Below are 106,495 nucleotides of genomic sequence, written 5' to 3' on the forward strand. Positions count from 1 at the left end.
TTAGGCTCTAGGATCCGGAAGTTCCTTTGGTGCACATCCATGTTGAGACTCTAGGATTCCGAAGTTCCTCAGGCGCACGTCCATGTTTAGGCCATAGCAACTGGAAATTCCTCAGGTGCACGTCCAGGTTTAAGACCCTGGATCCAGAAGCATTTCAGGCGTCCATGTTTAGGCCCCCGGATCCGGAAGTTCCTCGGGTGCACGTCCATGTTTAAGCCCCAGGATCCGGAGGTTTGTCAGGTGCATATCCATGTTTAGGCCCCTAGATCCGGAAGTTCCTCGGGTGCACATCCATGTTTAAGCCCCAGGAGCAAATTATTTCAAGTGTTGAAAGAAACCCCACCAACTTAAAATTTTATATCCAGCAAAATTGTCCTTCAAAGGTGAAGAACAAATAAAGATTTTCCCAGACAAATAAAAACAAAGGGAATTTGTTGCCAATAGGTCCGCCTTCTAAGAAATGCTTTAGAGAGACGGAAAAGGACCTGGGTCAGAAACTTCTGTCTACATAAGAGCAAGATCTGAGAACCAATGAAATAATGTGGAATAAAAAATTCTAAAAAAATTAATTGATCTAATCACTCTAAATTCAAAATAATAATAATAACAGCAATACATTGGGCAGTTACAGCAGATGGATAAATGAAATGAATGGAATAAAATGAATGGGATAGGGATGGGAAGGAGGAATGGGAACTAGTTGGTTATAAGGCTCTTGTACACTCTGTGACCTGATAGTGTTATTTGAAAAATGGTTTCAGATGAGGTTGTTAACAAATATCGCAAACTCTACAACAACCACTGAAAATTGTCAGTACTATGTGTTTTATCCACTGATAAACTAAAAATCCATCTTAGATGTTTCTTTCTCACGTATACTTCATTTGTTGTATTCAAAAGCAAAACCCTAGAGCAGGAGACTTTACCCGGTCCTCAGACACTGAGCCATCTTCGCCTTGACTAAGGAGGAAGTGACGAAATTCATAAATCTCCTTATCTGATATGGTCATATGAAGCCAATCATGAGGATTATGCTTCTTAAAGTATTTCTTTGAGTTTTAAAATGTTCTTTAGTTGTAGATAGACAGTTGTAGATGTCTTTATTTTTATGTTGTGCTGAGGATTGAACCCAGCTCCTCACACGTGCTAAGCAAGTGCTGTACACTGAGCCACAACCTCAGCCCCAAGCCACAACTCCAGCTTCTTAAAGTGTTTCTTGATAAGATATTTCAGACCTCTTTAAGAGAACTGTTTCTCAGAAACAGCTGTGATTTTAATCTAGGAGCATTCAACGTGAATAACAGTCCTGAGATTTCCAGGGGTTCTATTGCCTTCAAACTTCTCCCATATGAGTTTTAAATAGGAATCTATTTTAAAATAGGAAAATGCAAAACTGGGAAATAAAACCTTGACTATTCACTAGGGAAGGTACCCAAATTTCCAGAATCAAAAAATTCCATTTTTAGGGCTGAGGATTTAGCAAAGTACTTGCCTAGCATGTGCCGGGCCCTGAGTTCAATCCCTAGCTCTGAAAAAAAAAAAAATTATCCTGGATGACTCAGGTCCAAATTAAAATTTCAGAATGATCTCTTAGACTTCTTGCCTTTCTGTAATGCCATGCTGAGAATGATCAGAGAGCAAGAATTGTGCAAACTGAAACCGAAATGTTGAGAGCACACTGAATCACGTCAAATGTTCAATTAAAACTAGAAGGGGCAGAAAAAGAGAAGATTGTTTTTCAAAAACAGAACAAAAAAAAAATGAAATGAATAGAAAACAATTTCCAACATAGTAGATATTAGTTCAGTTATGTCAATAATCACTTTAAATGTAAATGGTCTAAATACACCAAGTAAAAGTCAGAGACTGCTAGAGTGGATTTAAAAAAAAAAAAAAAGACCCAACTAAATGTTAATAAGAAACTAAGGGTAAATATAAAGGCACAGTTGGATTAAAAGTGCCAGGAGGGATATACCAAACTAAGAGTAATCAAATGCTTCTCCAATAAAAGTCTTCAATGTAGATGTAGCTAAAAAATCAGAGAGTGTCATGGTTTAGGTGTGAAGGGTCCCCTAAAAGCTCATGTGACAGACAATGCAAGAACATTCAGAGGTGAAGAGATTGGGTTATAAGAGGCTTAACCCAATCAGCGAGTTAATCCCCTGATGGTGGGTAGGGTGTGGCTGGAGGAATGGGCATTGGGGGCATGGCTTTGGGGTCTATATCTGCGTCTGGGGTGTGGACTCTCTCTGCTCCCTGATCATCCTGTGAGCTGCTTCCCTCTGCCACCCACCCTCTTCCACCGTCATGTTCGGCCTCACCTGGAGCCCCAGGAATGGAGCCTGCTGACTGGGGATGGCGACCTCTGAAACCTTGAGCCCTCAAATAAACTTCTCCTCCTTAAAATTGTTCTTTCGGGGTCTTTTTGTCACAGCAGCAAAATAGCTGACTAAAAGAGGAGAGTCTAAATAACATGAAGCAAAACCGGATAGACCTTAAGGGGAGATAGACAAATCCATGATTATTTGGATAAGAATATTATTGAATGATTGGAAGTTGGAGACTTTGACGCCTCCTTTTGAGTCTGACAGATCCGGGAAGGCAGAAAAATCAGTAAGGATGCAGTTGAGCTGAACAACCTGTCAATCAACAGGTTCTAATTGACATTTGTAGATTCTGAATCCAACAATAGCAGCGCATGCCTTCTTCTCAAGTTCTCATGGAACATTCGACAAGCTAGACCATGCTCTGGTGTCAAAAAAAAAAAAAAAAAAACTTAACAAATTTAAAATATTAGAAACCATACCAAGAATGCTCTCAGGCCACAATGATAATAAACTACAAATCAATCACAGAAAGATAGCTGGAAAGTCCCTAAATATTTGGAGATTAAAAACCTATTTCTAAGTAATAACACACGAAGCAGAGACGAAATAAAAATGTTAAAACATTTTAACTGAGTGAAAATATAGCCTCTCCAAATTTGGGAAATCTAGCAAAAATGGTGCATAGGTAAAATTTGTAGCGTGGAATGCATATACAATAAAAGGAGAAAGTGCTAGAATCGAAGATCTAAATTTCCATCGAGGAGACTAGAAAAAGAAGAGCTAAAAAAATATTAGAGCAGAAATCAACGAAATCATGCCAGGCACGGTGGCATGGTAATTCCAGTGGCTAGGGAGGCTGAGGCAGAAGGATTGTGAGTTCAAAGCCAGCCTCAGCCAAAGCGAGGCCCTAAGCAACTTGGTGAGACCCTGTCTCTAAGGAAAACACAAAATAGGGCTGGGGGTGTGGCTCAGTGGTCCAGTGCCCCTGAGTTCAATCCCCGGTACCTCCAGCCCCCCAAAAGTAGTAACTTGTCAAAAAGGAAAGGTTTCATTGATGAAATCTACCAAACACTTAAGGAAGAAATAATACCATTTTTTTTTTTTACCATCCCTTCCAGAAAATAGAAGCAGAAAGAATCTGACTTGATTCTGAGACCAGCAGTACATTACTACTGAAACCCCAAACCAGTATCTACAAGAAAGGAAAACTACAGACCATTATCCCTCATGAACTCAGAGGCCAAAGTCCTCAAAGATGTTCATGAGTCAGACCCAATTACGTGGGCACTGAACTCTGACTTCCAACCCTGCAAGACTCATCCCAGTCCCGTAAGCCTGATTCGACATCAGGAAGAAAGAAGTCACCAATGTCAATAGGTGCAGAAGAGACATTTAATGACATCCAACACCATCCTGATAAGAACCCTCAGGGACCCAGGAGCAGAGTGGAGGGAGAAGAAGAAACTCGACCTGGACAAAAAATCCATCTGCTAAAACCCTGCTGCTAACACATTGCTTGGTGGTGAGAAACCCCATTGCTGTCCCCTAAACATCAAGGACAAAGCAGCCACGTCCCCTCCCCAGCGCTTCACCATCATACTGGAAGTCCGACCTAATGCAACAAGACAAAGAAAAGAAGAATCAGTCTGTAGACTGAGAAGGAAGAAGCCAAAGTGTCTTTGTGTTATGGTTTGGATCTTAATGTCCTTCAAAGGCTCCCATGATACTGTTGGGAAGTAGTGGACATCTTGGGAGGCCAGGCCTTGTGGAGAGAAGTGAGGGTGTTAAGTGTGTGCTTGGGGGCCCAGCTCCTTCCTCTTTCTCTTTGCCATGGGGTGAGCACTCTTCTTGCCATAGGCCCCAAAGCAACAAAACAAGTGACCGTGGACTAAAGCCTTTGATACTACCAGCCAAAATAAACCTTTCTTCTTTTTAAGCTGTTTTTCTCAGGTGTTTTGTCACAGTGAGAGAAAGCTGACTAACTAACACATTTTGTGGATGATATTATTATCTTTATGCTAAAATCCCAAAGAGTCAACCAGAAACCTCCTAGAATTAATCATTGTAGCACAAGTTCAGGCTACAAGAGTAATAGACAAAAGTCAATTGCTTTCCCATATACCAGCGACAAAAAATTGGAATTTGAATTAAAACTTAATGCCAGTCACATAAACATACATACAAAAAAAAAGAAAAACACATAAGTATAAACCTAACAAATATGTAGAGGATATGTTTGAGGCAAACTATAAAACTCTGATGAAAGAAACCAAAGAGCTCAACAAATGGAAAGGTAGTCTATGTTCATGGATACAAAGACTCCATATTGTTCAGCTGATATTTCTTCCCAAGTTTATTCTCACAACCTGGATCAGAACCCCAGAAAGTCGAATTGTGAAAGTTATTTTGTGTCAACAGATTGATTCTAAATATCAGGTAGAAAATCAAAAGACCTGGAGTAGTCATGAGGGGAAGAACAAACTTAAAAGTTTTTTTAATCTTTTAAGTAAGTTTAAACTTACTATAAAACTACAGTATTCAGAATGGCAGGGCTAGTGAAACAGCTCAGGAAAAGACATGAAGGAATCTTAAAAGCTCTTGAAAGAAGCCAGTCTTAAGAGGCTACAGACTAGTTCCAACCCTGTGTCATCTTGAATGAGGGCAAAACTATGGAGACAGGAAAACGTTTAGTGGTTTCAGGGCTTGAGGTGCATAATGGATCATGAGGGCTATTTTCTTGGTTTCCGGAGCTGGGGCTGGCACCCAGGGCCTCGTGCGTGATGATCAAGTGCTCCACCACCCACGGGCATCCCCAGCCCTGGCAAAGGGAATTTTTAAGAAGGAGAAACTATTCTTTATGTCACTTTGTCAGTAGATATGTGACATAGTGCATTTGTCAATACAGAACTGGACGAGAGAGAGAGAGACTGAAACTTAACGTCAACTCTAGACTTTAATAATAAAACGCCAACATTGCACCTCATTGCACTTCACCGATGCAAGATGTTAATAATAAATGAAATTGCGCACAGGGAGATGGACCTGCGGGAGCTCTCGACTATCTGCTCAATTATTCTACCAAGCTGCAACTGTACCCAAAAATAAAGTCTATTATTATTATTTTTTGTACCGGATATTAAGCCTAGCGATGCTTAATCACTAAGCCACATCCCCAGCACATTTTATTTTTTATTTTAAGACAGGGACTTGCTAAGTTGCTTTAGTTCTTGCTAAGTTGCTGAGGCTGGCCTCAAACTTGTGATCCTCCTGTCTCAGCCTCCCGAGCCGCTGGGATTACAGGAGTGCACCACTGCGCCTAGCGAGTCTATTCATTTTTTTTTTTTTTTAAACAGAAAGATAGGTTCCAACACGATTAACTGTGTAGTGATGTAATGTGGGCTGAACTTGTGATGAGGCAAGAACTTGGGAACTCCCTGGATTGGGAGACAGTTTTTATTATTTTGAGGCCCCAGGCCCACTTCCAGACCTGACAGGCAGCTTGGATGGCTGATGACTGAAACAGTTTATGAGAAGATAAACCACGAACCTCAGAACAATGACCTGCTTTCTTTCTTTGCATTTTGACATAACCTTGGAGTTACAGTAAAGTCGCAAGGAGAGCACAGAGAATCCCCATAATTCTTCCCCCAGACTTCCCCAACGTCTTCCTATCTGACCATGTCTGTGCAATCCTTTCCGATCTCGGAAGGGCTGTTTGGAATGTCATTTCACAACTCAGCCACGGGCTCAAGGAGAGACTCTGATTAAGTGTTTCTTATCCCTGCTCTAATAAATATTTACCAAGGGCCCAAGGCACAGTGGGCGCTGTTCTAAGCACCGACACGTGCACCTCGCTAGTCCCCCTGAGGGAGCCCCAGGAGATGGGTCCAGCGCTGTCTCCACGGAACAGAGAGGATGGTGGGGCCCCCTGAGGGAGACCCCCTCGGCCCAAGCCACACAGCCCAGTGGGGGCCAGAGCTGGCACCCAGACACAGGTGACGTGGGAGAAGACAGCGAAGGGTGATTGAAAGACTCAGAAAACAGGCTGCGAGCCTGAGCCACCCACTCCCGAGGGACGACTAAGGGGGGCTTTTGCTGCCTTCCAAGTGAGACTGGGCTCCGACTCAGACCCCCGACTCAGGGCCCCAGAAGATTCCATCTGAAGGAGAGGACCTGCAGGGTGGGGTCTAGACCGCCTGGGGCCCCGGGTGCACTGCGCTGGAGCATGTGAAGGGCAGTGAGGGGAGGGGCTGCGACGGGCGGGGTGTGGGGGTGGGACGGGAGTGGGGGTCACCCCTGGACTGGACGGTCCTGCTCCTCTTGGAAGGAAGGCCCACCCCAGGCCTGTCCCACTCAGCTGGGTCACTGCACTCCCTCCGTGGTGTGATGGTGCCTGTCACCTGGGGCTGCCCAGCGGACCCCCGGGGCCCAGGAAGCCCAGCCGTGTCTTTCTCACTCTCTGCCACCCCAGCCCAGGGCCTGGCACACTGAGGTGTACATACATAAAGGCTGGAGGGTGGTGGGTCCCCCACGCCCCCACAGCACGTGTCACCCCCGTTATTCACCCTGCCGCCCACTCCACCTGTCCTCTGTCTCCTCCCTCACCCCCACTGATGCTTGGGGTCACCAACCAGAAGCCACCTTCTCCAGGAAGCCAACCTTGACTCCCGATACTGGGTCCACTGGACCGTCACTTAGGGTCTTGCCCACGTGGTCGTGAGGTCCCAGAGGCAGGGCCTTGGTCTGTTCCTCATCTGCATTTGTCACAGGGTGAGGCACACAGAAGGGCCAAGTCAGAGTGAGTGCTTGAAAGAATAATCCAAGTGCTGTGACCTGTCCCCTAGGAAGATGACCTTCACCCACCCCAGCTCCGCTGCTTCCTGAGCTCACCCTCCCCCATGTGGCTTGATCCCTCTGGGCCCTCCCTGTCTCTGAGCAGTTCACCTCCACCATCTGGACTAGAAGCTCCTTGAGGACAGGGGTCAAATTACTCTCTGGCCTTCCTGTCCTGCGCAGCCTGAGTCTACCTCATCTCTCTTTCCCTCTCACCTCTCTCAAAGCTCCACTGCCATCCTGGCTTCAAGCAATTGAAGCTCCACCATCCACCAAACTAAGTTGGTTCCTACTCCAGGGCCTTTGCACTTGCTGTCCCTGCTTTCTAAGATATGCTCTCTCTCCAGGGCCTCTTCAGGTTTTCTGTACCCTTCTCAGAGAGGCCTTCCCTGGCCTGCCTCATCACCCTAATAGATAGATCCCTCTTTGTTTTATTTTATTTTTCTTCTTAGAACTTTTCATTAGCTGAAATGCTTTGTTCAGGGTTGTTTGCCTTCCCTACCATCTGGCTCCATCGGGCTTCTATGGCCACCAGTGACCTAGCCGTCCGTGAAGCCTGAGTTCCTATCCCAGCTCCACTGAGCAAAGGTCTTACCAGCCCCGTGCCTCAGTTTCCCTACTGTAAATGGATGGCAGCGGTGACCATCCTCACAGGTGACCCCGAGGAGGGGGGAAGTGCGCGCGTCCGCGGAGGCTGGCCCAGGGCCCACGGTTGCCCTGACCACCGTGGACTGAAGGTTGTTTTGCTCTTTGCATTTTCCCAGCGCGGGCGCTCGGCAAACATTCGCCCAGAGAAAGAGCAAACATTGGCACCTGGAAGGCGCGCTGCTGGGAAAGGGGAGGGGGTCGGACTGCGCAGCCCTCAGCCCCGAACGCCAGGGCCCCCTCCGCAGAGATGTGGCCAGGGGACTGGCGGGGAAGGGGACCGGGCAGGAGGCAGGCCCAGCTAAACCTGGGAGGCCTGGTTGCAGCTCGCGCTGTGTCCCCAGGGCAAGGGGACCACTGCGGGGCTCTGGGTCCGCGGGGGGGCGATCTCGGCTGCTGCATGGGAGACGGTGACTCTCACGGACGGTGACAGGGGCACAGATCGGTTCCCTCCACCCGGAGGCTGCCAGGAGCGGGGCGGGGCGGGGCATGCAAATGACCTGGGAGGGAAGGTGCATGCAAATAGCTTGGGCGGGGCATGCAAATGTCCTGGCGGGGCGGGGCGCAGGAAGACGGGCGGGCGGGTCCCGAGCCTAGGAAAACCCCGCGCGGCGCGGGCCAGGGCCGGCAGCCCAGTGTCGCCTCTTCCCGCTTGGGCGCCGGAACAGCGAATGGAGCAGGGGCGCACAGGTAGGACCCGGGGACCGCGCGGATCGGAGCGCGGGGCGATCGTCCCGGACGCGCGTCGGGAGCCCGGGAAGGGCTGGGTCCCCGGGCGGAGGGGACCTCGGGGACCGTCCCGACCCCGCGCTGGGAACGCCTGCCCGCTGGGGCCCCCGCGGAACCCCAAGCCTGTTCCTCCCCGCGTGCCTCGGGGGTCCGTCCCCTTCGCCTGGCCCGGGGAGGCTGGCCCTGGTGCTCGGGCACCCGGCGAGTCCCGAAAGGCGCAGCCCCCGTCGGGGACTTGGCAATGTCGCGAGCGTGGGGTTAGGGCGGTCTGGGGCCACGCAGCCCTGCGCCCCGGACCGTCGCCCTGCTCTGCGCTCGGGAGGTCAGCCGGAGGTGGGGAGAGCCGGGAGGACCGCGGAGTCGGGCGCCAGGTCCAGGGATCCGGTGTCGCACGGACCTGGCCACAGCGATCGTCTCCTGGGGGACTTGGTTCGGGTTCTGTCCTGAGCGCTGAAGGCACGGAGCGAAACCGCAAGCAGGTTTCTGCGGTCGGGGCGATCTGTCATGGTCATTTAACCGACGACGAGGACGCGCAGGCTCCGGGGCTCGCCTAACTTGCCCGAGGTGCCGCCCACCGCCGAGTCCGGGAGCCCGATCGGACCGGACCCCGGGGCCCAACGCCAGCCACGACGGCGTCCCAGCTCTCCCTGTGCGCACGAAACCGCCCGCAGGAGCGGATCCTCCCGGGGAATTTTGTAAAATGGAGATTCCCGGGTCCCTTCCCGGCCTTCAGATCCGCGGTGCCCGGGAACCGGGTTCTCGCTCCGCCCCCGCGCCGTCTCTTTCTCTTTTAGTAAGGTCGGCATTTCTCAGAACCAGGCCCGACCCAGGACCCGCAATTTCATGCTGGGATTCAGAGAGTGCCCCAGGCCAGCGCTGGCTCTGCCCGGGGACTCTTACTCCCTGCCCTTCCCCAGGACTCTGGGAGCTGTGGCTCTGTTTTTGGCTTCTCCCACCGCAGGTGGCCTTTTAAAGGAGCCTGGGCATTTGCAGGGACATCAGTCCCTTCCTACAGTGCAGAGGTGAAACCCCAAGGCAAGTCTGCCCAGGGTGCCCCAAGCAGCCAGGGGCTTCCAGAGAGCCACAGCCCATGACACAGATGAGGGCACAGGGGCCCAGCATGGGGTGGGGGTGGCGCTGGCCAGCATCCCCGAGCCCCTGCCTGGCTCACCCGGCCTGGGCACCCGCTGGCTGTGAAGCAGCTCCCCCCTGTGGATGTGGCCATGGGGAGTGCTGAGGAGGGCTTCCTGGGCAGAGGGACCCCAGCAGCTGTGCCCAACTCTCCCAGGCAGGCGGACAGGCTTTCTTCACAGGGCACTCCTGAGTCTGCTCTGGGAAGCAGGACGGGCAGGCCCAGCAGCCGGGTCAGTGCTGTGACCTGTGCACTAGCCATCAGAGTCCCGGCAGATTCCTGGGCCCCGCCCTGCTCCGGGTCTGGAGGGGGGCCTTGGGGAGGACAAACCCCTAGAGAGCTGCCCCAGTTCCACATGCCCGGTTATTGGCAGGTCTGGGGACCCAAGGCCTTCCAGTGTCTGCGCAGTGACTCAGTGGGTGATAGGCCTCAGACAGCAGTCACCAAGTCGCAGAAAGCCCAGGCGTGGCCACAGCTAAGGCACGCGGCCTCCTGAGTTTGCAGGGGAGAGGACATTAAGTGTCCAGGGAGGGAGAAGAGAGCCGCTTCCCAAGTCCCCCCCCTGCCCAGCCCTCACCACCCCTGGGGGAATGGGGACCTGATGGCTTTGGGACTAGCTGGCCGCCAGCCCCTACTGCATCTGGGGCAGAGCTTCCTCACATGAGTAGGAATAGGGTTTTCATGGAGGTGCAGGACAACCCGATTCTTAACACGGGGCTGGGGACGGCTCAGCGGTGGAGCACCTGCTTGGTATGTGGGAGGCCCCGGCTCCATCTCCAGTTCTGCAAAAAAAAAAAAAAAAAAAAAAAAAGATATTCAAACATATGCAATGCAATTCCCATCACACAGTAGGTCCACAGTGAGTGTTTCTGTCTGCCCCTACCTGCCCGAAAGTAGAGCTCAGAGGTTAGGAGCCTGGTCCCCAGGTTCTAAGACTGGCTTTGCTACTTACCATGTAGCTCGCTTCTGGGAACACTGGGGACCCGGAGACAGACGCGGCTTATGCCCCGTCAATGAGGATCCCGTGAGTCCCACTGTGGCCAACATACAGAACGGAGCCTGGTGCCCAGCCAGCACTGTGTGCTTGTTAAATAGACGCATCGGCGGCGTCTGCACCTCCTAGGAACCCCCAAGGGGGGTGGCGGCTGAGTTGACCCATTTGGCAGATGAGGACACTGAGGTCCAGAGACGTATGGGCCTCGCCCAGGTTCCCACATCTGAGAATGACGCAGGATTCACCCCGACCTTCCCTCCCAGCCCCCGATCTTTCCCATTTGGTCGCCAGTTTGCTGGTGCCACCAGGGACTCGGTGGCACGGTGGAGACCTGCCCAGGCACGCTTGGCCAGACTCTGCTGGGCAGGGAAGGGCGGAGGCTGGGGCTTGCTGGGACGCTGCGCAGACTTGACCTGCCTCGAGAAGGAGCAGGGCACCCAGAGGAGGGGTGAGGTCCTGCAGAGGCGACGGGCCAGCTGCATCCCTCAGGACTGGCTGGGTTTCCCAGCAGATAGTTCTGGGTCTCTGAGGCAGAAAGAAGGGCACAGGTTCAAAGATAGGGGCCCTAGCTTGCTGCTTCCTAGCTGTGCCGTCCTGAGGAAGTTGCTCGACCTCTCTGAGCCTCCCTTTGTTTGTCATGGGTATTTGGAATGAGAGTGTTCATGACATAGGTTTTTTTGTTGGTTGGTTGGTTGGTACTGAGGATTGAACTCAGGGACACTCGACCACCGAGCCACATCCCCAGCCCTATTTTGTATTTTATTTAGAGTCAGGGTCTCACTGAGTGGCTTAGCACCTCACTTTTGCTGAGGCTGGCTTTGAACTTGCTATCCTCCTGCCTCAGCCTCCTGAGCTGCTGGGATGACAGGTGAGCGTCACCGCGTCCGGCCATAAAAACTACCTAGTGTTTACAGACACCTGGCCTGTGGAAGGGGCTCGGCGATTGCTCTCTCTCTCTCCCCTTTTGGGATGGAGTCACAGCTCCGGGTCCAGCACCCGGTTGCCTCGTTCATTTCTTCTTCGAGGGTTTACTGAGCACCTGGATGTGCCAGGTGCTGGTGACAGAGCGTTAGACCAGGCCCTTGGTGCCCTGCAGTTCAGACGGGCATTAAGCAAAAAAAGTAAATGTATACGGATCCACGACCTTAATCTGTCCTTCTGAAGCCCAGGAGCTCGGAAAATCGAGTTTGTCGTCACGTATTTGGAAGCAAATCGTGTCCTGAACCAACCGTGCGGCTCTGAGGGCCTCGGCCTCGCCCCTGGCGCGACACCCATGTCTTGGTGCTCATGGGAAGGTGCAGGGTGCTGCTGCAGAGCCCTGGGCCGGCACAGCTCCTGGTATTTTACCCCGAGGGTCTTCTGCAACCTGATTCTGATCCTGGATTCCCCATGAGGGTCGGGGACCCCCATCATCCTGTGCCAGGGGCCGATGTCAAGCCGGGCACAGGTGGCATCGGGGAGAACCTCTGGGAGGAGGTGGCATTTGAGAGACAAGGGATGAGGCCTGGGGAAGAGGGGACCCCGGGGAGGGACCCAGGAGTGCCAGGGACCCCACTTCCGGCTGGCGTGGGCCACCCGGGCTGCGGGCACAGCTGCGTCTGAGGTGCCAGTTCTCGCCTTTCCAGGAAGAGTGGAGGAAGCCCTGAGGTTTCAGGTTCGGCTCAGACTGACTCATCCTCCCCCTGGGCCCCCGCGGGCCTCCTGACCTTCTCCGGGCTGCTTCAGAGATCCAGCGCCATGACCTCCCGCCCAGGCCATCTCCAGCTGGGCCCACATCTGGACAGGGAGGAAGTGGGTGCTGGCAGAGGCCGGGAAGCCTGGCAAGGGCTTGGGGGGGGCGGGCCTGGGGCTCCGTCTAAGGAGTCTGCAGCCTGCAGCCGGCACAGCCCGTGGACAGAGTGACGATAACCAGCTCTTACGTGTCCTGGGTGGCAGCCGCAGCAGGCTGGGGGCTCATGCTCACGCCACAGACAGACCAGGGACTGGGGACACCTTCGAGAGTTACCCAGTAGCAAGGGCCCTCGTGGGATTGACAGTCTAGTGGGGAAGGTGACACCCAGGAGGGAGCTGAGACTTGAAGTCCCAAGACACGTGGCTCTGTGGACAGAGGGGGGAACCAGGCAGCAGCGGGAACGGCATGTGCAAAGGTCCTGAGGTGAAACAGGCTTGGTGGGTTTGTTCCAGACCAAGAAGTGGGTGGGGTGGGGTGGAAGTGAGTGCACAGGAGAAGGATAGGTTAGTGGCTGTCGCAGTTGCTGGCTGGACCTGCCAATCCGTGGCACTGGGCCCCGCAGTAGTCTTACAGGTGGTAATTGAGCTGAGCAACACCCCACGCTCGAAAGCAGAGGGCAGAGGGCGCCAAGGAGAGCGGAAGTTGGGCTCCAGGTCAGGGACCAGGCAGGGAGGAGTCCTGGGGGTGAGCAGGGCATGGCCCCCGGTTCCCTAGGGGGAACCCGGGGCCCGGGTGGACACTCACTGGCTGCCACAGTCACAGGCAGAGTCTGGTTCAGAGCGGGGGCCGCTGATCCAGAAGCCCCCGCCTCCCACCCCGGCCCCCTCCCGCCAGCCCGGGGAGCAGCCCTGACCAGTTTCGTGGTTGGAAATAAGGGGGTGCCTCATCTGTTTTAGAGAACTTGGGGAGCCCTGAGGTTTTCCTGGAGTAGCCAGGGAAGGGCTCCGTCTCCTGGAAAGAGGAAGTGAAACCGGCGGGGGAGGGGTGCCCATCCTGGCTGGGCCTCCCCTCCATCCCGCAGAGGCCGGCCTCCAGAGGCCGTGGACTCCACAGCTGAGCAACTGCAGCTGGGGAGCATCTTTCCTGAGATTGAGCCAAATGAGCTTTTGGGAGCTTCCAGTCTCTGGCTCTGTCTAGTTCTTGCCCCTTAGGGGTAGTGACTCCCTCTTTCCCCCCAGCCCTGGATTTCTCTCTCTCTCAGAACACACACCCGTGGCTCGTGCAGAACTACGCTTCCTATAAGTCTTCCTTTAATTAGCAGGGTCTCACCGAGTTGCTTAGGGCCCCGATGTTGCTGAGGCTGGCTTTGAACTTGCAATCCTCCTGAAGAGATGATCACAGTCTGGCTTGGGACATAATTCAATTCAGCCGTCCGTAGCCTCTTCCAAAGCCTTCCCAGTCAAACAAGAGAAGACTATGACCTCCTTGGAGCTAGAGTATATATCTTTGTTGAAGCGACCTGCAGTCATGCTTTGTAGCAGCTATGTCCCACTTGGGCTCGTCAGCTAAATCCTTCATCTTTTTCTTCTACATGAGTGTCTGCCCGTCAGAGATCCTTCTTTGCTGAGATTCCTTGTTGGAGGCTAACCATTGCTCTCAGGGTTTCTTGTTTTCCAGTTAACTGCATTTGGGGCTGAATGTCTATGATTTTGACTTGAAATGCTGCTTTGGCTTCCTTCGATAACTCTGGTCCCACCGACCTCCACCATCCAAATAGTTTATAATGTCCCTTTCGATTTCCTTTTGAAGAGTTATTGAAAGTGTCATGGGCTTTTAAAATATTTGGGGTTGTTTTCTAAGTCATTTTGTTGACTTTGAAATTGGGTCACGATGATCATTGAGATCAAGATACGTGACTTCCCTCCCCGCGACGGAGAATTTGCTGAGGTCTTTGTAGGGTTTTCAGGTCATTTTTTTCCTGCATGTTCCTCCTGTACTTTTAAAGGATGCATTTTTCTGTGGTGTGTAAAGTTCTAGAACCGCGTCCATGAGCTCAGGGGCGCTGATCGCGTTGTTCTGTCTTCTGGGTTCCTCTGTGTCTTTCTGCACTGGAGGATCTGAACCCGGCTCCTCCGGCTTCTGCTTTCATTTTGGAGCGGTGCTGCGGGCACATAGCCCTGGGGTAGAGCAAGCTGCGTGACTCTCACACCTCCTTGGAGAATTGCTCCTCTTATCACTACAAACCTCCACGTTCTCCCCTTTCTGCCTCAATATCTTGAATTCCATCTTTTTTCTTTTTTTTGGGGGGGGGGTGTGGGTTAGGTTTCTGGGGATTGAACTCAGGGGCCCTTGACCCCTGAGCCCCATCCCAGCCCTATTTTGCATTTTATTTAGAGTCAGGGTCTCACGGAGTTGCTTAGGGCCTCACTTTGGCGAGGCTGGCTTTGAACTCACGATCCTCCTGCCTCAGCCTCCTGAGCTGCTAGGATCACAGGTGTGCGCCACCGCGCCTGGCTGAATCCCATCTTATTTAATATCAATATCACTCTTCTCCGTGTTATTTTTCTTTTTTAATTTCCTAACAGATGTGACACTTTTTATGCCTTTATTTTATTGCTCATTTTCATGTGGTGCTGAGGATCAAACCCGGGGCCTCGCGCATGCCAGGCGAGCTCTGCCGCTGAGCCCCTGCCCAGCCCCTTTGTGTTATCCTGATTTGCATTTTTCTTGTTTAATTCCTCAGTTCTTTACTTCCTTTGGTTCAGCCCTAAAGTGGTAGGAATTTGCTTTGCCCCCAGTCTGCCCAGACTGGCTTTCTTTTTGGTCCTGGGCGTTGAACCCAGGGGTGCTGACCCCCTAAGCCCCCTCTCCAACCCTTTTTAATTTTTTCATTTTGAGACAGGGCCTCGCTGAGCCGCTCAGGGCCTCACTAAGTCACCGAGGCTGGCCATGAACTAGTGACCTTCCTGCCTCAGCCTCCCATGTCCACAGCCCGGGGCATCAGATTAGTTTTATAGAAACAAGGCTCTCATTCTAGTCTCTGTGCGTGACCATAATCTCCAGCAGATCATCTTCCTGTTGGGATCTCCTTTCTTCGTCCTTGAAGGGGGGTGTAACCCGACCTGCCTTTCTCTCCAGGTTTTCCTGAAAATCAATAAGGTAGGCGGGGCTGGGGGTGGGGCTCAGTGATAGAGCACTGGCCTCCTTGGACTTGGAGTACAGACCTTTGTTGATGCAACCCACATTCCTACCTGGTGGCCACCACATCTCACTCGGGCTCCTATTGGGCTTATCAGCTAAAACGGTCACGAGTTCAATCCGGGTTTGATCCCAGCGCAGCCAAATAAAATAAAAACACATATAAACATGAGAAGGAATACAAAAGGCATTGGGAACAGCCCCGTGCAGGCCGGTCACAGGTGCAGTAAGTCATGGGTGAGCGAGTCACAAGGCCGTGGGTGACCTTGGCTTGGCCACCGTAGGTGGGTGCCTCTGCCCTGGAAAGGGAGAGGGTGGGCGGCAGAGCCCCGGGCAGGCGGAAGGTGACCGAGGCCCTGGGGGACGTCCTCAGGGAGAAGCCACCTGAGTGGGGAGGGGGCAGCCTGGGGCAGGTCTGGGGACCGCCAGGCGGGGCAGGAAGGGGCTCCCCAGTGGGGAGGGGGCCGTGGGGCTTCCAGAGGTTTAGGAATCCCCCCGGACACGGGGCGCAGCTCAGGGACACCGGGCAGGGCATGGGGACCCTCATCACCATGGCAACCAGTGAGCAGAGCAGGGGGAGGGGAGGGCGGCCTCCAATGTTCGCAGGTGCCAGGGCTTGGGCTGCAGTGGGGTCCGTCCCTGCCCTTTCCCCCGTGCGAGGGCCTCTAGCATCTCGGGACAGTCAACCCCCACCCCAGAGGGCACCAGCTGGTGACTGTAGCCACACAGGGGCCACACGGTGGGACTTCAGGGCCATCAAGATGACTCATGTAAATGGGCACCACGGGGCACCCCTGTCATCCCAGCTAGGGAGGCTGAGGCAGGAGGATCGAGAGTTCAAAGTCAGCCTCCGCCAAAGCGAGGCACTAAGCAACTCAGGGAGACCCTGTCTCTAAATAAAATGCAAAACAGGACTGGGGGGGACTCAGGGGTCGAATGTCCCTGAGTTCAATCCCCAGGACCCCAAAAATAAAATAAAAGGACAACACACGTAAGCAGGCGGAGTCCAGCTGCTTTTCAAAAACCAAGAGACCTGGCAGCCCCGGGACCTGTGCCCAGCAGGAGAGTGGGCACCGGGCTTCAGGGTCAGGCGCAGGTCTGCAGCCCGCCCACTGTCCACTGCTAGGTCTCCATCCGGGTCCTCCTGGGGCGTCAGTTCCCTCCAGGGGGGGCGACCTGCATGGAGCTGCCCCGGGCGGCCACCCCTGCTGCTGGGGACAGGTGAGAGGAGGGAAGGAGGCCCGTCAGGGAGGCCTGGGGACCCCAGAGTCATGCAGAGGGTTAAAGGACTCAAGGTCCCCAGGTCCTTGCTGACTACCCCACACCCTGGACGGCAGGCCCCGCGGCTTCCTTCCTGTGGAGCTGTTTTTCTTTAAGTTTAGTTTTTTTGATTTTTTTCTTTTTCTTAAGAGACTGTGTGGCCCAGGCTGTCCCAGAACTCCTGGGCTCACGCCATCCTCCCGCCTCAGCCTCCCACCTCAGCCTCCCACCTCAGCCTCCCACCTCAGCCTCCTGAGTGGCTGAGATTGCAAGCAATGTCTCTGCCAGGCTTTTCAAAAATATTTTTATTTATTTATTTACATATTTTGGGTACTGGGGATCTAACCCAGGGGAGCCTTACCACTGAGCTACATCCTTTAATTTTTTTTTTTTTTTTAAATTTGAGACCGGGCCTCACCAAGTTGCTGAGGCTGGCCTCGAACCTGCAATCCCCCTACCTTAGCCTCCCAAGCTGCTGGGATTACAGCGTGTGCCATGACGCCAGCCTCTGCCTGGCTCTTTGCCTTTCTCTTGCAACCTGTGTGTGCAGAGCACAGAGGGGGTAAAGGTCTAGGCATTTGTACGAATTAGTAGCTTAACGGCCCCTGCAAAGGTCCCCTGCTGCCACCTCTGGCTGCACCCCCTCCCCCAGGACACCCCCCTGAGTTCTAACCCCAGGAAAGGTCCTCTCCTTTTAAGCTGCATATAAATGGCGCCACGTGCTCTTTTGAGCCTGGCCTGCTTCCCAGGAAGACACTTGTGTCCCTGAGACACAGCCTGGGCTGTGATGGCGAACGTCGACCTCAGGGTAGAGCCTCTGCCACCCACTCCACCAACGCTGTCCTAGGCCTCCCCCACCACGCCATGGTCTCTTTGCCTCCTTGCGATCACCCAGTGAAGCAAATGGTCCTGTTCCCATCACCCAGATGAGGAGACTGAGGCTCTGAGTGGACCCCAGCTTGTAGGATCTCTCAGCCAATCAGAGTGGAGCTTGCACCTAGTCCCCGGGGCATGCTTCTGGGTCGTAGATGCTCTGGGGTCCCTGCCCACGTGGAGGCCTTCCGTGTCTGGGTGTCCCCTCCCAGGCTAGGAGCACTGTGGGTGAGATAACAGGAAGAACCCAGAGACAGCACCTCCCCCTCCCCAGACAGGATGCAAACAGGGAACTCTAATCTGTGGCCACCTGTCCCTGGCTCTGGGCTGGCCAGGGGCAAAGTCCTGCTCATGTTGAGACAGACGCTCTCCGGGCGAGGGCTGGGCCAGCAGTGACAGAGCTCCGGTCCTAACTGACAGTTTCCTGCTTCATCATCGCAGGAAATTTCTGACCCCACTGAACCTCAGTCTCTTCTTCTGTGCCCGGGGAATGTGGGGCCCCATCTTCCACACTGGGCTTACTGAGAGGGGCAAACAGAGGCGGGTAGTAGAGGATCGAGTCTGTGAATGCTTCCTGGGTGCTGGGCACAGTACCAAGGACTCCAGAATTAGAAAGTCTGGGTTCGAATCCCAGCCCCACTATTTACAGGCTGTGCATCCTTAGGCAGGTTCCTGGACCTCTCTGGGCCTCCATTTCCCATCTTTACAATGAGGATGCTATTAACCCACCTGCTGTGCTCCTCTGGTCGGGTCGGGTGGTTAGGTGAGGGTCCAGGGCTCCTAAGCAGCCTGAGCTGCTGTTGCTCTTTGGGGCGGGGGAGGGGGAACCCGTGCTCAGAGGGGCTCAGGGCATCGCCACTAATGGCCAGTGGGACCGGGGACACACGGGGGGCTTGTCCACCAGGAGCCGGATGTCACTTGGCCACTCTGCAATCAGCTCCTGGCGCCAGCCTCCTGGTCCCTGCCCCTGGGCTGTGCAGGACGCCCGGGAGATGCCGTCCGGCTGCCTGGAGGGGAGCCCAGCTCTGTGCCTGCTGCAGGGGACTCCCGGCCAGAATCGGGCAGTGTTTATGCAGCTGCGAGGCGGAAAATTCCAGCCCTGGGGACAGTGCCTGGGGGGGGGTGGGGGGAGCCACTTTGGGGGACAGCGCCGGGGAGGCGCCCCACTGCGCGCCGGAGCCCAGGGCAGTGGGGTCCCTGAGGTTGTGGCGATTTGAGCGTAAGGGACGCGGTGCCCAGCAGGCCGCGGTGAGCCGGGCACAGGGAGCAGGCGGGCAGGAGCTGGCCCTGGGTGGCCGGCGGGGACCGCTCCTCAGTGCGCGCTCAGGGCCGGGCTTGATGGCTAGGACCCGGAGGGGTCACCTGGGGCTTCCCCAGGGGCCCGGCCCCCAGTCTAGCCAACAGGAAGAGTCCCGGTGCTTCAGGGTGGCCCTGGGCATGTGGTGACAATCTGCGCCCCTCCGGGGACATCTGGCCCGGGCCCTGTCCTGTGAAGGAGGCCCATGGTCTCCAGCCCTCCCCTGTCCCTGTCCCTGTGCACTTGGCCTTCGCTGATGACCCCAGAACCCGCCTCCAGACCTCCAGGACGTCCTGCGCCCGCCCTCGGCCGCCCCCCACCTCTGCAGCGAGGCCACCAGCCCCCAGTCCCTCCTGCTTCCCTCCCCAGGGACCCTGCAGAATCTGTCACTGGGTTTGATGATCGCACCATGGGGGAGGGGAGGTCCTAAGAGCTCTGTGACCCCCTCGGAGAAACCTGACCCTCTAGGACCAGGCGGTCCCCCACCCAGGGCCACCTCAGCCCCCAAGAGGCTGGGTCCCCGCAGTCCCTACCCCCCAGAGTCACCGGATCCTCGTCCTGTCTCCTATCCCCCCCCCACAGCAAGCTGCCAGCCGTCCCCGGGGGCCACCCTCGTCCCTCTGCCCTCAGCCCCTGGGAGCCCCGTGGCTCCGGCTGGGACCAGTGCAGCAGCTCCCCTGTCCCCGGCCACCCTCCACCCCTGGGCTTTTGTGCACCCAGCCCGGGGACCTTAAAAACCTTGTTCTATGTCCCCGCTCAAAGTGCACCAGGGGCCTGCGTCTGCCCGAGTACCTGTGACAAGAAAGGGACGGACCACTGAGTGGTGGTGGCATTGGTGTCACCTGCACACAGTAGGTGTTCAGAAAACTCCTGCAACAAGAGCAGAGGGTGGGGGGGGTGGTGAGGGCCTGCGAGGGGACCGCAGGTGCCCAGGGAGGGGCTGACCTCTGTCCGCTGGGCTTGGGGGCAGCAGGACGGGGCTGTGGCCGTCCCTCCCTCCCACCAGCCGGGCCAGGCGGGCGGAGCTGAGGGCGTGGGGGGCCCTGGCCACGCTCAGCACCCGGGGAGGGGGGCTGCCAACGTGGTGGCCGTTTCTGGGAACTGGTCAGGCGCTGCCCCGGGATCAGTGTGTCCTTGGCCTCTGGCCAGCCCGGCCCAGCTGTCCTGCAGGCCGAGGGACTCCAGGCCAGGCTAGCCCCAGAGGGGAGGCCCAGGGGTCAGCATTCCTGAGGCCACCCGCAGTCCGCGCCCCGCTTCCTCTGCAAAGTGCTACCCGTCACGCTGGCTGCTTCCTGCCCGAGGACCCGCCCGTCTTGGGGACAGGCTTTCCAGCCAAGGGGGGCGAAGACCAGAGGCCCGGACGCTCTGACCCCCCAAGGCTCGCGGTTCACCTCCCGGTGATGCTTTTGTAAAGTGAGTGGCGGGGTGTCCACTGACCTTGCTGCTTCCTAATTCCGTGACCTTGACCTTGCCCCTTGCCCTCTCTGGGCCTCACTTTTTCTATCTGATCAGAGCATCTTCCAGGGGCCGGGCAGCTGCCCGGGTTCATCCTGGCTCTGTGACCACGAGAAGGTGTTCTGACCTCTCTGGGCCTCCATCGGCTCATCTGTAAATGGGTGTTAACGGCACCTGCCTCACAGGACTGTAAGAACCGAGTGACGAATGCACTGTGCGCACTTGGAACCCAGAAGCAGCACCATACACTGCAGTTATCACGGGCAAGAGCCTGGTAGGTGGTCTTGGTTTAAAACAGATGATGGAGTGTCGTCGCTGAGGTTTTACCACTCACTCACTCACTAATCGGTGCTGACTGAGCACGTGGCCTGTAGGTGTTGCGCACTGCTGTCGATACTGGGGACAAAGCAATGACCGGGGGAGACATTTCTGCCCTCTCACATTCTCATAGAGAGAGACCAAAAACATATGCATAGACCAATGCGTAATGTCTGACTCGCTATCTCTTACGCTCTCAATATCTCCATCGAGCAGCATCTTGAGGGTGGCTATTTCACCTCTTCTAGCATCAACTTCTTTCATGAACCATTTATGACCTTGGCCTGTTTTTCTTAGAGGGTGTTTGTCTTGTTGATTTGTAAGGTCTCTTTATATATGAAGGCTCTTATGCACGGTGCACGGCTACCTTTTCCTTGCCGCGCTGTCCTGATACAGTAGACGGAACCCAGGGCCTTCCCCAGGCTGGGCGAATGCTCCACCCCTGAGCTCCACCCCCCAGCCCCTTTTCCCTTCTTTTGATGTAGGGAAGTTGAAAACGTTCTCTGCCACCAGATCTGTCTATCTTCTCCATCCACATCCTGAAATCAGATCGACACTCACACGCTTAACCTCACTAATGTGATCAGAGATGGTGATAAGCAGTGACAGAAATAAACAAAGTGGGGTGACAGACTTCAGGAGAAAGCCCTGGGCAGATGGGGCTGGGGCCAGGGAAGGCTGACTTGAGAGGTGGAAGAGGTTTGGGGGCCCCGTCTTCCGGGGAGGAAGGAGCTGGGATGTGTCAGGGCTCCAAGGGCCCCTGGAGGCTTGGGGGGCAGGGAGAGAGGATAAAAAGGAAACTTAGAGGGTGGCATGGGCTGGGAGAGGCCAAAAATATATGCACAGACAAATGCGTGATGTCCAACTAGCTACCTTTTACGCTCTGAGCTTCACAGACGAGCAGGTGGCTATTTCACATCTTCTAGCATCAATTTTTTCATGAAATATTTATGTCCTTTGCCTATTTTTCTTAAAGGAGTGTTTGTCTTGTTGATTTGTAAGATCTCTTTATATACGAAGGCTCTTACATATGGTGCATGGCTTAAAAATGACTCTGGCCACAGCGTGGAGAGACAGGGTGGCACAGGTCTGCAGAGACTGCTAACTGCCCTTCCCCAGAGACCTCGCTCAGCCCCAGGACGGGTTTTGAAAAAATCATGTCACTCTCCTGCCAGAAGACCCTCATGGCTGCCACTGCCCAGAGGAGGGGACCTTGACTCGGAGTCCACACTTGGGCTTAGGGGGATCCCTGAACCCCTAAACAGAGAGCAATATTAACTGCGTGCGCTTGCTAGGGAGAGGGCTCATATGGCATCAGATATGCAGATGGATCAGTGACCCCGGAACATTCAGGGCGTGGGGTTCCAGGCAGAGAGAGTGGTTGAGGGGCCTGAGTGCTGGGTTCAAATCGTAACCCGGTCACACTTGGGCTACCTCAGGCAGGTCACCCACCTTTCTGCCTTGAGTCCCTCATCAGGAAAAGGAGAAAGTGATAGTACCCGCTTTATAAGGCTGTTTCGAATGGAAACGAGTTAATACGCGTAAAACGACTAGAAGAAAACTGGCGTGTGGTAAATACTGTGTGTTAGGTGAACGACGAGGCTGAAGGACACAGGTAAAGACTCTCTGGGGTGTCACATCCTCTCGGTGCTGGTTGTGATCACAGCAGTCCTCATTTGCAAGGGACACACAGTTGGACACTCTTACCTCCTTTGTGCTGGATCTTAGACCTCTATTCATATGACCTCAGGTGACTTTTTTTTTTTTTCTTAAACTGCTGCAGCACCATTAAAATGGAACCCCCCCACGGCTTTTCTGCCGCTTTCCGGTCTGACATGCCGTAGGGTTCCTCTAACTCATTTCACGTCATCTTCTGGGGTCCAGCCTGCAATTCTGGGAGAAGCTGCAGGCTCTCATCTACTGCAACGCACCTCGGTCTCAGAAGCGGACGGACTGGGGTCCTGGAACTAGCCCTCCGGCCAGCTGTGGGAGCCAACCGGCAAGGCACTTGACCTCTCTGACCTCAGTTTCTTTATCCAGAAAGTGGGGACAGCCGCCCTCTGGCAGGTTCTTGGACCAGCCCCACGCAGGGCTTCCGAAGCCCTGAGCCAAGCGTCTGCACAGGCGCTGGACCAGCCGGGGTTGTTTGCACAAAGACTTGGCTGAGTCTGAGGAAGCCGTGGGCCAGCCCCGCTCCGCCCTGACCCCGGCGCCAGCGTCCTGAGAAGGTACCAGAAGAGGCGGCTCCTCCCGGGCCTCCCTGCCCAGGAGGGCCATGGCCCAGGAGGGAGACCCCGCCCACCAGGAATCCCTGGTGCAGACCCTGAACTTGAACTTGTCTGGCCACAGGCCTGACCCTGATCCCGGGGCTGTCATTTATCCTAATTCCTTTGATCCTCTGCCCCTCTGTCCTCTGTTCCCTGCAAGGCACAGCGAGACCTCATCAGGCCATGGCTCCTCGAAACACAGCCACCCCACGTGTCCCCCCCCAGGCGAGCCCGTGTGCGCGCTCACGTGCGCTTGAGTGTCGGGGTGTGTCCTTGGCAGTAGATGAAAGGTAGCCACCCTGACTGCCACGGGGTGACGTTTCCCTCCGCCTTGAGGGGGGCACTTGACCGTGCTGGTCCTGCTGTGTGACCTTGAACTGCATCCCAGCTTCTCTGTTTCTTGTCATCCAGAATGAGGGCTGACGGGACGCCTCTGTGTCTTCTGCCGCAGGATACTGTGAGCATGGGTGAACTTGTGAGCATGAAAGTCACTGGGGCCGCGTGGAGGACACAGGCATCGGGGACCCCGCGGCACACACCCTGCTCACACCCCTTTCCTTGATCCTCAGTGTGACCTTCAGCAAGGAGGGCAAATCGGGGTTTGGGGAAGATGTCACACCTCCTCCCACCCCTGGCTGACCCCACATCCCATCCAACGTGAATTTGTTCTAGAAACAGTTACAGAGCCAGGCACAGTGGTACCTACATGTCTGTAGTCCCAGCGGCTCGGGAGGCTGAGGCAGGAGGATCACAGGTTCAAGGCCAGCCTCAGCAGTTTAGCAAGACCCTGTTCAAATAAATAAATAAATACATACCTAAGGGCTGGGGACGTGGCTCAGTGGTGAAGCCTCCCTGGCACCAAGAGGTAAAAATGATAAGTTTCAGGCACAGCGTGTGTCAGGCCCCTGCGCCCAGCTGCCCTGGCTCTGGGGATGACAGATGGCTGCAGACTGGGGTGGGGGTGGGGGTTCCCCGGGGTTCCTTGTCCCCGAGGCCGTGCGCTCGCTCCTTCCCCTGCTGTCCCCTGTCCCAGTTTGTCTGGTGTCTGTGCTTGCCGTCGTCGCGCCTTCAGCAGGGACAGCACAGGTGGCCACGTTAGTGTGGCCACTCTGACCGCGGGCTGAGCAGTGCCTGTGGGCTTCGGTGAGGTCAGTGCTGCTGTCCGGCGCCTCCGCCATCCACCGTGGCTCTCGGGGTCTGCAGGGGGCCGCAGGGGCCCGGGCCCAGCGGACCTTCGCCTCCTCTCTCTGGCTGTCCCTGGCCCAGGGCTGCAGTTCCTCGCTGTCCTCCACTGGCCCACCTTGGCCCGTCCAGCCTGATTCCTGGTCTTGGTGGCAGGTCCCATCGTCCCTCGAGGACGGTCCCCAGAGTCCCCTGGCACTTTCCCCAAGGAGCTCGGAGTCCCCTCTGTGCAGAACACCGTTGTCACCATCGCAGCTGGCCCAGGACGGTGCTCCTCCCCTGCTTGCGGTGACACGGGTGTCAACACCTCCGGTCCCCCAGAGGCCGAGCGGTGTTTGAGGAGTGGCAGTGGAGCGCCTCTGTTCCTGTCTGTCACTGTGGCAGAGGGCTCGCCTGCGACGGATTTTTAAAGAAATTATCGCATAACAGATTGTCACGTGCCGCCAGCAGGGCCTCAGACATCTCAGTTCACGTCATCTCTTGGTGGCATCAAGAGGCCACCAGGAGGAACCTAGCCACCTAGGTTTGTGTGGTTCACACGGTGAAGTCCTCAGGATGTGGCCCGTCGTCAAACGCCATGGGCTGTACTTAGGAGGTGCCCGGGGGCCTGAGTGACCATCAACTGCAATGAATGGAGAGTTATAAGGACGGTTCAGCCAGGCGTCTGCAGTCCAGCAGCTCCGGAGGCTGAGGCAGGAGGATCGCAAGGTCAAGGCCAGCCTCAGCCAGTTAGCGAGGCCCTAAGCAGCTCAGCGAGACCCCGACTCTGAATGAGATATCTTAAAAGGTCTGGGGATGGCTCAGTGGTGGGGCAGCCCTGGGTTCCATCCCAGGTGCCAATCACTCCTTAGGGAGGTGCGTGTGTCACTGTGCCCTTCAGATGTGAGGGCTGGGGGCTCTGAGAGGACAGGAAGAGCCGGGAGGGGACAGCGGGAGGCAGGTGGTGTGGGGGGAGGCGCCCTGAGTGTGGTGGGCGCAGTTCATTCCTGGAGCTGGGAGGGCCCATGGCCAGGTGGGAGGGCTGGGGGCCCACTAGGTGGCCTCTCCTGAGGGGCGGAGTCGCGGGGCGCTTCCCGCAGGGGTTAGGGATCTGGGGGGGGCAGGAAGTCGTCCCCGTGGCCGAGCCCGATGCTGCGCACCTTGGGGGGCGTCCGGGGCCATCCTGGGCGGCAGGAAAAGAAGCCCGAGGGTCCCAAAGACCTCAAGACGCAGGTCCCCCAACCCGAGCTGCCAACCTAGAGACCCCAACACAGAGACCCAAGTGGGGAGGGGACACTGGGCCTGGGGGGACATGGCTGGCGGGGGGCGGCGCTAAGCCAGCACGTCACATTTACAAGGAGTTAGAGTTGACGTCTTGCTCCTGGGGTTCCGCCTTGGGGCCGTTTTCTGAAGGACAAGAACAGGGGGCCATGGTCTAAATGTGTCCCCAAGTCCGTGTGTTGGAACTGCATCCTTAGGGACATACACCGAGGAGGCCCGAGGGAAGTGACCGAGTGTCTCATAAGAGAGGTGAGGGCCTTAGGAGGAGGCCCGGCAGCTTCCTGCTCCTCTGCCACGGGCACAGCCACAGGGGACAGCCACAGGGGACAGAGAGGGGAGACGAAGCCGTCGCCTGCCCCCACAGGGCCTGCGCCTGGTCTTGGCCTTTCTAGTGGGCACCACACCCCTCTTCACAGACTGCCTGGACGGGGCGCTGCTCTTCAGCAGCAGGGATGCGCTCAGGTGGCTGAGGACACTTCTCCAGCCTGCGCTGTGTCCCTGTGCTGTGTCCCCGTCACCGCGTAAGGGCTCCACACATTTCCACGCATGTGACCCCCGCCACACCCGAGCGAGACGGGGCTCTCCTGGAGAGTACTTGGCAGATGAGGGAGACCAGGCCCTGAAACACAGGTGGCCTAAGGGTGACAGCCAGTAAGTGACAGAGCTGGTGCTTACACTTGAAGTCATCGTGCATGTGTGGGGACGGCTCTCCAAGGGTGCCCCATGAAGAAACTCCCCTGGAACAGGGGACCGGTGGCTGAGCCTCTGCCCTGTGAATCTGGGTGGCATCTGGTGTCTACAGAGTGCAGTGAACTTGGGGACCTCAGGACAGAGGCACAAGTGCCCAGGGCTGGGAAAACTGTGTGGGGCGAGCGAGCCAGAACCCCAGTCAGCACTAACGCCACTTTCTCTCCACAGGCGCCCTGGCATCTCCCCATGGGGTGGCTTTGCTCCCACCCCCTGTCCCCTGTGAGCTGCTTGATCCTGGTGTGGGTGACAGTCGTTGGTAAGTCACCATCTCACTACCGTCCACTTATTGACTCTTAACGGTGTGCCAAGGTCCCGGGGCACATCAGCGGACAGAACAGAGATCCCCTTATGTGGCAGGGGGAGGGGACAGCCAGTGACAAATGGTCCTGAGTGCAGTTATTTTCGTTGATAGTAATTCATGTGGAAGTTCACGGTTGTCCTCGAAGGGCAAAGAAATAACTCAAGGTTGTCGCTAAAGGTCATCAGAGGTGGAAAAGGAGAACGTGGAACAGGGTCGGGTGCCGGGCGGCGGGCGAGGTGGGGGATGAGGGGGCAGTTGGGGTGGGGGCCGGATGGTGGTGCCTGGGGGAGCACTCAGCAGAGGCCCCAGTGGAAAGCCCCCTGGCTCGGGACGTGGAGGACCCGAGGGGGACCACTGTGGAGGGACAGGAGCAGGAGGAGAGGGGCCTGGGGGGCAGCGCGGGCGGGTCTGAGCAGAGGGGCAGGAGGGGTGAGGCCAGGGAGGGTCCCGGGTGCCGCGGGAAAGGACAGGAGGGGCCAGGACCCAGGTCAGAAGGAGACACAGGGCTTCTGGGTCCACCTGGCAGGTAGATTTGGGGACAGGCTGGAAGGGGCGCACAGGAGAGAGGGGGGTCCAGGATGCCTCGGAAAGCTCCTACCCAAGCCCCAGGGGAGGGCGTGCGCTTCAGAAGGCGGCCGGAGGGGCGGGGCTTGAGACAGGGCGGGGCTTCGGGAGGGGAGAGGCTTAGGGACATAGGGGCGGGGCTTGGGGATAGATGGGCGGGGCTTGAGTGGGTGGGGCTTGGGAGGGGAGTGGCTTGGGATAACGGGCGGGGTTTGGGATAGAGGGGTGGGGCTTGGTGTTGGGTGGGCGGGACTTGGGGTTGGGCGGGGCCGGAGTTGGGCCTGAGATGAGCTGGAGATGGTTCCTGGGCGCCCAAGCCTCTCACGGGGCCCTCCCCCTAACGTCGCAAGCCCTGTCCGCCCGACAAGAGCACATCGGTGTGGACCGGGAGGGGACAGTGCTGAGCCTGAAGCTCAAGGCTGGAGCCGGGCGGCCCAGAATCTGGGACAACTTAGCGGACCCCGTGCCCCCTGCCTGATGCGGCCCTCCAGCCTCTGCCCACCCTTCCCTTTCTCCTCTCCTGTGGCCGAATCTACTAGAAGCCAGAGGACAAGGGACCTGGGCAGAGACGACCATGGGGGTCAGGTAGCCTCCTGAGCACAGAGCAGGCAGAGGGGATGGGAATTGAAGGGGACAGGGAGGAGGCAGATGGATAGTGGCCCCTGGCTCGCACTCGTTTCTTTTTTCTTTCTTTTCTTTTTGTTTTGTTTTGGTGTCGGGGATTGAACCCTGGGTGCTGACCCACTGAGCTGCACCCCTAGCCCTTTTTCCTTTTTGCGTAGTGACCGGGTCTGGCCGAGTTGCTCAGGGCCTCACTAAGTTTGCTGAGGCTGGCCTTGAACTCGCCGCCTCCTGAGCTGCTGGGATCGCAGGCGTGCACCCCCGCGCCCAGTTTTTTTTTCCTTTCATTCGACCAACCGGGTACAAAGGCATGGGGTTCCTTCTCCTCCACGGCCCCACAGCTACCTGGAAGCCCCAGTGCCCTGGTCCTGGCCCGGCTCTGGGGACTTGACCCTCTGCTTCGCCCGCATTGGCCTGGTTCCCTCCTTCTGGGTGCGGGCCCCCCGGCTGTTGGGCTCCGAGCATCTCAGGCAATGCCGTGTCCCCACAGGGAGCATGAGGGTCCTGCGTGAGCCCACCTGCTTCTCAGATTACATCAGCGTCTCCACCTGCGAGTGGCAGCTGGACGGTCCCCTCAATTGCAGCGCGGAGCTCCATCTGTCCTACTGGCTGGATTTCGAATTCTCCGAGTAAGCCCTGGCGGGGCTGGGGCTGGGGCTGGGGACCAGGAGGTGCCCAGAGGGCTGGCCGTGGTGGGGGGCGGAGGGCTGGAGGCAGCACGGAAGGCCACTCTGGTCTCCTGCTCCCACCGCACCCTGGCTGCTCGAGAGCCCCCGGACCCAGTCCTCGAGTCAGGGTGGGGGGAAGCTGGAGGAGCACCTGTTTCCTTGATGTCCTGGGGACATCTGCGGGTCCCAGCCAGCCTCACTCAGTACCTGCGTCTGCAGGAACCGCACGTGCATCCCCGAGAACAGCGCAGGCGCAATGTGCGTGTGCATCATGCCCATGGACGACCTGGTCAAAGTCGACACCTACCAGCTGGTCCTGTGGGCCGGGAGGCAGCAGGTGTGGCACGGCCTCTTCAAGCCCAGCGACCACGGTGAGGGGCCGGGAGGGGAAGGCGCGGGTGTCCTGCGCTGGCCGGCTCCAGGACAGAAGGTGACCCAAGAGGTTCCTGTGTCCCTCCAACCCTGGTGGGGTTCCTGCCCCTTCCTGGACCTCGGTCCTCCCGTCTTGGAAATGGGGCTGTACTCATGACAAGCCAGTCCCGTGGGGCTCATCTATGCCACCCCTTGCATTTAAGGGCCCAGGAAGGCGTCTTGACACCAGGCCCAGCCACTGAGCACACGCCCGCTGCAGATCACAAAAGGAGCTGGGAACAGCGCTTCCCCTCTCTGTAGAGTGTTCGTGGAAAGCCGATCTTACCCCGTCCCCAGAGTCCCCGCAGCAATTCTCCCAGGAGTTTGTTCCTGTGTTGTTTAAAGAGGATTTTAAAGCAGGAATTTATTGCTGTGTGACCTGGGACAAGTCACATTACCTCTCTGAGTCTCAGTTTCCAAAAAAGATTTATTATCCCCTTTTGCAGGTGAATAAACTGTAGTTCAGAGAAGGTGAGCGACCCTCCTTAAATCGCACAGCTTCTCAGCAGTAGAGAGAGTACTCAAGGCCAGGTCTCTCAAAAGACTTGATCTTTTCCATCAATGAGTCTTGTTTTTTTTTTTTTTTTTTAATTAATCAATTTAAAGGCTTTTGTTTTTGTTCTTTGGGTTTTTAAAATTGTACCCTTTATTTTTTATGGGAACATTATAATTATGTATAATAGTGGCTTTCATTGTCCATCTGTGCTTCCTGAAGTCCTGCTCATGGGTGGTGGCCCCCAGGTTATTGGGATTGCCTCATGCAGGAACTCTAAAGTCAATCTTAGAACCTGGGGGTGAACATCTGATGGGGCTACACCACTCCTTGGTGTTTACCCTAAAGAATTAAAGCCATCGCACCTCAGTGAGGCACTCGACTCGTGTTGACAACAGCACCGTTCCCAAAAGCCCAATGCTGGAACAGCCCAGGTGTCCCTTAGTGGGTGAAGGGATAAAGACAACGTGGTCTATATCCACAGTGGGGTTTTATTCAGCCCTAAATAAAAATGAAACCACGGAATTTGTGGGGAAAATGGGTGGAATTTGAGAATCTTAACGAAATCAGCCAAACTAAAAAAAATCAAGGATCGTGTGTGTTCTCAAGAGTGGAAAATGAAAAAGAAAGATGGGGGCTCTGGTGGCCATGGGAGGGAGATCAGCAGAGGGGAGGAGCGACACGGGGAGAAGAGGGGGAATGGGGAGGTGCCAGGGAATGGTGTTGGCCGAGGTAGATTGTCAGATTGCGTTCATGTAGGAATATATGGCAACCAAACTCATTACTAGGATAATGCACCAACAAAAATATGAAAAGAAAAAAATGCAAAATAAATATAATTATTTTAAGTATTTTAATAAATATATATTTTTTAAAAAAAAAGAGAAAAGAAACTGGGGCTGAGGCTCCGTGGTAGAGCACTTACCTCGCATGCACGAGGCCCGGGTTCCCCATCCTGGTCGCCAGAATCATGATGAGCATGTGCAGATTGGATTGTTGGTCTTTATGCATATCTACACCTACGACCTCATGGATGGGATCACCCAAGAGGAGGCCGTTTTCAAACAGGCGACTCAGGATGAAGCCACCTACCCCAATAAATAATAGTACAGATGTGGCCACGCTGTGCAGGATCAAAGTGGCAGAGCCATCTGGGTCCCTTTGCTCCTAGGTTTTGCCCCGTCGGTGGAAAGGTAGTTAATAACCACTAAAGCGCCACGTGGAGTTTTAGCAGCGTGGTCGCTGCTATTTCGATGACCCTTCTCTGTATGGCTTTCTCGGTGTGGCACTGCCGTCCAGCAGCAGAGATGCAGCCCCCGAAAGCTCTCATTGGCCAGCGGCCGGGCGGGGGCGGGGCCTCGCATCCTCGGACACGCCCCTCATGCAGGTACCGCTTCTCCCGCAGTGAAACCCAGGGCGCCCGAGAACCTCACGGTTCACACCAGCGACCACGACACGAAGCTGCTGACGTGGAGCAATCCGTACCCTCCAGGGAGCACCCTGTACAAGGAGCTCACCTACCTGGTCAACATTTCGAATGAAAACGACCCTGCGGAGGTGAGTGAGCTCGCGGTGGGGTTCTAGCGGCCTCTTGGGAACCAGAGGGGGTGTCAGAGACCCGGGCTCTGGAGCTGGGAGCTGGAGACGGGGCCTGGAACTGGACCCCAATCCCAGGACCTAAGGACCCGGCTCTGCCCTGTTCTTCCTGGTCCCTGACCCGCAAGGGACAGAAAGGGGGCCTTATTGCAGCTCTCTGCCCCTCAGCTGTCACAGAAGGGCCTCATCTGTGTCTCCCAGTAGCAGAGGGATGCAGGAGATTGCAGGTGGTCATCGCTACACTCTTCAATAGCCTGAGTCCCTGAGCGAGATGGTCATTCCATGACCTGGGCTCATGTCACGCAGAGGAACAAGTCTCCCTGGAGCGGCTTTGGTCATCAGCTTCCCTTTTGTCAAAAGGAGGAGGCTGCAGGCTTAGACTCTGCCCCCAGAAGACCAGACAGCCAGATCAGTGTCCTTGCTGGGCCCTCATGTGCTTCTCATCGTGAGTGATCCTGGCCCCCAGCACAGCGCTGGAGAGCGGTTCCTGTTAAAACCCACGCATTGAGCTGGGCTCTAGCTCGGTTGCTAGGGTGCTTGCCTCGAATGCACAAGGTTGTGGGTTCAATCCCCAGCTCCGCAAAACCAAAACAAAACGAAAAACATACCGAGGGCTGGGGATGAAGTTCAGTGGCAGAGCACTTGTGTGGCTGGTGCAGGACCTTGGGCTGGATCACACACCGTCTATAATTATAAGACAGCAGCCTTCGCCAGGTCTGTTGTGCGACATGCCGGGGTCCCAGGCTGGTGGCCTTAGCAGGCAGGGAGCAGGCACCAGCCATCCTAGGACCCCAGGTCAGCTCCTGTCACTGGCTCCTCCCTCTGGCCAAGTCAGGGGGTAGCTGGGGACTGATTCTGTGTCTTGGGTCTGGGCACTTGGCACTGGGCCAGGATGTGGGGGAGGAGCAGGAGGGGGCAGCTGGGCCCACAGCAGAGGCTCAGAGAGCAGGGGATGTGCTGATGCTCAGAAGGGACAGGTTGGGTTTGGTCAGTAAAGTGTCCTCCCATGTCTAGACCTGTGCAAGTTTCACTGAGAGTCCAGGGAATGGGCTAGGGGGGCTGCTGGACAGGGAGGGAAGTTTGACCTATGGAGGACAAAGAAATGTTACCAATTGGCTTATTTCTAGGGCCACCTTCAGGCACAGGTGGATCCAGGACCCTTCTTTATTCTGTGTTGACTTTGTCTTTAGGCAGGCTCTTCCATTGTGGAGTGTCCCAAGGTCTATAGCCAGAAGCCATGGTGGGAAAAGTGCTTCTGGATTGCCCCCCTCCAGGAGTCCCAGGAAAATCTTAGGGATGATGTTCACTGGTCTGGCTTGCATCTTGTGTCAGGCTCTAAACCAATCACTGTACGTGAGAGGAGGGAGGTGCAGGCGGAGTGCTCTGATTGGCCAGGGCAGAGACAGAAAGATGAAGTCCAGCTTCTGCTGTTGGCGGGGCAGACGCTATAGAGCCGCCCCATCCCCCATCCTCTTCCCAAGGACAGAGCCGCACCTAAACACTTGGGTTGCTGGCTAGGGCTGGTCACGTGCTCCCCTCTAACCAACCACAGGCCATGGATTGGGGTCAACCCTGGAGCTGGGGACAGTTTACCTTCCTGGATCACTGGGTGCCTAAACCCAATGGCACAGATTCCGGGCAGGTGTCCAGCTGTGTCTGCCGCACTGTGGCTCCGGCCAGGTGGGATGAAGACCGAGATGCTAGAACTCCGCCGTGGACTTTGCAGGATGCAGTTAGTCCATCATCCCGGAGGATCCAGCCAAGGCTGTGTACGGGGAGTGAATGGGACCTGGGCACTGAGGGACGCCCAGGAGTGTCCTAGAGAGAGGGAAAGAAGCTTAGCCAGGTCGAGGGGACTGCAGGAGAGATTTGGAGCCATGAAAACTCATGGCATCTGTGGGATGAGCCCCGGGGCTGCAGAGTCTGGGGTCAGGGGTTTGCAGTGAGCAAGCAGATTAGGCCACCCGTCTATTTGCAGCTTTGAAAACAATGGTCCACGTACTCTGTGTCCCCAGCGGCAGGTGGCACATGTTATGCTGTGAACGCCCGTCGGTGGGCAGGTACGGCCTTACCCCCAGAGATGAGGGAAACCAAGGTGGGGGGGTGAAGCACCTCTCCTGGGGTCCCCCCTGGACACGGCAGAGCAAGGACATGACCCCCAGAGCCCCTGGTCTTTGTCCTGCCCCGGATGTTTCTGACCTTTTCATTCAAAGACAAACAAACCACAAGCAGTTCTTTAGAAGCCCTGGCATCTGTTTGGTGTCTTGGTAAAACACTTCTCAGTGCCCTGCTCCTCTCCAGGCTGTGGGACTCCTTTGGTGACATAACCTGGTGGTGGCTTCTTGCTTACTCCAGAAAGAGGGAGAAAGGAAAGAGCATCCTCCCCTGCCCCCTCCTCTCCCCCCCCCAGCCCTGCCCCCCAGCTCTGACCCCCCAGCTCTGCCCCCCAGCCTCTCCAGCAGCCCTGAGCCCGGCTTGTTGTGAAATCCCCCCGTGGCTCACCCTGCGTCCGGGGGTCTCCCCAAACTCACAAACAGAGGCCAAGCCTCCAGGACTTGGGACCTGAGGGGGGAGAGGGCGCGTGGGTCTGGGTCCTGCAGGGAAGCGAGTTCTGGGCAGCCCCCTTCCTTTAGAATGGATGGTGAACACTCTTTAATTTTGCTCCCCACGTTTGAAGCTTTTTAGGGGGGCAGGGCTAAAAGTAATATTTACATAAAGTGAAAATTCACCTGGCACGAAAAAACTTGGAATGGAATACGGGTCTCGCCCACCCCAGCCTCTTGGCCGCTGTTGTCTGGCCGGGGAGGGGAGGGGACTGCAGGACGGGGCCAACAGGCCGAGAGTCTTTCTGGAAAGGAAAGGTGGAGGCGCGCACATTGGCTCTTGGGTTTCTTGGGTTCCATATGCTGCGGTACCGCGTCCCTATCAGGGTAGTGGGTCTCAGGCACGAGCCCCCACATTTTCAATTCTGCAAATATTTTAATGGAATTGACACAGGTGCCTTAGACTAGGCTGGCGATCGCCGGGCGTGGTGGTGCACACCTGCAGTCCCAGTGACTCGGAGGCTGAGGCAGGAGGATTACAAGTTCAAGGCCAGCCTCAGCAACACAGCAAGACCCCATCCCCAAATGAAAAACAGAAAGGGCTGGAGATGTGGCTCCGTGGTAGAGCACCCCTGGATTCAATGCCCAGTAGCAAAAGCAAATAAATAAAAGGATCTAGAACTTATAGATCCTCCCTCTGTAATTTTTGTATGCATGTGCAATACATAGGTCTGTTTTTTCAAATGCTCCAATTGTTCACCTGTTATTTGGGGAAAGGGCTTCTCAAAAGGTCAGAACTCAAAAAAGATGATATTTGTTTCAAGTTTGTTTGGGGTTTTGGTTTTCTGGGTGGTGCGGGGGATTGAACCCGGGGCCTCAGGTGTGCTAGGCAAGTGCTGTGCCGCGGAGCCACACCCCCAGCCCCTGGGTTTAGGCTTTCCTACGTGCCCCACATCTGGGATGATGGTTAATGGGCTAATGGTTTGTGAGGTCCATTTTTGTGGGGCAGGCGGTGGGCACGGCTCAGCTGGGTTCTCTGCTTTCGGGCATTGGCTGTGGCTGTGGTTTCAGCCGAGGCTCGACTGGGGAAGGACAGCCCCCAAGCTCCTGTGACATCGGTGGCGTCCAGCTCCTTGAGGGCTGTGGGCCAGAGAGGCTTGGTGTTGTTCGGAGGAGCCCTGAGCCCCTGCCCCTGTGGCCTTTCCAAAGCCATCGAGCTGGAGAGAGTTCCTATAGCTGGACGTTACTGTCACATACGGGCAGCCACATCCTGTCCCCTTCTCCGGATTCATGTCACAGGTGCTGCGCAAGACAATGACTTCCTGGTCCCCAGGGGCATCTTGAGCCTGGCTGTCATGGTCCCTGGGCCCCCTCCCTTTGTTAGGAAAGAAAAGGTGCCTGGCTCACTCTGCAGGAGGTCTTGGTGGTCACTTCCCAGCAGGGATAGTTTGGACAAGGCCCTTGACCATGGTTGGGGGTGCACGGACCCTCCCCGTGCGTCAGACACTGTGACTTCCTGTGCTCCCAGCCCCATACAGATGCTCGTCCCCATGAACCCACTGAATCCCAGCAGCTGGGGAGTAGGCACGTTTTCATTATCAACCCACCTCCCCATGCCCAGGCCAGGGGCTCTTCCACCTAGCAGATGGGCTCAGGTCAGCAGGGAAGGACGGCGCCCCTCCCCGCCTTGGTGGCGCACTGACATCTCCCTTTCCTCCACCAGTTCATCATCTACAATGTGACCTACATGGAACCCACTCTCCGCCTCGCAGCCAGCACCCTGAAGTCCGGGGTCTCCTACAAGGTGCGGGTGAGAGCCTGGACCGAGAGCTACAACGGCACCTGGAGCGATTGGAGCCCCAGCGCTCAGTGGCACAACTGTGAGTATGGGGGTCCGGAGCACCTGGAATCTCCACACCCCGCTTTTACTCTGTGGCCAGAAACTCCCCCTGGCTCTTCATATCCTGGGGTGCGTCTAACTGCATGCAACGAAATTGCCCACGGACAGTGTATCAGTCAGGATAGGTAGGTCCAGCTGCAGTAACAAATAAGCCCACGGTTTCCATAGCCAAACACCACAGACACACACATGCTCCCATTACAGTCCAACGCAAAAGTTGCTGTTTTCTGAGCTCTGTAGGCAGAACTGGCTTCGCATCTGTCTCCAGTGACCAACCCAGGGTCAGCCACATAGCTGGGGCTTGGCTGTTGGGTTGTTTGGATTCTCCTATTGATCTGGGGAGGGAAAGGGAAATATAGAGCAAATATACAAAGTTCTGGACACTCTTTAATTATTTCAACAAATATTTACTGAGCTCCTGCTGTGTGGCCAGCCCCGGGCTAGATGCTGGGGGTAACATGGTAATGACAAAGCAGAGGGAAGTTCCTGCTCTTGAGGAGTGTTTTTGGAGGTGGAGACGAAAAGTAAACAAAGAAATAAGTCAGAGTCAGGCGATAGGAAGACATAAAACAGCAACTTTTGCACTGGACTGTAATGGGAGCAAGTGTGTGTCTGTGGTGCTCGGCTATGGAAACCGTGGGCTTATTTGTTACTGCAGCTGGACCTACCTATCCTGACTGATACACTGTCAGGGGAGGGGATAGTGGTAGAGAGGGAGCTGGGAGAAGGTGAAGATGACATGAATGTGAGCTTTGAGCTCAGGCATCCCTGCCCCAGTTGGTGCACTCAGCTCTACTTCCGGAGAGGGGCAAGTTCAAGGTCACGAGGTGGCGCTGAGCTTTGGTGGAGCAGAGAGGGTGGGGATGCAAATGTGACCGTGGGCTCAGGGGGACAGTAGCTGGCAGTGAGACAGGAGGGGCTTTGGGCAGCCAGATCATAGAGGGCCTGGGAGGAGGGTCCCCAGGCTGGCTCCGGCACGACGCGGGCTCACCGCTGTGCTCCCCACTTGCAGATTACCAGCCGCCTCTGGTGCAGCGCCTGCCGATGGGCGTGGGCGTCTCCTGCCTGGTCATCATGGCCATCTGCCTGTCCTGCTATTACAGCGTCACCAAGTGAGTGCCACGCTTCAGCCACGATGCCACCGGCCAGCCAGGGGGTGGGGATGGCCCTTCTGTTCGCCTGGCCCTTTCATGCAGCCGTCTCTGTCCACGGTACAGGGACCCTGAAGGAAATAGACGGAGGGGGACGGAGAGGTGTTCCGCATGCTCCTGGGATGGGCACTTGAGCTGCACCTGACTGGGGAGAAGGAGGCGTCTCGGGCAGCGGGGGACGGGGGTGGCACCAGGGAGATGGAGCCGTCCCCTGCCCCCTTATTCCGCTGGGTGCCTGGGCTCTGGTCCAGCCACTGGGGCACGTGGCAGGAGCCAGGAGAGCGGAGACAGTTGTCCTGGTGGAGTCAGGGACTCAGGTCGGAATCCCAGCCTGGCACCCGGTGGCGGGTGACGGACACGCTGGGCTCCTCCTCTGCAGGGTGACAGTGAGTCTGAGGGCGTAGGCACCCACCTGGGAAGCCCACCCTCGCCTCGGAGGGGGCTGGGAGGAAAGCGGGGGAGCCTGTTTGCAGTGAGTTCTCTCCGTGGGTCACGGAGCCTCTGAGCCTCAGTCCTCCCTGCTCTGAAATGGAACTAGCAAGCCGTCCCCCCACGGGATTCCAGGTGGCTGAGAGGGGCCCACCCTTGGCTGGGCACATGGGTGGGCGGGACATCCAAGTCCCCTCCATGTCTTATCACTGATGCCTCCAAGTGGCCCAAGGCTGGCCTCTGCTCTCTGAGCCTCAGTGTCCCCAATGCCCATGTCCCTCCCAGTCCCCACTCACCGTCCCCCTCCAGGCTCTGGGCAGTGCTTTGAAGGCACGGGGCATGTTTTCCACCTGAGCCTTTGCACCCTCCGTGCCCCCACCTAGAAAGCCAGTTGCCCAGACGTCACCAGGGCTCCTCCCAGACGTCCCAGGGCACCTGGCTAGGTGAGGGGTACGTAGTAGATGCTCAATAAACACGCGCTGGCTCAAGACGTGGACTGTCCTTCCCCGTGACAGTGCACTGGGACTCCAGACAGAGGCAGGAAGAGGGGGAGACGCTGTCTCCTGGGCCCCCCCAGCTTCTCAGGCCACTTCACACCTCCCCCTGCAGCTTGCCCTCGCAGGAAGCCCAGAACCGTCTCTCTGCAGCTTGAGTCTATCCTGATTCTCTGGGGCCTCGTCTCCTTGTCTGGGGAAGGGGTGAGCAGCAGGATCTGTCCCACGGGGTCACCGGGAGGATCCCGCAGAGCAACACCTGTCGGCACGGTCCCCGAGGCGTCCTCAGGATCGGAGGACAGGGCAGTTGTCGTGAGCGGAGCGTTAACCGGCCCGTGATCAGAGACCAACAGCTTCTCCTCTTGTCTCTCAGGATCAAGAAAGAGTGGTGGGACCAGATCCCCAACCCGGCCCGCAGCCCCCTCATGGCCATCGTCATCCAGGACTCCCAGGTAGCCGAGCGTGGGGGGCTTCGGACCTGGGTGGCTGGGAACATGGCTCCACTCGCCTGCGAGGCCAAGGATATGCCCTGGCTTTGGGGAAGGCAAGGGGACAGGTCAGCAGCCGCTGCAGGGCAGGGTGATGGAGGACTTAATGCAGTCCAGAGACTTCCTGTCCCCTCCCCTTGGCTCCCGGGGCTACTGTTCCAGTCTGGGGTGGCCCCTCTGGGGTTGGTCTCTTAGCCTGGGTCATTTCTATATCACTGCCCAGGCCAGGGCCGGTACAAAACAGGAGAGGGCAGAGCTGGACACAGTGGTGCACACCTGTAACCCAGCAGCTCAGGAGGCTGAGGCAGGAGGATCGCAAGTTTGAGGCCAGCCTCAGCAACTTAGTCCTAAGCAACTTAGTGAAACCCTGTCTTGAATTTAAAAAAATAAAAAGGACTGGGGGTGTGGCTCATGGTTAAGCACCCCTCTCAGAGGTGGGGAACGGAAGGTGGCAGACTTTCTGTGCCTTCCTCTTAAGACCAGGAAGCCGCCCAAAGCCTCAGCACATCTCAGTTCTCCTTGGCCCGAAGCCCTGCCCTTTCCTCACTGGGTCCCCAGGAAGCAGTGGAGAGCCTGAGCCCCGCAGGGCAGGGCAGGGGCAGCTCCCCATCATGGATCTGGCTGAGTGGTATCAGGTTCCCCAGGATGGAGGGGGGACGAGGCCTCTCTAGATTCTTCAGAGACCCTACTGGACTTGAGTCCACTGGCGCTGGCTTGGGTCCTGGTCCTTCCACTCAGCTGCAGCGTAGGAGGAGCAGGTTGCTGAACTTGAGCCTCAGGTTCCCCCGGGGGCTGTGACGTGTTCACCTCTTTGGCTGGTGGGGGATCCACTGAGAAGCCCACGCGAGGTGCCCGTTACAAATACCATCGGTGTATCAGTCAGCTGTTGCTGCATAACAAATGACCCCCAGACCCAGAGGTTGCAATGGCCACCATTTACATACTCCTGCCTCCGCAGGTTGGCGGTTGGGGCTGGGCTGGGCCTCCTTCGGGGATCCAGTGGCTGGCGACCATCACTCGCAGAGTGGGAGTAACTATGCCATGGGCCACTCACCCTCCAGCACAGTGGCCCAGCTTTCAAGGGTGGGAGGTCACAGGGCGTCCTGGGGCCTCTGCCCAGAGCTGGCCTAGCATCGTCCTCTGCCTCCAGTCACTGAAGCTCATCCCAGGGCAGGCTGGACCCACGGCTGTGGCAGTGGCAGAGCTCCGCGGCCACTTCTGTCACCCGCCAGAGTCACCGTTATTATTAGGACAATCTCAGTGGTTCCCAGGAGACCGAGGCTGAGAATGTAGGTGACTCTGACCACCCGTGCTTGCCCCCCGCCCGGTCCGACGTCCAGACCTCTGCACCGCAGACCCCCTGGACACAGCCGTCACCAGGCGGGCGGGGAGCGCTATTGATGGTCTGTCTCTGTTTCAGGTGTCGCTGTGGGAGAGGCGGCCCCCGGCCCAGGAACCAACCAAGTGCCCGTATGTACCTGACCTTGGGTCACGGCCTGTGCGGATTGGCAGGGTTAGATTCGGGACAGTGACCCCACCTTGAGGACAGAGTCCCATGCCCCCCCTCACCTTGGCTTTCTCTTCCTGGTGTGGACAGGGGGCCGAGCAGGGGTGTTTGGGGGAGTGGGCTGCTTGCCAGCTAGGACCCCCAAGTCTCACAGGCAGGACGGGCACATGCTGGACGCCCCTGGGAGTGCCCAGTCTGGCCTGAGCAAGGAGGCCGTCAGCAGCTCGGGAGGCTGCCATCATTGTTAAAAACCCACTGATTGTTTGCTTCTTTTCAAATCGCCACTCTCCGGAGCCTTCAGACAGGACACACCTCCCTGTCCTTGTTAGCTGTCCCTGCAGGGCCTCCTGGGAGCTCCTGGACCCTGCTCCAGCCCGTGGACCCCACGAGCGTTCTCACTGTGGTGGCTTAGGCTGTGGTCTGCCTTCTAAATGTCACCGTCCCCCTTAGGAACTTTGCCTGAGTCAATAGACCAAGTGTGTATCAGGTGCTGGGCTCTAACTGGGCCCCAGGGATCCTGCAGTAAGACAGGCCCTGCCCTCGGGGGTTCCCAGTCTAGCCGTGGAGCCTGAGTGCTAAGCCGGGAGGCACACCGGGGTCAGTCAGGGATGATTTCCGCTGGGCTTTGAAGGATGAATAGGAGTTGGCCAAGGGCAACTGACCCTGACCCAGCTGCTCCTTTGCAGACACTGGAAGACGTGCCTGGCCAAGCTGCTGCCCTGTTTGCTGGAGCATGACGTGAAGAGGGACGAGGAGCCCAAGGCTGCAGCGGGCGGGCCTCTCCCGGGCCCTGAGAAGCCCACGTGGCGCCCCGTGGTCCTCTGGCCGGAGAACATCAGCGTGGCCCCGTGCGTGGAGCTGCTGGAGGCCCCGGTGGAGCGTGGGGAGGAGGCAGAGGAGGAGGAGAAGGCCAGCGTCTGCCCGTCACCCGAGCACAGCGGGGGCTTCCAGGGGGGCTGCGAGGGCATCATGGTCAGGCTGACAGAGAGCCTGTTTCTGGACCTTCTGGGAGCACAGGATGGCGGCTGTCACCAGCGGGGCTCAGGGGACTTGTGCTGCCTCCCACCTCCAGGAGGGGACAGTGCCCTCCCCAGCGTGGGGCCTGAGGGGGCTGCTTCTGAGGACAAGGGGCCACCTTTCCACCCAGAGCCAGCTCCTCCGGCCAGTACCAGCCAGGGCCCGGCCAGCCCGGGCTGCTCCGAGGGGACCCTGGTCATCGCAGACAACCCTGCCTACCGCAGCCTGCAGAGCCAGGCCCTGGGCCCCGCGGCGCTGGACCCAGACGCACAGCTGGCCGGGTGCCCTGCCTCCCAGGGGCCCCGTGTCCCCCGGCCCCCAGAGCCCCCCACCGAGCTCCAGCCTGAGCCGGAAACCTGGGAGCAGATCCTTCGCCAGAGCGTCCTGCAGCACGGGGCGGCCGCGGTGCCCGCCTCGGCCCCCAGCAGCGGCTACCGGGAGTTCGCGCAGGCGGTGGGGCAGGGCGGCGCCCAGGACAGCGGGGCGGGCTCCGGCCCCTCCGGAGAAGCCGGGTACAGGGCCTTCTCCAGCCTGCTCACTCCCAGTGCCCCCTGCACAGGGACAGCAGGACTTGGGGCTGGCAGCGGGGACGGGGGCTACAAGCCCTTCCAGAACCTCGTTCCTGGCTTCCCCGGGGACCCGGCTCCGCTAACCGTGCCCCTGTTCACCTTTGGACTGGACATGGAGCCACCGCACGGCCCCCAAAACTCACTCCTCCCAAGCCCCCTCTTCGGGCAGCTTGGCCTCGAGCCGGAGGTCAAGGGAGAGGACGGGCAGAAGCCCCTGCTACCCCCAGAGCAGGCCCCAGACCCCCTCAGGGATGACCTGGGCAGTGGCATTGTCTACTCAGCCCTCACCTGCCACCTGTGTGGCCACCTGAAGCAGCACCAAGGCCAGGAGGGGGATGGCCAGGCCCACGTGGTGGCCGGCCCCTGCTGTGGCTGCCATTGTGGAGACAGGTCGTCACCCCCAGGGAGCCCCATGGGGGCCTTGGACCCCAGGCCAGGTGGGCTCCCTCTGGAGGCCCACCTCGCTCCAGCACCCCAGGGACCCTTGGGTGCCTTAGAGGAGAGCAAGTCCTCACTGTCCTTCCAGTCCGCATGCCCGGCCCCCTGCAGTGCTCCAAGCTCAAGTGAGACCCCCAGAGTGGCCCTGGTCTCCACGGGCCCCTCCTCCTGAGGCTTTCCTGGGTCTCTGCCCTCGGGATGTAGAGTCTGCGGGTTGGATCTGGGCCGACCCCTGCCTGGGAAATGCTGCCCGGGGGCAGCCCAGCGGGCAGATTACCAGAGCTTCCTACCAGAGATCTGTGGAAGGAAGCCGTGAACTTGGCCTAACTGAGGCTGCAGAGACGGACCCTTCCCCTGGCACCGTCTGGACTCAGCACGTGCACTGAGTGGAAGGCCGGGGGCAGCTGTCCGGGGGCAGCGCTTACAGGGACTGAGAGTTCCCAGGAGCTGGCTGCCTGTCCGAGCTTCCCCAGCAGCCTGGCCCGCTCTGGCCTGCCCAGGGCACTCTGTCCCCCACCCTGTGCTGCCCCAGCTCCCCGAACTGGAAGCTGAGCCCAGAATCCGGCAAACCAAGGAGGGAAAGCTTGGGAGGCCTTGGCAACGGTGGGAAACGAGCTGCAGGGCGCGGGGTGGGGGCCCCTCAACACAGCTGCTCTGGGTCCATAATGCGAGGTGCAGCAGCTCAGCTGCACCAGACAAGGCCAGAAACACGGTCATCACCAGTAGTCACAGTCGCCGCCAGCTGCCTGTGCCGGCTGCAAGCCTGGGGCAAGGGGGTCCCAGGTACACAAGCCGGGCGCCCTGCAGCTGGACCGCCCTGCAGCTGGTCTCCACGGCCGCCGGGCCGCCGGCACCGGGGCTGGGCAGTGTGCATGCCTTCAAGGTCGCCTTACCACCTGGTCTCTGCTGGGGACAGTGGAACAGGACAGGGCGGGAGTTTTGTATAAATAAAGATCCTTTATCTCTGTGTTTTTTGTTTACTGAATAAACAGACGGCGGCACCGCGGTGGGGACTTTGGCTCTGAGCACACGGGCCCTCCCCGGGCGGAGCGGGGCTCGGGGCTAAGTGCCCGGTGGCCTTTGTTTGGGTTCCCCGGGGCGGGACCAGAGAGCAGTCCGCGGACTTAACAAGTGATCACGGAAACCCAGTTACGGGGCTGTTGGGGAGGGACAGAGGCGACGCTGGGCGTGACCCAGTGGACGCCCAGCCTGGGCCACGAGCGCCTCATGGCGCATGCCCAGCGCACTGTCCGTCATCGGTGGAGGGAGGGCCGTCCGTCATCCAAGGGAGGGAAGGCCGACCCTCATTGGTGGAGGCAGGACCGTCCGTCATTGGTGGAGGCAGGGCCGTCTGTCAATGGTGGAGGGAGGGCCGTCAGTCACTGGTGGAGGGCGGGCCGTCTGTCGCTAGCAGAGGACTGTCTCCAGGCGCCAGTTTTCCAGCAATACCAGCTGCTCTGGAGGCGGGAGGGAACTTCAGACAGCGCTGGCCATGTTTGAGTCGCTCATGGCAGATGGCAACCCTGGTTGCTACACCTTTTTTTTTTTTTAATATTTATTTTTTCGTTGCAGCTGGACACAATACTTTTATTTTATTTATTTTTATTTGGTGCTGAGGATCGAACCCAGGTCCTCGAACGTGCTAGGCGAGCGCTCCACCGCTGAGCCGCAACCCCAGCCCCTGTGCTACACTTTGCCAAGACCACAGAAAGGGTTCGTGGTGGGCCTGCGGCTGGATCTTCATCATCCTGTAGGTGATCAACAGTCCGAGCAGATGGAGCGATGGGGTGGGTCCCAGGGAGGCGGGCAGGGGATCTTGAGCGCCTATGTTGCAAACACCAGCAGGAGCTGCAAAGAAAGCAAATAGAGCTCGGATACAGGGTGCTGATGGTGCTTAGGGAGGCTGTCAAGGAGGTGACATTTGACCTGAGCCCGCAGTGACCAGAAGAAGCCAGGATGAACTGGAGGGAGAACATGCTGGAGGAGGGTCAAGCACGTGAAAAGTCCCTGAGGCACGAGAAGTGTGGAGAAGTGAGCCAGGGACCATGGCCAGGGCGTGATGGGGCCAGAGTGAGGAGTTTGTATTTTAGCATAAACACCCGTGAGCCCTACGCACTAAGAAACCCGGTGCAATAGAAAACAGCCTCCTGTCAATTCCCCCAATCCCACACAAACTTAAGGTACCCCAGAATCTGGAGCCAAGGAGAAGAAGAGGAACTACTGAAAGTGTTTCCCCAATAAGGCTCCCTTCCACCTTGCAGAAGCAGAGAACGAACATTCCTCCTGACAGCACTAACTGGGATGGTCGAAATCCTCCTCATTAATATTTTTGCCCTAGGACAAAAAGATCCCCATCAGAATGAGCCGACTCACATCAGGGGACCCGCTGCCAGGCCTCCCAGAATTTCCTTGATCAAGGAAGGACCTTTTAAAAATGTCCTTAAAACCTGGCCCCTGATCTCCCATTAAGTCAAGGAAGCCCCAGGGCCGTGGGCGTGAAGCCTGGCTACTCACTCCTCTGTCCCTTAATCCCTCCTGGGCCTCAGTTTTCTCATCTGTAAAGTAGAAAAGGTGATAGAATCTGTGGGTCCCCCCACCCAGCCTGGCCACACAGGTGGCGATACAAGAAGGTGCAGATGGCTTGGAAACCAAAGCTTCTCGGTCCCCTGGGCCTCCTCCGGGCCTCCATGCAGGGTCTCCTGATGACCCCAGGCTCCCCAGCCTGCGCCTCCCTGGCCTGCGCCTCCCTGGCCTGCGCCTCCCTGGCCTGCGCCTCCTTGGCCTGTGCCTCCCCAGCCTGCACCTCCCTGGCCCTCACGGCTCCCTGGCTCATGCCCACCCCTTGGCGGTGCTCCCTGGTGACTGGGACCTAGGGACAGCTCCTCCTTGAGGGGTGACTGTTGAAGCTAACAAAAGCTGAGATCCTGACCAGGGCCAAATGTTAGTTCAAGTCTGCAGGAAGGGAGGCTGGGGAGAGGGAGGAGCGGGGACTCTGGCTCCTCTTAGGGTCATCTTAGGGAGGGGTTTTAGAGTCCCATGAACCCCACGGAGCTGTGGCTAGAGGGGAATGACCCCAGTCCACTTCCTGTTCCCAAGGACAGGGCACCATACACTGGTGAGTTATAAACAAAAGAGGCCCGAGGCTGAGGTGCCACCCCTGGTGACAGCCTCCTTGCTGGCAGAGTCCGCAGGTGGTTCAGAACGTCGCCAGTGTCCCCTGGTCTCTACCAGGTAACATCCTGGGGCTCCACCCTGCTGGCCTCATCCAGTCCTGACCTCCGCCAGGAGGCCCCCCTGTCCCTCTGTCCCCAGAGCTGGGTTCCATTTCTGCCTCTCCGTGCTCCCCCTGGGGACCCCACGCAGCCCAGCTCTGGGGGTCCCGCTGTGTTTAAATCGCAGCAGAAAGATCTCCCGGCTTGTTCTGAGGTGGCCTCTCGCCCGGACGGGCAGCCAGTGCGACCGAGGACCTTACGATCTCACTCCATGGCCATCCGTCAGCGATTATCTTTGCTCTAAATTGTTTACTAACATTTAAACTTGATTCCTACGACATTTATTCCTTCACCTCGGCCTAGAAGGCAAGAGAGAAAGATCTAGAAGGGAGGAAAACCAGGGGGAACAGACTGCACCCACGTGGCACCCCAAGAGCCACGGGGAGGGGGTGGCAGGTCGGAGCCCCTCTCCTGGCAGTCAGCGGGGTGGGGACTGGGCAGGGTGCTGGTGGCACCATCAGAGCCAGCTGGGGATGGCCTGGTCCCCTCTGGAAGGGCCCAGCTGGCTCTGGGGGGCCTCTAGCTGCCCCCTTGGGGGGTCCCTCCCAATACCACACCCCACTCCTGCTTTGACAAAGATGGGGTCCCAGGGGGTCCTGAGTGCATCTGCTTGGATTTCTCTTCAAAGCCCGTTTCGGATCACTGGTGGCAGGTGCCAGCCTTCTCCAAGTGAGAAGCCACCGGAAACCCCGTGCCCCGGGCACCTGGCACCCGTGGGCGGCTGGGTTTGGAGAAGTCCCTCCCTGACATCCTGTTCACAACCCTCTGGCATTATTTTCCCACGGAGGTTATTAATTAAAAACCAAAAAAAGAGAGAAAAAAACCCAGCACGTTCTCGAGCCCCCGCTGCAGGGGCGGCCTGACCTCACCCGGTGCCGTCAGGGCCCCATGTTCCCGCGTGGGACTTGCCCGTGATGTAAGGGGCAAGTCACACAGTCACCAGCTTTTCTCTCCCGTGCGGCCTGGAGGGGCGGGGCCGCGCCCTCTGCCTCGTGGGACCCTCGGCCTCCTCCAGTTCGGTGCTGTGTGACCAGGCGCAAGGTACTTAACCTCTCTGGGCTTCAGTTTCCTCCTAGATAGGAGAGGAGGGAGGCCCGCGACGGTGGCGTGGGAAGCACATGACAGATTGCGACACCAGGTGATCTTGATTAGCCCCAGTGTTCCCAGCAGGTCACTCAGCCCTTGGCTCAGATCTCACCGGCTTCCACTGATGGCCACAGAAAAGCCTCCGGAAAAGCGCCCCAAAGCTCGGCTGCTTGACTCCTGCTGCCCCCTGGCGGCCCACAGGGGCCCCAGCGCCCGTCTTCATCTCAGCTGCTCCAGGTCCCGCGGGGGGCGGGGAACCCGGCCGCAGAGACCCCACCCACCTAACCCCACCTTCCTCCTCCCTTCATTCTCCCACAACCCCGCCAGCCCCCCAAAGGAGAGCCTGAGGAAGACTAGGCATCAGGGAGCGCCAAGGGCCAGCTGTGTGGCACCGGGCCAGTAGGCGACCTCTCTGTGCTTGCTTCATCTGTAAAGTGGGGAAAATAATGGTATCTCCATGGAGGCGTTGTGGGGGGAGTGGACTACGTTCGTGCAGGCCAGGCCCTCGGGAGCATGCCTGCCCACGCCAGTGCCTTGACTGGGCGCTGCCCTTGTTCTGGATGGAATACCGAAGGCTCTGTGGACGGGGGAGGGGAGGGTATAAATCACCATCAAAGAAATGGCAACGTTCTCAATTTAATGTTACTTTCATATAAAAAGGACAAAGAAGCTGGGCATGGTGGAGCACGCCTGTCATCCCAGGGGCTCAGGAGGCTGAGACAGGAGGATCGGGAGTTCAAAGCCAGCCTCAGCAAAACCGAGGCCCTAAGCAACTCAGGGAGACCCCGTCTCTAAATAAAATACAAAATAGGGCTGGGGATGGGGCTCAGTGGTTGAGTGCCCCTGAGTTCAATCCCTGGTACCAAAAAATTAAAAAGAAAAAGATGATGATGATAATAATAATAATAAAAACCCACAGAGATCCAAGAGGAAAGAAAAAATCGCCCCACCCACACGATTCGGTATATTGCGCATGCGCAGTTCCAGTTGGCTAGGGCTGCGCTTGTGTTTTTTCTTTTCTTTTCTTTGGACCCAGGATCACTCAACTGAGCCACGTCCCCGGCCTTTTTTATCTTTTTTTTTTTTTTTAGGGCCTCGCTAAGTTTCCAAGGTTGGCCTCAAACTTGTGATCCTCCTGCCTCGGCCTCTCAAGCACTGGGATTGCAGATGTGCCTGACCCCACCTGGTGCCCCAGAGACACCGTCGTCCACGGATGCGCAAGCCCCTTGTATGGAATGGCATGGGGGTCCCGGTGACCTGCCCACACCCTCCGTCCCCGGTAAGCCCTCTCCAGATCACTAGAGATACCCTGTGAGCGCTCTCACTGTGCATGGGGGTCCCTGTCACTCTGCAGTGACGAGGACAGTCTGCACATGTTCTGAACAGACACAATTTAAAAAAAAAAAACAGTTTTCAGTCAGCAGTTGGTTGGGTTCAAGGGCGTGGAGCCCACGGGTGCAGAGGCGAGGACACCTAGACCTGCACCCTCCTGCCACCACGCTGCCACGCTGTCCCCTCCCTCATGCCCACCCTCGCCAGCCTCAGAGGACCTGGCCCAGACCCTGCTTCTGTCCCCCCTGGGGACGCGAGGCTGAGCGTCCACCGGTCTGTCCGAGGAGGACACGAAGCAAGGACGCGGGGATTGGCAGAGACAGAGAAGGACACTGGCCTGACCGGCTCCCTCAGGACCTCCAACCACAGGGTGACCTCAGTGTCAGCCACAGGCGACGTTCTGATCCTGGCCAGAGTCCAGCTCCTGTCCCCAGCCAGCGAGGGGCCTCTGACCCCAACAAGACTGGTTTCTGACCCAAGCTATTGACCTGTTCAGGATCCCAGCCACAGGCTGCCCTCGAGCCTGGCCGCAGGCTGACCTTCCACCCCAGCCGCGGTCAGCTTCTGCTTCTGCCGCCCTGGCCCCTCATCCTTTATAACTGTCTCACAAGACCCCACCCAGGAACTGGCATTTGCCGAATTCCTGCTGCCAATTCAGCTTGAATTAATTGGTCAACAAAGCTGAACTGTCTGTCCTTCCTCTCTACCCTGGGACCACAGGGCAGGCTCCCAGTTCTCCTTTCCAACCTGAGAGCAGCGTGAGAAGGCCCCTTTACCACTTTTCTTCTGCTTTATATGCGATGTCTGGTGCTCTGGCAGCCATCATGTGATCATGAGAGGACATGCTTGGAGAGGAAAGATAGTGTTCTGAATACAGCAGGGTCTGTGTCCTTGGAGACATCATTGAATGATCAAAGCAACCCTTGGATTCTTAAATAAGCCATAGCATGCTTCAAAAAAAAATAAACCCATGGAGTTCCTTTGGCAGCTTTAACAATTGTAGTAGTTAGAATAATAGACATACAAAGACGTCCTGTCTGAATCCCCAGAGGCTGGGAACAGGCTGTGTTATGTGGCAAGAAGGAATGAAGGTTGCAGATGGAATCAGAGCTCCTCACGGCCTGGCCTGGAGACGGGCACGTCATCCTGGACCATCCAGACGGACCGACTGTAATCACAGGTCCTTGGGGGTGAGAGGGGCGCAGGGGAATCAGAGCCAAGAGAAACTTGGGGGTATCATGCTGCTGGCCCTGAAGACAGGGGCAGTGGCCGAGAGCCAAGGAATGCAGGCGCCTCCTAGACACACAAGGTCACAGGTGGGACTCTCCCCAGAGTCCCCCGAAGGATGGCAACCCTGGGGACCACACTGAGCTTCTGACCTGCAGAAGTGTCACATGATAAATCTGTGGGAGTCAGTGCAGCTGCGGGGTGGGGCCACAGCCCCGGGTCCCACCTTGGCTTCTGGACAGGGCCAGCTGTGGGGAGGCCAGCTCCGCGCCCCTGTCACCCCGCAGTCCCACGCTCAGGGGGACCACCCTGGAATGCGGCACTCTGAAGCCCCCACCTTGAAATTCTTACTAGTTCTGTCTTCAAGTCGCAGCCGCACACAGAGGGCTTGCAGCTGCATCTGATGGCTGTCACCTCCTGCCACTGCTGCTCCTGGGCAGGGTCCTGGCCACCTGCCGCACGCCCCCAGCCCTCCACCCCCCTCCACCTCCCATGGCCGCTGCTGCCCTCTGCCCTCTGCGGGGGCCTGGGGGCCATGGAGGGCAGGGCCGTGGCTCACCTCATGGCACCTCGGGCTGGGGGTGGTGACAGCGTCCCTGTCCTGGTGTGTCTGCCCAGACAGGACAAGCCTTCCTTTTGTTGGTCCTGGGGATTTAGCGGGGGCCACTTGCCCACTGAGCCACATCCCAGCCCTTTTTATGTCTCATTTTGAAAGGGGGTCTGCTAAGTGCTTGGGGTCTCACTAAGTTGCTGAGACTGGCCTCCAACTCTCCATCCTCCTGCCTCAGCCTCCAGAGCAGGGATGACAGTGGCAAGACCAGCATCACGCCTGCCCCAGGAGCCCAGAGGCCCCATCCTGAATTCTTAACCCTTTCTCTACCTGCACTGCCAAGGCCGAGCCTCCTCCCCACCCTGCTCCTGGGCTCTCCCGGGGCCTCCTCTGCCGGCCTCTGCCCTCACCATTGCACAAGTCCCAGTGCAGGCCAGGCCCCCTCCGCCTGCCTCGTAGCCCTCCCCCTCCCCTCCCTCCCTCCTCTCCTCTCTCCCCTCCCCCTCCCTCCTCTCCACTTCCTCCCCTGCACCCGCTCCTCCACTCTCAGTGCACAGTGGGCCTGACCCGGCCTTGAACCTGCTTTCACTGAAGCCCTGAGGGCTCCTCTCCATCCGCCTTCCTGCCGCACAGGGCCTCTGCTCCCCTCTCAGAACTGCCTCCCCCTCCGCGCTGGAGGCCTGCCCCGCGCCCAGCCGCCCCAGGTCTCCCTCTCTGCCCTTCCCTAAGAATCCAGGGCCCCCCATAAAGGCCCCCACCTCCTCCGCTCCCCTCTCCCCTCCCCCTCCTCCCTCCAACTCTTGATCCTCCTGCCTCAGCCTCCAGAGCCCCTTCTCCCTCGCCCTCCCCCCTGATCCTTACTTACTGTGTGTTGGGCACCACGTGGGCCCTGGAATATAACAGAAGAGCCAACGAAGATCTCTGCTCCCCTCTCCCCCTCCACCCTTTCCCCCTCCCTCCCGCCCCTCCCCCTCCCTCCCCTCCCCTCCCCCTTCCTCCCCTCCCTCCCCTCCCCCTCCCTCCTCTCCCTCCCCCTCCCCTCCCGCCCCTCCCCTCCCCCTTCCTCCCCTCCCCCTCCCTCCTCTCCCTCCCCCTCCCCTCCCCCCTCCCCGTCTCGTCTCCTCCCCCTCCCCCCTCCTCTCACATTCTCTCCCTGGAGTTAACTGCAGCCTTCGCTAAACTGACTGCAGTTTCACGGGGCAGCGATTGTGCAGCCCAGGACCCAGCGCCCCTGGCACAGAGGGGATCACAGACACCATTGGGCACTGTGGTGCACTCCTGTAATCCCAGCAGCTTCGGAGGCTGAGGGAGGAGGATTGCAAGGCCAGCCTCAGCAACTTTGTGAGGCCCAATTTCAAAATACAAAGGGCTGGCGTGGGGCTCAGGGCTGGAGCACCCTGGGTTCAATCCCCAGGACCAAGAGTGCACTCAGGAGGCTTCCTTGGATGGACTGATGGATGAGTGATAGAAAGACATGTTCTAAACCATCAGCCCAGCCCTCTCACCTCAACCCCAGAACCATGTCCCCAGCTATGGTGGGGCACATCCCAGTGACCACAGCTTCCCCGGGGACACGTCCTGCAGCCTAGCCGGTACACCCCACCATGTGACGTGATGAGCATCATTCTATTGGTGTATGTTATTGACTCTTTTCATTTTGATCAGTTCGCAGTCTTCCCTCTGGAAGGAGCCTCCAGGGAGCAGAGATTTTCGTTTGCTTCACTGTTGAATTCCAGGGCCCACCCCCGACACATAGTAAGTGCTCAATAAACACGTCTTGAACCGATGAGCGGATCTCACCACGGACAAACCCACAGATCTCAGACTCAGTGTATCCAAAATAGCCCTTCGTCCTCCTCTGGGGACATCCTCCTTTTGGTTCCTGGTCTTGATTGCTAACCTACCCAGCAGGCATCACCAGGCCTGTGCCTTCCTTCCTCATCTGCAGATTCTGGCACCGTCTGTCTGTCCCTGTGACCCTTCGCCCCGGCTCCTCCATGCACCACATGCACCACACTGTCTCCTGCTTGCAGCCCCTGGGCTGATCCTAACACTGCACCAGGACCAGGTGGTGACGGAGTCTCCCTCCTGCTCCTAAGGGGACACAGGTCCCGGAGGTCCTGAAGGTGATGTGAGGTGGCCTTGGGCATCAGTTCGGGAAACTTGTTCCTTTTTCAGCCTCTCTCTCCCTCGGGCCTTCCGCAGGCTGCCAGCAAGTCACCAGAATTGAAATGACTCGGTTTTGGTTTCACTGTGGGCTCTGCAGTTCCGTCTGTTTATGGTCAAGGAGGCTGGCGCTCCATTTGTGAAGGGACAAGGTCTCCTCTGAAAAGAAAGCGAAACAGGTCAACCAACACGAAGGGCTCAGGAATCAGGGTGGAGGGGAAATGCAAGTATGGCCCACGTGACCTGTCGTGCAGCAGGATGGGCCCGGGAAGTGTCCAGAGCTCCTGGCAACCAGGTCCCGGTGCCCGGCTGCCCCTCAGTGTGACACCTGTGACACCTGCAGCCACGCTGGGACACGGCCCTGGCCCCATTCCCAGAGCACCTCGTGCAGTTTCGACCCCAGGCCTGTCTCTTCACTCTGGCCTGTCCCTCACGCCCCTCCGGGACCACTCTGTGCCCCTGTCGCCCAGCACGGTCCTCCCTGGGGAAGGACCCTCGCCACTCCCAGCCCCGCACGTGGCTTCCGCGGACCTGATGTCACTCTGCGCTCCCACAGCGCGCGACTCTGGCGCGGCCAATCAGAGTGCTCCTTCCCCAATCCGTGTAGGGATTGGCTCCCAGGCGCTCATGTGATTAAATCTGACCAATGAGAGCCGTTCCCTGATCCATCCCGGGAACTGTCACTTTCTTTCGCGATTCGTAGCTGATAGCTGATAAGGCTCCACCTCTGGGAGTCCCCACCCCACCGCACACACTTTTTTACTACCATTGAGGCTCCCTTATCCTACTTGGGGTTGAGAAGCAAGCAGATTCCAGAGGCGGAGGCTTCCAACCTGCAGAAAAAAATTTGAGCACCTTGATCCATCCATGCCTGAAACTACACTCTAATTTTTTTTTTTTTAATCACTTGCAACTACAAGGCTCCTGGTCAAAGAATGAGTTTAAGCTTTATTGACATAAAATTCATATAGCATATAAGTCACCCTTTCAACCATTTAAAAATGCATGATCCATAACACACTGGGTTCTAGTAGAGTCACAGTGTTGTACCCATGTCACCACTGTGTGATTCCAGAATCTCACAACACAACCACCATCTCCAGAAACAAAAATAAAAACATGATCCTTCTCACCCACTCCCAACTGCCCTCCCCCAGTGCATGTCACCACCTGAAATATCTCAGGCATTTCTCTGAGCACCCCCTCAATACAGGGCCGGGTTGTTCTCCCCTCTGTGCACACTCCCCGTGATTTTTAAATCTTATTTATTTTTAATCATGAAACATTTCAAACAGACAGAAAGTCAATCCCCGTGTGTCTCCTACTACATTTTTGATGTCGGGAACTGGGACTTGATTTCTTCTTGTGTCCCCATTTCCCAGCACAGGGTCTGCACCAGACAAGGTGTTCAGTCAAGCAAAACAAGAAACCAACCCGGGCCCACCCCCACCGTCTCAGCCCTGGGCTGAACCAGAGCTTAAAGATTCTGCCAACGTTTGTTGATTGGCTGGTTGACCTCCTTAGTAAACGTCAGGACCCTCCTCCTGCCTGTGTGTGCAGGGCTGTGGTGGGGCTGGGCAGGAGGGACTTTATCTGAGCCGATCACTTCCCACACTCTGACATTTAATTAAACCCAGAACTAAACTGACAGTTGTTTACCATAGCTGGGTACCCCCCAAAATTCCCCCACTTCAGAGGCTTACAGGTAGAATAGTGGGGAGGCTGAGCAGATCAGGGACGCAGGGCCCGTGGCTTCTCTGTCTCTGTGTTGTCCCATCTGTGCAGCACAGCTGATGACGCTGAATACCCTGTGGGGTCACGGGGGGTTGGCTGAGTGAACCCCTGCTGTCCTCAGAACACGGCTGGTCCTTGAGGAAGTCTGCTGCCCAGGGTGCTTAGCTGTGTTCTCCCAGCGCTGCACGAGGCCACCCAGCACTGCACGAGGCCACCCAGCCACGGCCCCCGGGGCTTACCCACCGCCTCGCTCCACTGCATCTCAGGTTAGGCGCTGCCTCCTCCAGGAAGTCCTCCGGCTCCGCAGACCTTGGGTAGGTACTGCTCTTTGGGCTTCTTGGTGCCCATGTGTCCCGTCCGCACCAGCAGGGACAGTCTCAGATTCCCCCAGGTGCCCTGAGTGCAGGCTCTCATGGTGCACACCTGTAATCCCGGGGACTCGGGAGGCTGAGGCTGGAGGATCGCAAGTTTGAGGCCAGCCTTGGCAACTTAGTGAGACCCTGTCTCAAAATGGAAGATAAAAAGGGTGGAGTCCAGAGGCAGGGCCCCCTGGCTTCAATCCCCAGTGCCCCCCCCACCCCAGAAAAAGAGAAAGAATATACCAGAACATGCATCGAAGGATAACAAGAGCTTTTGAGTTGTCCCTGATGCTTCTGAGACCGTCCTGACCCAGGCACCCAAGCTCTGGCTCCGTCCTCCCTGTGTCCCGGGGAGGACAGGTGTGCAGAGCCCGGGAGCAGGTGGGGAGCAGCAGAGGCTGCGACTGGGGCTCTGGTTTGTCCCTTGCTGGTTGACCCTGGGTTTGGGCTGCGGGGGCACCGTGACTACGCTGTGGGGGCCACATGAATGGCTGCTTTGGTCTGCCCAGGGCCAGCTGTCCTGCCACCAGGTTTTGTGTGAACGCCTCCCTCCTCCTGGGCTGCTCTTCCCCTCCTGGCTGACCGCAGCTCCCTTTTGTGGCCTGAGGTCTGTGCTCCCCACCTCCCCCGCCCCCCAGGCCCTGAGCTCCAGCTGTCAGTAAGTGCTTGTTGACTGACTGACTGACTGTGCTTGGTAAATATTTTTGTGAGACTTTGACCTTTTCCCATGTGAATGTGGGGAAACCACGGCAGCTTGAACTTTCAGTAAGGCAGAGGCCCTTTGAGGAAGGGAGGCTGCACCGAAACCCAGCCGGCTGCCTGGAAGCCGAGTCATCGCGGCCCATCCGCCCTGGGCTGCAGCCTCTTGGAAGAGCCGCTGTCCCTGGGCCAGCCCTGCCGGGAGGAGGTCGGTGACTGAGGAAAGAGCTTGTTGGGGGGCAGGGGGGGGGCGCTGGGGGATGGGAGGCAGAAGGGCTTGCAGGGTGGGTGGGTAGCGCATCTGCAAATGCATGTGGACTTTGTCCTTTGGAGCGTGATCTGGTCTCAGGGACTGAAAGAGCCTGGGGTGCCAGGAAGGTGGCATGCTTGCACCTAATGCCAGTCTCTGTCCCCTGCACCCTGCCTGCTCCTGGCTCAGGCGGGACCATGTGGCTCTAAGGAGAGGAGCCCCGGATTCCCGCGAGTGCGTGGAAGCCGGAGCAGGTGGCGGTCCCTTCACTTGGCCGCCGGGTGCAGGAGCAGATGGAGCCCGCGTCAGGCGTGCTCAGGGGACCCCGGGTGGGAGCGTGCGGGGTCCTCCGCAGCCTGTCGCAGGACGCACTGCTACCCGGGAAGCTGCGTCCGCGCTCTTGGGCCGCAGGTGCACACGGGTGTGAGTAGGGCTGGGGTTTCACGTGCCCATTTGCACACACAGGCCCGTGAATGAGCTCCTGAGCACCCGAGGGGGCTGGTGTGGGGTTTGTGAGAAGGATCGCGGGGCTGATTGACCCCAAGCCCCAGAGGTCCAAATCGCCATTTGGGGTCTTCTTTTCTGTGCGACCAGGGACACTTCCTTCATTTCCTTGGGCTTCGGTTTCCTCATCTGTGATCCGGGCCAGCGATGACGCCCGCCCCCTAGAGTTGTTTGGGGGAATGAATAAGATACTGCCATCTGGCATACAGTAGGCGCTCAATGTGTGCTCGCTGTTGCTGTTTTGATGCGTGTGTTGAACTCACCTGTATCTGCACATATGTGTCCCCCAGGAGGACTGTCTTAGAGCGGTTGGGACGTTTCATGGGGGCCAAGGGGAGCGTGGATGGCAGGGGGTCGGCAGTCCCCGTCTGAGGCGGCTGGAGGTGGCTGGGCTGTGGACGGTCCTCGTGGAACAGTCTCTGCTCTGAGGATCAGGCCCTTCCCGCTGTCCTCCTTCTGCGGAGGCAGAGAGACCTGGTCTTTCCTTGGTCACCTACCCGCCCTGCAACTGGACGGGCCAGCCTCTGCCAGGCCAGCTCACGGGGCTTTGAAGAGACAGAATGAGAAGAGGGTGAAAAGCTGCCACCGAGGTAGAGGGTGGTCCCCGCTGTGCCCATGTGAGTCCAGCCGGGGGTGAGGCTGGTTGCCCGCCGGATTCTCCCACAAGTGCCTATAAACCAGGCAGAGCATCTGCATGCAGTTGGCGCTCAATGTGTGCTCACTGTCCAGAAAGGAGCTGCGGTTCCAGGAGAGCCCTGGAGCACAGCTGGGGCTGGGCACTGGAACAGCCTGTCCTCCGTGGCCAGCCTGGCTCAGGGCTGGCAGGAGCCAGTGTGTGTCCTGGGGTGACGGGCAGCGGCAGAGCCGGGCTGGCCAGAGGAGGGCGGGGAGAGCCAGCAGGTGCAGGGCCTGCGCAGGGGCCGGGATCCAGAAAGAAGCCCGTGCCTTCCCACAGGGCCCAGGCGAGTGCAGGGGGCAGCCAGCCAGGAGACTGGGGGACACATGGGGACACACAGGGCAGGCCCCGGCGGGGGAGGGAGGTGTGACCACAGGCAGAGAGAAGTAAGAGAGTGCGCTTCACCAACATCTGGAGGGACAGGGAGCAGCTGTGCACAGGCCCTGAGAGCAGCTGCAGCCACCAGGTGACCAGAGCCCTGGAGCAGGAGGGGAGGGGACGACTTTGGGGCGGGAGGACCTGCCGCGGGGAGGTTGTCTTAGTCTCTGGGTAGACACTGGGAGGCCTGGGGGTTCAGAACCTGGGCGGGACACGCTCACCCCACTTCGGGTCTAACGTGGTCACTCTGACCCCGAGGGGAGGCCCAGGGGCTGCAGCGAGAGAAGCCGCGGCCGTAACCGCCTGCCCAGGATGCTGGTGGCTCAGAGCCGGGAGGTGGCCTCCGTGTGGATTCTGGGTTTGGAGGTAGAGGCAGCAAGAGTCCCTGAGGCGGATCCGGCTGGTGGGAGACAGGGGGGCAGGCGGGGGTCTGTGCCACCGCCATCCTGGCCCCTGGCCCCTCCCCTCCTCAGTGATTGACCCCGAGGCACAGGACCCCAGCAGCCACCTGTGTTGAGCCCTGGCCGGGGACGCGAGACCTCCTTGCGTCTGCAGGCTCACCCCGGGGGGCCTCCTCACCCCCATGTGTCAAGTGGGGTGCAGAGGCTCAAAAATAGGAAGGGCCTCACCTGTCCCCAGGGGGTGGGGACAGCACTTCAGATGTCCCCTCTGTGGTCCACAGCCGCACGGTTCTGTCTCCCAAGGGACATGAGGAGAGGCTCTTGAGGATCGTGCTTGGTGGGAAGAGGCATCTGGGGGTACAGGCCAGGGGACGCTGAAGCCACCTGCCATGCGCAGGACGGCTGCCCGCCCCAGAATGACCCAGCCCAGCTGTGCCCAGGTTCCCGTGGACACGCTCCATTCACGGGCTGTCCAGCGCAGGGGGACATTGCACCCCCAGCCCCCAGGCCTCATAGACATCACCTGGGGGTCCAAGGCCCCTCAGGAAAGCAAGCTTGTGCTGGGGGAGCTGCAGGTGGCAGGTGACATGCAGCCAGTTTCCTCCTGTGCCAGCTGCCAGTTCCCGGAAACCAAAGGGGGCACGCTCCTTGGCTTCTCCTTTTCAATTAGCCCTGGTCCCTCTTTGCAGCTGATCCCCAGGCCCTGCAGGTGCCCGGTCCTTTCTGATGGCCTGTGGCTCCGTCTCTCCCTTCCCCGCCTGAGAGCCTTCTGTGGCTCCCAGCAGCCGTGGGACGAGGTTGGTCCGGCTCCTTGCTCTGGACACTGCCTTTCCCTCCCGGCTCTGGCTTCCTCCTGGGTCTCATGCCTCTTTCCCTGCCACCCACAGGGGGCCTCCTCATTCCCCGAAGAGGCGGTTCCCTCCCGCCCCCGCCATTCTGGCTCACCAAAGACCCGACTCTGGGCTTGGTGGAGCGTCTCTGTGGTCGGTTTCCTTCCTCTTTCTCTTGGCTCTAATCTTTATTATTTCCCTTCTCTTTCTTTCTCCAGGTTTATTTTTCTGTCCTTTTCTAACTTAGTGATGTCTGAAACGTGGGGTTTTTTTGTTTTTTGTTTTTAGCTTTTCTTCTTTCTTAACACCCGGGTTTTAAGGCTACGCATTGCCCTCTAAGTACTGCTATAGCTGCAACCCACATGGCGGAATGTCTGCTTTTTCTACCAGTTTTCTATAAGGGAAAGCAACCTGGTCCAAACTGGCTGAAGCCAAAAGGAAACTCCTTGTCTCATTTGCCTGAGACCAGGGATGTTCCAGATTTCAGATTAGGGTGGAAGGATGGGATTGTGGAATATTTGCAAGTAGGTAATGAGACACAATACAAAGTTAATTTATGTTCTATATTCACCTGAAGGTAATTCTATACAGTATTTTAGGGCCCCTGCACTTTGACTGTGACCCCCTCCCCTGAGGTCAGGTAGGAAGTTTTCCTTTGGTGGCCATCATGGGGGTCCCCCCAAAAGTTCCCAAGTCTGGAGCATTTCAGATTTGGGGTTTGGGGATTAAGGATGCTCATTGGTTTCGCCAGCCGGTTTTTCTGCTTTGACCAAAAGACCTGACAAGAACGATTTTAGAGGAGGAGAAGTTTATTTGGGGGCTCAACATTTCAGAGGTCTCAGGCCCCAGATGGCCGACTCCGTAGCTCTGGGTCCAAGGTGAGGCAGAGCATCATGGTGGAAGAGCGTGGTGGAGGGAGGTAGCTCAGGACGTGGCCACCAGGAAGCAGAGAGGAGGAGACAGCTCTTCTTACCAAGGACAAAGTGTATACCCCAAGGGCACACCCAGTGACCCACTTCCTCAGCCACACCCTCTCTGCCTGCTGTCACCACCCAGTTAATACACGATTAGGTGAAGGCTGTCACAACCCCAACCACGTCACCTCTAAACCTTCTCTCCTTGTGTCACACGTCAGCTTTGGGGGGGGCATCTACTATCTAAACTATAGCATTCTTCCCCTGGCCCCCCAAAAGCTCATCCCCATCTCATAAAGCAAAGTACATTTAGTCCCTTTCCAAGAGTCCCCAGGGTCCTAACAGTTATAGGATTGCCCAAAAGTCCAAATCCAAAGTCTCCCGAGACTCAAGGCAAACTCTCAAGGGGAGCCCCTACAAAATATCAAAAAGGAAGTTACATACGTCCAATATATAAAAGTACAAAGTAACTATTTCTACTCCACCATGGAGGGGTGGAGACACAGAAAGAAGGGATGGGACCAAAGCAGGACTGAAATCCAGCTGGACAAACAGGTCCCGTAGCTCTACATCCAGCACCTGGGGCACAGGACAGGGTCATGTTCTCTCCCAAGGGTTGGTGTAGCTTTGCCCCTGGATCTTGCTGGCTCTAGTCTCTTTTGGCCTCTCTCAGCCTCTTGTCTCCATGCACGGACCTCTCAGGGGCTGCCCACAGGGACTCCATCCATTCTGCACTTGGCCTGGCCTTCCCCGCCTTCCCTTTGGGATCTTGGTGGAAGCCTCATTGACCTCCTCACTCTGCAGCGTCCTGCACTCTGCAGAACCAACCCCACCTGGTGGACTCCAAACTCTGCCTCCACCTCCAGCAATAGCCACGTCTCGGAGTACCTGGGGTCAGGACCTGGCAAAGCAACTGCCCAAGCCCACTGTGTAAGCTGGGAGCCCTCAGGATCTCTTCTCAAAGGGATTTTAACTTTCATACCCTGGAGTCTGAAACAGGTGTGGTCTGGCCAATCCATGAGGTACCCTCAAGCCGTCTTCCCTACTGTTTCTGGGTAAAGCACTCAGCAGCTTCTCTTTCGTGGTTAAAATGTCTTTAACAACCACAATTTTAGCCACAGTTTTACTCCCATGTTTCAAGTCCAAGTGTTTCGAATTTTTCTGCTCTGCTTTCTGCTCCTGATGATCACAATCAACTTGGCTAAAAGCCACCAGCAATACCCATGCCGCCTCCCCAAGACTGCGTTGCCTTGAAATTTCCTCAGCCAGATCAATTAGCCCATCGCCTTTACGTTGAGCCTTGTGCAAAGTCTTAGGACCTGGGCAATATTTAGGCAAGTTCTTAGCCTGAACCTAATGTGGACGGCCTGAGGTCCAGTTTCAACAGTGATCTTTCTCCTCTAAAACCTCGTGAGCACAGTCTTTATTGTCTGCTGTCCTACCAGGTTCTGGTCTTTGACTCTCGGCTGAATTTCCCGCTAAGCTCCACTTACAACACCTGAGAGCCTTTCCAGTTTTCATCTCTAAACTTTTCAAACTTCCTCGGACAAATTCCCAAAAGCTCCCCAAGCTTCCACACCGCAGGGTCAGGTTCAGGTAAAGCAGCAATGTCTCCATACCAATTTCTGTTTTAGTTAGATTTGTGACTGCTGTGACCGAAAAAACTTGAGAAGAACAATTTTAGAGGAGGAGAAGTTTATTGGGGGGGGGGGGGGCTCATGGTTTCAGCGGTCTCCGTCCCCAGATGGCTGATCCCACTGCTCTGGGTCCAAGATGTGGTAGAACATCATGGCGTACCCATGTGGTGGAGGGAGGAAGCTCAGGACATGGCCACCTTGGTCCTCTCACCAAGGACAAAACACGGACCCCCAAGATCACCCCAAGTGACCCACCTCCTCCAGCCACACGCTCTCTGCCTGCAGTTACCAACCCAGTTAATCCCTACCAGGGGATTAGTGCTGCTTAGGTTAAGACTCTCACAACCCAATCACGTCACCTCTGAACCTTCTTGCATTGTCTCACACATGAGCTTTTGGAGGACACCCCATATCTAAACCAGAACCCCCTGAAATGCTGCTATTAATCACAATACTAGAAGCTCCAGGCTTGGTGGGTCTCCCTGACCACTGCATTTGAGCTCTTGACAAGGAAAAGCAGGTCTGTCTGTCAGCTGAGACGAACTTGGTGAGCAGCAGGGGGCGGGAGAAGATTGGCAGTTCTTTTTCCCAACCCAAAGACCCTGATCAGTCCCCCAGTCCTCACTCCCTCCCCCAACCCCAGAGACTGGCACCTCAAGCTGGCTCAGCCCCAGGACCCCTGGAGGAAGCCTGGCAGACGTGCCAATTGGCACCTTCCCTTGTCCAGGGATTTCCAGGTTGCCCAGGCTGAGCCGGCCGTGACCTCAGCCTGATGGACACGTTGGCTTGTCGCAATCATTCCCTGGGCTCTTAACTTTTTTTTTTTTCTGTCAAATTTATGGCCAACAATTTCTGTCGCAGCACATGGCCGTTTGGGCCAAGCTTGTTTGATTTGGTTTTAACATTCACAACTGAAATAATAATGTTGCTAAATGTTCCTGAGGGGCACACGCTTGTAATCCCAGCAGCTCAGGAGGCGGAGGCAGGAGGATTGCAAACTCAAGGCCAGCCTCAACAAAGTAGTGAGACCCTGTCTCTAAATAAAAAGAAACAAAGGGCTGGGGATGTGGGTCAGTGGGAAAGCACCCCTGGGTTCAGTCCCCAGCACCAGAAGAAAAACGAAACAAAACAAAAATCCCTGAGCGATAAAATGTGTTATGTTTTATTTTCTGGGATTCAACAGAGATTGTTACTTGTCTGCCCTGCTTGATCTTTCCCCTTAGGAGAAGAAATATATTTATATCTATTCTTGGGTCAGGAATATATTCAGATCTATGTCTGCATCTGCGTCCATACCTAAATCTGAATCTGTGACTGTTCAACCAAATATAGGTTCAACCGCATATAACAGAAATACAAATTGATGGTAGCTTCAATACAAGCAAGATTTCTTTCATGTAATCAGAAACAGAAGTGGGGACATTACTACCAACTCTACAGAAGCAAAAAGGATCCTCTGATGAACAATCGTATGCCAACAAATTCAATGAACCAGACAAATTTCTAGAAACAGTACGGAATCACTGGAGACTTTAAAAGTCTCACCAAAACCAATTACCAAAATTGACTCATGAAGAAATAGAAAACCCCAATAGACATATCACAAAATAAGAGTTGAATTACCAACCCGAAACCTCCCAGGCAAGAAAAGTCCGTGGATGAATTCTATGGAACGTTTCAAGAAGAATTAACCTCATTCCTTTTTAATTTCTTCCACAAAACACAAGAGGAGGAAATATTACCTAAGTCATTCTATGATACCAAATCCAGACAAGGACGTCACAGATGAGCATCCCTTGGGAACATAGATGCAAAAAATTCCTCAACAAAATACCAGAAAACAGAGTCCTACGGCCCCTTGAAGAGTTTATATAGCAGGACCAAACCTCAGGAATGCAAGGATAGTTCAATATAAGGTGAAGCCACACGGTGTACCATATTCACAGAATAAAGGGACAAACACCACGTGATCATTTATATTGATGCAGAAAAGCATCTGACAAAATTCAATGCCCTTGTAGGACTGAAACCCTCAGCAAAATAGGAATCCAAGGGAATTCCTTCAATTCGACAAGGGTCGGATATGAAACCTCACAGCGGATGAAAAATGGAAGATGTTCCCCTAAGACTGGGAACAAGAATGGTGCCCTCTTGGCCAACGCTCCTCAACACGATACCCAGAGTTCAAACCCCAACAGATCAGCAAGAGGCAGCGATAAAAAGCTTCCAAGTAGAAAGGAAGAAGAAACACGACCTTGATTGACAGACGACGTGATCCTAAATAGAGAAGATCCTCAAGAATCGGCAAAGAAATGACTAGAACCAAAACACGACTTGGGCCAAGTGGGAGGATAGAAATTAACCTGCAGAAACGCACGGGGTCTCAAGGCACCAGCGAGGAGCAGCCCGGCCCCAGGAGGCAAGGAAGAACTTTCCATCACAACAGCATCAAGAGCAATAAAACCCCTGGGGACAGATAGAACTAAGGAGTTGCAAGAAACGTTACTGAAAAAAAATCAAAGAAGAAAGACCCAAGCAAATTTTTGGTGAAGTGGAAGGCGTAACATCATTGAGACGGCGATCTTCAGGTTTACAGCACTCTGTGAATTTAATGCAATCCCTATAAAAATCCCAGTGTTCTTTCTTTTAATTAATTAAAATTATTTATTTATTTTTGGTGCTGGGCTGAGCTACATCCCCATCCCTGGCCCTTTGTACTTTTTTTTTTTTTTTTTGAGACAAGGTCTCCCTTAGTTGCCCACGCTGCCTTCAAACTTGTGATCCTCCTGCCTCAGCCTCCCGAGTGCCTGGGATTATGGGCATGCTTCACCTCGACTGGTGTCTTTTTCTTTTGAATGAAGAAGTTGATCCTAAAGCTCATGTGGAATTGCAAGAGAAGAGCCCAAACAGCTGTTAGAACAACAAGATCAAGACTCACTACAGAGCCGCTGTGTTCAGGGACCTCGGGCTGTTGGCCCAGGGACAACACATTTGACCAAGGACATCGTCGGTCTGTTGACATCCAGGTCAGGAGTCTAGAAATAAACGGCATGGGTCAGGTGATTTCCAATAAGGATGCCAGGACAATTCAATGGGGGAAAGAATGGCCTCTTAGTTAATTAATTCAATATTTATATTTGGTGATTTATATTTAATCAAGAAATATTCCTTGTTTATTTATTTATTTAATGGTGCTGGGGCAACTGGATAGATGTATATGTGAAACGACAAAGTTTGACCCTTATCTCACACCATACACCAAAATGAATATAAAATGGGTCAGAGACCTAAATAGAAGAAGTAACAGAACAATAAAAATCTCAGGAAAAAAAAAAAAAAACACTGGAAGAAATCTTTATGACCTTCGATTTGGTAACGGATCCTTCTTAGATGTGCTTCAAAAGCACAAACAAAGAAAGAGAGAAACTGTGCTTTATAACCATTAAAAGCTCTTGCTGGGTGCAGTGGTACATGCCTATAATCCCAGAAGCTTGGGAGGCTGAGGAAGGAGGATCACAAGTCCAAGGCCAGCCTCCACCATTTAGCAAGGCCCTAAGCAAATTAGCAAGACCCTGGCTCAAAACATTTAAAAAAAATTAAAAAAGAGGGGCCTGGGGATGAGAAAATTAAAAATTCTTTTACTGCTGGGTGCAGTGTTGCACGCCTGTAATCCCAGCAACTTGGGAGTCTGAGGCAGGAGAATGGCAGGTTCGAAGCCAGCCTCAGCAACTTAGTGAGGCCCTAAGCGATTTATTAAGACTGCATCTCAAAATAAAATACAGAAAATGGGCTGGGGATGTGTCTCAGTGGTTAAACAGCTCAGGATTCAACCCCCCCAAAACTCTTTTACATGAAAGCACAGGACTCAGAAAGTAACAAGACGATGCAGAAAATTGAGAAAGAATATTTGCAGACCATCTATCTGATAAAGGTCAAGTATCCAGAATATGTAAAGAGCTCTTACAACCCAACAATGATAAGCAATGCAATTTAAAAAATTGGCAGAGGACGATCAAGCACGTGGGAGTCGGGAACTGGCTGCAAACAGGCCCAAGGGATTGTTGGGGTTTTTTTTTGTGTGTGTGTGTGTGTGTGATGATGGAAATTTCCCAACATTAGATCATGGTGAGTTGCACAATTCGACACATTTTCTAGAACTAATTGAACTGAATTCAGTGGCTGAATTTGATGTTATATAAATAATACCTCAAAGGAGCTGTGGAAATAAAAATAAAAAAGAGGAAATGGCGGAGGGAGGGGCTGTCGCAATTATTTTTCCCCCAGGAGACCACTTGACTGAAAGGCAGAGAGACCACTTCCTCTCGGTGACCAGCTCTGAGTCCTCCGGGGTTGCGAGGGCCCCAGAGGTCCCACCACACCTCCCTTCCGCGGGCCACACTCCTGAGACCCAGAGGCACCGCCCCAGAGGACACTTCACGTCCATTTCTGGGGGTCGGGGTGGGGATGTGGCCCTGGCAGCTGTTAAATTTCCAGTCCCCAAACCATCTTCTTTTTAGGTACTAAGGGACTAAGTGGCCCCTGCTGTGTCCCACACACAGCCTGTGCATGCCCTGAGCACTCTTGAAAATGCAAATTAGACTAAGACACCCCTTGAAAGCCAGAGATGACTCCCCATTTCCACTGGAACAAAATCTGCTTTCCTCCCAGGTGGCATGCAGTGAGTGTGACCTTCCCCCCCCCTCCATTGGTCTCTGCTGCCACTCTGTCCCTGTACTCTTGGAGCAAGCCACATGGGTTCTGCCTCAGTACCTTTGCACTGCCTAAAACCTTGCCCACGTCGATGTCCACCCTCCCACTTTTTTTTTTTTATCTTGAAGTGAAGTGAGTTATCTCAAGTGTGGGCTCTGGAGTCCAAATGACTGTATTCCATTTCTAACTCACCAGCTGTGTGACCTTAGACAAATCATTAACCTCTCTGAACCTCTGTTTCCTCATCTGTCGCACAAGGGGAAACGATGGACGAGGATGGTAGCTGTGCTCTCCAGTGATTTTTAAAGTCTTTAAAAATCTTTAAAGTCCTTCACCCCCTAGTACAAAGCAAGCCCTTCACAAATTAGTCATCTCTTACTCCTCCTTATGATCTTTCAATGGCTACCAATTGCAGGACGCGGTATCAGGAGATTCACTTTGAAGATTAAGAGAACAAGAAAGAGCAAGCTGGTTTCCTTCCCAAGATCTGCTCTTCGGAGCTCGGGAGATATATTCCTGATGTCAGGGCAAAGCCTGTCTTTGGGGCTGTGTACAGGACCCAGAGCCTGCAGAGTGACCACAGGGGAATGTGTCCCAAGTTCCTCAAAACATGGCTAGAAAAAGAAAAAGGCACATATATCAAGAAATAAAGTGGGAGAGGCGTTCTCTTTCCCCCTGGACTGGCCTTGCAGAGCATCTGTAAGTTGCTCCCCAAAACTGAGTCCATGGCGGGATGGGGGGGCTGGACAGGCATCCGCGCGGACCCAGAGCGTCCCCCCCTCTGGACACATTTCCTTTGCACACTCGGGGGCAAGCTTAGGGATGGGTTCAAATCCCAGCTCCCGCCCTCAGCTTGTGGGACGGTCTCTCTGAGCCTCTCTCCATCCCCAAAGTGGAGGAGTCCCCCCTGCCCCCAGGGTTGGCAGGATGAGCCCAGATGGCGATGCCACCCGGTGCCAGGCGGTCTTGCGGTGGTCATGGTGATGATCGAGTTCCTCTCTTGAGGCTGCTGGGCGTAAGCTGGTTTTGTCCCCTGGTCTCTTAAATGTCAACCAGAGACATTTGAACCTGTCCTGCGCCTCTGGCTTGTTAGGAGACAGAACCTCTCTCTGTCTGGTGAATGTCTTCTCTCTAGTGTCTTTTTGAGTCTCCGTGTCCCCATGGTCCCTGTGGCCAGCCTTTGGGTGTCTCTATTTGAGAGAAGGGCAAAGCAGGCCACGCCACAGGGGCCCCGGGGGTTCTGCCTTCAAGGACATGGGGACTGGGCTCGTCCTAGTGCAGGAGACAGAGGTGGGGAGAGTCAGGGTCACCGGGGCTGCTCAGACCCAGTGGGCAGGCAGTTGTGTGGCTGATGGGACAGGCCAGTTTGCAGGTGGGACAGGGGGGTCTCCAGGACGCCTGAGCGGTCCCCATACCCCTTCAGCCTGGAGCCTCGGTTTGCACATCTGTGGGAAGTGGCTCCCTCGTGGTCACTGAGAGGCTTGTGGGGATGATGTCACCTGTCCCCCGGAGGCACATGTCGTCCTGGCGGCCCCCACGGCTTGCTGGGTGACCTTTGGCGAGCACAGGGCGCCGCCTGGCCGGTCCCCACCTTGCTCTGCGGGGAGGGGCGGGCGGGGGCGGGGCGGCCTCGCCACATCCTCCTCCGCCCGCCGCGGCGACAGGGATGGCAGCCGCCCGCCGCCGCCTCGCACAGACCCACGGGCGTCGCTCCGCCGGGTGGCCGTGGGCCCCGCGCCCGGGCACCCGCCTGCTTCTCCCGGGCTGCGCCTGAGGCTGTCCCCGGGCCTCGTCCACCCCGGGCGGCCAGCGGGTCCCTGCCCCGCGCTCCTGTCGCCTGCTCCCGGCCCTGCCTGCGTCCCACCCGCCCAGAGTCCCGCCGTCCCTCGGCCTGGGTGACCCGTGCGGTGGCCGACGCGGGGCAGGGTGTGGATCGCCACTCGGCTGGACCCTGCCGCCTCTCTCACCTCGTCTCCCGTCCTCCGCGAGGCCACCCGCCTCCACCCCGGAGGCCGCCCGATCGCGGGGACCACGGAATGGGTTTCTGAGGAAGACACTGCAGGAGCAGGTAACTAGGTCCTGTCGCTGTCCCCGGGCAGGACAACTTCTCCCCCAGGAGGACCTGCCTCAGTGCCCAACAGGAGGGCTCGCAGCCTGTGGGCAGGTGACACCTGGGGACACTGAGTCTCAGAAGCTTCATGCCAGTGGGCAGAGTGGGGCTGGAGTCCCCGCTTGGCCGGCTCTGAATGACTGGAGGTCTTTGATGTGGCTCTGCAGGAAGCTCAGGGCCCCGAGGCAGGAGCATGGCTGAGATGACCCATCCATAGAAACCAGCCTCCAAGAATCAGGGGCTCCATCGCCTGGGTCCTGGGCAAGGGTGCCAGGCTGCAGTGGGCACAGGGGCGGAGACTGCAGCCTCCCAGGCCGTTTTGGCGGGCAGAGATGTCAGCTAGGCCAGGGCATCTGTGTTTTGTCACCTGTATTTTATCTCATCCTTCAAAACCCGGCTGGGCGCCCATTTCACAGGAAATGAAGCCTGGAGACAGAGGACGATTTTCCTTTGGCGCCTCAACTAGGATACGGCAGGGTGGGCAGTAAACCAGGTGACCCCGCAGCCTCTCCTGGTCTTTATCATGAACCCCGGGGGTGGGTCAGATGATAAGAGGCCACTCCTCTTGTGTGTGGAGGAGGGGGAGTGAGGAGCTTAGTGACCTGGTGGAGAGCCACAGGGGAGCCAACGTGTGGGGAAAGGACTCAGGACACTCTGGAGGGGTGGCAGTTTCTGCCCAGCAGGAGCCCAGTTCGCAGTGCAGGGGCCGTAAGGAGCCCGAGGCTGCTCCTGGGACAGCTGTGGCTCCCCTGGGGGGTTCAGAGCACGTGGTGACTGGGGAAAACCTGGCCGGAGAGTCTGGCCATGTGCCTTCCCAGGCTGGTGAGCTCAGGCAAATCTCCGCTTGGTCTCGCCTCGTGTCCTCGTTTGTCACATGTGTAACACAGGGACAAGGGGGGGCTGTCTGTCAGGACTCAAGGTCATAGCAAGGTGACAATGCAGTCCCAAGTATCCTTTTAGACAGGGAGTTTGTATCATGAGGAACCTTGAGCCATGGGGGGAGGAGCCGGACCCCAAGAGTGGCAGAGGGTGTGGGGACGTTCCCGGGACACAGCAGCCCTGCCTGCCTGGCCCTCCCGGCCCCAGGGCTCACAAAATCCCAGGACTTGAGGACCTCCCACGACCCTCAGAGGACCCAGCCCATTTCACAGATGGCAAGACTGAGGCTCTGCGGGGACGTCTTTGCCCGGGTTCACTGTGACCAGGAAATACCCAGCTCAGAGTACACAACGGCAAGGTCACCACCTGTGGGACAAGGTGACAGGCAAAGAAGATTCACGTCACAGGGCACCTTCTGAGAAGGGCCACCCCATCAGGACCGCTGGGCATCCATTCCAGGGGAGTGGGCCGTGGCCAGGTGGGGACCCTGGTCGTGGGGTCCCGCCGCTGTAGGTCCTGCGGGAGCCTGGCCTGCCCCGCCCTGGGGGTGTCTGGGTCTTTGTCGGCCCCACAGAGGAGGCTCAGGAGAGCAAGACCCAGGCTGAGCCCGAGCCCACCGCTCCCACCTCCCCAGCAAGGTCGACCGGAGTCCCCAGGAGGAGAGAGGGAGGGCGGGCCACAGCCTTGAGGGTGACCAGGGGAGGGGACGGTGGCGGCGCCATACGGGGGAGACCTGCAGGAGAGGAGAGCAGCCTCAGGAGGCTGAGCGGGGTCCCCTGTGGTCACTGGGGGCGCTGAGCTGACTCACGGGTACGCGGCTGACCGTGATTTTGGAATCAGACGGAACCGGGTTCAAATCCCAGCTCTCCCACTTAGTGCTCGTGTGACCTGAGTGAGTGTTCCTGTGACCTCTCTGAACCCCAGTTGCTTGTCTGTGATAGGAGGAAATGTCTGTAAGAACAAGAATCGGGGCTCTATAAGAACAGGAACCAGAGCACCCAGCTCAGCTTGGTCGTGAGAATTTGTTCAGAGGGTTTTTATTGAGCACATACTATGGGGTCAGACACCTCCCAGGTCCTGGGCTTGGTTACTCACACAGCCAAAGCCAGCGGAGCACACAGGCTCTGATGAGGAGCATGTGCTCAGGACCAGTAGGTTTTACTCTTTTTTGTTGGGGGGCAGAGGGGTCCTGGGGATTGAACCCAGAGGTGCTTTACCACTGAGCCACATCCCCAGCCCTTTTTTAATTTTTTTTTTTTTTTTGAGGCAGGTCTCACAACATTGTGTAGGGTCAGACTTAGTTGCTGAGGCTGGCCTCAAACTTGCGATCCTCCTGCCTTGGCCTCCTGAGTCACACTGGGTGGTTTTACTTTAAATACTATTGATAATAATATCTGCGACTGTTACCTGGCATAGAGTCTGACATGCTCTGAGTTCAACCAGTGACAGCTCTTTTGGTGATTGTGCCCCCACTGCACAGATGGGGGAGCTGAGGCCCAGAGAGGGAGGAGGGGTTTCGGGCCACTCAGGGAGCCATCTTGAGTGGGGGGGGGGACTCACACCTTCCTGAGGAAGAGGGTCCTTCTGCTCCACGCCCCCTTCCTCACGGGCTCTCCAGGGCCCCAGAAACCCGAGGGGGAGGGGAAGGAGTGGGAGGAGCACCCTCCCCCACGGCTCCTAGGTGCCACCACCCCCACTCCCTGCCCTGGCCCTCTGCCAAAGGGACTTTTCACGACAGCTCCGAGGAGAGTGCTGAGTCAACTTGGAACTTCTGAGACAACCTGAGAATATTCCCCAGGTCGCAGCAGGGGCCCTCAATGGGGACCAGGCTGCTGGTCCCTGCAGCCCTCAAGAAGGGTCCAGCCACCCCAGTGGTCCCCAGGGAGGCAGATGCACCAGCCCTTCCTTGCTGTGTGACCACAGCAGAGGCTCTGGGCCTCTCTGGGCTTCAGTTTCGGCCAAGCGGCTGCCGGCTCGCTCCAGGGTGAATTAGTGACACCCTGCCCAGGAGCACCTGGTCCTGCCCTGGTTGGCCAGGGATGGAGGGGAGGTTGCTCGCCGGGCCCCGCCTTCCCGCCTCCAGCCCCAGCAGCTGCGGTTGAGAGCATCCTGCAGCTGCCTCACGCCTCCCCGGGGCTGCAGGGCTGCAGGAGCTGGGAGAGGGCGCAGCCTGGGCGCGGAGGCTTCTGGGACGCAGGACTCAGGCAGGGGAGGGTGCGCCCCGGGGTGCGCGCGAGCTCCGGGGCCAGGGGAGCGCAGCAGGTGCTCAGGGGGAGGCCGGGAGGCTGCCGGGGGAGGCCCTTCCCCATGCCCCGAGCGCTCAGGGCGAGACCCTTGCACACCAGTCCCCAGAGGGCATGACCCAGCCGGCCAACGCCACGGGCACCCCCCAGGCTCCCCGCTCCATTAGACAGATGGGAGGCCGAGGCCCAGGAGAGCCTGAGAGGGGGACGAGGCCCATCCTGGGTTCGCAGCAGAGGCCCTTCTGGCCCAGGGCCGCGTGAGAACCTGCTCAGGTGAGCACGGCCGTCCGCCGCCCTCCTCCGGAAGCTCCTTGTCACTAATCTGATGACAGCCGTCACCAGCACTCAGACTCCGGGAGCTGAGGGAGGAGAGAGAGGGTGACTCTGGGGACAGGGACGAAGCTGATGTGGAAACTGCGACCTCTCAGGCTACTCCTTCTTACCTGCACCTACCCACCTCGCTTTCTTGAATCCGTTCTCCATCTTTCGTCTCTGCTGGTGGAACCTGGGCTCCATTCCAGACCCCGCGCCGTGCACGAGGAATGCTGCGGGAACAGAGAGGTCAACCACCCAACCTCTGGGCGCTTGGGCTTCAGCCCAGAGACGTCCACTAAACTGAGCCTAAGATGAAGGAGATCCACAGGGATGTGTGGGCTGGGGACTGCAGAGAAGATCCATTTCCAACAGAGTGAATGGCCTCTTGGAAGAGGCCTCACTGAAGTTGAAATCTGAGGATGGAAATGCAAAGAAGCTGGGGGGAAAGCGTCCTCAGCAGAGGGAGTGGTGCGTGCAAAGGTCCTGAGGTGAGGGAAAGGTGGAGCATTGGAGATTTTATCCTCCTCAAGTACATAAGATCCACAGGCAGGGCACTGAATTTAAGGCGGGGATGCTGAGAGGGAAACACCCCAGCTCTGGGCTTTGGCGGAGGGGTGCACTCCAGAGGAAGGGGCGACTCTCACTCCGTGGGGGGCAGAGACCAACGGAGGAGGCGACATTTGGACTGAATTTGGAGGACTGTATGGGAGGCTGCCAGGCCCAGCAGAGCAGAGGGTTCTGCGGCCGAGAGGGCACATGCCAGGTGTCAGCACCAGGTGAGCCGCGTGCTGACCAAGCTGTTGGCACCTGGTGCGCAGCGGGTAGAGGGGACAGAAAGGTGGAGCCAGGCCCAGAACTGAGCAGCCCCAGGGCAGGTCAGAAGAGGCCCTGGAAGACCCAGCGGGACCTCGCAGCCTTGGTTCTGTGTTCCCTCTTGGGAAGTCCCGAAGTGACACTTCTGCTTCCAGCCACTGTCGCCCTGGTTTATGGCCCCTCTGGGGAGTCCCTCCCCCCGCCTCTTGGTTTCTTCTTGGTTCCTTTGGGAAACGGGCCGTTTTACTTTTAACCCCCACCCCTTTCACTTTCCACCCTGCGGCCCCCACCTGGGCCACACGGATTGACTGACCCAGGAAGTGGCCGTCCCGCAGCCCGGGGAGAGCGGGAGACGCGGGAAGCGGTTCCTTCCAGGTTGGGAAGCGCACGGAGGAGCCCTGGGGAGCGCAGAGGGCCACCTGCCCGCGCAGGCGCAGAGGGCTCCAGGGCTCTATCCGCAGCCTTGGCACAGGGAGCGGATCGTGGAGGACACTGAGCGACAATGTACTCACTCCAGATGGTTTTCAGCACTTGAAATAGATGTCTATGAATCGGAAAAGATTCCTAAATGTGCATATATGTGATACCATGTAGATACTTCTCTTGTTCCAATTTTGGTTTCTTTTACATTTTCTTATTGGAAAAAAAAATTGTCTCTTTTTTTAAAAATTTTTAAAAATTTCTTAGTTGTCAGTGGCCATTTTTTATTTTCATTTATTTATTTTTTTTGTGGTGCTGAGGATCGAACCCAGTGCCTCACACCTGCTCGGCGAGCGCTCTACCACTGAGCCACAACCCCAGCCCCGGAAATCTGGATGAACAAAAATTCTTCCTTTTAACTAAACTTATCAGTCTTTTCCTTTATGCCCAGAGCTTTCCGCACTGGGTTCATTAAAACATGATGTTTCCTTCTAGATGATTTTGTTGTGTTTTGGTTTCACATTTGGGTCTACAATGTTTCTGGAATTTGTTTTTACTATGGTGTGTGAGGTGGGGAGTCCAGGTTTCTTTTTCCATATGAATATTCAGATAATATGTCATGGTGTTTTAATGTTCTTTCCCTACTGCTTTCATTTTCTTTGCCACTAGAGATTGAACTCAGGGGCCCTTATCCACTGAGCCACATCCCCAGCCTATTTTATTTTTTATTTTGAGACAGAGTCTTGCTATGTTGCTTATGATATTGCTAAGTTGCTGAGGCTGGCTTTGAACTTATGATCCTCCCACCTCAGCCTCCCAAACTGCTGGGATTACCGCGAACACCACCGTGCCCAGCTTCCCCACAGCTTTTTAACGGTGCCTTTTCTGAGAATCAAGTGGTCCTATATGAATCTGTTTTTAGAGCTTTTTGTTTCCAGGGGCCGACAATGACATATTTTCTTAATCACTGATTTCTAAGTCTCGACATGCTTCTTTTAAAATTGTCCAAGCTATTTTCAACTTTCTGTATTTCCATATAAATTTTATAATACTTTTGTGAATTTTCACCAAAGAAAATCCCACGGGAGACTTTTTTTTGGAGCCTTGAGATTTTTATTGAAACTTTAGTTCAACTCTGGAAGAACAGACATCTTCCGTCTTTAAATCTTCCAATCCATGAACATAGTATGCACCTCCGCTTCTTTCTATCTCCTTCAATTTATCTGAGTAACATTTTGTAGGTTTCTGTGTAGAAGTCTTGCCTATCTTTAACGATAGTCATTCCTGGGTATTTAGTTTTTAATGTTAATGTCACTTGCATATCTTTAAAATTTCATCTGTTCTTGGTGTACAAAATATAATGATTTATTTTCATATTTTATAACTAATAAATGCACGTTTCAAGCTGGGATTCCAGATGAATGAGGGAATACTTAAAAAACAACCCAAACATGGCTTACTTCAGCTGGCCACCTGGTGAAGGGGCTTTGTTATTGTCGTTGGGTTGTTGTTGGGTTGTTTTGCTTTGTCTTTGTTTTGATTTTTTTTGTGGGGGGGGCGGGTGGATAGGTTCTCACTCTATTGCCCAATCTGGCCTCAAACTCCTAATATCAAGTGGTCCTCCTGTCTCAGCCTCCTGAGCAGCTAGTGGATGTCATGGCGACCGGCCATGATGGAGGGCTCTTGCCTTTACTTTTGTAAGTTTTCCCTCATCTTCCTCTGCTAATCCTGTGAGAGAAGTTACTATGGTCCAAAGAGGAGTGTCCCAGACTTGGATTTCATTCATAAGGAAGATTTTTTTTTTTTTTTTTGCCCTCAGCTATTTTCAGGTGTGCAGCCCAGGAGTGTTGACTGTATACATATTATCAAACAACAGATCGTATTCATCTTGCATGAGTGAAACTCTACAGCTGTCAAGAAACAAACTCCCCATTCTCCCTCCCTCTCGTTTCTGGCAACTGCCTGTCTACATTCCGTTTCTATGAGTTTGATTTCTCAAAGTACATCCATGAGAGTGGAATCCTGCGATCTTTGTCTTGTCGTTGGCTTATTTCACCCCACATACTGCCCCCAGTTTTCACCCACGGGTAGCATATTTCCTGCTTTTTAAGAGCTGAATAATATTCCATGGTTGGTATTATGTAGCCCATTTTCTCTACTCATTTATCTTCTCAATGAATTTAGATCGCTTACGTGGCTTGGCTATTGTAAATGTTTCTTTGAGATGCCACTTTTTCTTCTTCTGACTATGTACCTGGCATTTCTACCTTTAATTTTCAAAATATTAACAGAAAAGTGCAGAATTGTTGTTCTAATTTCTCTTCATTCTTACCAATGTTTGTCATTTCCCTTTTCTGTCCCTAATAATGGCCATCCTAACAAGTGTGAAGTGATATCTGGTTGTGGTTTTGATCTGCATTTCTCTGATAAGTAGTGAGTTCGAGCATCTTCTCATATGCTTATTACACATTTTTTTATTTCTTTGGAAAAATGTTTATTCAGGTTCTTTGTCAATTTTTAAATTATTATTATTATTATTATTATTATTATTATTATTATTATTATTATTATTATTTGGTACAGGGGATTGAACCCAGGGACACTTAACCACTGAGCTACATCCCCAGCCCTTTTTTTATATTTTTATGTAGAGACAGGATCTCGATAAGTTGCTTGGAGCCTTGCTAAGTCACTGAGGCTGGCCTTGAACTTGCGATCCACCTGCCTCAGCCTCTTAGTCACTGGGATTATAGGAATGCACCAATGCACCTTTATATTCATGGAAAAGAAAAAGAAACAGTGGGATTTTGTAGGGATTGCTTTAAACCCCAAATTTGCTTTAGGTAATATTGACCGATTAACAATATTAAGTCTTCAATCCATGAAGATGGGATGTCTTTCTATTAATTTGTGTCTATTTTCTTTTAACAATGTTGTATACCAGTCTTTCTCCTCCTTGATTAAATTTATTCCTAAGCATTTTATTCTTTTTGATTCTATTGTAAATGGGACTGTTTTCTGAATCACCTTTTGGGATTATTCATTGTTTGTGGATAGAAATGCAAGTCACATTTGAGTGCGTGTTCTGTGTTCTTCAACCTTGCTGAATTCATTTCATAGTTCTTAAGTGTTTGTAGAATTTTTAGGGTTCCTGATCTTAGAGGAAAAGATTTCAGTCTCTCAACATTGAGTATGTTAACCATTTCTCATTTGTTGAGTTTTTGAAAAATCATTATTAAATGGCATTGAATCTTGTCAAATGCATCTTCTGCATCAGTCAAGATGACCGTGTGATTTTTGTCCTTTATTCTGTTAACGCAGTATGTGATATTTATTGATTTTCAAAAATTGAACCATCCTTGAATTCCGGGAATAAATCCTGCTTCATCTTGGTGTCTAGTTCTTTTGATGCACTGTGGAATTTGGTTGGCTAGGTTTTGTTGAGGATTTTGCATAAATATTCAGCAGGGTCATTGGTCTGTAGTTTTCTTGTCTCTTTCTGGCTTTGGTGTTGGAGTCTCATAGAATGAATTTGGAAGTGTTTCCTCCTTTTGATTTTTGGAAAGAGTTTGACAGGAATTGGTGTTAATCCTTCTTTAAATATTTGGTAGAATTTTCTAGTGAAGCCATCAGATCCGATCCTGCATTTTCCCTTATTGAGAAATTTTTTTATTACTGATTAGTTTCTTTACCACTTACAGGTCTATTCAGATATTCTGTTTTTTCATGATTCTGTCTTGGTACGTCATATGTTCTAGGAATTTGTCAGTTCCTTCAAAACAGTTTACCCAATCTGTTGGCACATAATCATTCAGAGTATTCTCCTGTACCCCTTTTATTTCTGTGACACTGGTTGTAATGTCTCCTCTTTCATTTCCAATTTTAGTACTTGAGCCTTCTCTCTTCTTTGCCTAAGAGTGTGTCAATTTTGCTGATCTATAGAAATTCAATAAAATTTTTATATTGATCTCATCTTTAGTTTCCTTGATTATGAATTATTATTCTAATAGTTCATCTGTTGGGTATCTTGGATATTTCTAGGTGCCATTCCAAATACTTATCTTTCCTTTCTCTTTATCAATTTGTTTCTTTTTCTCATCTTGTGTTGATGTGGGCTTCTGATACAAGACATTCTTGATTTTTTCCTACCCTCAGGGAGAAAATATTCAATATTTCTCAATTGAGGATACCGTTAGCTATGCATGTTGTGTGTGTGTGTGTGTGTGTGTGTGTGTGTGACTTTTATCAAATTACAGGATCATATTCCTGTTCAGAGGAATTATATTTTCTAGCAAGTTTTAGAAATCACAAAAGGGTTTTGCAATCCATTAAATGTTTTCTGAATGCATTTAATGATCAGAGCAAATATCTTCTTTATTCTGTTAACGTTGTAAAATAGATTACTGATTTTTGAATGTCAAACTAATCTTAAATTCCTGAAATAAACCAGTGTGATACTGATATGGTGTTTTTGTATATATCACTAGATTTGTCAGTATTTTTTTTAGGAGTTTTGCATTTTATTCATGATAAGGATTGACCAATCATTTCACTTTCTTTTAGTGTCAACTTTTGTTACCAAGGTTGTTTTTAATTCCAACGTTTGGTTCATTTACCCTTAAGGAATGTACTACTGTGTTTGGGATGAAGCCTACCATCTTGCTATGTATCTTATTTTATTTTTTATTTGATCGATTCTCTTTTTTCTCCTTTGTCCATTTTTTTTTTGAATAGTTAACTTTAAAATCATTGCTCTATGTTCTTTTTAGTTTTTTATTTCTTTGATAGTTCTTTTTGTGGTTATCTTACAGAGTAGAACATGCATACTTAATTTTTTAAAGGACCTACCTCAAATTAGTACTTTATCTTTTCCATTTTGATATAATTATAGAAGTGTGAAATAGATCTTATTTTAGTTAGGACCCCATTCTTTTAACATTTAATTGGTTTTATTTTTTAAATACATGACAGTGGAATGCATTACAATTCTTATTACACATATAGAGCACAGTTTTTCCTGTCTCTGTTTGTATATGAAGTATGTTGACACCCAATTCGAGTCTTCATACCTGTACTTTGGATGATGATGTCCCTCACAGTCCACCGTCCTTGCCGATCCCCTGTCCCCTCCCTTCCCCCCCACCCCTCTGCCCGATCTAGAGTTTGTCTACTTGGACCCCATTCTTGTGGATGGATTCTGCACCTAATTTAAACTTTCAGACATCGTCTTAGTATTTTAGCAATTAATATCTATTTTTATTTAACAAATCTCTTGGTTGCTTGTCCGTCTGTCCTTCAGTACCCTGACTCCAATCAGGAGTCATTTTCTTTTAGCTAAAAATCTCACTCTGGTCCTTCTTTGGATTCAGGTCCCCCAACGACAAATTCTCTATTCTGCTGGTTTTGGTCTCTTTTGACTGAATAAATATTACTTTTTGAAAAACTTATAGTTAAGATACATCTCACAGACTTTAAAACCCACCCGACAATTAGGCAGACAATTCAATGGCTTCGTCTGCCTTCCAAGCTGGGTGGCCGTCCCAAGTCCCAAACAGCTCACCACTCCAAAAGGGGCCCCCAGGTCCCCACAGCCTCCGCCCCTGGGACCCTCTTCCTGCCTCCGTGCATTTGCCCCTTGGTGACATTGCATGTAGATGTGACCTTGTGTCTGACTTCTCCAGCATGAATTTTCAAGGTCTTCATGGTGAAGCGGCACCAGTGACCCTGTTCCTAGTCACGGCTCCATGACCTTCCCGCGAATGAATGTCCCACGTTGTTTATTGGGGCTGACAGACATTTTGGTGCCTCCCCCGTGGCCACTGTGGACGCTGCTGTGACGGTCCGTGTCCAGGGCTTTAGGGTGATCTTCTTCCACGTGGCTCCATTCCTTTCACTAATACCTGGGGGTGACGTTGCTCGGTCCCCTGGTCACCCTGTGTGTGATTTTTGGAGAGACTGAAACGGCTTCCACCGTTTCCACGCGGGACAGCCACATCTAGGGTTCCCATTTCTCCAGCTCCCAGCTGGCTTTTGACAGCGACAGTGGTGACGTCACCCTCCTGGGAGGCGGAGTGGGATGTCGCTGTGCCTTTATGACTCAGGAGGATCAGCCGCTTTTCATGTGTTTATTTGTGTTTCTTTGGGGGAAAAAAAAACATCTCTTCAAATCTCTTGCCCATTTTTAAATTGGATTCTCTGTCTTCTGGAGTCTGGCCTCACCTCTTCTGAGCACCAGGCCCTTAGCACCCCAGGCCCTTGGCACCCGAGGCCCTTCATCTGGGCCATCTGCAGATACTTCTCACCACCCCGCCCTCGTCTTGACACTTTCTTTTTTAATATTTATTTTTTAGTTGTAGATGGACACAATATCTTTATTTTATTTATTTATTTTTATGTGGTGCTGAGGATCGAACCCAGGGCCCCACACACGTGCGAGGCGAGCGCTCCACTGCTGAGCCCCAGCCCCAGCCCCCCAACTTTCTTAATATTATTTTTAAAGCACGAACATTTTGAATTTTGATTTAGTTCAATCTATCTATTTTTCTTTATTTGTGCTTTTAGTGTCCTATTTAAGAAAAACTCTTGCCTGCTACAAGGTCACGAAGATTTACACCTGTGTTTTATTTTAAGACTTTAGCAGTAAATTTACCTTTTACATATGGATCTTTTATCCATTTTGAATTAATTTTTTTAGTTTTATGTTGATATCCAGTTTCAGCAGCACCCTGTGCTTTAAAGACTTATTTTTTATTTTTAGTTTTTGGGGGTACCAGGGATTGAACTCAGGAGCACTCAACCACTGAGCCCCATCCCCAGCCCTATTTTGTATTTTACTGAGAGACAGGGTCTCCCTGAGTTGCTTAGGGCCTCGCTTGTGCTGAGGCTGGCCATGAACTCGCCATCCTCCTGCCTCAGCCCCCTGAGCCACCGGGATTACAGGTGCACCACCATGTCTGGCTAAAGACTATTCTTTTAATCATTGTCTTAGTACCTTGTTAAAATCAATTGAAAAGCCACACAAGCTGGTGCATACCTGTAATCAGACTTAGGAGGCTGAGGCTGGAGGATTGCAAGATGGAGGCTAGACTCAGTCACTTTGCAAGACCCTGTCTCAAAATAAAAAATAAAAAGGGCTGGGGATATTGCTCAGTGGTTAAGCGGTCCTGGATTCAATACCCAGTACTCCACGCCCCCACCCCCCACCAAAAAAAAAAAAAAAAAAAGCACGGACTTATTTCTAGACTCAATTCAATTTCTTTGATCTGTACCTATGTCTCTATGTCCACCGCTCTGGGCTGATTGGTAGAGCTTTGTAGTAGCTTTGAAATTGGGAAGTATGAATCCTCCAACTGGGTTCTTTTGTAAGATGTTTTTGACTGGTTTGGGCCCTTCCATTTATGGATTTTAGGATCAGCTTGTCAATCAAGCTGGCATTTTTACAGGGATGATTTTGAATCCATAGATCAGTTTGGAGAGTCATCTTAATAATATTCTTCCAATCCAGGAATGCAGGGTGTCCTCCATTTATTTAAGCTCTCTGTAGTCTCTTTCAACCATGCTTGTCATTTTTAGTGTACAAGACTCACTCTATAAGCTAAATAATCATGTACTAGTGGAACCAATAAATTTTGTTAAATTGACTCCTATTGTCATTCCTTTTTGATATTTAAATAAAATTACTTTCTTAATTTTATTTCAGCTTATTCATTGACAGTGTATATAAAATATAATTGACTTTTGTATACTGCATATACAACCTTGATCAATTCATTTATTACCTGAATAGGTGAGTGTGCGCGTGGATGTGTGGATTCCTTTAGATTTTGTATGGATAAGACCATATTAACTCTGGCTGCATTGGCGCACACCTGTCATCCCAGCGGCTCGGGAGGCTGAGGCAGGAGGATCTCGAGTTCAAAGCCAGCCTCAGCAAAGGCGAGGCCCTAAGCAACTCAGGGAGACCCTGTCTCTAAGTAAAATACAAAATAGGGCTGGGGGTGGGGCTCAGAGGTCGAGTGCCCCTGAGTTCAATCCCTGGTACCCTCCCCCCCCCAAAAAAAAAAGGAAAAAAGAAAAATCAGTGATAGTCTTATTTCTTTTTTGAAGGCAAAATGTCTTTTTTCCCTGTAGTACTTCTACTATAGCTTTGGTTTTAATTTTTTAAAAAGTTTTTCTGTGATGGGCCTCGATGTGGTTTTCTTTGTATTTATCCTTTGGGGGATTTGTAGAGCTTTGTGGAATCTGTGATTGATGTCTTCTATTAGTCGGGGAGTTTAACGAGTATCTATATCTCATTTCTGCTTTTCTCTCCTTCTTAACTCTGGTCACACATGTGCTCGACCCTTACCTGATGTCTCCTCTGTCTCTTTTGCTCTTTTCTGGATTTTTGAGCTTTTTTCTCTGAATAATTCAATATGGGTATTCCCCATCGATCCACCTTCCATTTCACAGATCCACTTCTTCAGTACTTACAAATTTCAGTTATTGTCTCTTTCATTTCTACGATTCCTACTCTTCTTTTTTTTTTTTCAGATTTTTTTGGTACCAAGGATTCCTTCTCTTTCGATTCCCTATTTCGGGTAGAATTCTTGAGCACACTCATCAAGGCTATTTGGAATCACATTTGATAATGTCATTTTTCGGAGTCACCTATATGCTTACTTCTATTGTCTTTTTTTTCCTCTTGTCTATCCTTTGATACTGTTTCCTTCCTAGTTTGTCTTGTAGTTTTAGTTCAATGTTGGACATGGTGTCTGAAACATATAGAGGCTTTGGCTGGGCCCGGTGGTGCACGCCTATATCCCAGCAACTCAGGAGGCTGAGGCAGGAGGATCACAAATTCAAGGCCAACTTGGGCGATTTAGGGAGACTTGGTCTCAAAATACAAAGTAACAGGGCTCAGGGTGTGGCTCTGTGGTAGAGACCCCTGTGTTCAATCCCTAGTACAGAAAGAGGGGGTAGGGAGGGGGGGAGAGATAGAGAGAGAGAGAGAGAGAGAGGGAGGGAGGGAGGGAGGGAAACAGATGCAGATACTGGTACAGATGCTGGCTTTGGATGAAGCTCACTTTTTCCAGACATATTTCATCTTCTTCCAGCAGACGTGAACTGCTCCTGATTCTCCCTTACCCCAGGCACAGCCCTCTCTGACCGACTGGGTGCTCACCAGGCCCCGTCTCTCCCCTTCGGCTCTGAACCCTGATTCTTGCCTGGGTATTGTGAAATTGCCAAGATCTCCTCTTAGTTTTGTAGCTTATCAGGAGATTAATTTATGCTGGATTTCTTGACGTGCTTCTCATTTTCAACGATTTGAGGGGAACTGGCAAAATCTCAATGGCTTTTCCTTTTCCCAAGTACTGAATAACGTGGTTGGTTGCTCATGTAGCATTTCCCCTGCTTAGAGGCTGTTCTCAGTAGAACACTAGTCCATCACAGCCTCTCTCCATATGTAATTTTACAAAACCGAGGTTCGTTTCCATTTTAAATGTGGTGAGATACTTTTGGGTTTTTTTTATACTTATTTTTTTTTTATTTAGTTTTGGTACTGGGGATTGAACCCAGGGGCAATTCACCACTGAGCCACATCCCCCAACCCTTTTTATGTTTTATTTTAGACAGGGTCTCGCTAAGTTGCTCAGGACCTCGACAAGTTGCTGAGGCTGGCCTCCAACTTGTGATCCTCCTGTCTCAGCCTCCCGAGCTGCTGAATTAGAGACATTCACCACTGCACCCAGCCTGTGAGATAGTTTGGACACGTCAAAGGGTGTAAACAGTCATATAACCAACACCCAGTGTAGTTTCACCCAGTTTTTCCAAACTGTTGAGACCCCTTTTCTACACTATTCAGATTTGACATTTGTCACCTCCGTGGGTCCTTCCTGCCTTCAGGACACCTGTGTGATTGCTTAAACTATCGTCTTATGTGGTTTGAAGCGGGCACCATGGCGGGTGGCGCCTGGGTTCTGTCTCTCCCTGTTTTCTTTGTGAGTCACAAGCTCCGTCGTGTGCCATGGCAAATGACTCACTGTCACACCGAGCCATTATGTCACCCTGTATTGTTTCCATTCTCCTGATGGTGAACGTCTGGGTTGCCCCTCACTTGTCCCTCTTAGAAGTGAGGCTGCCGTGGACCCTTCTTGGACGCACAGGGAGAGTGTGAAGGGTGGCGTTGCCGGGCCTCGGGGGACACTGGCTCATGTCCCTGGGTCACACGGACGACCTGCGTTCACAGGAGGATGGATGCTGGTAGTAAATATTAGTCTACGTCCCACTGGTGGCGGGCGAGAGTTCCCGTGAGGGCACATCCTGGGCTCCACGTGATGTGGGTTGAGCTTTTACTTCTTTGCCAATCTGATAAAGTCAAATGGTCTGTCACTGTGGCTTTCGTTTGCATTTCTGTGCTGATGGGAAAGTTAAGCACTTCACGTTCTCCACAGCTCAGACTCCAGCCTGGTCTCCTACCCCCGAGCCTCTCTGCTGTCCCAGAATGTCCCAAAACCTGGCCAAAATCATGTCTCTGCCCCAGAGCCTGCTGGGTGAACCCTTCTGCAAGTCTCCTCCTGCGGGGTGCAGCCTGTGCTCACAAGAAACCGGCAGCAGAGATCCGTGACCCCCCATTTTATACATGAGAAAACAGAATCAGAGGGGTTAGGTGACTTGCCCAAGGACACACAGCTGGGATGCTGTAGACTCCAATTCAGGGACTCTTCTCTCTCCTGGAGGAGGCCGTGGAGGTGGGCGCTGCAGGGAGGCCACGGAGGGAAGGCTCAGGACACTCTGGGCTTCTTTCTGGAGTGGCCTGGTTCACATGGGGAGAAAGTCACCACGGCCCTCAGGAGTCCGCTTGAGTGGGAAGACGCCTAAAGGGCTGGGCGCGGGGCAGAGAGGGAGGTGGCGCTGGGGGGCGGCCGTCTGGGCAGGGCCTCTGCCTTCTCTGCTCACCGTCTGGGCAGAAGCCAGAACCTGGCCCCGGCCATTTGGTTCTGCAAGGCCTCAAACACGGTGCTCTTCCTCCCGCTTTTAAACGGGGGCAAGCTGAATCGGGGAGCCCTGGGCCGGTCACAGGCGTCCCCAAGGCTCCACGCTGTCCTGCTTCCCGGCCGAGCGGTCACTCTCCGCTGTGTCCCTGTCGTGGTGCATCGTTGTTTACTTTAGGGGACACTTGGGGGGCCAGCGGGTGTGGCGCCCGCCCGGGCATCCTGGTCATCTGCAGGGTTTTCTTTGAGGCCATGTTGATTGGAGTAAAAAATGGGGGAAGGGGATGAGAAATAGCAAGCAGATAACAGCCCCAGGGAAGGTGCGAGTGGCAGAGTTCTGGAACATTCCGGCATGGCATCGGGAGGGAAGAGGTGGGCCGTGGGAGCTGGGCTGGAGGACAGGAGAGGGACAGTGCCAGGGGGAGAGGACTCGGCCGTGCACAGGGGCGTGACGGGGCCCGGGGTGCTGGGAGGGGTGCTGCCTCTGGAGCACGCGGGAGGAGGGATCCGGCCTCTGGAGGAGTTTCTCGCGGCTCACAGCCCGGAATCAGAGGCCGGGAGCAGAGGCCGGGGTTGCTCCCGTCTCCGAGACGGTAACTGAGGACCAGGGGAAGGATTTTGCTCCACGATCCTCAAATCTGGGCCCTCTTTTCCCTCCCTCTCTATCAGATGTCCTTGGTGGTAAGCAACAGAAACAGCCTTTGGCACAGCTGAGCAAAGCAAGGGCTTGGGGGCTCATGTCAGTGAATGGTCCAGATGCGGCCGTCAGGTACGGCTGGATCCAGGTCCTCAAAGCTGCTGTGGGGACTCTGAGTCTGTGCTTCACAGTAATTTCATCCTTTCCAGGCAGGCGTTAGGAGGTGACCAAGATGGCTGCGAGTTTCTAGCAGGTACCCCCAAAAGTCCCCCTGCTGCAGTTCTAGGGAAAAATCCCCAGGACTGTGTCAATGGTGTTGCCTGGTTTTAGGTCCATCCCTGATCCAGCCGCTGTGGCCGGGAGCCCTTGGTGACAAGTGGAGCCCTCGAATTGGCCAGGCCTGGGTCAGGTGCCCACTCTGTGCTGCGTAGGTGGGCTCCAGTTTATGGGACACCTCATGACAAGGGCCACACAGCCAGCGGGCGCCTTGACACCCCCAGGAGTCGGGCTTGTGCAGAGCTAAGGCAACGAGTTTGGAGGCTGAGCCCTGATCCTTGGAAAGGAGACTTTTTCCTGTGGCTGAGAGGAAGCCATTGGGCAGGGACCCGGACAGGGCTATTCTTGTGCTGCGGTCGAGGTCGGAGCTGTGGACTTGCTAGTGGGAGAGCAGACGCGGACGCTCCTGTTCAAGGTGGAACAACAATGTCTTAGTTCACTTTCTGCTGCTAAAACAAAACACCTGAGGTTGGGTCTTTTTTTTTTTTTTAATACTGGAGATTGAACTCCAAGGTGCTTAACCACTGCGCCCCATCCCCAGCCCTTTTTATATTTTATTTAGAGACAGGGTATCGCTAAAAGAATGTTAGAAATGTTAGGCTGGCTTTGAACTTGCGATCCCCCCCCCCACCTCAGCCTCTTGGGCTGTTGGGATGACAGGCGTGGGCCACCGTGCCTGACAGTTCTGGTCATTTTTAGTGACTAGGATTTGGCTCATGATGCTGGAGGCGGGGAGTCTGAGAGCGAGGTTCTGACACCTGCTTAGCCTCTGGGGAGAGCCTCATGCCCCTCATGTATTCCTAAGACCCCTCAAAGACACCCCCCACCAAGTACCATCCAGCCACAGGGGACTTTGGGGATAAGGTCCCAGCACTTGAACTTTGGAGGACGTGGTCTAAGTCACAGCACAAGGCTGAAGGTCCCAGGTCACACAGGGCACTGCTCCCAGACGCAGGTGGAGATGGAGTTCCTCCGAACATTCCCTTATGGTGACAGCACCGTAGTTCATTTTAAAGCCTGTTATAAAAAAATACACGAACACGGATGTTATCTATTAGGATGAAGTTGCACTTTGATTTTTACGTGGATCCATTTAAGAAAATATAGATAATGAACAGTATCTCTCTGTGAGCCAGTGGCCGAAATTTTGAAAGGGAGGAATTTTGGAAACTTTTGGCTGGATCCTTCTGGGAGTTTCCGTTTCTGATGCTCCGAGTTTTACAGGGATCTCAGCCGAGTCTTTATGTGTCCGAGGGCACTGTCAAGAGTTTTCTGCCATCGACCTCCCTAAATGCTCACGAATCCCTGGAAGTCTCCACTTTATGAGGCTCAGAGAGGGCGAGGGGCTGTCCTGTGGCCACACAGCAGGTACTCTGAAAGTTTCTGGCTGCACAGCCAGTGTCCCCCAGGATGGCTTCCTTGTTGACTTTGTTAGGAAAAAAATTCACACAGGGCTGTCGATGGGGCCAGAGTAGGATCTGGGGGACTCCAATCAGGAACTGCTATGGAGGGGTCAGAGACAGTGTCTGAGGAGAGCAGTGCCTGATGGGACTCCTGGGTCATCTCTGGGATGGGACCCCAGGGTCATCTCTCTGGGCTCCAGGTCCAGCTGTGCCCCTTCGACAGGGGCTGGTTGGGATGGAGCTCCTGAGCCTGGGTCCTACTGGCCGCCGGTGCTCCCCAGCAGAGCTGGCCGCTTTAACAGGCAAAGTTCTAGAAGAGCCTCGTCCCCAGCCCGGAGGGTCACTCCCTGCCGGGGCGTCGAAGGCGGCTCTTCCCAGACAAGCTGTCTGGTCTCCATCTCGGGCAGGATCGGGGGCCCAGGCGGCCCTTCCTTGGTTGGGACTGAATTTCTTAGAGCGCCCCGCAGTGGGCCGACCTGGGCTGTGGGACGGGGTAAGAAGCCTCATTCTCCGGTGGCCTCACCTGCGTGTGGGGTAGCGGTCCCTTGGCGGGCTGCCTTGGATTCCTGGTGAGGGAGAAGCCAATTTCCAGGGCCACTGTCAGCACGGGGAGAGGACTCGGGTGGGCAGAGAAGTGCCCGCCCCTTTAATCCCACTCTTGCCACATCAGTGGGCCTGGCAGGGACAGAGGAAGAGCCAGTGTCCCCCCCTCGAGGTCTCCTTTCCTGTGCTAAGAGGGAGAAGAAGGAGCTGGGCGGGGGCTGTGGGAGGAGTGACCTTGGCTAAGGGGCAGGAGGCCCGGGCCAGCCCCCGCGGACCCCTCAGACCTCGCAGGACCCTGCCCAGGCTGGCCCGGGGAGGCCGGGGGTTGAGGCCTGCCTGGGGAGGCCGGGGGTTGAGGCCTGCCGCCCAGCTCCCCCCCCCCCCCCTGTGTGTGTCTTGCAGGCCCCAGGACGCAGCATGCCCCGAGGCTGGGCCGTGCCCGTGCTCCTGCTGGTGCTGCAGGGTGGTAAGTAGCTGCCCCCGGTCGGGGGGTGGCAGGGGGCCCCTCCTCCCACACAGTCCAGCTGGGGCTGCGCTGGCCAAGGGAGCTCCTGGACATGGCTAGAGGCCGTCGGGACCCAGAGCCGATGGCCTCCGTCCACTTGTGACTCATACAGGTCGAGTGGCTGCCCCCCATTAACCAGCGCCCATCCAGCCAGAGCCCACCCGGGACACATGCGGCCCAAGTAGCCCCCGATGGCCCGGTTCTTCAAGTCCCACCAGGGGATGGGTTCTGTTCATTCCCCTGCTGTCCACCTTGGCCGGCCCCCAACCCCTGAGGGGCGGAAGTCCTGCCTTCTGTCTAACCTCTGTCTCTCCTTAGGTAACAACTTTGCTCGGAGAGCCAGGCGAGCAGGGCTGGGCAGGAGTCCCGCTGCGGGGCTGTGGAGGGCAGGGGAACTCTGCCCAGCTCTGCTGACTCAGAAGGGCTGCTCTGGGTTTTACCCAAAGACCCAGCGCCTCAAATAGCTCCTCAGGAAACAGATGTTGGCTTTTGTTTTCCTTTCTGAGTGGCCAGCAACCCCGGCCAGTTTGGGTCCCCTGTCCTGGCACCACACCCAGGGGACCAAGCAACAAGCCCCTGACACGTGCTCAGCCTTGAACTTCACCTCCGACATCCCCCTGCCGCCCGGGAGACCTGGGCACGGAGGCTGGGGGTGAACAGGGTTGAGGCTCAGGCCACGCAGCCAGACAGCAGCAGGGCAGAGATGGGCGCCTGGCTCTCCCGGGCTGGGGTGTGCTGCTGAGCAAAAGATTAAGGGCAACATTGACTTCCCACAGTCCTGGAGGCCAGGAAGTCCAAGGTCAAGGTCAAGGTCTTGACTTCCAAGATGGCGCCCTTTATGCTGGGTCCTCACGGGGTGGAAGGAACGGAGGGGCTAACAGGGCAAATGCTGGCTACCTCCTGCCCTTTGGTAGAATTGCTGACCCGTCACCACCACGTGGCCCCAGCTCCTAACCCCATAGCCATTTATCGGGTGTCCCAAGGACAGGCCACATGTGCCTCCCTAAGACAGAATGAGCCCCCTTGGTGGAGTGGCCTGGGGAACTGTGGTAGGAAGGATTCTGAGGCCACTCTGGGGAGGTAGCCTGACCCATGAGCAATGTCTGCCCCTCGGGTCAAAGTGAAAACCAGGCCCAGTGTGGGTTACCTCCCCAGGTGGGAACTGAGCAGCACAGACCAGGGCACCAGAGATGCAGTCTAGTCTGGGCCCCAGAGGGGTGGTCTAGCCTAGGACCCAGAGGTGCCATCTAGCCTGAGACCCAGAGGTGCCATCTAGCCTGGGACCAGTTGTGCTGTCTAGCTTAGGACCCAGAGGTGGTGTCTAGCCTGAGATCCAGAGATGAGGTCTAACCTGAGACCCAGAGGTGCTGTCTAACCTGGGACCCAGAGGTGAGGTCTAGCCTGGGACCCAGAGGTGAGGTCTAGCCTGGGACCTAGAGGTACCATCTAGCCTGAGACCCTGAGGTTCAGTCTAGCCTGGGACCCAGAGGTGCTGTGTAGCCTGAGACCCAGAGGTGCTCTCTAGCCTGAGACCCAGAGGTGTGGTCTAGCCTGTGACCCAGAGGTGCTGTCTAGCCTGGACCCAGAGGTGCTCTCTAGCCTGAGACCCAGTAGTGTGGTCTAGCCTGTGACCCAGAGGTGCTGTGTAGCCTGTGACCCAGAGGTGCTGTCTAGCCTGGGACCCAGAGGAGCTGTCTAGCCTGAGACCCAGAGGTACGGTCTAGCCTGAGACCCAGAGGTGGTGTGTCTAGCCTGAGATCCAGAGATGAGGTCTAACCTGAGACCCAGAGGTGCTGTCTAACCTGGGACCCAGAGGTGAGGTCTAGCCTGGGACCCAGAGGTGAGGTCTAGCCTGTGACCCAGAGGTGCTGTCTAGCCTGGACCCAGAGGTGCTCTCTAGCCTGAGACCCAGTAGTGTGGTCTAGCCTGTGACCCAGAGGTGCTGTGTAGCCTGTGACCCAGAGGTGCTGTCTAGCCTGGGACCCAGAGGAGCTGTCTAGCCTGAGACCCAGAGGTACGGTCTAGCCTGAGACCCAGAGGTGCTGTGTCTAGCCTGGGACCCAGAGGTGGGGTCTAGCCTGAGACCCAGAAGTGCTGTATACCCTGAGACCCAGAGGTGACCCAGAGGTGCTGTCTAGCCTGGGACCCAGAGGTGAGGTCTAGTCTGGACCCAGAAGTGAGGTCTAGCCTGGGACCCAGAGGTGCTGTCTAGCCTGGGACCCAGAGGTGGGGTCTAGCCTGGGACCCAGAGGTGGGGTCTAGCCTGGGACCCAGAGGTGCTGTCTAGCCTGAGACTCAGAGGTGCTGTCTAGCCTGGGACCCAGAGGTGGGGTCTAGCCTGGGACCCAGAGGTGCTGTCTAGCCTGGGACCCAGAGGTGCTGTCTAGCCTGAGACCCAGAGGTTCTGTCTAGCCTGAGACCCAGAGGTGGGGTCTAGCCTGGGACCCAGAGGTACTGTCTAGCCTGGGACCCAGAGGTGCTGTCTAGCCTGAGACCCAGAGGTGGGGTCTAGCCTGGGACCCAGAGGTACTGTCTAGCCTGGGACCCAGAGGTGCTGTCTAGCCTGGGACCCGAGGTTAGGTCTAGTCTGAGACCCAGAGGTGCTCTCTAGCCTGAGACCCAGAGGTGCGGTCTAGCCTGGGACTCAGAGATGCTGTCTAGCCTGGACCCAGAGGTGCGGTCTAGCCTGGGACTCAGAGGTGCTGTCTAGCCTGAGACCCAGAGGTGCTGTCTAGTCTGAGACCCAGAAGTGAGGTCTAGCCTGGACCCAGAGGTGAAGTCTAGCCTGGACCCAGAGGTGCTGTCTAGCCTGGACCCAGAGGTGAGGTCTAGCCTGGGACCCAGAGGTGCTGTCTAGCCTGGGACCCAGAGGTGCGGTCTAGCCTGGACCCAGAGGTGAGGTCTAGCCTGGACCCAGAGGTGAAGTCTAGCCTGGGACCCAGAGGTGAGGTCTAGCCTGGACCCAGAGGTGAAGTCTAGCCTGGACCCAGAGGTGCTGTCTAGCCTGGGACCCAGAGGTGAGGTCTAGCCTGGGAGCCTGTGTCCTCACCTCCACAGTGGGAGTGGGTTTGTGAGGAAGGAAGGAAGGACCTTTCTCTGACCAGGAGGGTCCTCATTAGTGGGCTGGGGAAGCAGCTTCAGCACTTGTGGGGAGGACGCGTTGGCAGTGACGTCCCATCATACAGACTAGAGACCATGGGGCTTCTCTGGTCAGACTCGTCAGCGTTTCCGCCCTGAGGGGCCTGGGTGCGAGGGTGCGAGGGTGGGAGGGTCGCGACTTTGCTGGGCGGATGCTGAATCTCCAGGCAGATCTGCTGGGACCGCCGGGCCCTGCTGCCGTGTCCCCGGGCAGCGGGAGGACGCAGATCTCTGCACCAAGGTCCAGGTGCTCTGGGTCTCCTCCCCCTGGGAGCAGGGCCACGTCACCCAGGGGCCACGTCCTGCGGGCTCCGCGGCTGTGACTCTGAGGTCCCCTCCTGGAGGGGACTTTGAGGCTTCGTCTGCAAGGCTGTGGGTGACTTCGTGAGGTCCTGACTCTCCTGCGGGATGACAGGGTCTGTGCTGGCTCAGCCCACTCTGCGCCTGGGGCTCAGGACCTGAGTGGCATGTCCTAAAGGAGGGACAGTGACCAGGGGCCAGACACAGGTGCTGAGACAGGGACAGCTTAGTCTCAGCTACTTCACATCAGGAGAGCCGAGTCACCATGCCAGCCTCAGGACGTCGGCACGAACCCAGGAATCCCCGGTGACACGGATCCCTGTGTCCTGGGCCTACTTCGCCGGGTCCCTGGGTCCCCATGTTCGTCCCGGCCCTAGGGCTGCCCCACCTCATCCTCCAGCGGCCAGTCCCCCTACAGCCCGTGTCCCCGACCCTGCAGGCTGGGGCTGCCGGGATCTCGTGTGCTACACTGACTACCTCGAGACGGTCACCTGCGTCCTGGAGACGTGGAGTCTCCACCCCGGCACGCTCACTCTCACCTGGTAAGTGGCCCTGGGGACGCTGCTCAGGGCTCCTGCAGGGTTCAGGGGTCTGGACCAAGGAGACCACAGACACGGCTCAGCAGGTAGGTCCGTGATGACCAGAGCAGCGGCCGCGTCCTGGGGGCCACTCAGCCATCTCACTCCAAGAAAGACCCCGCGAGCTGGGATTCCAGTGCCCACCTTGCAGATGGTCCTAGAGGACGGTCCTGTTCAGACACTGAGCACGTGGGTGGGGATGTAACTCTCTGGTGAACTCCTATGCATCCCTCAGAACCCATCGCTTCTGCCCAGTGGGAGTTAAAACACCAGATCCCTCCCAATCCCACCCGACCAGCTTCCCCAGAAGCCCACCCAGGACAGGGGATGAGGCTCAAAGATGCCCTTTGCCCTGGACACAGTCCTCCCTGGGTATTCGGTCCCCTCCCACGGGACTGCAACCCAGTGCTGGGACAGACAGGGACAGATTTAGATTGATCCAAATGAGAGTGGCCCAGATTTCTAAGATGGGCCCCGAATGGGGTGTGCGCTGCGGGTCCCCTGGGGGTGCCAAAGCCCAGCCTGGACACAGCCCCCCAGGGCTGCCGCAGGGGTGGGGAGCCTCCCCGGGAGCTCGGGGCACCTGGCCCTGAGCACTGGGCCCCAGGCTTCCAGCCATGACCGGCCTCTGTCTCCTCGAAGGCAAGACCAGTACGGAGAACTGGGGGACGAGGTCACCTCCTGCAGCCTCCACAGATCCGGCCACAATGCCACCCACGCGAAGTACACGTGCCACATGGACGTGTTCCACTTCATGCCCGATGACGTCTTCAGTGTCAACGTGACAGACCCGACCGGCAACTCCTCCCGGGAGTGCGGCAGCTTCATCCTGGCTGACAACAGTGAGTGCCCAGCCTGCTGGGGACCAGGTGACAGCAGTGAGCGCCCGGCCTGGTGGGGACCAGGGGAGCTGGGCCCATGCTCCCGCCTGGAGCCGCTGTCCGCTCCATTGGAAAGGGCCTGTCCTGGGTCCCCACCCAAGGGTCCTGCCCTGTCACTAGGGGCTGATGGGCTGTGCGAGGCTTGGGCCTCGGCTGACCCTATGAGGAACCCTGGAGGTTTGGGAAGAGCTGGGCCAGGACCCGGGACACCCGGGCTTTGGTCCTGGCTGGGCCCTGCCCGTCGGTGTGACTCTGGACAAGGTGTGCGTCACCTGGGGCTGCTTCCCCCTGAGCAGAGAGAAGGCCCTTCCACCACCAGCCTGCGGGATGCTGTCCGCACAGAGCACAGAGGCCGGCGGAGGTCACAGTCCCACCTGGTTCCTCCCCTTCCTGGGGCTGGAGCAGGAGGGCTGTTGTGTCCTGTGTCCCCAAGCCCAGGGCCGGGCGGGGCCAGAGAAGGGTCTGGAAGGCAACCTTGGCTTGTGTGTGTGACCATGTCTGGGGTTCACGCTCCGGGTCAGGTTGCCCTGCGGGCGGGAGCCAGGCTTTGCACACCTAGACACACCCACCACGTCTCCCCAAGCCCCGGCCTAGGAGGCAGGGACACAGAGGCCTGAGCTGTCACACACCCACACGCACACGATCTCACACGCTCACACACCCACTTACACACCCGCACCAGCACACACATGCACACTCACAGTGAGAGGTGAGGTCCCGGCACACGCCTGGCTGGCCCATCCCCCGCAGCCCCAGGAGCAGAGGGGAGGTCAGGGGGCCGGGTGGCCGGGAGGTGGCCACTGCCCGTTGCTGGGTGGCTCCAGGTTTGCAGTTCTCTCAGGGTCTGAGGCCAGCGGGGCCCAGGGCAGGAGGTGACTTCCTGCCTCCCCCTCCTGGCCTCCTCCCTCCTCCTGGGGCCCGGGCCCCCTGCGCTGAGCCCCCTGAGGACCCCAGACCCACCAGCATCCTGGGCACGCGCCGGGCAGTTCCAGTCACCTGCTGTCACCCTGGACTGAACCTCGGCATTCAGCGCAGGTCACTCGCCCAGGACCGGTCCCCAGCCACCCTGGGGAGGGGAAGAGTATGAGGACCAAGGAAGCGCCCCTGGGGGGGGGGTAAAGCCTGCTCTTCTCCCCCCCAGGTTGGCGCCCCCAGGGTGCTTCAGACCTGAGCAGGCTGGAGTCCCCTTTTGGAAGCCCTCAAAGGGCCGTTTGTTAATGTGACACGTATTCATGGAGGGTAGCCGTGCCCCAGGCTCTGTCCTAGGAGCTGGGGGCTCAGAAGGGGCCAGGAGGACCAGTGGCCTTTGGAGGTGCAGAGCTGGGGCAGAGGAGGGCTGCGGCTTCAGAGGCCGACAGTTGGTCACCTGGTCCCCTGCAGTCACCACCTTCTGCTGTTCAGCATGGTCCCCAGGATGGAAACTGGTTCCCTTACACAGGGCAGTAAGGCCGGGTCCTGACCAAGTTCATCAGGCAAACTGGGATGGAGAAGAAGGGGAACAGCTCTGACCTTCACACGGGCGCGGAGGGCATTGAGCCAAGCTCACAGGGCCCCCGTGGGGTCAGTCTGCCCAGCACAGAGCAGCAGGGCAGCTCCAGGCTGAGGAGCCGTCATCATTGTCCTGTGGGCCGGGTGCACACCTGTGATCCCAGTGAGTCAGGAGGCTGAAGTAGGAGGATCGCAAATTGGAGGCTAGCCTCAGCCACTGAGTGAGCCCCTCAGCAATGTAGGGAGGCCCTGGCTCAAAATAAAACATGGAAAGGGCTGGGGACGTGGTTCAGGGGTTGAGCGCCCCAGGTTCAGTCCCCGGTACCACAAAGTACACAAAACCAAACAAACCTGGAGTGATTTCACAGGATCGTCTAGATTCCCAGGTTTTACGGCGTCTTGTTTGGTTTTTTCCTGGAAATACTTAGACAGTCCTGGTGTGGGCTCCTCCACCTGGCCAGCCTGGGCCCGGGTCCTGGCTGCCCCTTTTAAGCCCAAGAACAGCCCTTTCTGTTCCATCACCTCACACCTGTGTCCCCAGTTCTGACTGACACCTGCCCGTGGCCGCCCAGGCTGTACCCCTCGCCTGGTCTGAGCAGCGGAGACCTAGAGGCGGGGAGGGCTGTGCCCAGAGTCACTGGGGTTGCTGACCCTGGCCTTGCGGGCGATGGCCAGGGGGAGGGCGGGGACTTCTGGAGGGCCCCAGATTTTTCCGGGCTGCAGCTAAGTCCCACCCTGCCTTATCTTTCTGGGTGTCTCCCCTCAGTCAAGCCGGCTCCTCCTTTCAACGTGACGGTCACCTTCTCGGGACACTACAACGTCTCCTGGTGCTCTGACTACGAAGAGCCTGACTTCTACGCGCTGAGGGGCAGGATGCAGTATGAGCTGCAGTACAGGAACCGCGGGGACCCCTGGGCTCGGGTGAGGACCCCGTGGGTGGCCTGGCTTGGGGAGGGAGCAGCCAGCTGTGAGACGGGGAGTGTGAGTGACAGGTGAGCTCTGCAGCCCCAGGCACCACTGAGTTCTCCCTGGTGGGGGGAGACCCCTCCCCGTCTCCCTCCCTGACCCTGCTTCCTCCCCTCCTCCCCAGGTCCCACCCATGCAACCAGAATAGAGGAGGTTTCGGAAACTTCCTGAACCTTCTGGAACCTTCTGCAAGGTTCCCACTTTGCTGAGAAGAGCCATAGTTGGAGAGTCCCAGACATATCCGAGGGCAGGCCCAGGGTTAGAGAGCCAGCTGTTCCCAATGTGGAGGCTTCACAGGTGCCCTTTGCTCCGGAGAGTTCCGGGCAAGAGCAGAGTTAGGGAGTCCACCAGCCAAGGCCCAGGCCCTGCTGAGAGCGGCCAGCGTGGCCCGGAGCCTGATGCCTGTTGCAGGAGAGGAGACCCCAGCCCCCTCCACGGGGGGCTGCCGAAAGGCGGTTCTGCGAGGGGCAGGGGCTGGCCCCCGGGGAACCCTGACCGGAGCGTCCTTTCTGCCCCGCAGAGCCCGGTGACAAAGCTGGTCTCAGTGGACTCGAGGAGCGTCTCCCTCCTGCCCTTGGAGTTCCGCCAGGGCTCCAGCTACGAGCTGCAGGTGCGGGCGGGGCCCCAGCCGGGCTCCTCCTTCCGGGGGACCTGGAGTGAGTGGAGCGACCCCGTCATCTTTCAGACCCCGCCGGAGGGTAGGTGCGACCCCGGAGTGGACGACCCCCTCCTGGTACCAGCTCAGGGCCTCACTCAGTTGCTGAGGCTGGCTTTGACCTTGCGATCCTCCTGTCTCAGCCTCCCGAGCCGCTGGGATGACAGGCGGAGATGAGGTCATTTGCCTTCCTTTGCAGAGTCCAGGGGAGGCTGGGGGCCCCCCCAGCTGCTGCTGCTGCTCCTGCTGGTCATCTTGGGCCCCGTCCTTGTCTTCCTGGGCCTGAAGGTCCACCTGCCTTGGAGGTGAGGCTGGGGTCCTCAGCAGGGAAGGGGGATGGGCCATGGCCCCTCTGAGCAAGACCCTCCCCGGGGCTGGGGGACGGGCCTGTCACCATGATGGAGATCCTAATGGCCAGCTCACATTCACCACGCACCGGACGCCGTGCAGAGCACCCACGCCACCCACGGCAGCCCACGAGCCAATACACCGCAGTTACCCCTGTTTTACAAACAGAGAGGCCAAGGCACAGAGCTGTCAAGGAACTTGCCCAAAGCCACACAGCTGGAGCAGGGGCAGGACGGACCCTGTGCTCTTCACAGCTGTGACCTTGTCTGCTGGGTTCCAAGCTCTGAAGCCTGAGCAGCACCCGGGGGCCGGCTGCCAGGTGGAGTGACATGAGCACCCTCCCCCACCCCCTCTGCTTAACCAGAGGTTTGCTCTGTGTTTTGGTACCTGGTATTGAACTGGGGGCGCTCCACCACTGAGCCCCGTCCTCAGCCCTTTTATATTTTATCTAGAGACAGGGTCTCACCGAGTGGCTCAGGGCCTCACTGAGGCTGGCTTTGAACTCGCGATCCTCCTGCCTCAGCCTCCCGAGCTGCTGGGATTACGGGCGGGGGACCAGCACCCAGCACCTAGGTGGTCCCGCCCTGGCCCTGTGGAGCGGCCCCTCCCGTCCTCCCTGGAAGCGGAGGCTCAGAAGGGAGAGCAGTGTTTGCACACGAAAACCTCTTCATTCAGGAACCTGCCAGAGGCCGGAGACCCCCTGCTCCCGCTTCACGGAGGCGGAATCAGAGGCTGGGGGGGGGGCAGGACTGTCCTGGAGGGGCTGCGTCTCCTGCAGGACAAGTCGGGGCCACCCTCTGGCTGCGGTCACAGCCTCTGGTGGTCTCTGTCCCCTTAGGCTGTGTAAGAAGGTGTGGGCGCCCGTGCCCAGCCCGAAGCGGTTCTTCCAGCCCCTGTACGAGGGCCACGGTGGGGACTTCAAGGTGAGCGAGCCCCTCCCAGATCCCCACCTCCGTCTGGACCCTGGCCGCCCTGTGGGCCCGGAGTGTCGTGGCCCCGTGGGACCTGGAGCCCGGCCTGGGCGTCCCAGTTCCCAGGGCAACAGCGTGTGTTGTCACCAGACCTGGACGGGCCCCCAGGCCTCCCAGCTCAGAGACAGACCCACGGGCTCCCGACAGGCACTGGCCTGAGCCTCCCCTCCCCGCCCCGACCTGGGTGGGCAGCGAGGGGGTCCTGCTGTCACCCCTTCCTGCCCAGCACCCTCTGCCACCCTCCGCACCCCAGGAGGGGCCCAAAGACAGGATGTGGTGACGGGGGGAGGGGCCGCCTGCAGGCTCCAGCTGAGCCAGACAACCTAGAGCACTGATTGAGCTCCTGCTGTCTACCTGGTGCAGCGGTGGGGTCCCAGAGCGGGGAGGGAGGGACCTGGGACCTGCCTACTTCTCCCCTGAGGCCCAACTGTCCCATTGATTCTGTGTCCCTGTCATCTGCACTTCAAGGGCTTTGTCATTGATTCACTCAACTCATTAGTTCATAAACACTTATTGTGCACCTGCTGTGTGCATGAACACAGAAGGTGAGGCTTCTGCAGGGGCTGAGTGTCCCCTCTAATGGGGACACATAAACAGGAGAACGTGGAGCTTGTGGATGGTCAAGGAGGAAGTAGAACAGGGGACGGAGGGGGGACAGAGAGGGGGGACAGAGAGGGGTCTGTCCAGGCCTCCGACCCCTGTCACGGGGACTTGGGAACTTTGTCCGTGCACCCAGCAGAGCCCAGGCCTCGGGGCCACCGTGGCTGAGCAGGCTACTGAGGGCAGGAGCTGCCCACGATGGGTGGGGACACTGAGGCCCAGAGTGGGCAGGACAGAGGTGGGGACCTGATGGACGAGGGCCGTCGTGGTCCTGATCTGCTCTCTCCCCCCCTGCTGTCTTGTCCCTGCTGTCCTGTGTCCCCCTGCTGTCCTGTGTCCCCCCTGCTGTCCTGTGTCCCCCTGCTGTCCTGTGTCCCCCCTGCTGTCCTGTGTCCCCCTGCTGTCCTGTGTCCCCGCCTCGCTCTGCGTCTCTTCCACAGAGGTGGGTGGGCTCGCCCTTCTGCGCCCCCAGCCTGGACCCAGGGCCCTGGGGCACCGTGGTACTCTCCACCCTGGAGCTGCCCGCCTGCGTCCCCCCACGGAGTCCAGCCAAGGGACTGGAGTCCCCAGGGCTGGCGGGGCCCGCGGACCTGCTGGAGACCGACGGGGTGTCCCAGCCTCGCTCCTGGGGCCCGGCCTCCCCCAGAGCAGGTGGCTCCGGAGGCTCAGCCTTCGGGGAGGAGAGGGACCGTCCGTACGGCCTGGTGTCCATCGACACGGTGACCGTGGTGGACGCCGAGGGACCGTGCACCTGGCCTTGCAGCTGCGGGGACGATGGCTACCCCGCCCTGAGCCTGGACACCAGCCTGGAGCCGGGCCCCGGGGACCTGCTGCTGGGCCCGGCCACCACGGTCCTGTCCTGCGGCTGCGTCTCGTCGGGTGGCCCTGGGCTGGGGGGCCCCATGGGCAGCCTCCTGGACAGGCTGGAGCTGACCCTGGCCGACCAGGAGGGCTGGTCCCCAGGGGGTGCCCCAGACAGCGAGGCCGGGTCCCCAGCCGCCGGCCTGGACATGGACACCTTCGACAGCGGCTTCGCGGGCTCCGACTGCGGCAGCCCCGTCGAGTGTGACTTCGCTGGTCCCGGGGACGAGGGGCCGCCCCGGAGCTACCTCCGCCAATGGGTGGTCAGGAGCCCTCCGCCCGCTGGCCCCACGGCCCAAGCCAGCTAGCGAGGCGGTGACCCAGCTGCCCTGTCCCCAGCTGGCCACCACAGACGGCCACCCGGGCACTAGCAGAGACAGGCCCGCGGCCCTCGGTCCCCGGGGAAGGGGCCTCTGGGCCTGTGGCTCACGGTGTGCGTGGCTGGGTGTGCGGTGGCGTGTCCCCAGCTGCATGTGGCCCTGGCTGTGACAGAGCACCCGCAGGCACAGGCAAGGGCCGCCGGTCCACCAGCCTACTGGGCTCAGGCACTGCCTGTGACAGGTGCCAAGCCAGGCCCCAGGTCCCGGGAAGAGTCCAGCAGCCACACACGTCCAGGCTGTCCCTGCAACCTCTCGGAAGGGCTGGGGAGGGGGTGAGCCCTCAGGGCGCAGGAAGATTCCGCCCAGGGGGCCGCGGCTGTGCTGCCCAGACAAGTCGCACTCCCTCTCTGGGCTGCTTCCTCACCTGTACAGGAGCCTGGCCAGCCCCGGGGTGGGGAGGCCCCGGTTCAGTCTGCAGCCTGAGCAGCCCCTCCGCCAGCTTCCTGCCCGTGCAGAGGTGGCTGGGGTGAGAAACCAGGTGACACTGACAGCCTGGGCCCAGGGCCCTCTGAAGCGGGTACTCGGGGTTTCCGGGCCTCGAACCGCTCAGCCGTGTCCCTTGGAAACAGTCCCTGCCACCAGGGTTCTTTTTTTGGCTTCTGCTGCCCATTAAAAAAATCCCCTTTTGTACCCTCAAAAATATTCATCAAGCACCAGGTACAGGCTGGGCACGGTGCCAGGCGCTGGGAGCCCAGAGTGGGCACGGTGCCCACGGGACCCGCCCTGTGCACTCACGGGCGTCGGGGACACACGGAGGAACCAGTGGCCGGAGGCCACGTCCTCCGGGCCCCTGCAGCGGCCCAGCGCCCCCAGCCCTGATGTCTTATGTGTTCAGCCCGGGGACTCGGGGACTCGGGGACAGTCGGTTTTCAGTGACTTCTCAGAGCCTGTTGAAAATGAATGAAGCCATGTCACCAGCCCCACTTCAGTCCCAGAGCCAGCTGTGGGTGACAGACGATTCATAAACGCCTCTATTTGTATTTTCAAGCAGTTAGGCGGCCTTCCCTCCAAGGGTGCCCACCTAGAGGTGGCGTCTCGGGGCCAACAGGGTCAAGGAGCCCCGGGGATCCCCCACCCGGCCTGGAAACCTCCCGTGGGAGCCGGGTCGGCTGGGCGAGGAGGCAGCGGGGGTTAGTTCTGCTGACAGTCTGCCCAGGACTTTCCTGTGAAGCAAGGCAGTTGGGAGAAGTTGCTGAGAGAGATACTGGAGGAGTCCTCAGTGAGCACCTGGAAAGTTCTGGAACGCTGGGGACTGGGGACCTGGGACCAGGTCCTACTCGTGTGAGAGCCCCCCGCCCCTCCCCCTGGACACTTGGGCTGAGGTCGCTGTGATTGTCACACCTCCCCCGAGCGGCAGTTGGAAGGTGCCACCTGCAGACACCACCTGAGTGGAGGCTCCCCGGGGAGGCTCAGTTCTCCAGGGGGCTGTGGCCTGGGGCGACGTCCCTCCCCGACTCCACCTTTGAAGGAGAGGCCGCACGTGGACAGGGCGGCAGAGGCTGGAGCCAAGAGAGGCCCCCACCAAGGATGGACAGGAAGTAGGTGGGCGGACGGCCAGGCGGACGGATGGAAGGACAAACAGAGGTGGAGAGACAGAGCCGGACGCAGAAGACAAAGCCCGAGACCTGCCTCCTTCACTGACCTCCCCCAGCCTGGTGCATAGTAGACACTCAATAAAGCCTGGTTTGTAGCTCTCTCCTTGCCTTGGTGTGACTGTCCCACCACGGCCGACCTCCAGCCGCAAACTGACCACTGGAAACAGACCCGGAGCGATCAGTGCGCACAGTGGGCCTCCTGGGGCAGGAACAGGTGGGGCATAGGGTTGATGGGCCCCGGGGCTGGGGGGGCTGGAGGAGGAGGTCCGGGGGTTGGGTCCGGGGGTTGGGCTGTGGAATGGCCTCAGGGCCGCCTGGTGCACCACCTGTACCCTCTCGTGGAGCCCTCCTGGCCGCCATGCCCACCCGCAGGCTCTGAGGGGGCAGGACAGCCACCTGCCCGAGGCGTGCACCAAACCCATCCTTAGACTTGGAAGCTGAACTTGAGGCTCTCGGTCCTCGTCCAGCCCTCGCTCAGCCAGCTCTGCTGCAGGGGACCCAGATAAAGAGGTCGAAGACTCTGCGCAAGCACCCATGGGCGCCAGTGCCTTTGCACCCGGTGGGTGTGGCTGATGCCAGCCCAGGGAGCACCTGTGTGACCTCAGCACAGCCACATCCTGCTGTCTGCTGGGATTGCTGAGCTGTGGGGAGAGCCCGGGCCTGGGAGCTGCTGGGGGAACCAGGGGCAAACAGCTTGCCTGAGACCAAGGTGACATGTAAGAAAGCAGGACCGAGATGTGGGAACTTATTCCTGGGACTATCTCTTGAGCACCTGGATCCAGCCATACCTGAAATCATATACCTCCCAGACTTTTGAGGTCCATGATTATGGAAATCATTATGCTCTGCACCAATTATTTCCAGCTTTGGGCCTTGTGGGCACATGCCAGGATTGCACCTCCTGGACCTTTGTGGTCACAGGAGGCCACATGACTAGGGCTGGCTAATGAGCTTTGAGCAGAAGTGGCAAATCTCACTTCTGGATAGAGCATCTAACTATAGTCAAAATGCCCCCTAGAGTGCTTTTCCTCTGCGTCAGTGACCAGTGGTGACTAAGATGGTGACTCCTCCATCAGCCGGGGTCTTTGCCTGAAGAGGCGAGCAAGGACCAGTGTTCCCAGTGTACCTGTGCTGGATGTTTTCATGAGGCAGAAATCCATCCTTTGTTGTTTGAAGTGGCTAGAGCTGGGCTGTTTGTTACGCAGCACGCCCAGCCTATCCTGACTGAGGCAACGAGCTGATATGTTCCCTTTTTGTGCTAACGCTGGTTTGTGGTGGGTTCCTATTGCTGGCAGCAGGAAGTGTCCTAGCATTATCTTCCTCCCTGCGAGGAGAACTCACTTTCCATCCAAGGAGGGACCATATTTAAAGGGACCCAAGAGGTGGGGGTTGTAGCTCAGTGGCTCCGTGGTAGCTCAGTGCCTGACTAGCATGTCTCAGGCCCTGGGGCTGACCTCAGCATAGTAGGGGGACAAAAAATCCAAAGGGACAGGGACCAGGCTCTGACAGTTGTCATAAGTGACCAGGGTAAGGGGCTTGCTGACCCCGAGCCTCAGTTTCCTCTTTTGTAACCCCGGGGGCAGGAATGAGCCTCTCAGTTTTCTTTGGGGACGCTCCCAGCCGCTCCCTGCTCCCTCCCCAGGAGCTGCCCCTACATCACCTGCTGGGACTCGCCCCACCATAGCAGTTTCTGCAAGGCCACAGCCGGGGACACGCCCGAGTGTCCTGGTCTTCTCCTGTGGAAAGAGACAGGGTTGAGTCAGGCCGGCCCTTCATTCCCCATCCCTGGGGCAACAGAGGCACAGGGGGAGACGTGACGCCCAGGGTCCCCTGGTTCCACTCTCGTGCTGTGTCCCTCTTGGCCTCTGGCTGGAGGGGAGCCTCTTCTAGCTCCAGGCTGTTGCGCCCCTGCTGGCTGCACCCACAATGCAGCGCAGAGGCCCAGGTGCCCCCACAGGAACAGGAGTCTCGTGGGGGATGGGCATGGGCCTCCCTTCCTCAGCCTCCCTTCCTCAGCCTCCCTTCCTCAGCCTCCCTTCTACAGCCTCCCTTCCACAGCCTCCCTTCCTCAGCCTCCCTTCCACAGCCTCCCTTCCTCAGCCTCCCTTCCACAGCCTCCCTTCCTCAGCCTCCCTTCCACAGCCTCCCTTCCACAGCCTCCCTTCCTCAGCCTCCCTTCCACAGCCTCCCTTCCACAGCCTCCCTTCCACAGCCTCCCTTCCTCAGCCTCCCTTCCACAGCCTCCCTTCCTCAGCCTCCCTTCCACAGCCTCCCTTCCTCAGCCTCCCTTCCACAGCCTCCCTTCCTCAGCCTCCCTTCCTCAGCTTCCCTTCCACAGCCTCCCTTCCTCAGCCTCCCTTCCTCAGCCTCCCTTCCACAGCCTCCCTTCCACAGCCTCCCTTCCTCAGCCTCCCTTCCTCAGCCTCCCTTCCACAGCCTCTCTTCCACAGCCTCCCTTCCACAGCCTCCCTTCTACAGCCTCCCTTCCTCAGCCCAGACTTCTCCAGACAGTGAAGGAATAAGAAGCACAAACCACTGACCACAAGGACAACCAAGAGGCCACAGCAGCTGGAACCATCACACCTTCCTGGGGGGTGGGAGGATGGGGTCTGGGTTGGCTCTGTGGGACCTGCCACGGCCCAGCTCCTGGTTCCGGCGGCCACACCCTGGCCTGGTCCTCGTCTCCCTGGCACATGCCACCGCCCCCCGCACCGCACGTCTTTTGCTGGCTCTGGCACGAGCTGCGGGCGCTGGGCCACGGCTGGGTCTGCGGGTGCCTGGCCCCGGGCCGTCCTCCAACGCCCAGCCAAGGCATCAGGCCACCCAGCGGCTCGGGGTCACTGCCAGCCCCAACCTCGGGGAGCTCTCTGGAGCTCCTCAGGCCTCAGTCTCCTCGTCCATGAAGTGGGCACAAGGGTTACCCCGACCTCTCAGGGTGCTAGAGAACAGTGCCTCGTGCCTTCCATGGGCTCAGGAAGTGCTGCTGTGGTCCTATTATCACTTCTATGGGCACGTCACCCCCACCAGGGCCGGTTCTCAAGGATCTCAGCCTTGAATGTGGAGGGACAAAGAGCGACAGGCCCCCAGACCATCAGGGAAAGAGCAGCCTGGGCCACTGCTGCCCCCTGCTGCCCGGCACTGGAACTGGCCGATGGCGGAGGAAGTGGCACCGGCTCTGTGCTGGCCAGGGGCAGGGGGTGCTCCGGAGCCTCTGCCGGGTGCTTGTACATGTAGGGGACCCGACTCGCAGTCGTCATGGAGACCTGAGGTGGGAGGTGCCGGCGGTGAGGGCGACGGTGAACTGCGAGCGCTGACTGCTGCCCTGTGGGTGGACGAACCTGCCTTGGGTCCGGGGGTGGGGAGCTCCCACTAAGCAGGTTGGTTGCATGCACGCATTTGAGCCCATGTGCGCGCACACACCCCACTCATATATGCACATCTGGAAAACCTCTGGCTGCAATGAGTCAAGGGCCCAGGGGAAGGATGGGTGGTCGGGAGGCTGGGCCACTCTGCGGTCTTGCAGCCCGTGTGGGTGCAGGCGTGCCAGGGAGTCAGTGGTGGGCAGCGCTGACGGCTGATGGCGAGCCTGGTGTGAAAGGGGCATCGTGGCTGTGTTTCCCGGGCAAACAGATGCAGGGGCCTGGGAGGGGCCTGGGCAGGAGCGCCCACCTGGGAGCTTCAGCCTGCCACCCACATTTGTTTATGGCCACCTGTCCCAGCTGGAGACCTACGCTGGTTCACAGAACCTGACTGTCCCAGTAACTTAGGAAAAGGGCCAAGAAAGCAGGTGACCTCACAGAAGAGAGAGAGAGAGAGAGAGAGAGAGAGAGAGGATTTTTAATATTCATTTTTCAGTTTTCGGCCGACACAACATCTTTGTTTGTATGTGGTGCTGAGGATCGAACCCGGGCCGCACGCATGCCAGGCGAGCGTGCTACCGCTTGAGCCACATCCCCAGCCCACAGAAGCTCCTTTTCAAAATCGGAGCCGGCTCTGCGACCTCAAGGGTCCTTGGAAAGAGAGCGAGGTGCTGGAATTCACCCACGAGGGGAGGTTCCATGGAACATTCTATCCCCAAAAGGGCAAAGGGGTGGGGTTACAAAGGAACAGGGGAGTGTAGCTCAACTCCAGCAGGTGATGGGTGAGGCCTACGCCTGGGGCCACGCCTTGTTATCTGGAGGGGTGACACTGCCCGGCCAGACTGGAGGCAGCAGTGTTGGGAACCTCGTGGTCAGGGCTTCAAGGCCTGGGCCTCCAGGGTGGCTCCCGACACTTAAGGAAAAATAGCTGAAGAAGGAGAAGTCCCCTGTGTGAGCCTGTGACAGCGGTAGGCCTGCTCTGGTGGTGCAGATGGGCAGTGGGCGGACCTCGGGGCCCCTTCCTGAGTGACCTCAGTGTGGTTAGCTCACTGTGGTTCCTTCTGAAGTGCCCTTCTAGCCCAAGCATGGCCCCCCGGGCCCCCTTCTTTATGGCCCCTGCTGGCCCTGCCACTCAGCCCGCAGCCACTGCACCGTGGTTTCTGCAGACACTGGGCACAGCTGGGAGAAAGGGCTTTCTCGGAGGCGTGGGTGGTGCTGGGTGGAGGGACGGCTGGGGGGTGGGCGGCTGGATGGCTGGGCGGGGGGATGGCACATGGAAGGCTGGCTGGGAGGAGGGTAGTGACAAACTGATGTGTCTCCATTTTTGAGAAACCAGCCTCTACCTCAGAGCAAAGCCTGTCCAAGGAAGGGGCTGTGGCCCTTGTCCTTGGAAAGACCCACAGAGCACTCCTAGACACATACCCACCCTGCTGAGTTGTTTGTCTACAAATAACAGGAGAGGTCTGTGGCGCCAGGTGTCCCTGACTCAGTCAGGCTAGGTGAGGACCCATAGCAACTGCCTAGCAACCACCAATCAGCAAGAGACAGGGAAATACCTGGGATGCCAGATGACCCCCCAGTAGTTTATGGTGGTTGATAACGTGTTGGGAAGCCATGTAGTTCAGCACGTACACCCCTTGTGGCCTAAACCAGTCAGTTCAAAGGAATCCCCCTCTGTACTAACCAATCACCCTTACCCAACTTGTTCCCGCCAGTGAATGTGCTCATCAATGTTAAGAGCTGTTGTGTGACTTTCCCGCTGTGTGGAATGATTTGCTGTGTGATGTTGTGACCATACAGTATCCCCCAAAACCTATAAAATCTCACTGGACAAAGGACCGGGACTCACTCCCTGGGACGGCTGCATCGGGAACGGTTGTGAGTCCAGGCTTGAGCTTGCAATAAAGACTCTTGTGTGATTGCATCGGATTCGGTTCCTGGAGGTCTATTGGGGTCCCACGAATCTGGCATAACATCTGGGGGCTCATCCGGGATCCCCCAGACCCCAGGACCTCCTAACTGGAGCTAACACCGGTGAGTCTTGTTATTCGTGTGTCTGTTGTCTGCTTTGTTCTCACCACGGCCCGTAGAATCTGTATTCTGGGCTGGCAACTGGCCTTGCCATAGCGTCGCCAGCAGGGGCTCCTGGGAGATGTCCCAGACCCCAATCTGAGGGGGATACTCCCTCAATCTTTTCGTCTGAGGGAATCTGTGTGTGTCTTTTTGTCTGTGTCTCTGTTAAGTGTGAGGGCATTGTTTTACTTTGGACAGATGCAGTGTCCCAAGTTCCGCTCTGCCTGCGATGTGTGGAGGTGACTTTAGCTAAATTTTAGCCTGAAAATGTCCCTGGTATGCTTCTCCTGTAAGGGACCCAAAGTCAATAGAACCGCCAGCGTTTCTGTTCTCACCTCTTACACCCCTTTGAGCTGTGTTTTAAAGAACTTTGATAAGCTTTAGCCCCCTTTGTTAAATGGGATTAGGGAAGCAACGTTTTCTTTCTTCCCCTGGTTGGCTTGAGTGCACCCACTGCAGAGGGAAATGCCTGCTGGGGGCTAAGAACTGAGTATCTCCCTTTTTCTTTTTCTCAAAACCCTGTCCTCATTATTAAATTGGCATTAATTGGCTTCGAGGACAGGAACCGAACTTTCAGTTACAAATTTTGATACCCCAGGGGGGACTCTAGAGGAGCCCCGACTCCACTTTCTTGGGAAGCCTAAAAATGGACTTTTTGAGAGCTGTCTACTGGAAAGTCAGGAGATACGGAGCGTGCCTGGTGCCTGGGTCGGACGGAACCAGAGGAGCTGATCCTGTAAGTAAAGGAGGGACTGAGGGACTCCCAGCAGCTGCCGAAGCCCTTTTGCTTCGGGGAACTCCCTCCTTCCTTCCCTGCGCTGTGAGGATCGCTCCACCTCTGTCTGCTTAAAAAAAAGCGGGGGGAGAGGGACACTGAATGCAGTAAAGTCGCCACACCCAGACCCTTGAGATTTTACACTTCTGGTTGCCCCTCTGTGAGAACATCTGGTCCACTCACAGGGACATCTGTGGTGCCACTGGTGTAGGAGTCATAATTAAATGGGAGTTGGAAACTTGGGGAGATTTTTCTCTCATCTGCCCTGTTTTAAAGGTTCCTGTCTGTCGGCCATAGTCTGGAGCTCCTTTCTGTCTGTCTGTCCTGGGTCTTTGTTTCTGGCCCTATAAGACATGGGCAATGATGTGTTGATGTTATAGACTGTTTCCTGGGGATGATTTTGGCTGAATGTGTCTAAAAGATATTTTATTGTGACAACCTGGTATCTGAATGGGTTTTTGAAGCATTGCACAATCTTGCAGTTAAAAGTTGGGTTTAGGTAATTGTTTAGTTTATGATTTCAGATGATTCATGCCAGAGAACTTAAATACTTAGGATGGGAAACTAAAGAACTCTACTTCCAAGTTGGCAGGTAACTTCCCAATCATTCAGTTTTCTCACCAATTTTTGAATTGGGTAGCCTGGGAAGATTTCACTGGGTGTACCAGCACATTATTAATTTGGGCAAGGATAGTAAATTGCCGCAGTCCGGCTGCAGCAAAATAACCGGGGGGTGACGAACAACTTGTGTACATTGATACAGCAGGAGTGGGAGCCATTTATTGCAGGACAGGAGCAGTATTTATACATTCCACACAGCTTATCTAATTAGCATAAACTAGATACATCAGTCAACCAATAAGGAATCTCCACACTTAATGGCTCGCTGGTGTTACTTCACAAACCACTCCCCCTGGCATTTTGCCAGGCGCCATCCTGACTTGTTTACGAACTCTAACATTCCCCTGGCAAAATGCCAGGTGTTATTTTGACTTGTTTACAGACTCTAACAGTAAATCATGGTATGGTATCTGTTCCCCTCAGTGTGTAGGATTTAGGAAAGGAATGTGTTGGATTGGGACGTTGGTCTGGCTGATTGGAATGACATTGAATAGCAACAGTCTTGGGAATTTCTAAAGCTTAATTTTGGATATAGATGGTAGTTTGTGGTTCTCTTTTGGATTTTTTTTCAGGTGATTTAATGTAACTTAATATTACTTTAGGAAGTTCAGAACAAAGGAAGTGGTTTAATGATCCTGAAGGGATTTCTTCTGATGGTAGCTTTTATATTATCAAGTAAGATCCTGTTTTCAGTTGTGTGTGAGCAAGTTTTTCTAGTGTAGGAAAATTTTTCCTTTGGCAAAACAAGATGTAAATGTATGAAATTTTGTGAATTGTATCTTAAACTTGCATCATAATTTTCAACATCCAAACCTGAAAATTATGACTAAAGGTTAAAATGCCTTAGGCATGAGGTTTCTGCTCAGAATAGCAGTTTTCCCTGCTCCTTCCAGACCTCAGCCAGGACTTAAGTTGAAATGCAAATGGAAGAAGCCTGAAAGCTCAGTAGGAGACTGATCTGAGGCTCAAGAAAAAATAAGAAAAAGAGTAAAGGTGTCTTTTTACCCCAACTCAAACTAGACTAAACCAAGAAGTAAATTGTATGCTATTTACTAATTTCTGGCCGGTCATTTTTTCTAGGACTCTTGCTTTTTCTTAGATTCTGTATTTTTTTGAACTCATGATTTGGATCCCACAGACCTAGGTTAATGTTTTTCTGATCAGTTCTATTTTTGATCAACTGTGGAGATTTTAAACATTGCAATGGAAATTTCACCCAAGTAAAGCTACAAGGCCTTTACTATTGAGTTATGTGTGCACACTTGTGTTATGTGTTGTATGTCTGTATGTGCATATGCCCATATATCATGCACATGATACGAAAATTGGCAGATATATGAGGAACGCTCATAAAAATTTTTAAAAAGGATCCAAATATCTTTGATTCACGTGATTTAAATGGTTCAATTTAAATTGGGTAAACAGATGAAAATAATGACGTCTTTAAAATTAAGCTTACAAGTTTTTCTAGGTGTTCAAAAAAAAAAAAACTAATAAAATGTTGATGTCTATGAAATGTCTGATATGCTTTGGTTCTAGGACTTTTCTTCAACGAGGAAGAAATGGCTAACACTGTTCAATACACTTTTGATAAAATAAGTAAAGTAGATTCGACATGGGATTACTCATTTATTAGTACTTTTGTTGGATATCTGATTGATTTACAAGGTTAAAATGCTAAA

At 55.9% G+C, this 106,495-nt stretch overlaps 2 protein-coding genes across 4 annotated transcripts; both read left to right on the plus strand.

The window, feature by feature from the left end:
• The first annotated feature begins 8,389 nt into the window (after window positions 1–8,389).
• On the plus strand, window positions 8,390–42,351 carry Il4r (interleukin 4 receptor). Its single transcript, XM_027948803.3, has 10 exons — window positions 8,390–8,495; window positions 26,361–26,448; window positions 28,169–28,307; window positions 28,566–28,717; window positions 30,656–30,807; window positions 35,113–35,269; window positions 36,302–36,401; window positions 37,737–37,815; window positions 39,272–39,321; window positions 40,045–42,351. The coding sequence occupies exons 2-10, from the start codon at window positions 26,379–26,381 to the stop codon at window positions 41,552–41,554; spliced, it is 2,409 nt and encodes an 802-aa protein (XP_027804604.2). The 5' UTR covers window positions 8,390–8,495; window positions 26,361–26,378; the 3' UTR covers window positions 41,555–42,351.
• An 11,572-nt stretch (window positions 42,352–53,923) lies between these two features.
• On the plus strand, window positions 53,924–98,086 carry Il21r (interleukin 21 receptor). Of its 3 annotated transcripts, none has more exons than XM_071605583.1 (9): window positions 53,924–54,015; window positions 85,122–85,185; window positions 89,102–89,204; window positions 89,883–90,109; window positions 92,376–92,530; window positions 93,096–93,273; window positions 93,430–93,535; window positions 94,417–94,501; window positions 95,590–98,086. In XM_071605583.1, exons 2-9 carry the CDS (start codon window positions 85,137–85,139, stop codon window positions 96,316–96,318), a joined length of 1,632 nt encoding a protein of 543 aa, XP_071461684.1. In that variant the 5' UTR covers window positions 53,924–54,015; window positions 85,122–85,136; the 3' UTR covers window positions 96,319–98,086. The 3 variants fall into 3 exon arrangements, with proteins under 3 accessions (XP_071461684.1, XP_071461683.1, XP_027804431.2); XM_071605582.1 differs by lacking the exon at window positions 53,924–54,015 and adding an exon at window positions 65,818–66,175; XM_027948630.3 differs by lacking the exon at window positions 53,924–54,015 and adding an exon at window positions 65,820–66,175 and having other exon boundaries at window positions 89,883–90,082.
• The last annotated feature ends 8,409 nt before the right edge of the window (window positions 98,087–106,495 follow it).

This window comes from Marmota flaviventris, chromosome 19 (assembly GCF_047511675.1).
Source record: "Marmota flaviventris isolate mMarFla1 chromosome 19, mMarFla1.hap1, whole genome shotgun sequence".
NCBI lineage: Eukaryota > Metazoa > Chordata > Mammalia > Rodentia > Sciuridae > Marmota > Marmota flaviventris.

Coding starts and splice junctions, on each gene's coding strand:
- Il4r (XM_027948803.3), top strand. CDS start 26,379: ATGGGGTGGCTTTGCTCCCACCCCCTGTCCCCTGTGAGCTGCTTGATC. Junction 37,816..39,271: donor TCGTCATCCAGGACTCCCAG/GTAGCCGAGCGT, acceptor TCTCTGTTTCAG/GTGTCGCTGTGGGAGAGGCG. Junction 39,322..40,044: donor CAGGAACCAACCAAGTGCCC/GTATGTACCTGA, acceptor GCTCCTTTGCAG/ACACTGGAAGACGTGCCTGG.
- Il21r (XM_071605583.1), top strand. CDS start 85,137: ATGCCCCGAGGCTGGGCCGTGCCCGTGCTCCTGCTGGTGCTGCAGGGT. Junction 93,536..94,416: donor AAGGTCCACCTGCCTTGGAG/GTGAGGCTGGGG, acceptor CTGTCCCCTTAG/GCTGTGTAAGAAGGTGTGGG. Junction 94,502..95,589: donor GCCACGGTGGGGACTTCAAG/GTGAGCGAGCCC, acceptor TCTCTTCCACAG/AGGTGGGTGGGCTCGCCCTT.